Source organism: Notolabrus celidotus, chromosome 6 (genome assembly GCF_009762535.1).
Source record: "Notolabrus celidotus isolate fNotCel1 chromosome 6, fNotCel1.pri, whole genome shotgun sequence".
Taxonomy (NCBI): Eukaryota; Metazoa; Chordata; class Actinopteri; order Labriformes; family Labridae; genus Notolabrus; species Notolabrus celidotus.
In genome coordinates, this window is record NC_048277.1 from 19,445,739 (window position 1) to 19,550,900 (window position 105,162).

Here is a 105,162-nt window from a genome sequence, read left to right on the forward strand (position 1 = left end):
CACAGATTCCATCGTTATCAGCACTTATGGTTTCTGAGTTAACATTTCTCGTTTGTAAAACATTAGCTTTTGGATGAATGTATTGAATATGTGTGAGGGAGTGGCACCATCGCCAGCAGCGGGGGCGCGCACACACCGACACCGACACCGACACATACACACACGCACCAAACTTTTCCCGTTCCTAACAGCACTTCATTCATTCCGGTTCACACACCAACATCAGAATTTCTTAGGGTGCACACTTTGAAGCTCTATCAGTGTTTAAAACATACATTGTCATAGTATTGGGTTGCTGCACTTACCGGCTCACGCTCAACCAGGTTGTGTCTTAACTGCGCAAACCGAGCGCATCTGGCGCGCATCCTATATAGATGTATGGTGGCCAAAGGTGGCCACGTGACCGTGGTTAATTAATCTTTTTGTTTGTTCTAAATTATTGTGTTTGAATTAGGTATAGTAAATGCCTGTGGAAATGTTTGTTTTTCTTTGGATTGTGTGTAAGGTTAATCGCCTTGAAATTACCTTGATGTAGGGTTATAATTGTTTGGGAAATATTGTGATTTCAAACGCCCAGTGGGAGGGGCTACACCCTTTAAAAGAGGGCCAGATTTGACTCTCTTGGCAGTTGAACCAAATTACTAAGCAGGTAACATTGCTGTGTGTTTTTTTTGACGAACGACCGCTGTTTTCTGGGGGGTTTTGTCAAGTGAGTAATTGTAGTACTCAGTAGTGATGGCGAGATGAAGCTTCATGAAGCTTTGAGGCTTTCCATCCTTTTGGTTCACTCATGGGCCGAAGCTTCATGGTGCTCCATTTGCTCTACTGCGCCATCAAGTGGACAATAAATGTAAAATAAATGCAGTGATTATAATGACACCATCCCTTTGGTGTGTGAAGCTTTGAATTGAATAAATGAATGATGTTTGTGATGCCAATACATAAATAATGAACTTCTAAATATGGTGTCTGTCTTTACGATACAATGGCCAGGTCAAAAGGGAAAGTGGAAACAAATTGGGGATAAGGTTGGGACTGTGCGTTGCCCCTTATATTTCGAATCACACACAAAACCCACAAACCAGTTCCTGAATCAGTCACATGTTACAGACGGCTCGCAAGGCTTCGAACATCACCACATACATCATCAACACAAGCCTCGATACACGCTTCACAGAAATCTTCCTGGATTACTCGGCCCACACTTCGAAGCCTCGACACGGGAGGACACATCACTAGTAATTGTACTCAGACAAGACTTACGAGAACAATTGTAAATTATCTTTGTTTTTTTACACTTGTAAATATTTTTCTTCCATTGCACTGGGGAGGCTGGGCAATAAAACTATCAAAATCAAGTTTTCCCACCACGCCTGGGTTTTTTTCCCACATTATTTTGAGTCCAGAAAGGGAACCCCACGACAGTATGGAATATGAAAATGGATGGCTAGAAATTAATTCACCATTTAATTTTTTTTATTGTAGAAATTTGAAAAGAAACATATTAATTAAATATGCAAGCAGAGGGTTGTGCTACACCTGCAGGAGAAAGACCAAGATGGCCAAACAAGATTAAGATCTTCTTAGAAGAGTCTGCTGACTTAGACAAAAAAAAAAATGGAGTGTAGATCCATCCTGGCCAGAACCGTTATCAAGCATTTGAAATCTGGAGCAGACTAAAAACTGGATATGAGAGCTGCAACAACTTCCTGTTCATCAGTGAGATATCAAACTTTGCCTAACTATCAGGGATACTTGCTTTTACAATATCTGAGATTCTTTCTTGAGTCGGAGGTGAAAGGTAGAAGTGAGTTTATAAATGATTCTTTTTTCCTTTGCATACAGTTAAATATTTTTCATTTAGATGTGTTCAGGCCAGGATTTTTTCCCTATATGCTAAATACGAAGAAGATTGAACACAGTACACAAGTTGTATAACATCTTTCTGTCATATTGATAGACATCAGACTTTAGAATACCACCAACAGCCATGTCTGTTCATGAAAACTCAGGATTTGAAAAACCATTGATGGTCAAGGTCTTTTTAATTTCAAGCTAGGAGATGACACGAAAAGCCATGGAAGATTTTTTCTTTTAATCAAATCAAAATGCTTGATTTCATTATGTGTTAACATGGTGACAATTACAGACCATCTTATAGGTCAAAATACAGGTGTCTGCCAATTTCAAGCGGGTCGGTGAAAGCAGCTCCAGGGCAAGGATTTTTGAATACTCCAAGGGTGCAATATAATATTATAGGGTGAAATCCAGAGCCATGCACAGAACTCAAAGAATTATCAGTTATTATTTCTGATGCATTTGCAAAGTTTGAAGAGTAGTGTTTAAACTGAAACTATTCCACTGAAGATTTGTGGGAAGTTAATTGAATTTCTTTTAAAACTTTAAGGAAGTTTCAATGTTTCTATGTACATTTTCAGCATAACTTCACACACGTTCCACCCTCACATCTTGACCCCCTATCTCCCACCATGATCCCCGAGGTCCTCTGAGCAGGTCTCTTCTGTTCCTCCACTGGCTCAACAGAGACTCAGGGGTCACCATGTCATTTTAGTTGTGAGACCCCATTTGAGGAACCAACTGCCTACTCAGACGTAGTTGTGTACATTATTCAAGGTCTGTCTGATATCCCATATTACTACGGCTTTTTACACTGTTTTATTTTGCCCCAGCATGGGAAGCACTAGCAAGCTTTAAATATGCTATAAAAACAAATTTGAATTTGATTTGACTTGAATAAGAATTTTTTGAACTTGTTTATATGTAATGACAGGTTTTTCATAGTTCCTACTCGAATCATTTCATATTTGTTTGTGAGGCTTTTGCCTTTACTTGGCAAGGCAGCTGAAAAGCGACAGGAAATGTGAGGAGGAGAGAGTGGGGAAGACATGCATCAAAGGGCCAATGTGTCAAGGGCTTTGCCGCTGTACATGAGGTGCGCCTGCTTTACTGACTGAGCTAATCTGTCACAGTGGTAATGGATTAAGTTGATTTTTTTAATTTGCTGGATGAATCAAAATAATTTTGAAATGTTTCTGATTCTCTGTCCTTAAAATGGGGTTCTTAAAGCAGTGAGTTTATAAGAGAATCAATTAAACTTGGACCACTATTACATAAATACACCATATTTTATTTGACGTACATGGACAGTCGATAACACAACCTTCCCTCAGTTCACATGACATCTTCATTTTCAATTTGTCAGCAGCAGAACAAAAAGAAGAGAAGATAGCAGCTTCAAATGGCTAGAACAGAGCAGTCTGTGTAAACATCTTTGGAAAATAGACACATATCCAGCCTGGTAATGACACCACAGCTTTTTAAAGACATGTTAGACACTACATAGACTGAAACTAATACAAACAGAACATCAATCAATTAGGTCCTTGTCTTACCCTGAGCTCCTCTAACAGCCTTTCTGACATCAGTTTTTATCATATATTACCAGGAAGTGTCCATCACACACACCAGCAGCACAGCATTCTGCTTCAGGTGGGACGAATCCGTCGTAACAAGCTTTAAGGCCACCGTGTTTGCGTGACTCCTCCGAACCCGGCTCCAGGTGCTTGATGTGTGTGTTTGTGAATGACCACACAGTTCCAGGAACCAAAGCTTAAAGAGGGGGTGGTTGGCTAAAGGGGTTGTCCAGTGTAAAGTCTTTTGAGGATCTCATCCTTCCCCTCTCAGCCAGTTTCTGCCACTCTAGCTCCAAACCAATGCTTTTGAATGGGATGAGTTAAGCTGCACATGTTCAAAGTTCTCTCCGTTTTTCTAAAATGAAAATCAAAACACATTCATTACAATCAAACACTTGAGCTACGTTGAGATTGTTACTAGTATCTAAGCTATGACTCTCACCTTAGATGCTATGGCTTTGAGCTTTCCAAGTAAAGAGGGTTTTGTGTACACAACTTCATCCTCCATGTCTCCCTCGTTCTCTCCTTCCATCACAGCACAGCTGTCAGCTCCTGGCATCTCACACTCCTTATTGGCAGACATCACCAAGCGAGAGTACTTGTATTCCAACCTAGCAAAGAGAGGAGTGATAGAATCAACACTGTAGGGAAAAACCAAGAGGAATAGTGTTTTTCACATAGATATAATGCCAGAAACAGATGGCAAAAATATCCACTAAGAGGAAGAGTAAATAAAGAATGAAAGAGAGCTGCTGGTAAGGCAACGGAAAGAGACATAAAGGAAGATAGTTTAGAAGGTATGACAAGAAAGTTGTGACGGGAGTAAAAATGACAGATTGATCGATAAAAGTAAGAAGAAAGGAGGATGGAAGGCACTACTCAGGAAAACAGGGAGTAGGAAAAGAAAGAAAAGGGGAACTGGAAGAGAAGAAAATACAGTAGAACCGGGGGAAAGAGGGATTGAGGGAAGAATATAGCACGGAGGTGAAAGGTGAGAAGAAGTAAAACGGTAAAATGTAACAAAGGAAATAATTCACCTTTTGTTCTTCTTCCAGAAGTAGCAGGTGAGGGAGACAAGCAGCACGGCAGTGAAGGCTCCGAGCCCTGCACCGAGCCGGATCCAAAACTCCATCCCCTCACAGGGTAATGTTTTCTTTTCAGGCAGTGTTACTCCTCCAATACACAGCTTGGGCTCCGTCCACACATACAGCATGTCCTGGGGATTGAAATACAAATTACATGCATCACTAAATAACAATGCAATATCTCAGCTGGAAGTCCCCTCACTCAAAATCCAGTGTGCTTTAGTCAAGAACAATAAAATCTGTGCTCAAGGACTTAAGTAATCCCTGTTCTTATGGCATGAATCTGTGACCATATCCACCTGCTGTCCTCCCTTGCAGGCTCCCTCTATCTGATGGTAGTCCCTCTCTGTGCATGTGGGACACGCTCCAGAGCTCTCCCATAAGAAATTAAAGGTGCAGCCGTCACAGGTTCCTGCCGGGCACCCACTGTAACAGCCAAGCAGAAGCAGCCATAAGCACATCACACTGGAGTCTGCCAGAGGTTGTGACTGATATTAGAAAAAAGGGAGAAGCACATGTCAACAGAAATGTGGTACCTGGGAACCGAGAGATCTTCTTTAGTGTTCTTCTCTGGGTTACAGCGAAGAGTCACCACAGCACTCCGGCCTGAATCACAAGACGAGGTTGCCTCCAAGGACCTGGCCAACATAAGAAAAAAAAGGAATATGGTAAGGACAGAACTTAAGAGGGCTACATTTGATTTGTGAGGAGATAGATAGCATTCATAACAGAGGTACCTGTAGTAGAAGTTGACATCAGGAACCTTTTTGGAGGTTTGCGGGTACAGCTCAGGTCCTGCTTTTATTCCATTAAGTGTACTGTCGACTGTCGCTCCTGTTCATGATAAAGAAACAACGTGTGGGTGAAGAACAGATGATTACTCACATTTCTCTCTTCTGTAACATGAATTAAGTATTGAAATCTCTTTCCTTGATTAACTATATTGCTTCTAACCTTTAAAGATAATGACAACAGTAAAAAGCCTACTAAATGCAGCTCAACATACTACCACACTCATGACTTACCAAGGAACACGTCGGCTAGGTTGATGGACTGCGACGCAAGTGCTGTGTGGAAGCCTCGTCCGTTAGCTGGGATTATTGTGGACTGACAGATGAAGGTCTTGACAGCAGTGGATCCTTCGCCTTTCTCTCTCTGGGAGTCCGCAATAGAGAGGTCGGTGACATTGTCCGTGCATACTGCAAGCTGACCCTAACAAGAAGATAAAGGTATTGTATTCAAACACACAGGGTTTAAAAAACATAGTACTTCCTGAATGTGTCTGAGTATGTTTCCAACTCTTCCCACCTCTCCTCCACACAGGCTGATGTTAAAATGGTGGAAGTATTTGGTTCCTTTGGAGGTGAAGCTGGGACCGTTCATCAGAGATCCCACAGATCCAAGACGGCTGAAGTCATAAGTCAGAGTGACATTTCCTTCTATGTGTGTGAAGTGACAGTCACTGTAACATAACCTGTGGTCCTGTAAAAAAAAAAACAAAGGTGCGTTAATAAAGTAATGAAAGATTCGTAGAAATCAAACGAGCATGATTTCAACAAACCTTGTCACTCATGCTGGATGGTCCACAGGGCTTGCAGGCATCTGGGCCTGGTGTGGAGTGAGAAATGAGGTATGTGTTGCGTGGACACTCCGTGCACTGGCTGGTGCTTGCGTCTATGTAATGTCCAGGTGGGCATGGCACACACGCAGAGCTGGAGGGCTGGGTGCTAAGGGCACAGGCCCGGCAGCTGGAGGACACTCCATCGACAGCGTTACTCACTGTGATGGAGTAAATTCGTGCCATGTCATTGAGACTTCTGCGTACCTGTGTGAAGCGCAGGGGGAAAAAATACAGATGCTTTAACACCGGCCCTTATATATGACCAGATTGAAACATACAGTAGAGGTATTTGACACAAGATGTAGTTTTGCCCTCATTCCTCAAGTCAGGTTGATCAAGTTACTAATTCAAGTTTCACTTCTTCCGAAGAGGCATTTGGTGTGGAAACCATCTTATCTTCAGTATCAACGCAAGGACCGAAGTGTGCACAATGATGAAGTGGTCTGTTTGAATTGTGGTTGGGTTTTAACACTAAGAGCACCTCAGACACCATCTTTAACAAACAACAGGAAGGAGTGTTTGGTGTACTGAGAGTGGAGTAGATTTTTACAAGCCTAGAAGCAGTCCTAACTGTGGTTTAAGCCCCCCCCCCCAAAAAAAAATCAACACTGAGGTCTGTCATCCTCAGGACTGCAACGCACACACTCACTTTGATTTTAAATTGCATTATAGCAAAGTTTTTTGCACTGTTTCAAAACTGTATTTTATCATTTTATTAGCTTACTCTTCTTAATCTTAGCTTATCTTTTTCTAACTACTTCCTATGTTTATCGGTTGTTGTTGTTGCTAGGGTCTGAGAGAGAAATGTAATATCAAATCCTCTGTATGTCTAGCGCATACTGCAGTTTTTGACAATAAAGAAGACTTTGATTTTTTTTTTAATTTGAACCTTGTTTTAAAAACACAAAGCACAGTATATTCCTTTTATTAAGATGATATTATTTTTATTTCAAAGTTAATTTAATGGGGACATTATTGAGAACATGTTTGATAGGATTTAACTTTATAAAAAGGAAACTTAAAGCTGCTGTGAGGAACTTTTGATTTATATCAATGTTGGCGCCCCATTGTGGACAAAGTGATACCTCTTATCTCTTGTTCTGTACATGCAAAAGTAATGTTTTCAACAAAAACCTCACCCTGCTGTCTTTTAACAGCCAGATGTATCACTCAATGTGATTATTTGCCATGAAAACAGCCGAAAAAGGTCAAATGTCAATCATGTAGTCTGACACCTACCCCCTCTGAGTGGTTTAAGGCATTAAAAATGACAACAGAGAAGGTATCGGTGTTGTTGTTCATGGTTTTGTTTGCTTTTGAGGGTCATAAAGAGGCATCAGTGTTGGTTTCAGTCTGTTTCTCAGCTGGTGAAAAACTCCTCACAGTGCCTTTAAAGTAGAATAATACACACAACTATAAAACATAATTTTGATTGTAATGTAAAGAACTTTAATGGTTCTTACTTCTGAAGGTTGGTTAGTCCTCTGGAAAGCCCACGTGTACGACACTGATGCATTCTTTGTCATGATGTGTGTGAACGTCTGTCTTGCGTTTGTTCTCTCCCACGACTCCACCACGGTAGTGCTCTTCCTGTTTACATCCTATAAAAGCAAAGTCATTTCATTCACCTCTGTCTATATTACAAAATGTATTTAGCAGCGTACATTGGTCAGATGTATTCTCACCATCATGAAGTAGAGCTCGCAGTCTGCTTGGCACACAGTTTCAAATTCAAATGTGATACGACCAAATTCTGTCCCAGACTGGCTGGACACTGATGTAGGGAGCCTGAGGACAGATCAGAGCAGAGGAGGGTTGAGTTACTCACAACAAAGTCGAAACACATAGCCTCGATTTGAAAGTGAAAATAATACAACGTGACTTCTTACTTGAAGCCAGGAACATGGATGTTGAGGATGAGGTAATCATTATCTGAGCTTCCCGATCCACTCTGGATGTGATCACCTGCCACCTCCCAGCCTAAAGGCAAAAAATACATATTTTTATATTTCAAGATATAAACATCCTCACTGACTGAATCAACCAAGACAGCAGCTAGTAAGCTTTGCTTAGCACAAAGACTGGAAATAAAAAATAAAAGTGTCCAGTGAGGAAGTAGTCCAAGATACATGTTGTTGAGTGACCTTCCAAGGTGCCAAAGGTTGCTTTTTTAAGCTTAAGTAGAACCCCACTAGCTAGCATATTCTTAAATACTGCTTTTGTGCTTGCTAGCTTCTTAGAACGGATTCAAGATTGATGCCACTCTCAAAACCCTCATATACAATTATATTCTTGCTATCACACCTTTGAACAGTTTTCTCCTAGCTAGCTAGCATATTCTTGTATACTGCCTTTGTGCTAAGCTATATTAACCATCTCTTGACTTCTGTGTCATCTTTACAGTACTGAATAAGAGTTCTAAGAGGGGTATCAATCTTTTAATCTTACTTTTCACAAGGAAGCAAATAAGTGTATGTCCTACAGTTTTGATGTATTTCTTTAAGAGGAGGCATACAAGAACAGGGAGACAAAGAAAGGGAAAACTACAGGACCCACCGTTCATACTGTCGCATTTGGAGTTGCCCACATTGAAACAGGAAGTCTTCATGTTTGCAGGAAGAACATTCCACCATTTAAACTCGTAACCCAGGGTGGGCTCAGTGCCTGCAGGACACTTTGTGCACGCTATGGGATGAAAACACAGTTAGGAAACCACTCAGTGGAAAGTATAAGTGTAAGAGAAAAGGCAGTTAGGGGATTATATAAAGTCAGTACGTTTCATCCCATCAGAATAGGTCCCAGGTGGGCATGGTGAGCAGGTGGCTGTATCATTGTTAAAGAAACCAGGGTTACAGGGGGGGCAGGGCTCTCGTTCTCCACCTGGAGGCAACAAGTCGGCTCCAGCCGCTCCCTCCAGACAGATCTTAGGTTCAATCCACTTGTACATTATCTGCGTCTGGAGTAGCAAAGAAATGTGAGCACAGTGAAGAAGGGAACACAAACTGTGATTAAAGAACTGAACTTGTCATGGGACTTAAGCTAGGATGCCCTTTTTTCACTCACCTTGCCTTCTTGGTCACATGCTGTGTGGATCTGGAAATAGTCTTTCTTTGAACATGGAGGTTTGTCTCTACACACAGCGGATCCCTCCGCTTTGAAAAGTATACAGACAAGACATACAAATACATTAGCCCAAGGGAAAAAAGCAGAAACCATTTAAAATCGCTACAGCACATAGAATCTCACAGATACTGAAAACGAAACAAGTTCACATTGAAAAGCAATAATCCAAATAAAAGATAGAACAATTTAGTTCAATACACCGTACTGAGAAAACTGTAAAATGTGTTACAAGATTGAAAAGCAGTTAAGAAATAATACAAGAGAAGAATGCAGAGCCTTCAAACAGAGGGATTAGACCTAAACGCAGCAGTGAAGCAAAGGAATCATACAAAATGCATAAAGAGGTGTACTAAATTAAACATGTAATATGTTCTGAATACACTTGTCCTCTCACAGTCACTTCCCAGGGGCACTTCAAAACAGAATGTGCATCCATTGCAACATATTATAAGGATTTAAACCTGCAGGTATGAGGCTTCTCTACAGATAAAGGCAAATAAAAAATGTAACTGTTGTTTCATCAGACTTCTGTTTTATTAGAAATGAATAAAATATCACAGATGGGGAAAAAAAACGTCATCAAGATTTCTACAGTAAAAACGTATAACTTCTTCTTTCTTCTAGTGATTGGGCCAAGCTGGCCAAGCTCTAGAACACTGACTGCTGTGCATGTGGGACTGTTTTCAAGCAAATCTCTGTTGTGAAATAAACTTCTATGGAATTGCTTTCCTCTGAGAAGCTGCATATTAGAAAATCAAATAAATTAGAAATAAAAGTATTAGCATATTAGAAATCAAGTTTGTAAAATATGAGTAATAAATGAGCTCTATGGAAAACAAAAAAAGAGCATACATCTTCTGCCAAATCTGCTGCCCCCTTAGAACCACACAACCCTGTGCACTCAGCTCAAAATCATGTTTCTTCCTCTGAAGTTTGACTTATCCGGCTGGAAATAGGGCAAGCTCTCTTCCTCTTCTTTGTGTTATGTACTTCTGGGGGATTACAATTGGGCTAACCTAGATACTACACTGTAGATTCACATTTATTTTCTAATGGTTCTACATACTGTAAGTTTAACTCATTTGTTACTTATATATTTCTGTATGCTTCCAAGAGGATTCCTACCTGCATACTGAGTGGTGGTGTTGCAGGGGGTGCAGGAGCTGGCACCGTGACCGGAATAAGTGTTGCGTGGGCAGGGATCACAGGTGGAGGAGCCTGGGACATGACTGAATGTCCCCGGCTTACATGGAAAACACTCAGACGTGTAAGCGACTCCTGATGGATGAGAACACACAAAGTATGAGGAAATAGTGAAATTCATGTTTTATCATACATCACAGCTAGACAAGGAAAAAAGACTAAATTCTTTCTTACCTTCTATTTGAACATTTTTCAGTAAAACAGGCTTTACCACTTTGGTCCCCATCAGGACTCCACCTGTCCTCCAGTACATGATGTTGGTGCCAGATTTCAGGTTCACCTCGAATTCAAATGATTCCGTTATTAGCATGACGTGATGAATATGACCAATCCAGAACATGCTGCTTCAATGTGTTAGAGCAGGGTCGCGAGACATAAATGGGGGGTCGTGAGATGTCTTCCAGAATGTTTTTAGGTTATCTAAAAATATTTATTATAATTGTTATTATTAAGATTATTATTATTATTAACTTTTGTTTATTTGTTTACCTTGTTACATGTACATGATGTTGGTGCCAGATTTCAGGTTCACCTCGAGAACAATATTTATTATAATTGTTATTATTATGATTATTATTATTAACTTTTGTTTATTTGTTTACCTTGTTTTCTTTTGTTTGTACTATTAATTATTATTATTTGTTTATTATTATTATTATTATTATTATTATTTTGCATTTATTTATTTTTTCTTCTTTTTGTTGGTTTTGTATTACTTACATATAATTTGTTAACTTGGGGTAAACAAAGAAATACTGAAACAAAAAAACAACAAAAAAAGTTGAATGACAAAATGTATCTAAAAATAGTACATTTTACCCATTATAGTACAAAATGTTGACAAAAATAGTAGCTAAACTTGAAATAAAAACTTGAAAATAGAAAATGTAATGAGTTTTCTGCCTTTCTTTTTGCCAGATGACTCCTAAATTAGCATCAGTAGCAGTAGATTAATTCATGAGATCACAGGAAACACAGCCACATGCTCATATAGGTAGGATAATTTTCTGCAGACCAGCTAAATGAATACACATTGAATCACTTTGACGGACAGTGGGGGTCGCGAGTCTTTGGCACAAACATTTTCGGGGTTGTGGGCTGAAAAGTTTGGGAACCCCTGTGTTAGACGATAAGTGTCATGTGTAATATTTTCTACACTAAATAGGTGAATTTGTCAATTCCAAGTCTGGCCTCTCTGTTAAGGTGTAATCAAACTCTGCCAGAGAACAATGAAATACACAAATGTGATAACTTTAAAAAATTGTTGAAACCCGCAGTTAAATAGCACCACATATTTCACCACAAAAACAATTATTCTGATAAATTCAGCACTCAGTCCACTATAAAAACTATGCTTCAAAAAGTATCTACCCAATGTATTAACACTCCTCCGAAAATTAAAAATAATAAAAGGTTGTTTTCACAGTGCTGCAGCTAAACAAGAAAATATAAAACAGTGACTCATTTTACTGTGTGACTGGAAAAATACTGGAGACAATAATAAGTGGTGTGAGTGTATTGTCTGTCTGTATTTACAGGCTTCCTGCTTGTATCCACCCATTTCTCACTGCTCGAGTTCAACACATAAATTCATCAGGAAACACTAACAAGAAATCTGTCTTGCTGTAAGTCTACTGTTTGCATGAAATACTTACTGTATGTGTCGCCCATTCACCGTGATTGGTAAGCTTGAGCCATTTGGCATCCGATGACTGACCCATCTCCTGGCACTGGTCGTTCTGGATCTACACATACACATAAATTTGACATTCAGCTTTAGCTCTTTCAAAGAGATTATTTTCAGGAATTATAAATCTTGCTGCCTTTGCTGCTCTGACATGTGTGACAGTGTGCCTGCTGTGGAAAAAGCCCATGACAATGATAAGTGTTTTGGGTGAAATTTAAACAACCAGCAGTCATCACAGGAAGCAAATGCCAGCTCACAACAGATGAAGGAGGAGCAGATTTTTACACAGAGGAAACATGTTTCAAACAGCAACTCCCTAAAGCCTGTTTTTATTCTTGGATATTTAGCATTTACCTTTAAGAAAAATACAAATAATTTGGTCTGAATAATGCAGCTAATTGCAATGTTTATCATTTTAACATGATAACTATTATATTTCAGGGCACCAGAGTTTGCTAGATCACTATATGGTTACTTACGCTGCATAAAAGCTTCAAAGTAGCATTTATTTTTAAGTTTGAGATGTGAATTTGATTAAAAAAAACCTTCTTTACAGTCTTCTTTTTTTGATCAGCATAGGCATTTAGTAGAGAAACACTTCACTTGTTGAATTGTATCGTTATTTCTGGAGTGCAAATTTACAAAGCAGTAAAGCCAAAGTAACGCAAATGCATATACTGTGCAGTTAGAATGTTCAAAATGTTTTGTTTTAATTACGACATGGTGCCATTTTATTTGCAGTCTATGGTTTTCTCCTGTTACAGAGGAATACAGCTCTAGCGATTTATAAATTGAACTCGCAAGTGACTGGTGTGACAAAAGGGGCATTTCGACAGGAGGAACTTTACCCCGGAACTAGGGACTTTACCCCTGAACTACGTGCGTTTCGACCGGTGGAACTAGGGTCTAAATTTAGTTCAGGGGTAGATAATCTCCCTCCTAAAAAGCCCCTGCTAGGGGGGTAGTACTTTAAAAAATCCCAGGGCTTTTGGGAGACAGGGCCTGCAATGCTGATGTCTGATGATGACGTGTCTGATTGGTAGATTAACCGCAGGGTTTTTATTCCGCCCGTCGTCCACAATAACGTCACACACATCTGTGATTAACTTGATTTCTCTTTCTTTCATTTCTTCTATCTTTTTTGTATGTGTGTGTACTTTTCAAAAGAAGAAGCTGTGATTCACTTGATTTAGCAGCTTGTAACAGTAGTCTTCTCTCAGTCCACCACAAATGCGTCTCTACCGGTGTTATGGTTTTAAAAGTGACCCTGTAAACTGGAGACCTTCAGCTTAACGTAAGGATGTTTGTGGAGTTTACACAGCTGTTGTTTTAAGATTCAATATCCTCATCGGATAAGTATTTAATGATCGTCTAAAGACGTTTATGAGGGACGCATCCGGCTGAAAGTCGGCAGTTAACAGGGTCGTGGTTTAAACCAAAACACCGGCAGATCTCTGCCCCGGCTTGTTGAGTTAAAAAGGATTTTAAAGCCGTGTTGAAACGTCATTGCTACTCACGCTTATCTCCTCTCAAGTGTTGATTCAGTGAATCCATCTGTGATGAAATATAGCACGATCTAAAACAGCGCCAGCTGAGTTTCTTCCATGCTAACAGGCTAACTGTTGTGATACCTGCCTGTCCGTCTGCTTCTATGCTGTCATCTGTGATTAATGGCATTCGTCTTTGTATTACTGCCCTCTACTGGTCTGGCGGTGTAGTGCATTTACTTTTTATTTCCTCCATACCTCACTGGCCTGATTTGCACAATCTACCTGGGGCTTCGGCCCCGTGGTCGAAACGCAGACAACAATGGGGGTCACAGAACCTTTTAGTTCAGGGTAAAGTAGTTCTGGGGGCTTAAAAGACCCCGGAACTCTTGGTTGAAATGCACCTTTAGCTAGTTGTGGTTAAAGTGTTGCTGCACCTAGTCGCTCATGTGACTGAACTGGTCAAAACAGCTAGATAATTAATAAACACCATGGACACATGAAAATTTTAGGTTGTGAAGAACTCATGATTGGCTGTACAGTCTCTTCTTTTGTTTAAACTCCTGCCCCATAAAATGTGTGTGCACTTCCCTACAAACCTGGGTTCACAAACAAAGTTGTTAGCTATCGTAACAACACTCACAGACACACTTGGCATCCACTTAAATGTAAAGATCGATCTAGTTTCCTCATGGTAAAAGAGATAAATGTGAATGAATGGTTAAAACTCACAAAAAACTCAAACAGCAGGTTGTTGTCTGGATACTGGTACTCGAAGCTGACAGAGCCCTGTTTCTTCAGGTGGACAGCATAAATAAGAGAGACTGTGCACTCATCCCTGTTGGACTCCAGGTAGCTTCTTTGAGGCACCCAGGAGGAGCTGCAAAGAAAAAAAACTGTCTAGTAATTTCCCACCAGCTTCCAGGAATCAATTATTTCCATGTACTGTTTACAAACCTGTTGCAGGTGAGGGTGTCAGCTCCAGTAGGACTGTTTTCCAGGGAGGTTGCCAAGCTACTGAATCCAGCCGGCAAGGAATCCCACTGGTCGAAGCGTATGCCACTGCCAAGGGAATAGCTTCCTGCTGCACAGTGGGTGCACTCCTGAGCTGACATCTCAAGGAACTCTCCGGCCTCGCATGAGAAGGCTGGAGGACAGAGAGGGGAAACACAAAGAAATGGGAAGAACAAGAACATTGTATTTGAATCCTTCAAAAAAACCATACACAACAATACTGTAAGATTCACAAACTTAAGGTGATGCAGGCATTGTCATGCTTCAGTCAGTATATTGTAGCACCAGGGATGAGGGAACTTAATCCTTACATCCTGTTTGTCTGCTCTTGTTATCAGTTGAACCAGTGTCTTTCTGCACCAGATTTGGACAATGTTGGCTTTTCCTCATACCTGGTCTTGTCAAAGGCTATTGTTATACCTCTGAATGCTTCAAGACAACCACTTCAAAAACAAAAATGTGTGCGGGTTTCTACAGTGCACTCTGAGGATAAGTTGCACAACAGAAAGTGCTTTAAGATTTCATTGAAGAATAATTTGCTGTGGTGCTACTCTTTTCTTAGCGTCATGGTTCATTTTGTTAAGTGAGATTTTTCCATTGGATTATGATGCAATGGAAGTCTTGGTAATCCTTGTTTACTTGCTGTGAAGAAACAAAAGTCTGGTATTCTTCCATTTAATTTTGTAGAACTCGTAACAGGAAGAAGGAAACAAAAGTGTGAAAGGTGTCTATCTTACAGAGGTATGCAACATAGAGTGCTTGCAATGCGGGTGGAATTCTTCATTTTATCGTTAGAGTCTAACAATGAAGGTTAATCAACATTCCTCATGTGCTATAATGGAATACTTTCCATTTTACATATGTAAACTACCTCTGTCAGAGAGCATAAGCTGGCCATTAACATGCATACATTCTCTGTGAGTGACCTTTCTGGTTGCAAAGACACCCTATACACACACCCGCAGATATTACTGCTGATAGTCCTTCAGGCGGGGAAGCCAGTTTATAAGGATCCATTTTTCTACTTTCATTCAAATTTCTATTTTGAAATCAAACTCTACTTCAGCCATTAGTTAAGTGTTGTTGCAACAGCGTAGGGTGAACCTTCAACAATAAACAACTTGTATGTCCATCTTTTTAAAAATTAGTGCAGTTTTTCAAAATAAATGCCTGTTCTCATGGTTCTGTTGTGATAAAGCACTTGTCCCTACCAAGGTTATTATAGTTTCTTGTATTTCATTAGTTTGTATTTGTATTTCGGTTTGACCTTTTGTTTTCAATTTCAGTTTAGGTTTAATCAATTTTTAAAGCGAGTTTGCTGGTTTAGTTTAGTTTTTATTTTTTTAAAAATGCTTAGTTTTAGTTTAGTTTTTATTAGTTTTAGTATTAGTTTTCGTTGTTTATAAAGCACTGAATGGTTTAGGCCCAAAATACATTGCTGATCTGCTGCTACTGTATGAACCATCTCGACCTCTGAGGTCATCAGGTACTGGTCTGCTTTCAGTCCCTAGAGTCAGAACGAAACATGGTGAAGCAGCATTCAGTCATTATGCACCACATATCTGGAACAAACTCCCTGAAAGCTGTAGGTCTGCTCCAACTCTCACCTGTTTTAAATCAAAAATTAAAACCCTTTTATTTGCTACTGCCTTCCTATCTTAGCTTATTTTAACTCACTTAAATGCAAATTTTATTTTTATTTTTTAACATATTTCTAATTTTCCTTTTCTTTTCTGCGTCATTATATTTGTCATTTTAATTGTGTTATTTTATGCTTGTCTGAATGTTTCCAATGCTTTTAATGTTTTAACGTGAAGCACATTGAGTTGCCCTCATGTATGAAATGCGCTATACAAATAGTTGCCATGCCTTGCCTTGCCTTGCCTTGTCTAGTCTTTTTTGCAATATGGGTTAGTTGTCAGGGGTGAGATTCAAAAAGGTCACAAAAAGCATTGTGTAATAAAAACTCTAAACATCATACCATTTTCAAAAATGTACTCACCTAGGACAAATGAACAACAATCCACATAAATCCAACAATCCAACAATAAAATGTGTCACACATTGTTATATTGTATTTAACAAAAAAGTGGTCACAACAACAGTACATAAAACATATTACAGAGTTTATGTATGAGGTAGATTGACAAAAACCTAAAGACATTTTGTCTATAATTTTAGTTCATTTTAGTTAGTTTTGTAAACTCACAATACAGTTACTGTAGTTATAGTTTTTTGTAAAGCCTCGTTTTAATTTTTATTTCAGTTCACGAAAAAAAATTCACCTCTCGTTTTCATTATTTCGTTAGTTTTTGTTTACAATATTAACCTTGGTCCCTACAACGGACATGTTGTTGAGTACGCCTGTTCTTACATACAAAAATGTAACACTCCACATTTTAGCCTTAAATTGGTATAGTGGTGTACATATCAATATATTTCTGCATGACTGACTTTATCTATGAGACAGCACAAACTGCAAATGTTCCATCCTTTTATTTCCATTTATAGTTCAGACACTCTTGTGAAGTAATGCAGCAGACACTATTTTTGTGACAGTGTTTTGCTCTGTGGTTGGCTGGAGGACACCCAAAAAAAGGGCCAGTCAAGTTGTTGTGCTTGAAATTCCAGGCTTCTGATAAAAAAAGTGAGATACACACATCAACTATCACTCTCTTACTCTTACATACTTACTGCACTTAGTGCCGCTGACTGGCTCTGGTAGTCCAGTACAGGCCCCTGGGCTCTGTGGGATGGCCACTCTCCAGCGAGATCCTGTGCTGTCACACTCTGTGTACTCGTAGTAGTAGTCCGTCTGCCAATAACACACACAAATGAAGAATTAGTTGCCAAAACAGTAGGTTAGTAAACCTCAAACATGATAGGCCTCCACCGAAATCAGAGTGTGTGTCATGACATTCTTGGTGAGGATGTTTTGCTAATCAGAGCACTAAATGGATTCTGCTACTGCATTAGCCACCAAGGCTTACATTAACTCCCATTTCCAGCTGCTCAATGCATGACCGCCTGTTATCTCAAGCCACAGCCACTCTTGCTCTCCACATACACAACATACCATCTCCACAGCGATGGGAGCAGGGGGTGATAGGAGCAGTGGGCTGCTGGTGTAACAGGCAAAGGCTTCTTAACAGCAGAGACTTTTTCCATTTTAAGAACAACCTCTTGACCGTTTTATAACATGTTCGTAATTTAAGAGTGATTTAATCTGTGGCCTGGAGTGAAAATCATTAATTTGATGTTCTCGCCTCCACAGAGCTTCTTCCCCTTCTTTTTGGTCTGCAGAGGAGGTGGCCTCATTTCTGACAGTTTACATAATGTTGCTCCTTGAGCCAAAACAGATTTTAACACCACAGAGCATGCAGGCTGTTGTGTTTGGAATGATTTACATCATGGGTGTCTGTGGATTTTTGTGACGGAGCACAGTCACAGAGATTGTACATGGCAGGAGAAAAGAAGCCGAATGCCGCCGAATTAAACTCGTGTTTTTAGATCCAAGTGTCAATCATTCAAGACATGATGAATCTACTTCAAATATGGTTTTATACTGAACCCTCTAAAATACACCAACCCCTCATTATCTGTTGTGACCCCATACAAGAGCTACGTTCAATCACTGATATTCAGCCTCCACCCTGGGTTGACTGTTGTGAGGATTTTGAACTCAATTACAGTACCTTGCGTAATTATTGATCCCTTTTGAACGTTTCATGGTGTAACTGCTAATAAAAAATAATTTTGATGTAGTTGTATGAGAGGGACCACACAAGTATGTCAATATTTGTGAAGCTGGGGAGGAAGGACAGTGTTCAAATAATAAAAAAAGCTCAAATGTTCAACCTCTAATTTACATTAGACAAATAACAGGCTTGATTTTTTTACTTTTGTTACTAAACAGACAGTAAAAAGACATAAGGAGAATAATATAATTACTGTCTGTATCACAAAAAAAATGGAGGAAGTCAAATACTCATGTAAAGCACTGTTTAACCTCTGGTGTCATTTGTGTCACCCCCAAAACAGCCTTGCAGCAATTTCCTTTAGTACAAGATCACACGTTGCCCTGGTCGACAAAACAATATCTCTGCCTGTTTAAAAACAGATATTGTGCCAGTAATTTAGGAATGTTGCTTTACTAGATCAAGACAGTCTGTGACTGCTGCCAGCTGAGGAGGGGTTGACCAGAGCCAGAGAAGAGGGAAGGAAAGCCAGTCCATGCAGGAAACTGATAACAGCCTGCACAGCACTGAGTGATGAAGTTTAACACACACCAGACCTCATCAGAGATTCACGCTCCTCCATGTTGTTTACATTTGTTTTCTTTACAGAGAATGCAAACTGCTGCAATGAGCTGATGAGACGATAATATGAATTTCATACCTCAAATCGGCTCGGAAATGTGTCATCAATTCTTAATCGTATTTGGTGTGATTATCTATCTGTAGTGCAGCTGTCCAATCAGCGCGTTTTCATATATTCTCATATTGCCATTATCGGTGGCAAGCCTACTCAATAAATGCAGAGACGAGAAAATTGGATTGAAACGTAATTGATCGATCGTGGCATCTCTCACCTCACTACATTGCCGCTGTCCTTTAGCCCCGTCAATCAGCCGGAGCGTGCAGAGGATGACTAGGGCGCAACTGGCGACAAACCGAGCCGAGAACCGCATCATGGATCATAGAGGGAGAGGGGAAAAGAAACACAAAAAAACTCGATCTCGGGGGGAAAAATGTACCATAAATCTGCGTCAGATGAATGCTCCGTCAGACACAAATCGACACCTTCTGTTGCCTCTTGTCGGCAGATTGTAACCCTTAACCACCTGCGATTATCCTCAGTGCGCTGTAGGGCCGCCTCATCACAGACAAGCTGGGCAGAGTAAAAGCCTACTTCCGGTTCGGGATGTAAAAGTAAAACCTACAACTCCACTTTTTGGATGTCCTTCCAACTAGTTCATTTTTTTACGTCTGTTTTTACCAAGAACTGTCCATTTGTTTTGTCTATGTACACATTTTGTATCAGTATTCACCAATAAAGCGCCCTTTTATTTTTTAAATATTTTATTTATAGAGTTTTAGTGTATAGACAAGTAACACAATTACAGACAGAATACAGAGGTGGGCAAAGAAAGACAAGTAAGCATATGAAAGAGTTCATTTGCAAAAACAGATATCTCCGTGTTTATACATTTTCAAAAAACAAATTTCTTTTTAATATAGATTTTTAAATAAGTTACATTTTTAAGATACCTCTTATTAGTAATGTCTTTTTGACTTAGTCAAAGACATCCAACTTCAATTGATTGATAATACCTAAAGCTAGTAATAGAAAAAATACGTTTTTTGAAACATTTCTTGAATTTTTTAAAAGTAAGTTATCTATTTTTGCAAATTAACTCTTGTACACATATACCTACATTGATAAAAATAAAAAGGTAGACAAGGAAAAACCTGCTCTAACAAAGTACATCATTATACATTTCTAATGAAGTATAGGTACATCACATAGGCCAAATAATAATAATAATAATAATAATAATAATAATAATAATAATAATACTTTATTTATATAGCACTTTTCAATACAGGTTAAGTGCTTCACAGTGGGCAATTAAATATAAGAAGTGCAAAGCAAAATGGAGTGATAAAAAATAAAATGAAATAAAAACTAAAAAGCATGCAAGATTATAAAACAGACCCTTAAAAACAGAGTGGTTGCTACATCTTGTCAAAGGCTGCAGAGTTGATGGAAACATTGTGTCGGATCTTTGTAACAGATTGGTCATTTCTGCTAGCCAGGTCTTAAAAGAAGGGACATCCTCATTTTTCCAATGAGTTAAAATATTTGTTTTGGCAATAACCATACCATATTGTATTGTTCTCCATTGTAAGTGGGTAAGAGTGGAAAGATGTCGATGTGCAAGGGTCAGGGGAGATGACAATAAAGCGCCCTTGTTCTAAAAGATGACCTTCCATTTCCTTATTTTGAAGGAAACAATGTAAACATCTGGTGTTTTCCTTGCTACATTTTCAGACTTGACGCAGCGATGCGTGCGCCTGGAGCCACCAGCTGTGACGCTATACTATGACGTCGCCCGAGGGCGAAAAAAAATAGCCTGATATCGTTCGGTTGAGATGTCGTGGCAAAAAATAAATAAATGATGAAATACAAAAGCAAAATGATCATACATTGCAATTCAGGCCTTATACTTGGGTTAGGGTAAATCTAAAATTGAGTATTAATTGCTATTACACTCTCAATGGCGGGTATTCGTGCTGATATGTTGATTTGTTTGCGTAAATGTCACGGTGAGAAATACAGCTAAGCTACATTTTCTCTGTTCTTTTTTTTTTTTTTTTTTTAACAATCACGGTTTAATGAGGTCTGTGTAGTCCACACCACTGACCGCTAGATGGGGGCAAAACACTATGGTTTTATTGTATTTCGTGCCTGTGGAAACAGGAAATCACATTGTAGGATTTTTAAAGAATTTATGTGTAAATTATGGTGGAAAATAAGTATTTGGTCACCCACAAACAAGCAAGATTTCTGGCTCTCACAGACCTGTAACTTCTTTATGAAGCTTTTCTGTCCTCCACTCGTTACCTGTATTAATGGCACCTGTTTGAACTCGTTATCTGCATAAAAGACACCTGTACACAGCCTCAAACTGTCAGACTCCAAACTCAACCATGGCCAAGACCAAAGAGCTGTCGAAGGACACCAGGAAGAAAATTGTGGACCTGCACCAGGCTGGGAAGAGTGAATCTACAATAGCCAAGCAGGTTGGTGTGAATAAATCAACAGTGGGAGCAATTGTAAGAAAATGGAAGACATACAAGATCATTGATAATCTCCCTCGATCTGGGGCCCCACGCAAGATCTCATGCCGTGGGGTCAAAATGATCATGAGAACGGTGAGCAAAAATCCCAGAACTACATGGAGGGACCTGATGAATGACCTGCAGAGAGCTGGGACCAAAGTAACAAAGGCTACCATCAGTAACGCACTACGCAGAGAGGGACTCAAATCCTGCAGCGCCAGGCGTGTCCCCCTGCTTAAGCCAGTACATGTCCAGGCCCGTCTGAAGTTTGCCGGAGAGCATATGGATGATTCAGAAGAGGATTGGGAGAATATCATGTGGTCAGATGAAACCAAAATATAACTTTTTGGTAAAAACTCAACTCGTCGTGTTTGGAGGAAGAAGAATGCTGAGTTGCATCCCAAGAACACCATACCTACTGTGTAGCATGGGGTGGGAAACCTCATGCTTTGGGGCTGTTATTCTGCAAAGGGGACAGGACAACTGATCCGTGTTAAGGGAAGAATGAACGGGGCCATGTATCGTGAGACTTTAAGCCAAAACCTCCTTCCATCATTGAGAGCATTGAAGATGGAACGTGGCTGGGTCTTCCAGCATGACAATGATCCCAAACCCACCGCTCGGGCAACGAAGGAGTGGCTCCGTAAAAAGCATTTCTAGGTCCTGGAGTGGCCTAGCCAGTCTCCAGACCTCAACCCCATCGAAAATTTGTGGAGGGAGTTGAAAGTCTGTGTTGCCCAGCGACAGCCCCAAAATGGGCCAAAATACCAGCTACAGTGTGTGCAAACCTGGTGAAGACTTACAGGAAACGTCCTGTCATTGCCAACAAAGGTTATGTTACAAAGTATTGAGCTGAACTTTTGTTATTGACCAAATACTTATTTTCTACCATAATTTACAAATAAATTCTTTAAAAATCCTACAATGTGATTTCCTGGATTTTTTTTTTCTCATTTTGTCTCTCATAGTTGAAGTGTACCTCTGATGAAAATTACAGACCTCTCTCATCTTTCTAAGTGGGAGAACTTGCAAAATCAGTGGCTGACTAAATACTTTTTTGTCCCACTGTATACTGTTATTTGTCTTTGAGCAGCCTACCTTGCCTATAATAACCTTGTTCAGAAAATACAAAGTACCATTTATACCATACCATACTATTTTGAATCAGTTATTCTTGTGTGGTCTCTTTTAAGTTTCTACATACAGAGTGCAAACTATATCTCTGTTTACATCCTGAGACAAAAGAGGTCATGCATGTTTCATAAACACAACCTCGTTCAATTTGTCAGTCAGGGTGTGTTACAGTCATAACACAAAGGTGGATCTGGGTGTTCATAACATATTTTGTTCCTCATTATGAAAGAGAAGAAAAGGGAAAGATGATCTTGTTCATTTGTGGCCTATGTAATAATGCCATGTAATAATGCCATGTCATTATGAAGGAGATCTATTACCTATGCTCTTTTAAAAATGAATAACTTTAAGGTTATGTTTTATTTGGGCCTGACACCACCCTGTGTGCTGGTCTTGAAGCATATTTATTAAAAGACATAGTAACATGTTACAATCTTTGGAGTCAAGTTACTGTGCAGTGACATTAACTTGTGTGTGTTTATTGTCCCACGTGTCCCCTAAATGCACAGCATTGCTGCTGCTTTCAGTGATGACTGAGTGTACAAGAATCTTTGTATGCATCAGGAAGAGGCTGGTGTGCCAGGCAGCCACATCATCACTGACACAACACAAGAAATGTACAGGTTCTGGATTAGAGTGGCAATGTGGAGGAAGTTTACTTGTATGCTGTAACAGTATATTACTCACTATGGAAAAAGTTTTCTCTATTATTCAAAATACACGTTACTTAAGCACAAGTTGTTCCAATTTCATACTTTTTGTGCATTTTACTTAAGTATAACTATCAATATGATGAAATGGAGATTTACTGTAGTCTGCAGCAGGATCTGAAATTGTATGAAATTATCATCCTCGGGGCATCACATTTCCTGTCTCTCCTCAGCTGTCCTCAATCAATCAATCAATCAATCAATCTATTTGTATAGCACCAAATCACAACAAACATTATCTCAAGACAATTTTACAACAATAGGAGGTCAAGACCACTCTATGTCAAATTAATAAAGGGGAAAATGCCCCAAAAATTTAACTTAAACAGAAAAAAAATGATCACCCTCTGTCTAATGTTGCTCTTGTGGAAAATTTACTATATGTTTTTCTGCATTGAAGTGTGTCACAACTGCTGTCCAATGTGGGGATGGGACTACGTGGATCTTAAAACTATCACCTGCTTTTTGTTAAGCTGCTTTAATTTCAGTCACCTCTGTGTAATATTCACAATGAATGCTTACCATTTGAACATGCCTCCTCATAAATTAATTTCACTTTGCCTGATTTGCACCCACATATATTATCAGGTGGTATACATAACACAGTAGGTTAAACATTTTAGCATCTTTAAGTTAAATGAATGTCTGCTTGTTGGTTAAATAAATACTCTGAATCTAGGAGAGGTCTCCAAAACTACAGACCAGCCTATGGAATTCTCTGTATCTTTGTCACAATGCTACACTTGATATTGTCTTATAAAAAATACATAATCAGCCAATGGACCAGCCTGGATAAACTATTGATGCAAGTCTGCTTTATGTGATTGTATGAATATTTAAGAAGGCATCACCCAAGGGCAGCTGGGTTTCTCATGTGAAATTGTGTGTGTGTGTGTGTGTGTGTGTGTGTGTGTGTGTGTGTGTGTGTGTGTGTGTGTGTGTGTGTGTGTGTGTGTGTGTGTGTGTGTGTTTTCTTCTCTTTGTCTCTGTCTCTGTCTGTCTGTCTGTCTCTCTCTCTCTCTCTCTCTCTCTCTCTCTCTCTCTCTCTGTCTCTCTCTCTCTCCCTTTCTCTTTCTCATCGAAGGCCTATCACTTACGGTGTTTGCCTGTAACTTGAGCTCTCATACTCAGCCATCTGTAACACTCTAATAACCTTTACACTCCGGGCCACTGTTCTGTGATCAGGTGAATTCATTAATTAATTGTAGTGACGTGTAGGGCAAGTGTATTAGCAACTGACCCTGAATCAGATGGTAACAAGAGTCCCATGGCCCAAACTTGCAACAGACCAGGGACTACCTGGTAAAGAAATGAGACACCCTGTATTGACACACTGAAACACATACACACACACACTACATACACACACACACTGAGACTCTCACACTCATAGGTTATCAAGGAAGCAGACAAGGCACACTGTGAATGGCTCAAGACAGAGTGGCCCTTCACTGTAAAGAAGAAACTGTACTGATGATCTGTTTCATGTGACAGAAGGAAACAAAGATGTGATGACAGTTTGGCCTGCTGACAGAGAGACAGCCGGCAGAGTCTGGACTTTTAAGGTCAGGTTTGGGACGATACTCCTGCTGCTGGACAAGTGGACGCTGCCATGGACAACATGCTGAGATATAGGACAGCTTTTGAGGACATCTGTAGGCATGGATCAAACTTAAGTTCTCCCCTTGATGAAGAGATATTTTTATTTCATAAATATCTTTACATGTGAGGAAACAGACAGCTCATTCTTTGTGGAATTATCCATTGCATGTCTTACTGCTGATTGTTGGAATCCTGCTCAAATCTCTTATGATGTACATGACGCTACTCCAGATGAACTGCCTGATATTACCAGCTGTACTGGGACACTCCAGATGCATCTAATGTCAGCTCATGTAAGATTTATTACATTCTCTCTTTTGATCATTTTTGAACCTCCTAGTATGCACGGACTGCCCTGTTCCTCTCTGGGCCACTGTTTTGGAAACCCACCTGATGTCAACACCGATCCAGGACCTGTTGAGGAGTCAAACACCTCCAGGCAAAGCAGAAATAGCCACAGACCCCCAACAGGAGAACCAGTTATATCCCAGCCAGAAGCTCAATTAGGAAGCCTACATGAGCAGCAGCACAAACAAGTTCAGAGGACTGTCAGCTGTATCTCCAACCACTCCACCAGGACTAGTAAAGTGAATGGTACCAACTCCATCTCCATCTGCCACACAGATGCAGGTGACAACCAGAGCTTTGTGTCCCTCCCGGCCTGCCGTAGCCCCTCCCAAAGCTCAGAGGATGAAGAGCTTGAGTTTGACTGTAGTCCAGAGCTGGAAGTGAAATATCCTCAAATCCCCAGACCCTCCATTATCATCAGGCAGCCAAAAGTAAGAAGAACATGGTCACTTATTTTTGTTTCTAACAGTGCTGGGAAACAACTAAGTTTATTTATACAAGTATTTAATTTGAATTGAAGTAGGAATTAAAATCGTTTCCCCTTTGACAGGTATTGTTGTGTTTAATGATGTGTAAACTTCTATTTCAGAGCTTGATTGAAATTCCAGCTTGACTTAGTGGAAGTCATTATAATATCAGCACGACAGCTACCCTGACTGAAGTCTAAACTTTTAGAGATCCTCTAGTGACTGGCTGCAGTATAGGCCTTAAAGCCCACCTCCTCCATTACAACAGATGAAACATGGGTCAAACTAAGAAATTCCCTATGTTTCTCAACCATGCTTTCTGTCATTACAGGTAGTCCTCAATATGCTGATTTATGTACGAGTGTTCATTTTTAGAACAGGTTTACTTTAATAAGTTATTTGATGTTAGTGTGTGTTCAGGTGTGTGTGTGTGTGGGGGGGGGGGGGGGGGTCACCAGATGCCTTACAAAAGCAATAATAATTAAGAGTAATTTAAAATAGCATATTTTATCCATTGTTGTAAAAATAGATAATTAGATAGAATCATGTAAATAAAAAGTGTGAACTACTTTCTTTTTTACTTTGTTGCCCCATGACCCCTGAGGAAATGATGCTGCTTCTTGCCTTTTTTTCTGTTTAAATGTTTTTTTATTGAGGTAGCAATAATAAAACATTAAATGTTACAGATATTTTCCTCCTTTTCAATTAAATTAAGAAAATCAAAAATAACAAACAAACATACAAGTCAGCAGATGTACTGAGTAACACTAAAAGAAAAACAACTTTCTTGCCTTTTTTAAATTACAATGAAATATGTAGGTGTTTAGATCGACCTACTAGTTCTTGCATACGTGTGATTGTGAGCAACATTTAATAACATCAGCACAATGGGGCAGGGTGGGGGGCTCAGGTCTCTGGCACTTTTATTTTGGTGGTTGCAGACTAAATAGTTCGGAAACCATTGCTTTACTGGATTAACATAGTAGAGGAGGAACATTCAAGAATCTGTTCTTTTGTGGACTGTACCAACATGAGGGATCTTTGCTGTTTTATTGGTCAGTCAAATGTGTGTTTTGGTTAGTGGAAAGGGTGTGACATCCTGTAGCTCCACCAGCCAGATCACCTCTAAGCTTCCCTGGGTTTCAGCAGTGCAATATGTCAGCATTCATCAAGGCAGGATTTTGGCTACGCTTTGCTCAATGAGGAGATAGAGGCGTGCTGTCCATATTGATATACAGTGAATGTTTGAGGAGCAGCAGGCGTCCAGCTTTGTATTACCATGACTTAACGGACTGTGAACCTTCACAGACTTAACATGTCTTCCTTACCACACATACTAAATTGTTACTACTCTACATAGTAATAATATTAATTTAATTTACCTTCACTTTACTCAGGTCTATGCAGAGGTGGTGCCAATTCTTCTGCACTTGACAGTTGGAGCGCTTGACTGTGACTAGTTGTTTTGTGGCACAGTTGGTTGTGGATGAAATGTAATGCAATTTTTCGCCACAAGGGGGGTATAAAACCCAACCTAAGATACTCAAACGCTGGACGTAATATGTAAGTCACTAAGCTCCCCTTTTCAAATGTAATTCTTCAATATCTCATCAAAGTACTCAGAATCTTCTTATCAATGAAAAGTAGAGCCCTGAAACTTAAACATCACACACAGACATACACACGGCAGTCAGAGTGCTCATTGCCAGATAGGATGTCAGTGAAATGTGTCCTGAACTCTTGTTTAACATGATCTCCTCATCTCCCTTAACACACTTCTGTCTGGGTGTGTGCACGTGTGAGAGTGTGTGTATGCCTGTCTATTGCTCAGAGTGTCATGCTAGTGTGACTGCAATAGAAAATGGCTACAGTCTTTGTGACTAAGATGACCCCTATTACTCAAGAGAAGGATGACACATTGTATAAGCCTATGTCCTCAGGCTCTGATCAATAATGCTGATCAGCGCTGGAATCTGAAGAGGAAGCAGAGGGGGGAGGGGCGGATTCTAATGGGAATCCTGGAATTTACACTGATGATTACTTTATCCAGTGGGGAGGCATCACATCAGCAGATGTTTAGACATCTGTTGTCTTGATCGTTTCAGACAAGAGGATTGTCACATTTGGCATAGTTTGGGACAAGAAATGTGCCGTGAAAGTATCCAACAGATGGATGATTTATTGTGATGGAAGCAAGCTTTTTGGGAAAATTTTAAAGACTGAAATATCTCAAATTGTCCAAATTGTATGTAACAGCACACTTTAACAGTTGTGTACATGACTGAAAGAAGAACACAGCACATTCTCATTAGCCAACAGAACAGCACAGGTTTGTAGTGCACACCCCCCGGGTTATTAGACTGAGAATGTAGTGTACACAACTGTGCCCTCCCCCCCAACACCTTCACTAATGTGCCGTGTCAGGATGAACGGCAAAACTGTGGTTTTACAGCATACGTTTCTCACTTGCTGTGGAAACAGGAAAATTGTTTCACAAGTGTTTGCTTCCTTCCTTATTGAAATGTGATGTTGACAGCAGGATTGAAAAAAGGCTGATTGATCCACCAAAGCACAAGCCTGATCTGAGCATGTGCACATTAACCCTTGTATCGTCGCTCCCCCTGCCTTATTAGCTGTCTCCTCACAAATCACAGCCTAAAGCCTGAATGATTCCTGCCCTCAAGGCACAAATTAATGTTCCCATTGTTGTAGAGCTCATGGGACGGATTGCGAATACACAAGCAATAAATGACCGTCCTGATGTAAAGAGACAGTTCAGCGTGTCCGGTGAGAGACATGAGTGGGTGAGCAAGTGTCTGAACAGAAGGTGACTTCTGAGTAACTGTGTGTAATTTCATAGTGTGCAGTTCTTCTGACTTAGTCATCAGGGTCTTTGTTAAGATGTCCAACACAACAGATTTAGCTTTGATCTCCTGCGCCCAAAGGATTTATTGTGTGGGGTGTGTGTCACTGTGTCATCATGCTGTTGTTTATGCATTTATCTCTGACCACCCCTGATAAGTAGATAGGTTTATGAGACTCTTCCTTTATCAGGAGCAGGAACTGCTGTCATATCTGAGCATTCAGCACAGTACACTCACACTCCCACAGGAACATTTATTACATGGTTCACACAATGTTCAACTACAAAAATCAATACAATTTCTCCAGTATCACACTCTCACACAAACACACATACACAGAGAGAGAGAGCCACACACAGCAGGGAGAGATTACTGAACACTGTTATAAGGCAAATTGCAGGGTTGATTTGAATAAGTCAAAAGAAAACAAAGGGGGAACATTTCCATAAGGAATAATCACTTTCAGTCATCTGATCAGGACTTGTGGGTACATATAACTCTGAAAACAACTTGTGTTATGGTACTAAATAAAAGCATATTATGTTCAGGGTTCCAGTCCATGTTGTAATTGATCATCTCTGACAACAATGTGACACTATTTGCATCTTTAAGCTACTGTGAGTAGAAATTAACTGGTAATGAAACTGACTGAAATCAATACTGATACCCCTAAATGGCCTATTAAAGCAAACCAGACCATAAGCAAGACAACTACCACCGACTATCCAGTTACAGTACACAGACTGAAAGTGCCTTTGTTTACATGTTTTACTGACTAGATTAACAGAGTTATATATTAGACAGTTATGAACAGTATAATTGTTTTTGATGTTTGTCTTTTGAACAATGCTTATACAGGACAAGATCAGCAAATGTAAAGACAGTTTTGTTAACATAGGCTGCCAAAATAAGCACATTCCAAAGTCCTACACAGTAACTGTAATTTTCCTGCTCATAGCATTATTTCATTACAGTAATGTTACACATCATGTGGGGTGTTTTGTGCCATTTTGTTTCTATAATGGGGTTGTTTAGCGTGTATTGACCTTAATAAAAGCAAACTAGTCTCTGATTTTTTTTCCACTGCAAACTTTTAAAAGCTCCTCTGACAAACGTTCTATTTGAATATATTTTGGCTGTGGACAAAGTGATATCTCCTGTCTCATCCCCAGTGTTGGACAGTAACAGAGTAAATGTACCTGTGTACTGTACTTAAGTACATTTTTTGAGTATTTGTACTTTATTTGAGTATTATTTTGGGGGGATACTTATTAGTTTTATTCCACTACATTCAGAAGACAATTATTGTACTTTTTACTCCACTACATTTCTATCAGTGCTCTAGTTACTCACAACTTTTGCTTTGAAGTCAGCTCATCAATTTTCTTTTCTGAAATCTGATCCCTAAGACAGTAAAATGTGTTTGTGTAGTTCTGTTTGTCTCAGTGGTTTAGTCATACCTGTATATCATGCGTCTCCATAGTTGAACATGGAGCAAACACAGAGCAGATTTCAGTCAGATCAACTTAGTTTCTGTTTTTATTCCATGGTATAGTTTTTAGAGATTTCAAGTAATGTTTTCTAAATAATCATAATGTAACTGTAATAAAATTATTTGACAGAGCAACTTTCACTTGTATTGGAGTAATATTTGACCAGGAGGATCTATACTTTGACTTAAGTAAGGTAGCTGAGTACTTTGTCCACCACTGCTCATTGCCACCCTGTGTATTTATGAGTTATGTTTCTTGACAAAAAAGTCTCATCCTGCCTTCTTTTAACAGTCATATTATCATGGCTATTTGCAGTGGAAAAACTAAAAAAGGGGGAGGGGAGTGTAATTTGTCTCGTCTGATACCTACCCCCTTGCAGCAAATAAAGGTATTAAAAACTACATTAGAGAAATTGTCAATCTTTTTGCCTTGCTTTGCTTGCAGTTTTTTATCTCATAAAGTGGCCTGTTTCAGTCTTTTTCACAACCACTTATAAATTCCTCACATAACCTTTAATTCTGTAGCCCTGTTAATTCATCTAAATCCAAACATTATTGATCATTCCTATTGTTGTTTTTTTATTAATCTAAAATTATCCAGTGTACCAAATCCTTGGCCTCACCTTATCTTGCCCTATAATTACACCTTCCTCTATTCAGCCTCATGCAGGCAAGTACATATTGATGTGTGAGTGGCCCTGTCCATTAGATTAATGCGTTTGTTATTCAGTGATGACCTTACAGTGACTGACAGTATCCCTTTGTGTTCCCTTCCCACAAACTCCCCTCAGGAACCAGAATTCCAGGAAACAGCATCTGACAGGTCGGGCAGTAGGGAGACAGAGGATGGAGGGTTATCAGGTATGGGAAACAACACAAGCTTCCTCCTCTTTTCCTTATGTTTCCTTTTCAACTTTCACGTCCTTCAGACTGGAGTTGTTGAGCACAGATTTGAAGATGGAAAAAAAGTTTCAGCTGGTGCTGTGAAAGTACATTTCCTCTCATACAGTAACTTGTATGTTTAGTGAGACTCTGTCCAACTTTAAGGCACAGTGATCCAAGAGAAAGATATTCTCTATGTATGTGTATATGTGTGTGTGTGCGTGTATCCCTAGCGTGTGTTCCCTCACCTTGCCAGGATGTCTAGGAGGAGCAGAGTGCTGGCGGTTACCTTGGCAATGAGTCATGGGGCAAAGCACTGGGAGGTGTGTGGAGGGCTACAAACTGGTAAAAGGATAGAGTTGAGTGGCTGATTAATAATGTGATTAAATGCGTTACATTGTGTGTCTACATGCAAGTGTGAATTTTAGTATAGTGGTGAGTGCCAGTGGACCTACAGGGGAGGTAACAAAGCCTTGGCATGCACACACACACACACACACAGGCCGCCCCATCTGCAGACAATCTCAATCTCTTTTATCGTTTAACCCCCTCTGATAACATTACAAAGAGAGGATTTTTTTTAGGGGCGGGGGTTGGGGGAAAAACATCTCACAAAATAATACAGTGGATAGTGAAAGCACTATACAAATATGGCCTTGAACATTGCAACATGAGTGAATCCAACCTGACAAAAACCTATTATCAAAGTTTTACAAAGGTGGCTTTATTACATTTGACTCATCCCATTCTACTTAGGTTTAAACTGTATATTAGATTAGTGTTTATAGTATTGTAAGGAGACACTGCTTTCTAATACCTGGAACAACAGCAGGCTGAGTTGGTTAACCCACCCACATAGCCTTAAATGCTTTTCTAACCTAGCACAGTGTTTGAGATGCTTTTAAAGGATTAACATGTTTAACTGTGCCTCTGTGCCACACACAGTAAAAGAGAAAACAAGAGGAACATCTGTGCTCTACATGTGGCTCTCTAACAGTTGTTATATCAACACAAAAAGCACTGTGGGCCTGAAAACTGAGGTCTCTTTATTCTAGTGAGTGAAATTTAAACAATACATGCACACTTTTGTCCCCCTCCCTCCTCCTCCACCCCTCCGAATGAGAGATTATGATGCACCAGGGGGTAATGTCAGCACAGAACCTCCTCTGTCTCACCCTGACACACACGTACATGCACACAATTGTAACACTGACCTTGATTTCCTGTGCTGTGTGCGTGTGTTGTTGGAAGGGCCTTCCTGCTCTCTGTGTTGGAAATCCTGCTTATTTAGCCTTTTCACACAAACTGTGGACAGACAGAGAGAAGTACAGATACAGGGATACTATTCTATTGTCCATCTTGTCCACTTAGTGGGTTTCACCCAGAATGGCTTATGTCCTATACTGGACCTCGTTTTTTTGTTTGTGTTGTTTCCGATTCATGTAGCATGTTAGCTAATGTGCTCAAGCCAAAGTGAATAAAACATGCTTTAATGCCCTTTTAAGCAACTGTGCAGGGAGTGAATCAAAGAAAAAAGTTTGTGTCTCTAATAGTTTGAACATATGTCTGGTGTATGACTTATTCAGTGTCCAGCAAACATTTATAACCCAGACATATATAACCATGGTAAGTGGTGGGCAGTTTTGTCTGACTCTGTGGATATTGTACCTCAGTGTACTGTAACAGAGCCATCTGCTCTCATTCCTGTTGGCAGTCATTAGACTAAGTGGAAAGGCTCTGTACAGTAAGACTCAATAAATCTGGGTGGCTTGACCAGTAATAACAGCCTGAGCGGCGACAACCAGGGACTGCAGTATAACTACTATATCTTTATCTTTTTGCATGTGCTCACATGCATGACATCGGAACACATGCAAAGACAGTCAATCATGCAGGCATGCAAATAGAGGAAATGGTGTGCAAGCTGTAATTTTTGCATGAGTGATTCCTTTTTCATTTCCATAGAGGAACATTTAATCCCAAAATACCCTCATATGATAGATGTGAATGAGTGGTAACAGACAGAAAAGAAGACCCTAACCCTAACCCTTACAAGAGACTATAATGTAAAATAAGAATAAGATGAATAGCAAAAAACATTCTCTATGTGATTTCTGCTTTAGTAAACAGAAAGGCAATGTTAGTCGTTTTTATTTGATTATTTGTCTCTTGAATTATTTTCAATTCAAATTGCAGTTCATACCTCTTGAGTGGCATGATCTGTAATTTGAAATTGAAAATATCACTTGAGTGAATAGTCTGGGTTTATGCTAAAGACAGACCTCATGAGGTAAGGAATGACACAGCATGACAGTGCTTCAGCTGATAAAAAACAGACATGGGGAGGGCGTGAGTGAGTGCTGAAGCTGTGGAACAAGAGATCAGTTCACTAGTGTGCTGAGAGGCTGACGCAGCACTGACCTCACAAACCTCATCCATCCAGGCACCATGGCACAATTGTGTGCGTGTGTGTGAGTGCATGCACATGTGCATGTGTGCGTGTGTTGTTGCTCTCATGCCTGTGTGTGCATGTCTGTGCATCTGTGCAGAAAGGGACACTGCTGTGGTGTGAGTCATCCAGCAGTGATTGAATTAACTGAACTTTGGCTGAACACTCGCAGGGGGAAAGAGAGAAAGGCAGCAGGAGCTTGACTGCATTATGTTAGACCAAGTACTGGTGAGCAAATCTCTGAGACAGACAGGATGTCAGTAACAGTGGGAGTGTAGTCCAACTTGATTAAAAACTCACCCAGTTTTATTGAAGCAGCACAAAAAGCCAGGACATACCCCTTTGTTATGAACAGACAGGCAACTTCTGAAGTCCCTAACAGTGACCTAATTGGCAATTTCTTACAAAACACGTCATAAAAGTGGATCATTGCTTCAGTGCAGATTTTTATCCGGTGGTTTCTCCACCAGTAAGCTGTGGTTGAATGCTCTAAACTGTTGCTGGGTCAGACAAAACAGAGTGGAAAGAATGCATTAAAGGTTTTTAGAACAAGGGGGAGATGAAAATGGTGGTGCGATATTAAGAGAGAAGGATCTGCAATTTCAACAAGTATCACAGATTTAACCAAGGGCTCTTGAACATATGCTAGCTAAGCATATGGTTGGTGTGCTGCTGGTGTAAACCCCAAGTCACTCAGAAGTAGGTCACACTCTTGGGGGTTGTGTTTATGTACACTACAAATACATGCTATCATTTACAATGTGATCCTTTCCTGCACTGGTGGGATGTTAATGTTGGCTATACTCTCTTTGTGACAACAGTAAATATGGGATGTTTTTTCCGTACCTTTTTCAAATCCTATGAAATTTAATTTTGTGGATTTGTAATTAACCATGAACACGAACTGAACCAAAATATTCAGCACAGTGGCTCTCAGATAGTTTGATAATTTTAATACTTTCTTCATATTTCCGTTATAAAAGGGTTCTTTCCTTCAAAAGAAATTCATTGTTATCAGATTTTAGACAGACCCTCACTGATAGAAAGGCCTCCGAGTCACTGTAGTTTTCAAATGACGGCCATATCCTGTTTAAAGTGGAGACCTTGGAGGCTTGATGAAGAAAAACACAAGGGGCCTCACAAGCTAGCCTACATGTACACATGTACACACACACTCCTACAAACAAACACACAAGAACTGTGGGAAACCACAGGAAGATAACTGAAATATCCAACCCAGAAATCAGACTAGAGAACGGGATGAGGGAGTGAAGTGAAGTTGTTCACTTCTGGGCAGCAATATCAGGGGAGGAAACTCCCCTTGATCAGTCAGGAAGAGGTCTGGTTGTCCAAACTGGACAATTTCAATATGTTCACATTTGTGAGAACAGGAGAGGTAAGGGTCATGTTGACCTTTTGGTCTGGTGTCATGTTATTTACACGTTTAACTAAATGTAGATCAGCAATTATAGGTGCAGTGTGTTTGCAGTGTTTAGCAGAAAATAAATGGAATATAGCCTTTTTGTATATGTTTCCATTAGTGTATAATGACCTGAATATGAAGAAAAAAAACACTTTTTTTTACTTTGTATGAGCCTTAAGTATCTACATAGGACCGACTTCCACAGAAGCTGCCATCTTGCACTGCCATGTGGCACAGAACTGTGGCACAGAACGGACAAACTGTTGTCATTTAGAAAGGGGCTGCATGAAATGCAATGGTTAGAAGCCAAAGAAGAATAGTGTGTTTTTTTGTGTACAAAAAAAATACGTATTGATAGATGTTTTTGATGGTGAAATCTTGACAAACAGTGGATCATATCATGCATCACAGAAGCCTCTTGTCCTCAAAGCCCACAGTTGCATCACCAACAAGAGGGGTGGGTATAGGAGTGTTTCAGTCTTATGTTTCGAAGTGTGTCTTTCTTTTTACAGTGTAAGGGAGTTTCACTTTAAACCAATATGTGGGCGTGTCTAGGAAATGTAAATGTTCTGCTCACTCGCTTCATCTGAAGTGTGGTTTAGAGGAAATAACACAAACCTTCTTACTTCTCTGAAACCACCTGGAACGGAAACCACTGACGGATGAAATGTTTGAACTGATCACTGGATGAGTTTCATAACCAATATACTGATAGCAGTTTACTGTTGCAGTTATTCTGACATGTCTATTTATCATGAATTCATGAGTACGTTTGCTGGAAATGTTAAGAATATGAATACTTTTTCAGTTTAAAAGATGACTATGCATTATTTTGGAAACACACTCAGTCACTTCCCTGACAAGAATTATGCCACTCACTCTGGTTATTTGTCACACTATTTCATGTCCTTTCTGGTTGCTTAGCAGCTGGTCCCAAACAAGAAACAGTGAAAAAATAACCATTCATAAAACAGCTAGATCATAATTAATACATTTTAGGTTTTATCAAAAACAAGCTATGACTAAAGAGACGCCAGCTCTAGAGACATATTTTTAGTACAGACATGAGACTGGTATCAGTTTTTCCATTTCTTGGGAAGAAAACAAGAAATTTCCCCCAAAGTGGAACATTTCCTTACAGAAATAGATAAAGCATGGTGAGTATGGTCAGAGAAGCTTTTACTGTCGATTTTTCATGATACTTTTGGCTTCTCTTTCACCTTCTACTCTCTCCACACATCTGCATGCATGCACATACTCACATTGACCACACTGCTCGCACATCTGTTTCCTGCATGGTGGGGGCTCGGAGGGTGGTGGTCTCTCTGGGGTGTGTCCTCCCCGTCAGAAGTGACCCCTCTCATGACTCATCCCATTGTTAAGTTCAGCACTCTTAGTCACCCCTCCTCTAAATTATGAGGAGGTCCTTAGGAATGTTATACTTCTACTGACGCCCCCCAAGCTCCCACAGTTTAGATTTCAAACCCCGGACCTTGGGCTGTTTTCTGTTCTTTTTGTCATTTCCAGTAAGCCCACTTTGGTAGATGTACACAGACTCAAACATGTATCCAAAAGAGACACAGTCAGGAAGGATACACTGTATGTCCTCTGTAATACACACAGCAACACAATCTGACCGATCTCCATTAAACTAGCGGTTTTGGTGAGCGGATTAAACAGAAGGGTGGTGGATAAGCAGACCCACGACTCTTCATCAGTAAGCAGATTACACTTCATCACAAAGAATACTGTGGATTCAGTCTGTGACAATAACAGACAGCAGACTGATCTGTTGTAATCAAAGTGGAAATGAAAGAGACCCAAAGAGAACAATTAAAACTCAACCTTTAAGAAGAAGAGCTGTTGAATGACACCATGGTCACAAGTAATTACAATTGCTGTATCCCAAGCCAAGCATTATTTAATCCTGAAGAATACATTCAACACAAACAATGAACAATGAACATAATTACGTATAACACATCTGATATATTTTCTTTGATGAAACAAAGTAGTCATAGAATTCAAAGTTTAGAATATTTCACTTAGCTCATCACCATTCAGATTAAGTTGTTTGTTAAAACAAGGTGTTACACAATACAATGCATGTTCTAGACACATATTATGTCTTATTAGTTTTTACTATCGCGATGACAGAATAAGTTGTAATTATAACACTGTTGTCAAAATGCTGTATCAAACATGTCAGCTCCAGAAAACACAGGGCAATATTATATTTCATTTAGACTTTTGTCTCAGTCTTACATGAATTAAGATTTTTTTAATCCTTCTCCTTTTAGCTCAGTTTTGGTCTCCACCTACTGCAGAGGAATAAAACCTTTGAAACTGATAGATGTCCACCAGCTTGTTGATCACTTTGATTATCTGTAAGGTGGGTATACTATTTTTTTTTAACAGAGTTTCTTGACTTGACAGTTACAGCTGAAAGGAAGGGTCAAGATAGCCACGGGAGTGAACCTAAACAGTAAAAGTGTGGGCCATAAAAACAACAACAAAATGAGCCGAGGGATGTTAAAACACTTGAGTTGAATGCAGCAGCTGGAAGCCAGCTACCAGTTATTTTGCTGACGAGAGACTCCATTCACAGCCATTAGATAAATAGTTTAAAATATATGAAGAGTTTATTTGCAAAAACTGTGAACTCACTTTTAAAAATTATTATTATTTTTTTCAAAAAACAGTTTTTCTATTACTAGTTTTTGGAAGTATCAATCAACTGAGGTTGGGTGGCTTTGACTAAGTCAAAAATGACTTTACTAATAAGAGGTATCTTGAAAATGTAACTTTATTAGGAATCTATATCAAAAAGAAATGTGTTTTTTGAAAATGTATCAAAAGTGAGTTATCTGTTTTCGCAAATGAACTCTTCTTATAGTGTTAGCACTAGTGTTAGCGTTAATGGAATGATAAAGAGAAGAACAATTTAAAGGAGTTATAAAAGTTGTGTTAAAATATAGGCCAAATCAGTTATTGTAGTTTTTACAACATTATTCAAAAACATGTAAAAACTTGAGCACCACCTGTGTAAAAACGAACGAACTAATCAAAAGATCAATTGGTTGATGGCTGTGGACTCCACCAGGCTTAAATGAAGTAATAACTCAACTCAACCCAACTTTATTTGTATAGCACCTTTCATACATAAAAACATGCAGCCCAAAGTGCTTCACAGAATAACAGAGAAACAGAAAACAAATCAATGGTAAAATTATGAAAGGCATGATTATAAATAAAATACTTAAAAATAGAATAAAATCAATCCAGTAAAATTAATAAAATAAGTAATAGAGCAAAAAGAAAAGTAAAAAATAAAGTAGCGTTAACAATTTTAGATGAATACAAGAAATAAATATATAATTAAAATAATATAAATAAACGTTAAAGCAATGATTAAAATAATAATAGAAAATAATAAACTGTTGTGTATTACACTGGAAATATTAAGATGGCTTACACAAATGCTAGACATAAGGACATACATAATGAAAGTATTTCTACAGTCCTGAATTTGCATGGTGATCTACAACGTCACTTTTACAGGATTTTCACACTTCTGAGAGTGATACAAAATCTAAAGCGTTCATTCCGTGCACGTGTGTTTGTGGGTGCGCGCAGTCCATCAATGCCCCGCCCTGAAGTCGAGGAGTCCCCACTCATCCACTTCTGATGAAGAAAGAGTAGGGGAGGAGCCCATGTGTGACGTCAATGTACCCCTCCCACCCAGCTTAAATTTACATTTTCTATGGGTCCTGCCTGAGAATACGTGTGTGTCTGTGTGCTGGAGCAATTGAACAGTTTACAAAAGCAGAGTCGCGCGGACACACCTCAAGCCCTGAAGAAGTGATCCGGAGACGCGGCTGATGTGGCCTGAACCACTTTGTCGTTTTAAATATTAAACAACTTGACTTGAAGAAGTCGCGTCGGGGTCGACTTTGAGGTAGGTGTGTGTTTGTGTCTGGAGCTCGTGCGGTTTTTTTTTTGTGAGGTTGTTCCACGAGCGCACTAACAAAAGCGGCAGGCGTTTAACTGTATGTCTGATCCTACTGGCAAAAGCAGCATGTTTGGGTTAAAAAACTAGAGGATTGAAAGTGAAAGAAAGGACAGTGGGAAAAGAAATTAGATTGCAAAATGCCAACTCTTGTTGCATTGTCTCCTTTTGTTGCGGCTCAGTCAGGACTGTAGCCAACGGGACAGTGAGGAACAAACACGTTGAGGTCGTTGTACAGCTTGTACAGGCTGGTAACATTGACTTTACAGCAGAGTGGATTTATTTACTGAGATTTATAGTCTACTTTGACATGTGAGAGAAGAACAATGGAAGAACAATAACAATATAAATCATCCCTGTGTTGTTTGTTATTCACAGAAGATGTTATGTGAGCTTATGTTCAATTGTGATTTTACAGTTTGTGATAAATGTGCCAAAATCTTCTTAAACATGTAAGCTCTATCCATTTCAAAGTCACTTATTGTCTTGTAAGGCTTGCTTTGTTTACAATATTTGTTTTCATAACCTTACAACAATAATGTGTGTTGAAATCTTGAATTACAGCCCACTTGTGAGAAAAACAGCATAATCAGGGACCATATTTTATGAATGAGCTGTATCTGAAATCATCATGTGTGAGTAATTGCACAGCAATGACTGCTGTCTGTGTCAAAGCACATGGCTTCAGTCAGAGCAGACACACTGGCCTTTGCTGTCAGGAAGCCAACTGTCAAGTGATGAGGTTTAGTGTTTAGAATGTTTTCATGGCAACAGGTCTGCACATTTAAACTCTTGGTGGCCTCTGTGTTACAAAAGTCTCAGAGAGTTTCTGTCAAAGTTTAACAAGACGTTAAACAAACAGTGGAGCCAAAATCCAGATAGAGGGTTTAGATAGAGTTAAATGTGTGTTTACAGGGCGGAGGTGCAATGGCAGCCTGCAAATATAACCAAACAGCTCTGACATGTGAAGTGGTTTAACTCTGGGTCAGTGGACATGCTCAAAGCAGGTGGTATGGATGATATTGTCTAGGTGCAGAGCTTTGATGGAGCGTGGATTTGTGTGTGAGTGCGCACACAAGGAGGGGAAACTTTCTCGCACATGTGTTAGTCATTTGGAGGGGGAGTTTGCTAAACGATTTACATCTGTTTTCTGATCTTTGAACCCCCTCCTTCCCTCCTCTCTCTCCTGTTTCTCTTGCTTTTTGCTGTCTTCTGTTTCCCGTAAGGCCTGATGCTGTCACTGTGTGCGAGTGTGTACGTGCCTGTGCGTGTTCTAACTGTGTCTGCCCTCTCCTCCATTATTACAGCACCCATAGGAATTCAAAAATGTGGACTAAATGAGTTTTTGCTCCGTAATAGCATGTGTCTATTAGTGGTTTTAGTGAATTTCTCGGATGTATCATTATAAAATCAGAGTCCATGTCAAGGACTTAACCTGACCTCAAGAAGGTGAAGGTATTTGGGTCAGGAATGGATGTGTGTCCACCAGGGGTAACCGGCAACCGCATGTGTTTTGAGAGTATTATCTCCGACAGTCCTGCTGGTCTGTCTGTGGGCACAAAATCTTCACTACTCAGCAGAAAGCACTGATCCTTAAGACCCACACCGCACTAGACACAGTGTAACTGTGTGTTTCATGATTAGGCTCTGTTACTAGTTCATCACAGGTATTTTGTTCACTGGTGGTGACAGGTTGCTTTGTAGAGAATGCTTTAAAGTCTTTTCCCCTGTAATAAGCCATGTAAACAAAAAAGCGAGGCTCTCTGTTGGAGAGTGGAGCGCTCGTGTTTTTAGCAAACATGTCTTTACTCAGCTCAGGTCCAGCCTGTAGGGGGGACTTTATGCTCTGTTTAATTTATTTTTTTAGACCTAAAATTGCGAGCCAATGTCTAAGTGTTGTTTCAGATTGTTTCTGCAACCTTTGTTGAAAGAGTGTTACTGATGGCAAACAAGATTCTTTTTATTTCCAAGACACCCGACTCATTTTACAGGAAAGCAAACGGTGTAAAGCTACAGAAGTGTTTTATGCTGTTGTAACACAAGCTGACAAGCCAAGTGACACATTTGCTAAATCAAGTACCCAGAAACCTTCCTTCAATTAGGAAAACTGAACGAAGCCCTGTGTGGCTTTGTGCAAAAATCATTGTATAGTGATGATGCAGCTTCTGCCTTTACAAGCATATTGAAAACATGAAGCCAAATGTTAAACCTTTAGAGAAAAGATGGGAAGTAGATTCAAGATTCAAAGGTTTTTATTGTCAATTTTCACTATACGAAGACATACAGGAAAATCAAGATGCTGTTTCTCTCTTCCAACTCTTAAATAGCAAAAATTGAAATATAAGATTATAATAAAATACAGTTAAAAACAGCCTATGTACACAGTGCAGGTAGTGCAGTGCCGTGACAGTTTACAAATGGACAATGTAAATAGATAATAGTGCAAATGATATTAAGGTGCAGACAGTATTGGAGATAAGTAAATGGTTTAATGTGCAAAAGCAGCGGAGGTGATCTGTTTAGGCTGTCACTTTGAATCACACATATCATAGGGTGAGAATAGGATCTGTATGCTTGCTGTGCCAATATACTGAAGTACCTCGAGAAGTGTTTCCAACAAAGTGTTGCATTTCGCTCACTTGAGTTACAATTCCTTATCTGTCTAAAGTAAATACTTAGAAGTTTACAACTGAAAATACATTGTTACCAAGCGGCAGTCTCTGGTCTTTAACTATGAAGCCCATTCAGAAGTGTTGTAAACTGCAGTTCATCGAGAATCCGCTTGAGGCTGACTGCAGAAACATCGGAAACCACATAGACACTAATTCAAAAAAGACAGCCTGGTTCAAAAAACGGCTTGGCTCTACATAGCTAATTTCTCTACACACACACTGTATGGGGGGGAAATTTTTCCGGTTCAGAAGATATTAATATTACGAGTTTTTGCCCAAATAAGGACATGACTGACTTGACTCCCGGTCGGGAGCACATAGCTGTTGGCGAGGAGGCTCAAACTCCGCCCCTTTACGTCACACTCTGCCTGGTTGAGTTTCGCATTTCCAATACGGCTGCCGCCGTCGACTGACTTCAAAACAGCGCTCAGGAACAGATGGGTGACGTGACGGATACTATGTCCATATTTTATACAGTCTATGATTGTTACCTGATTCTGTGAAAACTTCACAAATCCTCTAACATCACAGGGATAAATGACTTCACTTCTTTGAAAAGAAACAAGGGAGCCTAGATGATAACATAGAAGTATTGAGAGGGCTGTTGTTCAGTGTCATTTATCACAACACATGTGATATATGACGTTAGTTTGCCATCTCAGAATAATTATCAGAAAGGGAACCGTGGGAACATGACAAAGCTTTTCATGCCATCTTCCCGACTTTCTGCCTTATTAAAGAGAAGAACTCATTTGAGTTAGTTCTGCAGCCCTGCTGTGAGCATGCTCCTTGCAGAACAAAAGTGATGCAATCACTGAATCCCACAACAGGACAAAGGATCAGTTTACACTCTGCTGTAGTTCAGTTTCCATGGTTTTAGATTATGATGTCATGATTCAGGTATTGTGTTTCCTGATGGAGAGCTGGAGTGGGATGGGTGGTGGGAGAGCGTTGTTTGTGCACGTGTGAGTGTTTCTTGAGGAGTATAAAAGTCAGACCTGCAGGAGTATTTGTTTGAACAGGATCTGTACCTTGTTTTGATTTACACAAAAGTGAGCTAAGACATTCTGTATGATTGTACCTAAGAGTCAAACTGACTCGTATACACCTACGGATGCTCGGCTTCCCTGTAGAATCTCATTGATTTTCCTCCTGTTATGCTGGAGCTTCAATCACAATAAAGCACCATTACTGTGCTGACCACTTTGCGTATAGAGTCCTGGAGAATGGATGACACACATACATGCACGCACACAGACTCTCAATGTCTTCCTCCTTGCAGCTTGTTAGATTGAAGTATACAGAGATTTGTAGTCTGGGCTGCATGAATTGAATTAAGCTCTGTTTAAGTCAGTATCAAGATGTATGCTGCTGTCTTCTTAGGACCACAAACAGAAACATACGCCTATGGGATAAACAGAGCCACTATTTCTGTTACAACAGGACTCCAAGAATGTCAACTCATGCAGGCTTTGGAAAGTTTCATCAGACAATGAAACCACATAATTGCTTTGTGTCACAACTACATACATGCTTGTAACTTCCTATACTTTGTGTCATGTCGAGCATGAAGCATAACAGAACAAAGACTTCTCCATTTGTCTGTTTGTGGACACCTGTTCATCTCATTATGAATCTGTGTGTGCATGATCACCTTGCACCCCTGTGTGTCTGTCAGTCTGTCTGGCTGGCTGGCTAACTGTAGATTGTCTGGTTGCCCACGGTAACAGTTGTTATTGGGGGTTTCTCTGCAAGCATGTAAACAAAGGAGAACCTCCCAAATCCCATCCGGAGTGCCCCCCAGCCAATCAGATTGAAGCGCCCAGCTGGGCTCAGCCAGTAAACGAAGAGGAGGGGAGGGACTCTCTCTCTATGAGGGAAAAACAGCAGTAAAGCACAAAGCTTTGAACCTGGAACTGGATCAGACAGCAGAGCCGTAACAAAGACTCTTCCTTTACGAGTGGACGGGACCTCACAGTGTCGAGCCAGACCGAATGGCTGTGGCTTTTTAACGACGTGGCTTTTACTCCGCTGAAGAAGCAGACATTCGAATTGCTTTTAAAGCGTCATGTGTGTTGTAGTATATGGGCACATGTTTACATATCAGGGAGGAGGAGCCACATAAAATGTGCATGTGCACTCTGTCTTTAATTTGTCTTCTAAGGGTGTGTCTATGTGGCAAAACACTTTGGTTGCTGTGTAAGTGTTGTGTATACGTCTGAGTCCACCTGTTTTCTTGGGGCCTATACATATACATACAGGAACATGTGCCAGTGTCAGCTGTGAGGGTACAGACCAGCCTTTTGTGTTTGACTGACAGCTGTGACCCCCCCCTCACCAATACTTCATAACATGTGTTCAGAATTTTGTCAGAGTAAGCACTTTTATTTTGACCTTCAAAGAAAACTGTAAAAAGCCACGCTCCAAGTGTTTCTGTCACTCAGGGTTGTCAGTATTTGAAAATAGGTCACTGGCATTTTGCCTCTATATGTCAATTCTTTTGTTCGCATTTAGCAAATAATCACTTTGCAGGTTCATCACATTCCTACTGTGTGACTCAAAGTGGTGTCTGTGGCTTTTCAATCCATCCATTCACTCTGTAATCTGCCTCAGCCGGGGGCTCAAAACATGCAGCAACAGGGCTGAGCCACCACGTTAAATAACTTCATTCATCTGAATACTAACGGTCGATGAAAACAGAGATCACAGCTTGACATGAGCAGTTTTAACTTATCACTACAAGACACGACAGGTCTACTTGTTGAACACACTGGTGCATGTAAACTGACAGAGCTTTGGAATGCGTTCATTTTGCAGCCGACTCTTAAAGCTTGATATGGAAGCAGTAAAAACCCGCATTATAATCAGACAAGACCAAATGCAGCCACTGTGGTTTTCAATAACATGCAAGACACAGAGAGGGATAAAAAGCAACACAAGAACAGACTTGGAGAAATACTACCCCAAGAGAGAGCTGTTTTGTATACAGAATCACAGCACAGTCATTTTTAAAATCACATCAACATTGTTCATACAATCAATGCCAAAGTGTCAAATGTAATCTCTTGTTTTGTTTCTTAACTGCTTAACATGAAGAACAAATAATCATGTGCAGAAAAGGGGTAGAAGAGGAGCTGTGCAGGTTCCTGTCTATCTGTATGTTATTCAAAGGTACAGTAACACAAAGCTTTTGTGTTAAGGATAGCTCGAACTTCCTTTTTTAATCTTCCTCAAATTCAGCCAAATTTGCAAAGCCTAAAGGCCCATCCGTGCGAAAAAAGAGAAGATAATGAAGAAGTTGTCAAAAGTTATATATTTTTTTATTTGTATTGTCATGAAACCTAAAGTTGATGTTTGTTTTATATGTCGATTTAGAGTCCCTCTATGTATGACATTGAAGATTTTATTTAATATTAAGTAATATTATTTAATAAGAGTGAAACGCAGCACTTGACAAATAGGAATAGGAATTTAAAATGTTACTTATTGTGAAAGCACAATAAAAAAAACTGTTGAGGAAAGCCAGAGTGCTTTTTGTAGCTGACCTCATGATGTTCAGATTGAGCCATGTGATCAACAGAATTGATGACCAGGCAGTGCTTAAATACAGCTTTATCTATAGCAAACAGAGAAAGTTTTGTTTTTGTCATGAGTTTTCACAGAAATTTAAATCAGCAAGATGTGATCGAACATCATAGCCCTAAAAAAAAACACTTAACCATGAAACTGCCTTACTGACCAGCAATCCTGTTTTGTAAAGAAGACCGCATTGCAGCCATTCTGTCAATCAATAATCAGTCAGTCAATCAATCAATCAATCCATCCATCCATCCATATTGTGCCAATTCAAACATGTTATCTCAAGACACAGTACAAAGGGAGCTGGTCTAGACCATAGACTGTATAAAATATGGACGTAGTATCCGTGACATCACCCATCTGTTTCTGAAGAGCTGTTTTGAGGCCAATCGTCGTCGGCAGCCATATTGCTGCTGTCGAGCCAGTGTGATGTAAAGAGGCGGAATTTGAGCCTCCTAGCCAACAGCTACAGTGTTCCCGCCTGTAAATCAAGTCAGCTGTGCCTCTCATTGGAAAACTCGTAATCTCAATATCTTCAAAATTGCTTTGTTAGAAAAAAATTCACCCTCCCTACAGTGTGAGCCGATCAAGAAATGAGCTATCCAGATTACACTCTTCTTTTGTACCAGGCTGTAAACATGTTTATTTCTGCTGTAAAGATCGTCTTTTTTGAAATGGTGTGTATGTGGTTTCTGGTACTTTGGGAGCCAGCCTCAAGCGGATCCTCAATGAACTGCAGTTTTTAGCACTTCAGCTTGGTCTAGACCTGATTTTTTATATTATTTTTTAAAAAGACCCAACATCAAAATACAATTAGATTCTATCTTATCTAATTTGAATCCACTGTGAGCAAAGCACTTTGCAGCATTTAGCAACCAACAGCGAGGAAAAGCTTTCTTTTAGCAGGCAGACACTTTTAGCAGAACCAAACTAGCCATCTGCTGCAGCCGTGATGGGCTTAGACAGAAGAATAGAGGGATATGCAGAAAGAAAGAGATGGATAGAGACGGCAGCAACAACAACAACAACAACAATAGCATCTCATACAAACGTATGGATACATTGCGGGACTTACAAGACAAGGGAGCCCAAGAACTCCAAGGAAGATCTGTGCTTAGTAACTTTAAGACAGGAGAGAGATGAAAAGACAGTTCCTGAGCCAGCCGTAAATGTAAGCTTAATTAAAAAGGAAAGTTTTAGGCCTACTCCTGAAAGAAGTTAGGGTGTTGCCCAACCAGACCTTGATGAGTAGGTGATTCCAAAGGAGAGGGACCTGATAACTGAAGGCTCTATCTCCCATAAAAGTCCACTCAATAAAAGGCTTGACATTTCGATATTTCAACACAGATTTTCTTACCAGTGAGGTCAGAGGGAGAGAGTGGTAGAGCGGGTGTTTTTGGATAAACTTTTACTCCTGGCTGTCAAGTGTATTAGTTAGTTTGGGTGTTTACCATTCGTCATAGCAGTCTTTAGAGCAACCTGGAATTCCCTTGATGACATCACAGTTTTTAACATAAACACACATAATTAACACAGGTAGTTCTGCCAAAGCTCACTTCGTGTTACTTCACTCTTCAATGTGTGGGTGTTTGTGCATGGATGCACATCTTTGCTTTTATGAACCCTACAACCCTGATTGTAAATTCCAATACCCCAGTGTCTCCCTAATGACATCATTGTATCGTGGGAAACGGAGTGGATGCTTACGTAGGTCAGAACATGGTGAGGCCCTCTGAATTCCCCAGTCCCTCTTCTTCTCTGCTGCAGACCCCCACTCCCACTCCAATGCAGGAAATACAAAACAGATCTCAACCCCCAAAATCCCAAAACAGACTTAGGGAGAACCTTTATCCTTCTTTGTTCTCTTTTTATACCTCAGATCTTCTTATGATTTTGTCCTCTTAAGCCACTTTACTAAATTTGCTACAAGTATTTACAGTCCGACTTCTCTTTATTCAAAACACTTTTTTATTGATGGCACACCAGATGTCTTCTGAGGACTGTTAGTAACTATAGGTTTGAGTCTGACTAATGATAGTGGTCGCAGGAGCTGAACTTTGCCTTGTTATTGTGTACACAGACAAACACATCTGCGCCCCGACTCGATTATTATGTTCATGTGTTCTCTTATCTTTTTGTCTGCTACAGTTTTTGGCACACATACGCAGGCTAGTTGTTCCTAAGGGGAACTGTAGTGTCGCACATTATTTTGCTTACACACACATACAAACGGAAACAAAGACTTCTCATATGTGGACTGTTGCCTTTTTTAATGCTGTTGACGCTGGCTCTAAGCTTTCAAGTGACAGAAAAATGTGTGCTTCCATTGTTAAAATCTGTGCCCAGAAAATGAGTGCACATGTACGTCACTGCACGGTCCATCATGATTGTAAATGAGCATCTACTCACGTAGGGCTGTCCGGGAAATGAGCTCATTGTCACTACAAGACACACCAACTCTCAGCTCCTTCACTTTTTCTGTCACTTTCTCTCCGACACAACACTCACCCCTGCGCTCCCTCCCCCAACTCTAACCCCCCCACAGCTGTCACTTAAAAGCCCATCTATCTGTGTGTGTGTGTGTGTGTGTGTGTGTGTGTGTGTGTGTGTGTGTGTGTGTGTGTGTGTGTGTGTGTGTGTGTGTGTGTGTGTGTGTGTGTGTGTGTGTGTGTGTGTGTGTGTGTGTTTTAATTAGGGCTGCCTCTATTTATGGCTGAATGGCTGCTTCATTAACAGGAAGACTACGAGGCACACACTCTGATATGTCCGGTGTGTAACAAACAGCGAGGGGGGAAAGGGTGTGTATGATAGAGAGAGAGAAGAGAAGGGGTGTGGGGGTTTGCTTTAGGGGTTTCTGATGATGCAATTTCCCCGAAGGGGAGGACCTCCCATCTGTGAGTGGAACAGACAGGATCTGTCCAAAGAAAAAGAAAAAGGCAGATTGAACATGAGAAACTACATAAGACATGAGGGGGTAATTAAAACAATAGAGTAAATCCAATTTCTAGAAAATGTTTCATATTGTTCCTTATTTTTCCCCTGAAGTACACTTTAAGTGTGATTTAAAGCAAACTATATCTATTTTGGTCTTCACAAAATGCATATTTATTTGTAAGTCTGACCCTCTATGCAGGATACCATTTAAAAAAACAAATCCTGGCTCTGGATGATGGAGTGGGTGTGGTCAGCCATATGCTCATAACCAATGACAGTTGACAGTCTAACCCCACCCTGTATATGGTCTGCTCTGTGTGTGTGCCTGTGTCATGGAGGAGGACAGGAGGGTCACATGGTGAAGCAAGCCACCAGCTGCTCTCCTCGCCTTCCTTCTCTCTGACTCTGCAGGCCACTGTTGACTCATGAGAGCTGATCCATTTCATTTTTATGTTTATTGACTGTTCTGTCTGACTTGGCACTGATCCACATATATATATATCGACCTCTACAGTTTTTCATCTCTTGTCTGTCATGTCTGTGGAAACCCATTTTTTGTATTTCTCTCCTGCAGTATTATTTAACCACTTCCTGGAACAAAAACTAAAAGGAAGCAATGATAATGGCCAATGTAGATGCTCCATCTCATCTTTTATTATGGTTTCTGTCCATCTATTAGAGAGGATGAATGCTTTTAATGGAAAGACTTTGTTAATAATTGGAGATATACATATTTATTTGTGTACAATGGGAAAGCTGAAGAGTGATGTTCAATCATTCAAATCCAAGCTGTAAACAAAAAAATCATGAGCTGACTGGAGCAGTTTTAAATCTTAATGAAATTGGCTGCAGAGCACCAACTTTCGAACAGAGCATAGTGAATTGATCCATGTTTTTATAATAGGAACAATTTTTTTTTTTTAAATTCAAAATAGTTTTTGAAGTTGCTGAAAGTCTCCCCAGTTATGCTCATTCAAATCTTTCAGGTGTGGGTGCACACCACAGTATATGGTGCACATTGCCAGCAGCTCCTTCCTGCTCCAGGGTGCTGTGTCACTAAACTATAAGTGTGGGTGATGGCCCATCTCCATGGCAACTTTGAGAAAATGACAGTTGAGAGGGGAAATTTAGAAATGAGCCCGTATTATGAGTGCAGGTCTGTGAGCGTGATAACTCGTATAGCAAAGCTGGCAGTGCTGATGCAATCACTTGGCACAGTGCAGTCACTCTTTCTTTCAAAGATAAGTCGTTCTATCAGCTCTAATGCAACCTGCCACCATGAGGAACGCTTTCACACACAGTCACACACAGTCAACAGGGCAAACAAGCTTATCAGACACATTCGTCCAATCAATTCCTGATTGTTAAAAAGTGCATTTGGAAGTTCCTCCAAATACGTATTTTGTTTTCCAGCTTTATACAATGACAAGTATGTGTGCAAGTGTATGAAATTGACTTCTTAAAGCTGCTGTTGATAGTCGTGATATAAACATCAGTTCTGAGAGAGATTTCAAATGTCAAAACTACCCCTTCCCACTCTGCTGTCGTAACCCTGCCCACAAAAGATTGTTGTGCCCATAAACAAATATACTAAACTTTTTTTCATGCCGGGTTTTTTTCTGCAAACATCATACATGTAGGTATGATGCAGGACACATGGTTCGACGTATTTTAATATCCATAGTGGGCTTAAAAGTAATAGAATATTCTGATATATGATATATGTGATGTATGATAGGTATTTTGCCGCACAGTGCTCTGGCACCTTGAAGTCTATTTATTGTCATGCCACCTGTGTAACCTTCTCGCCCAGGTCGTTATCGCAAATGAGAATTGGTTCTCAATTAACTCACCTGGTTAAATAAAGGTTAAATAAATAAATAAAATAAAGTCTCTGCTGCTTCAGTTTACGTTTACAGGTAGGATCATGGGTAGGATGACGGGACCAAGATGGCGGCTGTATTTCTTGCACCCCAGCAGATAGAGAAACTGCTTCTTTAGCATCCACTTATGATTTAAAAAGTTAGGAAGTGGTTTATATGTAAATCAATAACCTTCACATCACCCCAAAATAGATTTCCTCCCGTCAAAAAAGAAGGAAAAAGAAAAAGCGAAACAAGCGCTGTGCATTATGGGAAACAGTACGCGAGGCAGACTGGTCCGATGCAGACTGTGAAATTTTCCCGAATCAGTAGACGTCCGGGGAGTTTTGGCCTGCTGCAGATTTTGCTCTTGTTCACATACTACATACTGAATTTTGGCCAAATCAGTATGTACTGCTAGTATAGTAGGCGGTTTCGGAAACAGCTTATGTCTATGGTTGTGCGCATTCTATGAGGAAGTAGTGGCTTCCCAGCCAATCAGGGCGATGTAGTGGGGTCGCCACTCGACCAATCAGGACAGATGGCGACCAATCAGGACAGATGGTTGGGGAGTAGCTCTGATTGGTCTGTGGCAACGGGAGCAAGGGGAATAATAACATTGCTTGATACAAAGGCTTTGGAAAACACAGACATTTTGCCATAATCTCAAATTACTTCTCTAACAGATGAGTACTGATTGGTATTATGACCTTTTCTCCAAACCCAGCAGAAAAAAAGCAACGTTTTTTACACCATTCCTACCAACAGCAGCTTTAAGCCTCTACTTGAATTAGATGTGACGTGCTACTTTTTAAATCTTTTGTCTTACATGATAGATTGGATATAGCGTACAAAAAAAATTGAGAAGATGAGTGACAAGATTGTTAGCCTAGCCACAGTAGCCAGTCACAGTAATGAATAGCAGAAAGAACGTGATCCCACACTACAATAAACCTCTGCTTTCCCTTTGAGTGGTCAACTTGTTGCTATCAGTATAGCATTAGCCTTTGCTTACCGGCATTTTGACAGGTAAAGCTTGGGCTGTATGTTATGTTGTAATGTTGGATAACATTCTCTCTGCCATCAATCACCCAGACTGGCTAAGTTGGCTAGGCTAGCTATATACAATACCTGAAATAAGCTTCTCTACGAGCTCACTGGTTACATCATCAAGTGTATGGGTATGAAAGCAGCGTTTAGTCATTATGCACCACATATCTGAGACAAACTCCCTGAAAGCTGTAGGTCCGCCCCAACTCTCACCTCCTTTTAAATCTAAGACTAAGACTTTTTTATTTGCCACTGCCTTCCTATCTTAGCTTATTTTAACTCACTTTAAATGTAAATTTTAATTTAATTTTTAATATATTTCTAATTTTCCCTTTCTTTTCTGTTTTATTATATTTGTCATTTTAATTGTGTTCTTTTATGCTTGTGTGAATGTTTCCAATGCTTTTAATGTTTTAATGTAAAGCGCATTGAGTTGCCCTCGTGTATGAAATGCGCTATACAAATAAAGCTGCCTTGCCTTTCCTATGAAATAACTTTTTCTGTCACAGAAATACTAAAGAACCGTACCCTCAATACACATGAAAGACAGACAAGGACAATGTATGCATTCCTTTGTCTATGTCACTGTATTGCACTTGCATTGTCCAAAAGATATTAATATAGTTACAGTAAAAGTCATACAGCAAGACCACTGGTATTCATTTTGAAATGCATTATGGTAATGGAACCATGGCGATTTAAGTGTGACATTCTGACAACAGCCTTCCACTTTTGAGCAACACCAAAGTGAGTATTCTCCTAGTTGCAAAACAGCACAGCAAACAGCACATGCTGCTAGCCCCCTAGTGGCATATGTACATACCGCTGAACTACCTGCACATACAGTAAACGCATGCTGGAAATGTTTTAATCTAGTCACTGCTGGTCAAACTCAGGTCAGGACGATAACAGGGTGACATCAAGTGAAGTAAACAAAGAGAACTGTTTGTGCTCGGCTCCCCTCTATCCTCTCCCCTGTCTGCTGACCCAGTTTCTCTCTTTTCTTTTCCATCGTTTTTTTCACCAAATTTCTTCTCATTTTTCATTCTTGGACATCAGACATCTTTCAAGACTCACAATGCTGCCCCCTTTTCTCATGCTGCCTCATTATCCATGTGTGTGTGTGTGTTTGCCTGTGCTGTAAGGGTGTGCTTAGCTTTTATGAGATTCCTGGAACAGTAGGACATATTGTCCCAGGACTGCACCATTATCCATACTCTGACCTGCTTGGATGCTTGCTATTGTGGTGCATGTTTTGTTTTACAGTCGCAGACATTGATAAATAATGTTCTGTGTAGTAAGACCCTTGTAACATTGCAGATATTGAGGCACAACTTTTCTTTAGAAGCAGGTCTTATGTGCCTGACACTGCAGGTTAACAAGGTTATCTACTCTTCTTTTTACATGCTGGACTTTAACTGCTTGTGAAACATGCTATCTAAAGCTTTTAAGTGAAACCAGAAGGGACATTTATCATAACATGCAGCGCTACCAGTGATAGGGCAGAATTTTAGCAGGGCTCCAATTTGAGGTTCCTTTTGAACTCCCCATGTCACTTCCCCTCTCCCTCAGGGCACGCAGGAAGTCAGAGCAGATGTGTTAAGCTAACGGACACTTTGACAACACTGCCAGTCTGTAAGTTTCTTTACCCCCTACTGCCAGCGTTAACACAAACCGCCTTTGATGTACACAGGAAGCTGTGTGTGCTCACATGCAGCCTTTTACTGCAGCAGCAAGCTTCTATGCCCACCTCGGGCTTCTCACTGTCACAGTGACACTAAATGCATGCTGGCTGACATACTTCTGACTTACTCCAGCCAGGGATGTTGTATCTTGGTGAAAATACTTCAATAAACGGATCAAACCTTATTCTGAGAAAAGATTGGCATTAATCTTGAACTTAAGGTCCATGATTCTACAAATGTATTTTCCACATCCCTGTAAATACACCCACTGGCAGCAGGAGTAAGTAAATATATATATTTTAAAAGGTTACTAATCCAAGATTAGAAAAGATTACCAGCGATCAGTGAAGATCACAAACAACTGGAGAAAAAAAAGCTATATTTTCATATGTCAACACATTCCCGCTCATCTATCCATTCTAATTAAAATGTGGTATTTCCCTCTCTTTGTTCTGCAGCGAGCAGCCGCACACTGTGTTTATCTTTGGCTTCTTTGTTATGTAACAAGAACAGTTCAGCTTTTGAGATACAGGAATGTCGGCCTCTAGTGGCATCTTCGACTCATTACATTTTTCATCAGACTGTTTGGATTCTGAGGACACACACCCCCACCTCTGTTCCTAACACGTGCAGTAAAAAGCATCTCTGCTATAACTGAGAGATGTGATTGGCCCGCTCAATTTCCATAAAATCACACTGTTCTGTCAGCCAATATAAGCCCGTCCTTATAGTCATGGACAGACGAGATTCACTCACAGGCAGTTGACAATATGATTGTAGATAAATATGAGTCATTCTTTAGACTGTGAGGGAAGAAATGCACGTGACATTGAAGTAAACAGACTGTGCTGTTTCTATATTGGGCTCTTATGCTATTTTATGCTGTTTTCTTTGGATGAACATGTTGGCAATGGTATCAGAGCTAATATGTCAACAAGATTAAAATACCATACAGTAAAAAAAATAATGAGAATATTCATCAACCAGTCAAAAAACATGCGTGCTCAGGAGAAACTCTACTATTGTTTGCTTATATGTGCACGTTGAAAGCGAGTAGGAGGGAGCAGACAAGTGAGGAAGGGAGGGAGAGACAGAGGGACGGTGTGTGTGTGTGTCTGTGTGTGTGTGTGTGTGGGAGCACAGCTATAAAACAGACTTTGAACTCAACCCAGCTCAGTAGCAGACAGCTGTGTAGAACAAAGCGCATCTCCTTTTGTGAGGCTCTGCAGCGTGCTGATAAACTAGGCAGCAGGTTTTTAATCGATTTTTCTGGAAAACAAACTCAGAAGTAAAAATAGCAGAGATGGCGACAATGTTCAGATACCCCGTCTTTCCTCATCTGCAGGGTGAGTTTAGCTCAGATTTAATCTGACCTCTTCTTGTGATGGTTATATAGGTAAAGTACTTTGCTGTTTTAAGTTTTAATGTGTCGAAAATGATGTAAGTTTTGTCTGCTGACATGTTGACTAAAAGAAAATCTGAATTTTCTCGATTTCAATGGCCCATGTGAGCCATCTGTCAGATATAGGTGTGGATATTTTAATTGAGCAAACCAGACTGTGATATTGTGTTATGCAGCATATGATTAAAATGAGGCGTTGGTAAAACTTGCTGTATTTGAGAAATTTCTTGAATTTTCTTAGCTTTATTGATCACTCTATAAGCAATACTTTGATCTAAAAAAGTGGCAGATATCAAGTCAATATGGGTTCATTTGTATTTAACATTGAAAGAAATGGTTTAAAATGCTTTAATATGCACGGTACACTTTGTTTTTTAACAAAGTAAAGTGGACAGAAGTATGTTTTCACATGTGCGTCATGAATGGAAACCACTTTGATAGATAACGCAATTGAAAAACAGTGGATTGATTCTTTGGGTCGGTAATATTTGCATAACTATGTACCTGAGGGGTAGAGAAAGTACTGTCCTGTTTCATCCTTTCATTTCTTTGCAAATGAGTTCCCACAGTTGCGTTGTTCCTTTTCACAATTATGTAATTATTTCCACTGAGTCTCCATCACCATAGAGACCATCCAAAAACTCTGAGCTTATGTCAGAGGATGAGACAGATGCTCCCGTCAATCAGAGTCTGAAAAGAGTGTGATTTCTGAGAAATATTTGATCCCTTCAAATCTGTGACACAGATTTGAAGAGTTTCTGTCATCAAAGCAGTTCTACATCTGAATTTGTATCGTAGTCACAGTTAAACTAATGTACTTTTTCTTTTCAATTCAGATCCCTGTGACCCTGGTCTGTCGCTGTCAGCAGGGAGGAGTGTCATGGCGGAGCCCGACTATTTGGACGGAGACTGTGATGAGCTCATCAAACCCAAGAAGCTGATCAACCCAGTGAAGAACTCCCGAAACCACCAAGACCTGCACCGAGAGCTGCTCATGAACCAGAAGAGGTCAGGATGCCGACATATATACCTCAGTATCATTTAGCCTCTTTCTATGCTTTATATCTGTTTCCTTATAAACACAAGTGCATCTCTTCAGGAAGAGATTTTATGATCTGATGATGGTTTATGACACTCAAACAATGCCTTAATCGGTGTTGCATAAAGATTGCAAGGTTCAAGCCTATAAATGGAACAATAATAAAACAGCTTGTGATATCACGTGCAGATCAGAATTAGAGTGATAATAATTTATCCATGTAAATGAGACTTAAATTGCTCAAATTTTACTGGGTCACTGCCGTTAAGATAAGATGAGATAAGATATACTTTATTGGTCCCCCATTGGAGGAAATTCTTTTGTTACAGCAGCTTACAACACAGGACAGGGGAATACAACAATGTACTAACATAGTTAAAAATATAATAACAATAATAATAGCAATAATAAAGGTAAAATAGAATAGAATAAAATAAAATAAAATAAAATAAAATAAAATGAAATAAAATAAAATAAAATAAAATAAAATGAAATAAAATAAAATAAAATAAAATAAAATAAAATAAAATAAAATAAAATAAAATAAAATAAAATAAAATAAAATAAAATAAAATAAATAAAATGAAATAAAATAAAATATAATAAAATATGGCAACTATTACAGATTTATACACACTATGTACACTTCTATCTGATAAATAGATAAGGTAAGATATTGCACGGATAAAATTGCACCAGGTTATTAAAAAAAAAAACTTGTCTGTTTATGGCAACGATGTAAAGTTTTCCCTGATCCATTAAAGGTTAGACAGGAAAAAATAGCACAGCCTGCAGATCTGTTATAATTTAGTTTAACCTCCTCTTATTGAGGATGATTTAATGCAGTAACCCTGCTGCTCTCTTATAATTGATCTCACAGTATCTGTGCGGACTGTGTCGATGCTTCTGCAGGATGTCACTATGGTAAACTTCACTGGTCCCTCCATCCAGCCTCCAGCAGTAGTATTATGTAAAGGCCAGGATATAAAACTTTCATAGAAGCTATTATATAAAACCTCAAGTGCATTAGTGTGTCAAAAATTGGTTATGTAAAGGTCACACAGGCACACCGTACACGATAAAGCTGCTTTGACTGCTTATATCAACACCGGATCATCCAGTGCAGGATTTAGTGCAGTCTATGTGAGCATCCATGCATACATACACATGCATACAGGGGTGAATGATCAGCCTTTTTGACACCAAATGTTGTTATTTGCTCTCATCAGACAGTGTCAGCAGCTTTGTGCTGAGCTATAAATAGCTACGTAAACACACATGCTGTGGACAGCTGTTACATCACTGCAGAGATGTTCTGTCTAATACAGGTCAAACATTGAGGTGATGTGAGAGTGATGGAGGAAGGGTTTTATTAATGAATGATGGGGAGAAACCAGTGTGGGCAGTATAATGAGACCACAGAAGAAATGTCAGAAATATTAGGAATAAATATTTTTCAGTTCCAAATTTCTCATGATCGTCCAGACGGAGGATGTCCTGGAGCATCAGGAGGAGTCTGAGAGATAAATCTAGTGGGCTTCTGTGGGGATGAACTTGTTATGATTGGGCTCTATCGTGTCCTGAAAGTATAGAAAGCTTTCCTGCATAGTGGATTAGTCACGCTGATGCGAGTAGGGAGGCGTGTGTGGTGAGTGGATGGATGCATGGATGGGTGGACGGCTGCACGAGGAGAGAGAGAGAGAGAGAGAGAGAGAGAGAGAGAGAGAGAAAGAAAGAAAAGTGTTATGTAATCAAGATTACAAAACAATTTCAGGCTGAGGGCCTTTTTTTTCTGACTGCGCTACCTTAGCTGTGATGACCCCTCCCACACACATACATACACACATATACAAAGAATGCGAGAAATTTCAGCCACCAGGAGGTTGGAAACATTTGTGCTGATGGAGGTATTGATGTGTGGGATTCTGAACACACATATTTCCCAGTCTGCCAGAGGGTGTGCACTCATGGGAGGGGGCTCGTGATTATGTAAACGTTGCCCACGGTGAAAGGAGAGCAGTGTAAGCATCTTTATAGCCGGTCTTATTGCTTTCAGTGACCTTGACCCCGCTCCCTTCCTGTACAAGGTACTCAACAAACAGCCTGACCTGATCACCTCTTTCACTCTGCGTCTGCTTCGGCATGTTAAGTGCTTTCATAAGACCCCGTACTGTCAGAAAAAACACAAGTGACTTCACATAAAGTAGTGCCTCCCGCTACTTCTTAGAACATCAAGGATTTGGTTATGTAATGTGTAAGATTTAATAATGGGTTTAATTAAGGTGATGTTGTCGCTACACTGCAGTCAGGCGGCTAGGCTGCTCTTTTGAAGGTGAAAAACGCAGCCTTTGCTGAATAAGACTTTAATGCAAACTGAAACAGCAATCATGTGGAGAGTATTTGGGATAATTTGGTTTTCAAATTGAATTTTGTGATTTAGGAGACAGCCTCTGTCCTTTTTATGTCTCCATTTTTTTTTTGTGTGGCCCTTATTGTTCCTTCGTAATCCCCTATGGCTTTGCTGTTTATTTACTTTTTGAATTTCCCAGATACCCCTAAACCATCTATGTTCCCTTCTTTGTTAAGCATCCCTCCACCCGAGTCTCTCATCCTCGGCCCCCACCCTTCTGTCTCATAATTTGAAGGAGTTTGGAGCATTACATAACATCTGAGACACACTCACACATTACTAAGATGTCCCTGTCCTCTCTGATTTTTTTTGCACATGCTCCAGACAGTTGTGTAACAATCCTTCTGGTGTCCTAATGACTACAGCAATCCTTTATTTTTCACAAAATCATCTCTAATGATGGAAAATAGTCCTAGAACTCGTTTTACAGATCTGCATGTCAAACTTGAATGAGGTCATGGTGATCATGTGTTCTGTATGGATATGAACTTTTCTCTCCCTTTTAAGGTTTTTTTTTCTATGTGGCTTTTCTTTTAGTAACATGCTGCTTCACTGGTTTGTGTCTTCACAGGGGTCTGGCTCCTCAGAACAAACCTGAGCTGCAGAAAGTTCTGGAGAAGAGGAAGAGGGAGCAAGTTCTCAAGGCTCAGAGGGAGGAGCAGGAGGCCCACAAGAAAAGGAGCGACCTGGAGATAGAGCTCATGAAAAGACAACAGAAACTAGAGCAGGTAAATGATTAAGAGAGTATATGAACGGCTGCTTTTGCCTTCATATGAATCATAAAGATTGAGGATTGTTGATATATATTGTTTTAAACAGATGATCACCTCTATAGTTTATTAACCTGAGTGCTGATATGTGTGTTCGTTCAGCTCGAGCTGGATCAGCAGAAAATCGAGGAGGATGAGGAGAACACCCCTGAGTTTGTAAAGATGAAGAGCAACCTTCGCAGGACCAAGCTGGAGGCCAATGAGGAGGAACGAACCACTTAAAAGCCAGCAGGGGTGTCTGGGTCTGGCTGATTGTGCGCATGTTTGTGAGCACAGAGACGTCACAAGTGTGTGTACAAAAAGAGAGAGAGAGTGTGTGGTGGTGACCCCACCGTGGTCCGAGATGAACTTCCTGGCTTTTCCCATCCTAGCTGTTGCTCCCTGCAGTGAGGAGAGAGACTTTACATACTAAAGACCCCCCTCTGTCTGCCTGGCTGCCACGGACTGCCAGTAACTCACCTCTGGTTCTCACACAACATCCAGCAGTACACAGCACCCCCTGCAGGAGGGACCATAACACAGACATGTTACAAGTCTTTCAAAGAGGGCAAGCAAGCTTCCAAGCTCTGATGGAGACAGAACCAAACACAAAGACACACACGCAGGAGTTTTTTGTTCCCTCTGTTTTCACTCCTTTCTCCACAGAAAGCCGTTGTTTCGCTTAACTGTTTTTGATGTTGTTATTGTTGTTTATTTTTGTCTCATCTTCAGAATCAAATAAGAAAAAGTGGACACTGGATGGACTCTTGAAGCTGTGTAATGTAAAAGCCAAACAAATGTGCTTTTGTTATTTATGTTTGTAGCTTTTAGCCCAGGTATAGGGGAGGACACTTTTAGTCATTCTGTGTTTTAGTTTGTTTAACAGCATAGTTTATGAAGCCAGAACAGGACAAAGGGAGTGTATGATTGTGTGAAAACTCAAATTTGCTTTATTATTATTTTATTTTTTTTAATTTTAAACATGCCATTTTCTCAGCTAATGCAATGTCGAGCAATAGTGGAACTCCCAGGCATGAGAGTGACCTTCTTCTTTATATATTCTGTCGTTTTGTATAAATAAAAGTGTTACTTAATAATTTAAGATGTTGTCAGGTTGGTCAATGACAGTAAGCCATTTCATCAGTGTTTTGAACAAAGGACCTGGTGTGTACTTGTAGGAAACCTGTTGTAAGAGATATAAGACAGGTATCTCCCTGGCTCCTGAAAACAAAGAAGCTTCCTGGAACAAGATAACTTCAGTATTTTATCTTTATTTGGATTGGGGCCATTGATGTTCTGGCAAATAAAGTATATGGGTATATTAGAAAAAGAGTGACGACACAATTTAACAAACTTCAAAATGGCCTCACAATGTAAGAAACTGTGATAATATGTTAAAGGTCACACCTAGGGCTCATTGAAATATCACATACAATAATATTATTGGTCTAAATTCATGGTTTGGTGGTCTCAAGGGGTAATAAATATTATTCTGATATGATAAGAAGACACTTTACAACAGCATAATCCTGTGTTTTTCTCCAGAATCTTATTTTAAATAAACATAATTTTAACATGTTACATTTATTTTTCTTTATTTTGCCTGAGTCTGTGGATTTGTTATCTTACTAAAAGCAAACCTTATTTTCTAAACAGAAGGTTATGAAAGAATAGCAGCAAAGCAATATGCTGATTAAACAGAGCTTATCAAAGAGATAAGCTCTGTCTATTTAGTCTGAAGCTGGTGTTGATTTTTACTCACAGACTGTAGCAATCAGATGTCTAGACAAAGGGCAGTATCTGAAACAGAATCATGGTCATTTTACATCTGGTTCTCACTGATGAAAAGGAAAGAGGCAAATCTAAGATTACACCATGAATGGAAAAGCTGAGAATCCAGGAAATCAAGCACTCTTGTAGAATGCAAAGAATTTTGTGTTTGTGGTTATAAGAAGTTTAAAAGGGTGGTATTCATTTAACTGTATTGTGCCCCTATGAAGCTTCAGAGAGCAGCAGACCAAAAGCAATATTTTCCACAATGGGGTGGTGCTTAAATGTTGAGTAGGGAAATTGTAGTTCCTGGTAGCGCTAATAATATGGATTCTAATACTAAGTCACTCTGTGGTTGAGCCGATAAAAATAAAATCAATTTAGATGCCAGTATCAAAAATGTTCCTAAAATGAGCTCAAGAGGCTAAAACAAGCAAAATAAAGGGGTATGTTATTGTGAAATGAATAAAGTTCGGGTAAAAACTGGAATTTAGAAACCAAGAGCTGTAAGGTAAATGCTCTGTGATAGGTCCACATTTCTGTTACTTTCGTAACCAGTCTTGATCAAAAAAGGAGAGCACAAAAACTGGATGGATGTTTCACAGGAAGGTATGCTAACTTAGTATTCAGTGTCTTAAAAATCACCCCTTTAAGCATAACTTCTGCCAGGTCCAACAACACATTTCTATACTCAGTGGTGGACAGTAGCACAGTACATTTACTTGAGTACTGTACTTGAGTACATTTTTTGAGTATCTGTACTTTACTTGAGTATTATTATTTGGGGATACTTATTACTTTTACTCCACTACATTCAGAAGACAATTATTGTACTTTTTACTCCACTACATTTCTATCAGTGCTCTAGTTACTACTTTTGCTTTGGAGTCAGCTCATTAATTTCCTTCTCTTTTCTGAAATATGATCCCCAACACAGTAAAATATGTTTGTGTAGTTCTGTTTGTCTCAGTGGTTTAGTCATACCTCTATATCATGCGTCTCCACGGTTGAACATGGAGCAAAAACAGAGCAAATGTCACTCAGATCAGGCAGTTCATGTAGAGGTGGTAATGATGGCTACAATTCTCCACCTGAGCACCCATGGTCATATCTTCAGCCCGTGTTAGAGGTTATTGAAATGAAGAATGATACATATTGTTTGAAATGTTCACCCTGTTTCCCACTCTAACAAAAATTCACTGTCCAACCTGAGAAAGCGTGTTGAGCTACGTAACATTTGTTTCCTTCCAGATGAACATTTCAAACGAAGTTGTCTGTGCTTGGAGTAACTTAGATTCTGTTTTTATTACATGGTATAGTTTTTAGAGATTTCAAGTAATGGTTTCTAGATAAACATAATGTAGGAGAACGTACTCTTATGTATTCTTGACTGCACTCATGTATTTTGAAAATACAATGTTTTGAGATTTTTTAAGAAGTACTTTGAATACTTGAGTATTTTTAAAAGCAAGTACTTCAGTACTTTAACTCAAGTAATCATCTGACAGGGCAACTTTCACTTGTATTGAAGTAATATTTGACCTGGAGTATCTATACTTTCAACTAAGTAATGATGCTGTGTACTTTGTCCACCACTGTCTATATCAGGGGTGTCAAACATATGTCCCGCGGGCCAAAACCGGCCCTCCAGAGGTTCCAATCCGGCCAGCGGATACAATTCATCGATACTTGATTAATTGCTGACATCCCTACCTTCTTCATTATTATAATCTATCTGTTTTTCATTACACTCTGTTTCAGGTGAATGGGAAACCTGTGTGTTTGGTGTGTTCGCAGCAGGTTTCAGTGCTTTAAGAATATCATATTCAGCCCCAATATGAGACTCATCATGATGAAAAACACAACAGCTGTTTTTATAAAAAATATAGTTCATTAAGTGTGAACATTTACAGAATGTAATTGTATTTTTTGCACTAGAACAAAGGGAAACATTTGGAGTTTTCATTATTTAGAGGTTATTATGTTGTGATTTTACTGGTCCGGCCCACTTCAGATCAACTTGGGGAGTATGTGGCCCAAGAACTGAAATGAGTTTCACACAACTGGTCTATATACTATGCAAACTCACAAATAACCGACCAAAAATAATGCAGATTGTTGTTCTGCGAGTTCAACTCTTCTTCGATGGAGGGCAGTAGCGCGCAACCCCTGCACTGCATTTCCATCAAGAAGAATACAACCACTGCTTTCGTCATCAGTCAGCGACAAACATGGCGGCCTGTGGGCTCCTCCGCTCCGTGTCTTCCAACTTTATTACAGTTTTGCCTGCTCTTAGCCGCTCGGCACCACTTTGCCCGTGGCGACGTGTTTCTAAACCTTGTTTCGGAAGAACTATAGCATCTTCTAGCCGATTATCTGCAGGTATTCCGCTGTCACTTTGATTTATTTTAGCATGTTAGCTAAGATGTGTGATTGCTAATGGGTAATGTTAGCTAACGTAGAGGAGAGGACACTAGAGATGATGACGCTGCTGCTGCATGTCTCTTTGTTTTTCTTATTTGTGCCGGACTGGTCAGTGATTACAAATCACATAAAGTCTGCTCAAAGGGGCTTTTTGTGTTCTGAGTCTCTTCTGTTGTTTTGCAGCACTAAAATTTACAGACAAGCACGAATGGATTCGAGTGGAAGACGATGGGAATGGGACTGTGGGTATAAGCAACTTTGCCCAGGTGAGTCACACAATGCACACGCGCCCACACATACACACACAAGCCAGCATCACGTGATTGATTGTTCAACTACCTTTGACCTTGCATTCTGTCACTTGCAGGAGGCTCTTGGAGATGTAGTTTACTGTGGACTACCAGAGGTGGGAACACAGCTGGCTCAGCAAGGTATGAAGTTCAGGGCAGGGCCCACTGGAGAGTTTGTAATGTCAGAGGTGTATAAAGTACTTGAAAGCCATACTTGAGTAAAAGTAAAGGTATCATACTTGAGTAAAAGTAAAGGTATCTTACTTGAAATCTACTCAGGTAAAAGTGAAATTCACCCATTAAAAAACACTTCAGTAAAAGTCTTAAAGTAGCTCGAATTAAATGTACTTAAGTATCAGAAGTAAAAGTACAAAGAAACAAAACAGCAAGAAATAGTTGTTTCTCTCACAAACTTTATTAAGTTTAATTCTCCCTCCCTCAGCTCCCATCTCCTACTGCTCCCTCTCCCTCCTTCCTTCCTTCCTTCTCCTCTTGCTCTCTCTGTCCCTCCTTCACCTCTTGCTCCCTCCCTCCTTCCTTCTCCTCTTGCTCTCTCACTCCCTCCCTCTCCTCTTGCTCCCTCCCTCTCTCCCTCCCTCCCTCCCTCACCTCTTGCTCCCTCCCTCTCTCCCTCCTTCCATGCTTCACCTCTTGCTCCCTCCCTCTCTCCCTCCTTCCTTCCCCTCTTGCTCCCTCCCTCTCTCCCTCCCTCATTCTGCTCTTGCTCCCTCTCTCCCTCCTTCCCTCCTTCACCTCTTGCTTCCTCTCTCCCTCCCTCATTCTCCTCTTGCTCCCTCCCTCCTTCACCTCTTGCTCCCTCTCTCTCGCCCTCCCTCCCTCATTCTCCTCTTGCTCCATCCCTCCCTCCCTCCTTCCTTCTCCTCTTGCTCCCTCCCTCTCTCCCTCCCTCATTCTGCTCTTGCTCCCTCTCTCCCTCCCTCCTTCACCCCTTGCTCCCTCACTCCCTCCCTCATTCTCCTCTTGCTCCCTCCCTCCCTCCTTCCCCTCTTGCTCCCTCCCTCTCTCCCTCCCTCCCTCTCTCCCTCCTTCCTTCTCCTCTTGCTCCCTCCCTCTCTCCCTCCCTCCTTCACCCCTTGCTCCCTCCCTCCCTCTCTCCCTCCCTCCTTCACCCCTTGCTCCCTCCCTCTCTTCCTCCTTCCTTCTCCTCTTGCTCCCTCCCTCTCTACCTCCCTCCCTCCCTCCTTCACTTCTTGCTCCCTCACTCACGCCCTCATTCTCCTCTTGCTCCCTCCCTCCCTCCCTCCCTATTTCACCTCTTGCTCCCTCTCTCCCTCCCTCCCTCCCTCCCTCTCTCATTCACCTCTTGCTCCTTCTCTCCCTCCTTCCCTCCCACCTGCTCCCTTCCTTCCTTAATTAAAGTCCACAAATTTGCGGTTCATCTTCAGCAGAAGTTGGTTTTCAAAATTGCAAGAGTTGAATCATGCTCTTCGTGGGCTGAAGTCAAGCCCTGCAATGCTAAATAGTCGTTCACACTCTGCAGAGGCAGGTAGAGGTGTGTTCAGCTTCACAGACAGCTTGCAGACGGCAGGGAACGATTTCAGTATTGACAATATGATTTGATTTGATGTCTTTATTTTGAAAATGTAAAAGTGAAAATACAAAAAAAAAGCATACAAGTAGAAAAAAAGAAATAGTTATACAAACATACAGGAAAAAAACAAACAGTTACACAAAATAATCAAAATCAATATTAGCAAGCACTGAAACAATTTACTTTACATGTGCGAAAAGGAGTAGGAATAAGTTAAAACTTATCTAATCCTACCCCTTCATTCACTATTATCTGGCATTATACTAGTGCACTCCCACAAGTCAAATCTTCATATATTATCTTCATATTTACACTGACAAACAAAAGTAAACCCCTCATGATTCTCAACACTTGTCTTCCTCCATGTACCTCATGAAAATCATTTCTTTGTACTTCTTCAATATGGTATCCATACTTATTACTGCAGTTAGTTCATTCTCTTACCGCATGGTGTTTTTTTAGGTTAGGCGGTGTGTTTTGAAACGCCATTATTTCTGTGTTTTTCGGCAAACACAAGAGGCACTTCATCCTGTAGGATGAATCTTTCATCCCCGACAAAAGTGAAAAGGTTTTTTAGATATGGCCACAGGAGTCCGTCTTCTCCTGAAGCAAAACTAGCAGGTGGAGGTGTGGCGGTATGTCCACTCTCACCAGTGGATGAGGCTGCTTCCATCATGCTGTTGAGACTGATGAATATTCGCAGGCTGTGTGTGGTCTGCTGAGATGAGCCTCAGCTTGATTTGAGAGCGCCAGTTATTTGCACCTGAACACGCCCAGTCCCAATAATCAATACATCATGAGACAATTATATTCACATTTTATTTTGTAGCGTGTACCGATGGTGACAATATAAATGTAGCAGAGTAAAAGTATCATTTTTTTCTTTTTAATGTAGCAAAGTAAAAGTGAAAGCTGCAAAAAATATAGCAACTCAAGTAAAGTATAGATAATCCCAAAACCAACTTATGTACTGTAACAAAGTACTTTTACTTTGTTCCTTTACACCACTGGTAATGTCAGAGGTGTATTGACAAGCTTCAACAGATGAAACTAATATAACAAAATATCAAGTGTTTGACTTTTGTTTTAATGTTTCCTCTGTTTCCTATTGCATTAATGACATCTGACCAATGGAAAAACTCTGCGATAAGGCATCTGTTCTGACATGTTAATGACATTCATTTTTTTAATACTTAAAGTGTTATCATAAAAGTACTTTATCTACTCTTAGCTTAATTCAACTCAAGGTCAATAACAGTTGCACAGAAAGATGTGTTTTTCTGAGAGGATTAATTTTTTTTTATTCCACATTGATTCTGACAGATGAGTTTGGAGCTCTGGAAAGTGTTAAGGCAGCCAGTGAACTCTATTCTCCATTGACTGGGGAAGTTGTAGAGGTCAACGCTCTGCTGGCAGACAAACCTGGGCTGGTCAACAAATCCTGCTACAAAGATGGTAAGCACAAACAGATATACAGTGGATGGCAAAAGTCTACACACCCCTGTTGAAATGCCAGGTTTTGTGATGTAAAAAAAATGAGACCAAGATAAATCATGTCAGAAATTTTTCCACCTTTAATGTGACTTATAACATGAACAATTCAATTGAGAAAAAAAAGAAATATTTTAGGGGAAGAATAAAAAATAAGAAACTAACATAATGTGGTTGCATAAGTGTACACACCCTTCTTATAACTGGGAATGTGGCTGTGTTCAGAATAAACAATCACATTCAAACTCATGACAAATAGTGGTCAGTATACACCTGTCATAATTTAAAGTGACTTTAATTAATCCCATTAAAGATCAGCTGTTCTAGGAGGATTTTCATGACATTTCCTCAGTTGCATCTTACAGCAAAAGCCATGGTCCACAGAGAGCTTCCAAAGCATCAGAGGGATCTCATTGTTGAAATAATCAGTCAGGAGAAGGGTACAAACATGTTCCAAGGCATTAGATATATATCATGGACCACAGTGAAGACCGTTATCAAGTGGAGAAAATATGGAACAACAGTGACATTTAGAGAATTGGACATCCCTCCAAAACTGATGAAAAGACGAGAAGAGAACTGGTCAGGGAGGCTTCCAAGAGGCCTACAGAAACATTAAAGGAGCTGCAGGGATTTCTGACAAGTACTGGCTCTGTACTACATGTGACAACATCTCTCCTATTCTTCATATGTTTCGGTTATGGGTGGGGTGGTAAGACGGGAGCCGTTTCTTATGAAGAAAAACATCCAAGCCCGGCGAAATGTTTCAAAAACATACATGAAGTCTCCCAAAAGCATGTGGCAAATGTTTTATGGTCTGATGAAACCAAGGTTGAACTTTTTGGCCATAATTCCAAAAGGTATGTTTGCACTGCACATCACATAAAGAACACCATACCCACAGAGAAGCATTGTGGGGGCAGCATCATACTTATATGAAGAGGGCTGTGCACAGGAGATGCCCTCACTATCTGATGGATTTGGAGCTTTTTTGTAAAAAAGAATGGGCAAATATTACCGTGTCGGAGTGCTGTAACAAAATCAAAAGGTGCTTCAAACAGTTAAAGGGTATGTACACTTATGCAACCACATTATTTTAGCTTTTTATTTTTTATTCTTCCCCCTAAAAGATTTCCATTTTTTTTTTCAGTTGAATTGTTCATGTTATAGGTCACATTAAAGGTGGAAAAGGTTCTGACATGATTTATCTTGGTCTCTTTTTCTTACATCAATAAACCTGGCATTTTAACACGGGTGTGTTCACTTTTAATATCCACTGTAAGTGCACTACCTGTAGCTCAGTCTGTTATCCAGGACAGACTATGAAAGTGAAAGACGATGAAACATTTGCTCAAGAACTAAAACATGAGCACAGTTTTGTGATGATAGAGATGTTTTTACAGTCTGTGTAAAAACACTGGCCTTTGTTTAATTCCTAAAAACATTTATCAATTCTATCTTTAGACCGATGTTTATTTTGCAAACAAAATCAAAGAGTTGAGTCTATATTTTAGACAACTTTTTGTGAAAAACAAGGAAAAAATGTAATCAACCCAATCATTTGTAATAAATGCTTGACATATGCCAGATTCTGAAATGCATACCTGTATGTTAAAAAAGGTTTTACTTATAATATCATAGCAGAGTAATGATCTGCTGACATGCTGCATTACATTTTGAACAGTAGATGGCAGTAGTGCAACATAATATATGAGGTAGTCACTGCAGACAATCTGAGATGAAGCCAGTTTGTGTTTAAAAAAAAAAACATCATACCATATGCAATATTTCGGAACATCTCTGCAGAATATCCGTTTCATATCAACGATTATACTCTGCATATTTTAGTTAATTCTCCTGTGTACATTACATTTTTGTGGTATTTGATGTTTATATCAGTTGATGTGTTTCTCCCTCCCTCCCAAACATTTAACAGGTTTACTTAACTTTATAAAGATGAACATCCACTTAGGCTGTGTTCACACTGCAGGCAAAAGTGGCCCAAATCTGATTTTTTGGGGTCAAGTGACCAGGTCAGATTTTTTAGAGGCAGTGTGAACATTCAAATCTGGACCCCTTCCATATGTGGTCCTGAATCAGATACAGATCAGATTTTTTCAATGTGACCTCAGTGTGAACGGCCAAGGTGGATTTGATGCGCATTTGATACTTTCACGTCACTTTATAGCTACACACGTCACAATTCTGCGCGGCGGTAGCCTTGCTAAAATGGAGGATAGCAACGATGGAGCAAGTCAATGGAGGTACAGCAAGGTCTTGGACCTTATAAATATATGGGGTGACACTTTCATACAAGCAAAGCTTGAGGGTTCATACTGTAAATGGTCTGTGTTTGAAAATACATCGAAAGAACTTGCCGAACGGGGACACAGAAGAACAAGCAATTTGGCTCTCTTTTTCTTTATACTTGACCTCCTCGGCACCTGGTCATTCTCCGACTCCCACTGCACAAAAACTTTGTAACAAAGGCGAAAATGCTGACTACCTCCATGTTTACGTTTGTGAAACAGCTGCATGTGACGTCATTGTTACTGTTCTTTTGCGCATGCGGGGCAGTTCGGAGCCAGGTCGGATACAAGTTACATTATAGATGGTAATGTGAACTGGCAAACAAAAAATCCTATCTGAGCAAAAATTTGGAATTGAGCATTAAGCCTTGCAGTGTGAACCTAGCCTTAGGTTATCACCCTTAAACAGTCTGCCTTCTACTATTGTCAGAATTATGGTGTTACTGAAGGGCAATAAGACAACTGTGTCCACTGTGATGAATTACCTAATTCATGCAAGCTGAAAGTCTTAATAAGGTAACCTTTCCATACTTTTGCTGAATAATAAAGTGGGGAGAACTATGGTAGTGATGTTAAAAGTGTGACTTGTTATGGATGCACTTAAGTATGGAAACTGATTTACTGATAGATTAACCTGACTTTAACCCTCTCAATACAGGTTGGCTGATGAAGATGACCATCGCTAACCCTGCTGAGCTCGACGCCCTCATGGACGAAGCGGCTTATGAGAGATACATTCGCTCCATTGAAGACTAACACAACCCCCCTCTTCTAACATAAGACCTCTCTTCTTTATGAACATAACTGGCAGGAAAACCCCCAAGTAGTGCCTGTGTCAGTTACAATGCTGCGCTAAGCATTCACCAGTGGAGTTCAACAGTTTCAGACTGCTGACCTGCCAGTTTTGTAATGCTGTGAACATTAGGAGACCTTTATTTACTGTTAAAGACTGACTTTAGGACTGTCCATCTGCACTGATGAAACATCCATTTATGAGTTGTTGCAGCCTCAAAACCCCATACTAGAGAGATTGAGACTCAGCAGAAATTTCTAAGCATTTCAGTCATATAAGGAAACTTGAAAATAGGTTGTGAAACATTGTTAGATGTAAAAAGCACCTTTTCTTTATGGTATTAACAATAAAGTTGGTCTACACTGCATGTGTGACAGTAACACTGTAGATACAGGACCTGTAAATAAATAAACATTTCCTGAAACATTTTATTTTTATTTTATTTTTATTTTTCAAAGTCATAACATATCAAAAGTGTGGAGAGCATTTTAGAAACAGTGTCTTATCCAATGAGGTATTGAACAGCTGGTGTACCTGGCACCATGTCAGTGTCATATAATATAATTTTGTACAGAAAGAACAAATAAAAATAAAGAGAACCCAGTTCAGTGCACACACAAACAGCATTTCAAACCGAATGTATGACCCTTTTATACAAATGTATACAAAATGTTACCTGCATTCACAATTGGAAAGAAAAACAAATTCTACCTGGTAACGTTTTTTTTAACTTAACTGACTTATTTCCACACACCTGATAACTCGACCTGTTTTAATACTTATATCATTTTGTAAACAACAAAATACACCTCGGTTTAGAAGTCAGACACATCAGAAGTCAATATTTTTCCACTATCAACTTAAATGCATGCATGTATTTATTTGTTAAAATCTGACTTAAAAAAAGATCCCATCGCTCAATAATTGAGAATATATTAAATATTTATTGTACAAAATGTAAGATCTACTCACTAACTGTACAGAAACTTTCTCTTGCTAGTTTCCATCCATTTTCCTAATCTTAGCCACATCTGTGGGTTAAACTACATTTAAAATTTGAGACTTTTCTTGCTTGTTTCTGCATAATCTTTGTGATTAATGGTCTGTAATAAGTTCAGCTTTTTAGTAACTATTGTCATGTAACTTTGTGGTCATCTAGCTGTAAACATTAAGTCTTGATCTCTGGATCAGCCAAGTGAAGTGACTGCCCCGCCAGGTACTATAGAAAACCTGTCCTTGGCTGTTGGAGTTCTCCTGGCTCTGCCCCGAGGTGCAGGAGGCCGAGGGAGTCCCTCTATCCTGCGGTTATCACTCTCCAGCCTCTCCTTTCTCTGGACTCCCTCGTACATCACACTGGCAGTGAAGTCTCTTTCATTGAGGAAGGCGATGGTCTCATCCCTCTTGCGGCTCACATATCCTTTTAGGACAGCATTGTAGGGATTTGAGGCAGCATCTGCATCTGGATCTTCTTGCTGGTGTTTGAATTCCATGCGGGTGATAACAGGCAACAGGAACTGCTTTCCCTCCCTCACCACACCTGATGAACCCAGAGCCTCGGAGACCAGACGCGGGGGAAGAGGGACCAAGTCACAGCCAGAGCGCTTGTCCACATACTGGGCAAACTCTCTCCGCACCAGAGCTACATCTTGCAGAGAATGAGTCCTTCGCTCCTCCAGGTCTGTGACTATTCGCTCAGGGTATGTCTGGCCAAACACCAAACCTAAAGAATAAGAGGGAGAGATTTGTATTTTAGAGTGTGGAACAAACTGTACTAAGCCGGCTTCAAAACAACAGTGATTTTAGGGCTGCACAATTTTTTGAATGTATTATGTAGCAAACAGCCCAACTATTATGGTTTCCTCACCAGCGCGTCGTAGCATGGATGCAGGACATTTCCAGGGTTTGTGAATGAGCTCATCAGGCAGGTCAGCAAGTTCAGGGCACCATTTCCTCACATAGGTGCCATTGGGGTCACAGGTCATCGCTGCATCAATGGGATGCATGACAAAGTTCCAGTGATCCAGACCACACATGCCCCCATTCTGCCACATCATGGCATCTATGGCAACATCTGCATCCACCAGCGTGTCCTAAATACATGTACAGATTGGAAACAGTCACTACTTGTTCAGCTGTATGTGATGTATTTGAGTGAACTTAAATCTGTATGCATGCAGGTCTCACCTGGAACCAGCGATAACCTTCTTGCCAAGGCAAGTAGAGATATGCGATGAGAAAAGATGCCACCACATGTCTCATGTAGTTGTTCATCCATCCTGTCAGCCACAGCTGCCTCATTGCTGCGTCCACCAGAGGGTAACCTGTCCGACCTCGCTGCCAAGCCTTCAGGTGACCACGGTCACTGCTCCACCGCAAAGCCTACAATAACCAGTGGGAGAAAACTGCTTTGTAATAAAGACCTTTATAGCATTGGACAGTGATGAAGAAACTGAAGAGTAGTTAAGCTTTTTAAACTCTACCTTGTATGGTGGTCTGAGTGATTCCCAAGGGAGGTCAGGAAACAATGTTAACTGCCAGTAAGACAAATCTCTCCATGCCAGTTTGCGTTGGAATTTTGGGGGTCGACAGCGGGCCCCTTTGGCATCCCACAATAGCCAGCGTGGGCTAAGCTGACCAAAGTGAAGGTATGGAGACAGACAGCTGGTGTTTGGGGCATCCGCCCTGCCTGACTCGTTTTCATATCTATACACACCTATGACAAATAAGGAGAATCATAATCTGCTGTTAGGTCAAAGCTTTACTTCATACCATTTCCCAACCAGAGAATGCAATGTTTACAATGTCTCACCATCATGAAGAAAGGCCTCAAGTCGTGCATGTGCTCCTTCTTCACTGAAATCCCATGATTCACGGATGTTAGCTGCCCAGTCAATCTGTATGCCAAAATGTACAAAAGGAAACCATGAGGACCTCATGATCTTATCTTAACTGTATTTTGGGCTGTAATTTTCTTCTACTTAAGCTACTGACCGTGGTGCCATCTTTCCTGCGGGGCATGCGTGCTAGTTCCAGCTCATCCAAAGGCACACCCTTAGGCCAGTGAACAGGTGTGGGAAGAGACACAGGAGGGTCCAAAGGAACCCCTAAAGCAGATCCTGGGTTCTGTTTACAGCAGTTCATGAAATGAGACACTGAACCTATTCCTGAAACAAGAAGACCACAAAATGTAACATAATTTTCAACGCATTGCTGATTAGAAACATTTCTATTAAGATTTAGAGGTTTGGTATTCACCACAAAAAATTAAACAACCACAGCTCATCAAATTTCATTTGTTGAGACTAACCTCTGAGTCCCACACCCTCCGTGCTGACAGAGTAAGGGTCTCTGAGACAGTAGGAGTGAAACATCTTGAACTCCACGCCATCTTCATGAAGAGCAGACACCACATGATCATCCCTCTCTTTCAGCCAGGGCTCATACAGGGCATTAGCAAAAACTGTTCTTGCCCCTGTTTCCTTGACCAGCTCCTTAAGACTACACAGTGATGATCCAACCTCATTCCCCTCTCCTTTTGCTTTGAGGAAGACAAGATGGCTGCCAATGCGATCCAGAGATGAAGAGAAACAAGACAAAGCTTGATAAAGCCAGTATTTACCTGTCAGAAGAAAAACGTGTGAAAAACAGTAAGGAGAAAAAATGTTACTTCTTTATTTAAGCTAAAAGGCAAGTAGGATCCCTACTAAGCCTTGATAAGTGATTCCACTGCCAACTTACATGCTCCCCCCATGGCCACCGTAACTCCTGGTCCCTCTTCTTCATCAGGACTCCAGATAAAGACAGGAATGACAGGTGCTCCAGCCTCTAGTGAGCCATTGAGAGCAGGGTTGTCACAAAGTCGCAGGTCCCTCCTGAACCACAGCAGTACTGGCGGTGGTGCAGAGGTAGATACAGGCAAACCTACAACATGCTGACAAGTGTCTTTGCGCCGCTGTCGCCTGTTCTTAGAGCGTTTTGGTTTCTCTGGTTGATTCAGATCTCCCTCGAGCACTTGTTTACCTTCTTTCGCTGTGTCTTGCGTAGAAACGATGCCAGGAGGTGTGGGGGTACATACAGTAGGGCTTGTTCCTTGCTTATTCTCACTGGTTGTCTTCAGTGATCTAGACTTGCCCCAGGCCCCAGTTTGGGGCAAGCTGGTGTTTTTTCTACTTTCAACTACGTCTGTTAGCTGGTTGTGGCTGCTCCCCAGAGCCTGAGACACTGTGGTTGATTGACAAGCGCCTCTCTGGTTCAGTCCTTCATGAAGATGCTGGTGTAGTGACTCTTGGCTGGGGGTTGACCGATGATTATCTTTCATTTCCAGTAAGGAGAGAGCCAATGCAACTTCCAATTCATCATCTTCAGTCTGCAAGTTCATAAAGACAAGTCTTCATATATAAATTTTCCCAAAGCAACTGCTTATAATTGTTGTACATATGAAACACTTTAAGTGCAAAATGTGCAACAACACAGCATACAATTTTACAAAATGGTAACAATGTGAAAAGGAGCAAAGCAAAGTTGTTTTTTGGATAATTGAAGTTACTGTTGGAGAGTGTGATAGGCTAACAGGTGTTTTTTTTCTCTTTTATTAGCTTCAAACAGGCTAGTGGAGTGGGGGAGTGGGGGGGACTAACTATCTAGGGCCCAAGTGGCCCTGAAATAAAATGTGTTTTGATGTATAACAGCAATAAGATAATTAAAATTGTCTGAATAAATAAACAAACATTCAGAATTCCTTTCTGAAAAAACGGGGAGTCTCTGGGAGTCTCTGTTTGGACCGCAGATGTCTGTCAGCAGCAGGCAGCTCCTGACGTGCTGAGTGGACAGCGGCTGCGGAACAGTCCATGAGCCTTGATCTTTCATAGTTTTGATGCCTTCAGTATTAATCTACATGGTTTCAAATAACTAAAATAAATACAAACAATTGAATGAGAAGGAGTTTCCAAACTTTTGACTGGTAGTGTAAATGTAACCACTTTATAATCGACCGAAACCTCATTGTTGTAACTTTTTTCGACAGACAATCCCCTACCTTTGAGAAGTACTCGTTGTAGATGGAGGTAAGGACGGTGTGCATGGAGATGTTTGCCGTGGACAGGGGCTGGATGATGGACAGAAACTGTGACCTGGTCTCCTGGTGCCCCAATGCGGATACACACATCGCGAAAAAGCCCTCTGGATCTTCACGACCCATCAGAACTTCCCTTAGCACTTTCCTCACCAAGGCTTTGCTGTCTTCGGTTGCACCCGCCGAAGGAGGCATCTTCAGGTGAGAGGTTACAATAAAAAGATACCTGCTAAACGATGTCAAATTACAGTACACTAAACATGTCTTGGTTTAGCATTAAATAAGCGCTCCACGTCCTGCAGCTACCCAAAGTGCTGGTTACCAAACAACAGCTGATTTTGAGTTACACAAGCCATGTGTTGGTGTTTTGTAACCTGTGAAGCCAAAGGTCTGTAATGGATTTCTTACACCAGTAGAGGGTGGACAAGTCTTATAAATAGGAGATACCACATGTAGGATGGTTATTCATTGATCTGCCTTTTTTGTGAGTAAAAGTTGGAATCCCCCTCTTTAATGAAAATGACATGAAAATAAGGAACATATTTTTAGATCAATGTCTGTTTTTTGACACAGTATTGAGCCCTCATTTGCTATCTCTGTTTCATCATCCAGTCTTCAAAAAACAGCTCCCGTTTCATAGCATACATTTCAAATACAACTCGTCATGACAGGGGGTCCCCACAAGCTAAATCCAATCAAACAGAGACGTTTGCACAATTTAGATTGATGTTACAGTGATGAGGGAGAGCATCTTTCTTAAGATAATCATTCTTTAATTTCTACATAGCCTTCATCTTGACAGGGATGTGGTTCCTTTTCAAGTGCAGCCTGTGATGTCAAGACTGAAAAACAAAGCCAGGAGACAGTGTACCCAGCAGTGAATTTTTAATCATGTTCTTTATTCCAGCTGTAGACGGGTTGCTAAGTAATTTATTTTTTTAATGATGCCATGCATAAGCTTTAATGCACGCAGCAGGGAGCAATAATTTGTGACACTTGTGGACCAAACTCTAAAATGCTCTGCACAGTTCGTAAGCTTTTAAAACAGCAATACTGATAGAACTAAAAGTATTATTCTGTAAATGCTTAAACATTTTCAAGTAGTCATGTACAAGGATACAGATTCTCAGTCATTCAGATTACTGTCCTAGAAGTAGTCAGAGTGTATAAGGGGAAGATGTGTTAAGAGCTGTGGTATGTGGCGAGAGCAGGACAGAGAGAGAGGAAGGGAAAGAGATTGAGAGAGAGAGAGAATCAATAGTGTTTAGACAGAGAAGTGGAGTCTAAGTGTGTGATCAATAGAGAGCAGAGAGGAGAGATTAGCTGCTTTTCTCTCTCAAACTAACACTGACAAATTGGTGAATTGGTGTATCGGCCCTTGGGCTAAACGGATTGACCTGCTGTTTCCATGTTCTACCATGTACTGTCAATAAAGATCTGTGTTCATTGTGCCTCTCAGTGAAGAGGGTGAATGAAGAGGAGACGGAGGGACAGGTAGAAAGGGAAATGGAGAAGTTAAAAATAGGAAAAGTAAAGTGCAGCTTATAGGTGCCCAAGTAACCCCGATTCTCACAAAATGTCCACACCTCCGTCCCATTAACACATTCGTGCACTCACATGTGCATCCTCGTGCACGCTGTTATAAAACCATAATAACGTCTCCAGGAAAATTAATGGAAAGGCAGATTAAAAACTAAGTGAGGAGAAACGGGCCACTGGTGTAGCTATTTGCAACTCATAAATCATTCTGACACACCCACGCACATGTAGACACATGCATAGACACACGCACACATATACACACACACATACACACACATACATACACGTACTGTAATTAACCACAGGCTATTTACTCTCTCCTGCTGTAAATTAGACATGCAGACACAGTTATTACATTAGGGGGATCTGCCATGCAGAATACTAACAGGAGGAGGAGGGGACACAGGTATACACAACAAACCGCTCCTACAAACACAAACACACGTACACAAGAAAGAGGGTATGGAAGAATCATAGACTGACGGGAGTGAAAATGAAGCTGCAGCACAGAGAATAGGGGCCCCAAGCTCTTTGTTCCCTGCTGCATTTCATTATCCAAAACGCCAGCCAACACACACGACACACACACACAATGCACCTCCCCCTCCCCTAAAGCTGTCTGCCTCCACTCCATGCACACAGCACAAAAGAGAGGAAAATAGAGATACTGCGTCAGTGCCATTCGTTGGCATCTGGACTCGGTCAGATCGAGCATGTCTGCGTGGTCATCCTGAGCAGATCAGGTGGTCCAGTCAAGCTCAGTGTTAAATAGTCTCCTTTAACCTGCACTGGTAGAGAGTGTTTTCCCATGAATTCTATTTTAAGCAGAACAATAGGAGATGAGGACTTGATTAAAGCCAGTATTGATACTCTGTCTCAGCTAGCTTGTCTCCATTTAGTTCATCTGAAGTTTTCTCTTTTTTTCTCCCTGGCAGTCCGACTTGTTCTACTTGTGTGTGTGTGTCCTCTGGTTCCCCCTGCCTTCCTCACCCCTCTCTGTCCCTCTGTTTTCCCACGGTGATCGATAGCTCATTACAATCATTGACTGCGGCTCATCAGCACCTGTTAAGGTCTGGAGAGAGACAGAGGGAAGGTGCATGTGTGTCTGAGAGGTGCTTGTTGATAAACAGAAAAGATTGTTCTTCTGGAATGAGTCAGAGGTGAGATTTGACACTTGGATGGGTATTTTTCTGATTCACATTCATAGCTGCGGGTATCTCGTTTGTCGGCGCTTTATGGTCCGTGGTCTTGGGGAACATCTTATTATGCAACTCACGTGGGTACCATGGTTTGTTGCTATGGTGATTGCCAAGGGAGCCAGAGTATTATAGGTGTTTATTCTAGACTGGAGCAAGGCTACTCACCGTCTATCAGGACAGGCTTCAATTTGCCACACAGTTTGGACCACACATAAAGATCAACACAGTCACAAAGGGACAAAGGGAAACAGCATACAGCACAGGCAAGTGTGGATGTGATTTAGTGGATAGATTATTCAGTATTTATATTCCTGGAAGAAAGACCTTGAACAAACACTCGGTTGTTGGTTTAATGCGTCACTGCAGGGATTTTTAGGAGAGGATAGGCTGTGAGCAGAAGGAAGCTAACACAGAAAAGAGAGAGAGAGAGAGAGTCTGAGAGACTATCAGACCCTGCTAACCCTTGTTGAAGGCAGGAAAATGTGTAAAAAATATAAATGAATAAAAGAGATAACACTGAACCCCCCCCCCCCCCCCCCCCCCAAAATTTGCAAATGGATTCAGTCACAGGATGTGGTTCAAGAAAAGAAAGGAAAAGAATTGGCTTAAAGAGAGTGAAGTTTTAAGAAAGGGGGATAAAAATAGAGTGAACACAATGAAGGACTAAAAAGAGAACAAGTCTCTCAGCCCATGCATAAATTACACACATCATTTACATATTCATTATGTTTTGTGTACTAATGAGAGTATTTGCTTAATACCTCCTACAGCACTGGCAGCCTTTGTTTGGCTCAAGAGATTTAAAAGACCTGGAAAAAAAGAGAGAAATGGGAGCTAGGGTCACTGTAGAAGAGGTCAATGGTGAGGTCAATGGTACTTGCTGATTGTACTGATGATCGAATCAATCGTTTCGCTGTCTGGTGTGCATGATTTTTGTGAATGAGCGCATCCAGTCTAAGCTTTTCAGAGAAGCGGAACGCTGCACACATGTTGGGGGTTGGTAAAAGTTAATTAAAACAAAACAAGCTTTCTCTAAAGTCAGGGCTCTCTTTGTCTTTCTCCTCTTGTCTCAGTGGAATAAGTAACTGCTGCTGTAATTACCTTCAGGGCATTCACTATGAGCATTCCTTCAGGTGCCCAAAAACAGTCTCCCAAATGACAACAAAGACAGGCGATTTGCGGCGTGTATATTTAAGAAATAAAAAGTTGCACGAGATAATGAAGTAACGTTGTGCATATATGAACACAGCATTTTATACACACAGAGGAGGTAAATGATTCAAAAAGTGGATGAATGAAATGAGGGAAAGAGAGAGGAATGGAAATGTAGAGACAGGGGGAAGGGCAACAGAGGGATGAGCTACAAATGAGAGCGATGGCGGTGGCAGGTTGGCACAGTGCCATCCAGTCAGGACTTGAGCGGGGGCGGGCATGGGCATGGGCGAAGGGGCGAAGAGAATAAGAATGGAAGAGAAACACTCCTCCATGCTACTACCATGGTGCCACCTTGGCACGGGCACAGTGGAGCGAAACAGACAGAAGAAGCAGAGTCGGAAGATATAGAAAATGTCAACGAATGCAATGCGTAGAAGAGGGCAAACCTCCAGCGAACAGACGGTGACTCAGATGTAAATGGATGAAGAGAAGATAGAAGAATGTTGAAGATTGAAATGGAGGATATTCCAAAACTGTAAGATGTGATTTAGTGATGATCATTGATTTTAAAAAGAAAAGTCGGAGGAAAATTTTACGTGTTATCCTTTTTTTCGACTTTTCTTTCTCTCTATGCCAGCCTCTGCATGCCAGCCCGCGGGCACCATGCCAGTCTGCAGTTGCAGCATACCAGAAGCAATCCACGTATTCAGTGGAGAACTGTCTTAGTTAAAGACAAGGACACGACTCACCTCTAAGGATTTGCTGCTAATCACTGTTTGCTTGGACAAAGCCAAAAAAGAGGTGCCAAGACAACGGTTGCCCATGATGCTGTGATGGCATCTTTTCAGGAGCGGCAAAGGACATGGGAAGCAAGATGGCATGCTGCCAAGCTAACATAACGCACACATTTGCAAACAGAAACCTCCATACGGTAAGCGGAAGATTTTAGATGCCTAAAATGTTCTGGCGATGTCACCGCCTCAAGGGAGATGCCAGAAACAGAGATGGCATCATGCCAAATGCTAACAGGGAGGCGTTTATGGGCGCCACCATGAACTGTCCTATAAAGTGGAAGAAATGCGGACACAAAAAAGTAAAACAGAAGGTTGGAACCAGAACTACAAAAGCAACAGTAGTAAGAGTCTGGCGTACCAAACATTTTCACTGCAAACTCTACCCAATGCTAACGGCTGCACTGAAAGGAAGCTGCTGCCCATTAAAAAAAAACAGAGAAGGGATTGTACCATTCCATATAGAGAGGAAGAGAAGACGAAGAAGGAGCAAAATAAATGAGGATACAGAAAAGAAAAGAAGAAGGAATTTTGTGCTTAACGAAGAACAGTAGGAGTGGGTGGACAAGGATGATGAAGAGCTTCTCTCCTGTACATGCACACCTGGGATGTTCTTAAAGGGATATCCCCTCAAAGGGAGGGATGTGTTGGCATCATCTCCGGGGTGTCAAGCTGTGTTTCTCTATTGCCAGTCAAGGAGGGTGCTGCAGTCGTCAGGGGCGGGCAACTGTCTGGGCATCTCATCTGCAGCTAATTAACAGCCACACACTAATTCTAACAGCCGATCATAATTAGCGATTTAATCGCTCGTCAACGCTTTTCTCCCCCCTTAAATTGTGCCTCCTATTTGGACACGTGCGGATAAGCTAAGGAACGCTGGATCTCCCTCTCCCCCCTCCTCGTCCTTCTTTCCTTCATCCTTGGCTCCAGACTCCAGTGGGATCTTAATTAAGCCTGGGCTTCATTATGCAAATGGAGTACAATAAACGACAGCAGAGGTGGAGCGGGATCCAGACTGAAACGGAACGGTGGGAGGGGAGGACTGAAGGTGGAAAATGAAGATATGTGGAAGGTTACCAAATCACCTATATGATGTTATTGTGTTATGAAGATTGTATTTTGTTGTATCATGTATGTCTTTGGTGTAACACTTCTACATGCGGAGTGGGAAACCAACACTCCTCGCTGTGATACTCCAGCTCTGTTGCCATTTGAAAAACTTCTCTGAAATAACACTGGATTCGCAGAATGTCGTCTCTCACAGAGCAAATTCATAAGGGAACGGTGACAATAAACCCCTTAATATCACCAGTTGGCCGTTGTCGTGGATACGAAGAAAGATAGGAGAGATTGGGAGAGAGAGAAAGGAGGCAGACAGAAACACTGACAGTGGCAGCAGCATGGCAGCTAATGTCATCTCAGTTTAATCATCGCATGGGATCATGGGGTTCATGAAAATTCATTTGCATATCATTAAATGGAGAGAGGTTATTTGGTGCAGGCGGCCAATATGGGATTGGATGAAGCAAGGGAAAAAAAAGCAAATGGAGGGGCTCGTTATTAAACAGCAATGTTTTATAGTCCGCCAGCCGATTCATTTAATTTGGGCGTAATTAAAATGTGTCAGACTCAATCAATCATTCGAACAGGGATACTATCAATGTTTCAGTCTGAAAAAAAGACTAATCAGTGGATATGTGGTCAGACATTTTCCAATAACAGTCTAAGTGCTTTAGTCTACTGTGAGCTTGACCCATCTTCTCTTTTCTTTCTAATTTATGTGAAGGAGCGTATCAAAACATCCAGTGTTGACTTCTCTATATATTGTGTTAAGACATGTCTCTCTCTGACAGGTGGTGGTGCCACCTAATGCTAGTCAATAAGAGGATGGCTCACTCTGTCTTTTCGACCTTAGTGGTAAGCTAACAGTGGTGTGTATGTATGTGCATGCATACGTGCAATCCTCATTTGCATAAGTGATGTAATTAGACCGCCCTTTCACATGCAGATCAGTTTGACAACATGGCAATCACTCCAACACACACACAGACAGCCATACACACATACACACACGATAACACACGCTTACTGCCGTGACCACCCCCATATCATGGGGAGTCTGTTGTCTGTGAGCAGAGAGTGTAAAGATTAACATAATCCAGCTAATAAGTGTGAGTAATATTCACACAGTGACGCGTGGCGTAGACACTGTCCTGCTGATGCGTATTTGTATCTCATTATAGATGTAAAGTACTGACGGGGGGCCAACAGGGGTGTGCCTGCATGGATGGGGGATGGTGGGGGGTCAACAAAAAAAAATTGTCCAGAATAAAGAAACACCAAAAAGTTAGAGGGGAAAAAATTAAAGATTTCTGTTTTCACTACCTTATAATCTTCATAATTTTGAACAGAATTCCAAAGAGAGAACATATGATATGAGGACAGATTCAAGCAGGGTAACTCATCACTGAGGTGCTGTAGTTTAGATTGGGATGTGTTTCTAACATTTCCTCAAAGATCGAAAAGACAATTCAACTGTTCTTGTACTTCACTAGGAGGGCACAGAGTGTCATCTTTTGCGGCTGAATGTAGGAATTATAAATAGAGTGTATTTGCACTTGCAGGCTAGCTCTGCCAAATGATTGATTAGGATGGTGTGACGACCATTAAAAAGTCATTTAAAAGATGGATAGGGACCACATTTCCAAATAAAAACCACTTTATACCTGATGAAGTGCTGAACAAACTCTTCTTCAAAGACATTTACTGATTACTCTCTGCATTTCAGTGAGTGTAATGTGGGAAGCACCAATGTGCTGCATGTAGCTCTGCATCAGCTGCAGAGGATACAGAACCAATCTTTACAACATGCTCACGCAATAAATGGAGATTTTCACATATTCAAACTAAAATATGAACACCCTTTTGTTGATTAGAGGCAGTGTAATATTCATTTGGATTATTTTGTAGTCTGATTACATACAGACACACTACCAACCGGCCATCACCCACATAAACTGATTGAAATATTTGTTAGTTTAGTGTCTACTGAAGCTTTATCAAAAGAAGCAGAGCTGTGTCCAAAGGTGTGAATGTATTTGAGCTCTGTCTCTTTAACTCGGGGCTGTACCACAGCAGCATGCTTTGGGATTCATGCATAAACATGAGCTGGCCTTTCAGCTCTCTCCTCACATAACCAATCTAAATCTAAATGAGCCCCCACTACAGATACACCAGCAGGCAATGACATTACACCCCCCCCACCCCAACCCAACCCCCTGCTCTACCCTACTACCCCCAGCGACACATATACACCAGCAGGCAATAATTTCACGCCATCTCTCAAAGCCCCCCCCCCCCTCCACCTCCACTGCACACACACTCGTACCCCTTTTTGCCGCAACCCCACCAGCTGCACAGTACTCATTTGATTAAGAGGGGGAGGACAGGGAGAAGGAGAAATGGTGGGGGATCACTTTATCAGGATGACTTTCTAAGATGGCTATCATCAGCTTGCAAAGCTATCTCAAGCAGCTTTTGTGTTAAGTTTGCTATTGTTTCTCCACGTTTCCAAATGTATGTTTCCTGCAAGTCTAATCAAAACTGTTTCACATATACACATATATGTTTCTTCTGTTCTTAAATTATTTTGTAATGGTTTCAGTATGGCTGGTGGAGAACAAGGAACAGATTCAAACTGTGCCAGTTTTCGTTTAAGACCTTGAATGAGCAACATATTTCGACATAGTTTTTCTCATCTCACCAACCACTTGAAAGTTTTACACTAAAAGAGCAAAATAATAAAGCATTCTGTACCAACCCTTGTTGTGGTCTTTGAAACATTGCATATGAAAATCTGTGCATCCTAAATGTGCTGTAGTGTGCAATTTTACTCCCCTCTCTCCTAGAGTCGTAAAACACATTATCATCAGGAGCAGCAGCAGAAGCAGCAGTGTAATTCATCTGAGGTCGTTAATATTCATCATATCATTTAGTCACAAAGGAAACTCATCTGGCTGAATGTCAGAGATGTAATTAATGAAGTGACCCTAGAGGTCATGGCTCCATTCACCAAACGCCTTGCACACACTGCTGTTTCACACATACACACACTCGGATGCACATCAAAAGCTTGCAAGCCAGACAATACCACCATCGCACTTTCAACCCCTGGAAAATGCAAACATTTGCAAATACCACAACATTCATAAAATGGCTGTCTTTCAGTTAGACCAAAGAGATGAGACCAGAACATGCACCAAAGCAGACTTTATTTAGCTCAGTGGAGTACGGGGAGGGAAGGGAAGAGAAACACACATACGGAGGAGAGAACTGGGGTTTGGGAGAGTATAGAGACACAATAAACCACTGGAGCAGGACATGAGGACAGGTGCACATCACAGGTATCTTTTTGGTCATCACTATGGCAACAATATATCCAGGAAAAAAGGAAAAAAATAGTTTTACCTACAGTAAAGATAACAGAGTCTCTTCACCATAGAGGACCTCAATATGTACATCTTACAGTCACTAAGAGCAAGAGAATACGAGAGAAATGAAATTTAAAAGAATCAGTATACAAAAACTGCCTTGTGGTATTTGGAATGCACATTTCTGTACAGAGGAAAGCTCATTGGTATTGTCGTAAACATTGGTTAGTTTAAAAACAAAACTCGATGAAGTCAGTCAGTCCATATCCTTTGGAAAGTAGGTTGTGATGTCAGAGTTCAGGAAAGCTGTTGTCGCTGGACATATTGACAAGAGACAATGCAACACAGAAAGACTGACAACATATCAGTTGAGGGTTAGGGGGTCTTAACTCCTTCGAATAGCTTTGCAGTATCTCCATAAGTACTTTTAGAAGTTAATGCCCCAAGCAGGTTTCTCTGGAAGTTTGAAAAAATATTTCTGGTATTACGAATGCCTTTTTTTTATTATTTTCTTAATGGTGGTAAGTCACAGGATACTGAAAACAAGCCTGATGGAATTGAGCCCCACATATCCACATGTTTTCAACAAAATAACAGAGGAGCAGTTTATCAACAGCATCACAGGTATCATTACAGTTTGTAGTCATTAAAGCCTAGTGATAAAGCGATCAGAGCATGCATCTTTCTACAGTATCGTTAGAAACTACAGTACATTAGCAGCAAACTGGACATCCTTAAGGGCTGAAGTTCAACACTATGGTAAAAAACGAAAGAAAGAAAAATAAACTGCAACATTTCTTAAGAGAAGTAAAACTCTTTAACCGCTATATTACAGACTGCCATGGCTCTAGTTTGGGGTTTTGGTTACAGTCTCCAGTGTGCTTATGAGAGGCAGAAAACAGTAGCTTAGATATAGGGACTCCTTCCTTCTTTAAAAACAGCAATACATCGTCAAGTAAACAGTAGCGCTTATTTTGTAGGTCATATGGTTAAAGTATTATCACGTCTTTGGATTTTTGTCTTAAAGCATTAATTATTGTTTAGCTATTATTGTTATAGTATCATTATTACAGCCAGAATAAGGACTGGTTGTCAATGAACAAAAGAAAAAGTAGAGATAAAATGAAGGAAGTAGGAAGGGAGGAAGAAACAGGGAAAATAAATTAAGTGTATAAAAATAACATCAATAACATCCAAAGTTCTTCTCAGCTTTGCGCAGTAGCTCTCTTTGTGTGAGTGGAAAAGGGAGCCATGTCTCAATCATCCAATGAAGTCTTGAGTCAACCATACAAAAGCTAAATACTGTACATTTACCCCTCACACTATTAAACACTTTAGTTTCAATAAGGTTTTTGTAACAATCTATTACTCAGTGGTGAAAAGCTCAGATCTTTGAAATACAGAGATGTTTTTGTTGATATCTTGTAATACTCAGTCCAAGGTTAAACCACAACTTTCGTTTTGAAAACAGAAAAGTTCAGTATTAGGATCACATGTTGAGCTGTTGACCTGAGCATAGAAAGCTTTACATCAATCACATAACATTGGTCAGCCATTGGTATATTCAAATAGAACGGAAAGGCAGTAAGTCACCTTGCCTGAACATATCAAAGCTGTCATAATCTTTTCATAGTCATGACACTATTATATCGAAGCAAGACAGTTCATCTCAATCCATAAGATTTATATTAAGAAACTATTACTAAACACACACAATGTAAATTTGAGTTTGGTTAAAGTTTTCATATACAGTTTAATGGTTGAGTGCTATAAAAAATAGTTTGCCCTTTTTAGGACAAACTAGCATTTTTCTTTCTGTGCTATTTGGGCTGTTATCCGCTAAAGAAACATAGAAGGTTTACATGTACAACAGAAGACTCATCATTGGCTTGTGGAGGGTGAAGCTGCATTTGAGCACTGCAACAGTCTATTGGTTCCCCGGCTTACCTTGGCCGGCAGCAGATTTCACCCATTCACGATACAGACGTCAGCTCTGCAGTTTGTTATCAGAAACAAACATGTTGAAACTAAATCCACAGACATGTAAAATTTTGGTTACGAGCTTTGGAATCTGAGTCAGTCTTTACAAAAGCTCTATGCGAATACCTCCATCTAGTTCAAGGATATTTTTCTTTTTTTTTTTTCCATCTTCTGTCACCGTTAACAGCTTTGTTTTTCTTCAAGTTTATCTTTTGGAGCTCTCTATTTACACTAAATCTCTTTGACAATTTATTTTTCCAGCCTCTTACAGACTGGCACTACATGCTACACAGCTAGTCATCTAGCACTGTCTGTTGGAGGGCCCACTGTGAGTCTGTCATGCAGACTGAGAGGTAGACTGCAGGTCTAGCTGGGCAGTGAGGTCACATACTTGGAGAATGCTCTTTGGCCTCTGTGGCATCTGGTTGGTTTAACAAGATGGTGTTTGGTTGTAGTAAGGTGTCTGACAGGAAAGGGACAGAAGTGCTGTTTGACAAGAAAATACAGACCAGGAAAGAGTTTGAGAACAATATGAAAAGAGGAAAGCTCTTGTAGAGGGGACTTGGTTTGGGCTCTCTCCTACTTAAAGTTGAGAGAGTTTCTCTTTGGGCCAAGGTGGCTCTGCATCTTTGGGGTGTTCAGGTAACAGGTTTGGCAGCAAAGTGAACAGAGTTTATGTTTAGCGGTTGACAACAGGTGCAGGAGGAGTTTCCAGGAGGGTGTAGAAGAAGGAAGCAAGAGACCGTAGTATGCCTCTCTAGGCTCTGTCTCTCTCCCCTGCGCCTGCGGACAGCTCGGCCTGCTCTCTCTCTGCAGCATCAGAGCTCAGGCTCCTGGCCCTTTTCTCCTTGGCTCTGGCATTCTGGAACCACACCTATAAAAACAGATATTTATGAAAAGTATTTCATTTTCTAAACTAGACTCACTAGTCCTAAAAAAAATGTTTGTAATGTAATTTAAAATCAAATAAAACAGTGTTTTGCTATGTTATTGTCAATAAATTTTTTAGCATTTACCTGCACCACACGGTGAGGTAGTCCCAACTCCTGGCCCAGTGCCTCACACTCATGTCGGTTGGGGTTACGGTGGCTTCTGTAGAAGTCTCTGAGCTGGAGTAACTGGTAGTGGCTCATCTGTGTCCTTTGGCGCTGCTGCTGATGGTGCTGTTGCTGTAGAGTTTGTGTCTCACCCCAATCTGCACCTGGACCCCGAGATCCCTCTGGACTAGGAGAACCGTGATCAGCCAAACTAGAACCCTCTTCACATGGATACTCTTCGTCATCTTCCTCATAATCATCCTCTTCCTCTGGGTTGTTAAGATCAGTTGTTGAAGGCATGGAGGTCATAAGTTGCTTCAAAGTTGGTTCCTTGTTGTTGATGACGTAGCCTTGGTTTGGGGTAGAGGAAACAGAGGGGCCAGGTCTGTCTGTAATCGATGACAGCGCCATCCCAATCTGCCCACTGGATCCATTATTCATTGACAAGTTGAAGCCTGCTCTTTCAGCTTCAGCCCAATGGCGTGACCTCATATGGGCATCCAGAGCACTCTTCACCTTAAAGAGAGCCCTGCAGAATGGGCAGCGCAGGTGGTTGAAACCCAAGCTGAAACTTGATCCTGGCCCGAGCGAACGAAACTGTCCTTTCCTCTCTCTGGCTCGTGTATTCTGGAACCAAACCTGTGGATGAAAGACCAGTATGTTTTAAAAATACATGAAAAATAGCATGTTTTGATGAAATTGCTTTCAATATGTCTCTTTTCAAAAATATTTACAATAGCAAAAACAATGACTGTCCATAAAGTACCTGGACCACGCGTCTTGTGAGGCCTACATCACGTGCAATGCTTTCCAGGACACCTCTAGTGGGGTTGGAATCCATGCTGTAGCGCTGGTACAACACTTCAAGCTGTTCTGGGGTGATGGTGGTTCTCTGGCGCTTATCCCTTCGATGCTCCTCCTCAATTTCTCTACCGTTCCTGTGGACTTCTAAACTACTGTCTGACAAAAGTTTTGAATTCTGCTTAACGGTAGCCAAAGAACTTTGGGAAAGGCTGGTGAGGGGGGTACTTGAGTGGTCAGAGTGTGTGTCCTTAATTTGTATGCTGTTTAAGTGTGAAATCATTGCATGTGTTGGGTTGGTGTGCATTTGGGACATGGCACCTGAAAGCATTTGACTGGCCATCAGGGTGTGGTTAGGGTGGAGCATCATATAAGGCATGGTTCGGTCTGTGAAACCAGAGTGCAGAAATTGGACATGGGACTGAGCTGCCAGGAGGTGCCTAGTCTGATGCTCCTGCCACAACTGGAATGATGGCAATGACACTGGGCAAAGACTGCATTGGAACTGAGCCTGGGTCTGGGGTTGAAGCGGTTTGCTTAGCTTGGCCTCCATGGATAAGCCAGAGTTGGTATCAGGCAGCCGAAGGTGACTTTTTTCAGGCTCTGGAGGAGTGTGGAGGCTGGGTGGCATATCAGCAGGCTTTTCAACAGCTTGATCAGAGTGGGGGCTGTGTAGGAGCCCCTGGCTGGAACGAGATGTAGACATGATGGAAGGTTCTGCTTTGAGTGATGAGGAGGGAAAGCAAGGTGTAGTCCTTTCTTGAGTATTTTCCAGCTGCAGGTTGGGCTCAGACTTTGGAGAAGACCCTGTTTTCATAGCTAGAACAATGTCCTTATGCTGAGAGTCTGCGTCTAAAATTCCAGCTTTAGTTTGAACAAGAGTTGAATTCCTGTTTTCTGGAGGAGGAGGGACTGTTTTGTCTTCTTGTTTTCTGGTAACAGGTGTTGACTCACCTTTGGCTGTTGGATGCTCACTCTCTGGGCAGGGAGAAGAAGAATCAATGAAAGGTGAATCAGGGTGGGTGTAATACTCATAGGTCAAATCCATGGAGTTTTCATTTTGCAATTCACTTTGTCCTTCATCTCCACAGCTGTAATCATCATTCTCATCATCTTCATCCTTCTTGTGTCCATTTTTCTGTCTGTGAATGTTGTCACGTTGGTTCATCCCCTCTGATCCATCATCAGTCCCCCGGTCCTGGTTTTTGCGGGCTCTCTGTCTTGCATTTTGGAACCATACAACAATGATTCGGTTTTGAAGAGACAGTAGGGCAGACAACCTGTCATATTCATCCTCTCTGGGATAAGGTGTGGCCTCAAACACAGTCTGCAGGGTCTCCAGTTGTTGCTCTGTGAAGCGGGTCCGGGACGAGCGTCTGCCCCTATGGGACTCTCCTCTTTGAAGGTCTGTTGTCTGGGGCTGTGGGAAATTGTTGGCTGGAAGACATGGGGACAGTGAACTTGGGGAAAGTGACAATGCCTGGGATTGTGCCATTTCCTTATTGGACTCCTCCAGAGCTATGGTAGGTGGGTTGTTAAAGTTATAAGGGGAATCCTTGTCTCTTTGTCGCTCTTTAAATAGGGTGTTGCGGAACCAGTGCTTGATTACTTTATGAGGCAGACCAGACAAAGCAGACATCTTGTGCATCTCTTCATCACTAGGTAGAGTGTTGATATCAAAGTGTTTCCTCAGAACAGTGAGCTGCTCCTCAGAGATTCGTGTACGGGTTCTTTTGCCCTGTTCAAGTATTGTTGGGCTGACTTGGGATTGCTGTCCTGTTTGGATAGGGTTTTGTTGGGGTGGTTGACCCAAGAGCACAGGATTGAGCTGAGGGGTCTGAACTTGCAAAGCTGGGCTGAGCTGAGGTTGCTGGGCTAACAAAGCTGGACTAAGCTGAGACTGTTGCCCTAGCCCTAGGTTTAGTTGAGATTGGTAGAGTTTCACCAACTCAGGGTTCACACTTGAGTCTAACCACGGTTTAGACTGGAGAGCTACTGACTGCATGACAACTGGAGAGAGGAGAGGGAGATCCATTGGGAAAGGAATGGAAGGTAAAGTCAGTGGATGCATAGGGAGCTGTGGCAAGGAGAGAGGAAGCATAGGCAAGGAAAGAGGCATGGAGCTAGCCTGGGATGTGGTATGAGAAGTAGGTGTAGCAGAAGTGCTTAGGTTGAGCACCTCTTGTGAAAAATCGTGAGGCTGAGAGGGTAAGGGAGAAGAAGGCAGAGGGGCATTTGATGCTTGGTCGAAAACTGGCGTGCATGTTTTTGTTAAGGCATCTGAAACTGAGGGTACGGGTGAGGGTGAAGGGGTTTTAGCTTGAGGTTTAACTTTTTCCACTTTCAGTTCTGTTTCTGAAGATGGTGCTGGGTCTGCAGCTTGGGGGCAAGTAGTTAAATCCTCCCCAGATTTAGACTGTGGGAGGGGGTACATCTGGTCATACTGCAGCCTGTATTCTCTGGAAAACCTCTCCAATGCAGCCGTTGGAAACAGAGACCTGTGAATGTATTCCTGGTGGCTTTTCAAAACCAAGGCATCTGAAAAAAACTTGCCACAGTATCTGCACTTCTCTCCACTTTTACAACATCCTTTCTCTTTTTCTGCTGGTTCTTCCTCATCTTTGTTCGGCCTTTTCTCTTGCGACAAGTCTTCTACCCCTCCATTGACTTCAACTCTGCTTTTGTCATCACTACAGCCTTCCTTCTCTACATCCTGTAATCCACTGAACTTGTTCTTTTCTTCCTCTGAGAACACCTTTATCTCATTGTTACCAGAGCACTCTTGTTTATCTGGAACCATATGAGTTGATATCTGTTGCTGGTGTCTCTGTCTACTCTGTATATATTGCAGAGCCAACTCAAAGCCATAACTCTGCAGCAGAGCTCTAAGAGGCTCCCCATTCACAGCAGCATAAGGAACTCTTGGAGGAGGGCACTGAAGTCCAACAAGATTACACGATGAGGGATTTGTTTCCTTTTTCAGGCTTTCATTTTTAACAGCAGAAAAATGCTTATCTTCTTTTTCTTCCTCAACACTTGAATTGCTGAGTTGTCTCTCCGTCTTGGTTGATCCACTGCAGCCTTCAGCAATGACTTCACAATGTCCATGATCTTTTAGTTGACTAAAAGCAGGGTTTGAATCTTGTCTCTGTAGTTGTTTCTCGTTTATTTTGGACTGAGACCCCCTTTTTCCTTCTGTCTCAACTTGTTCCTTTTGGAATAGGTTGTCCGATACTGACAGTTCCGGGCTCTTGACAGCTAACTCTGGGTTAAGCATCATGTCTCCTGACAAGTAAAAGGGAAGAAGAAGCTGCTGCTGCAGAGCAAGCAAGTTCTCTGGTGTTAGGGAGAAGTGTTGTTTGAGGAGATTCTCTGCCCCTAAAGGAAGGTGTTGCATTAATTGAGACTGAAGCAGGGCTGTTTGTTGCTGTAACTGAGCTTGGGCCTGTGCCTGAGCTTGGGCTAATTGTTGCTGTTGTAGTAGCATCAGCTGGTTTCTAGATGCCAGAAGCTCTGCTACTCTCTTTTTAGCCTGCTGGTTGTCACTTGGGTTAGAGAGGGTTGACTGGGCCTCAGCTGGTAGGCTTGGGGCTAATAGTGAAGATGTTGAACAGCTAACCACGTCTGGCCTCTTGGTTAATGGCAAACTCTTAGATGTCGTGTCCTCTCTGGTGGATGCAGCCTGAGTTACAGTAGTAGAAACTGACACAGGAGCAGCTACACTAGATGCTACGGTCTGTGGTGCTGAATTCTGGGCAGCACGAGCTCTGGTCTGATGTAGAACAGATCGAAGATGTATGTCCAGTGTGGAGCTCTGACTGTAGCCCACTCCACACAGTCGGCAGCGGTAGGGCCGAGGATCAGGGCCACGGGGAGCCTCAGGGGCAGCAACACCTGTACCAGAATCCTGCAGGGCTCGTCTTGCCCGATGAAGGTGGGACACAGAGTTATAGTGGACCAGAAGAATGGTTTTCTGGGTAAAAGATTCAGAACAGATTGTGCATTTATAGGGCCTGGTTGGGTCAAGGTAGCGGTCCATTGTGGGGTTGGAGCTCTTTTTAATCATGGAGCTTGAACTCGGTTCTGAAACGATCTCCTCATGTGGCCCTTTGTCTTGCTCAGTTATTTCCTCCTCACTTCCATCAATCTCACCAACCATATCCTTCTCTTTAAATTCAACTCCTTTTGTTTCCTCCTTTTCATCCATGTCAAGCACTTCTTCCTCCTCCTCCTCCTCCTCCTCCTCCTCCTCTAAGTCCTCATCTTCAGCCACTCCTGCTTCTTGACCCACTTGAGGTGATAAACTTAAATCTTGTTGAGATGAGCTCTTGTTCAGCTCCATGTATTGTGTAGTATGAGGTGGTTGGAGTGTATTTTGCCCCTGTGTGTTGTCAAGCTGTGAGTGCGTGTTCTGCATGTGTCTCTGCAGGGCCTCCTGACTGCGACATTGTCTCGAGCAGATGGGACACTCTGTCGCCGCCCTCATGGCATGGTACTGCCAGTGCAGCTGGAGCTTCTCCTGAGTGGGGAACGCCAGACTGCATCTGCTGCAACGAAACCGGTAACCATGGCGATCGGAAAATGAAGGGGGGTCGTCGGCTGGTGAGGTGGGTGGAGAAGAGGGGGGGATCTGAGTTGGGGACTGAGTAGCCAGTCTGCCATTTGAATGGTGAGTGGTGCTGTCTTCAAGGGGTGGGGTGAGTAGAGCTGTGACATCTTTGGGTGTGGCGACTTCTCCTTCAGTGTTTTCATCTAAAATACCTGCAAAATGTATACAATGTGAAAAAAGCATACTTTACAATAATATCATGCTAAAAAGCCAATGAGTCTTAAATATATTGCCACAACAAAGTTGATAATGAATTCATGACTTCATATCTTAATCAGGGTTAGACACATTGAGCATTTTGAACTGACCTTCGTTTTTCTGTGAATCAACTGAGGCAACTGTATCAGCAGTATCAGAACAATAGTTATTATTCTTGGGGGTTATGTTCTTCTGTCTGTCGTCTGTACTCTTCTCTGGTTGGGGTTCTGTCTGCAGCGAAGGTGTTGGTTGTTTCATTGGTGGTGTAACCTGTGGTAAAAAAGAATAATTTTGTGAGTTGCCATCTTGTGGGGTTGAAAAAGCTTCTATCACCATACTCTCTCAGTCCAACACTGAGAATAAAACATGATTGATTGCATGGCATAGTAGCAAGCAAGCATCCAGATGTATAAACATAGTGTCTGCACACTCTGTTTCAATACCATTAAACATTCAAGTATGAATTGGTGAGTGTATCTTTAAATCTTGCACCTGCCTGCACAGCAGAGTAGGCAACATGGCACATCAATTTGGTTATAAGTGTATATGGTTGAGATATGTGGGTTCTGCCCTTCAGTGCCTACGACATCCTTCAACATGCCCCAAGGGTTTAATAAAACTTTACTGAGCTGAATAATGAATTTATTCAAAAATCATTCTTCATATAGAAAACCTCCATCTCCACAGCTTCCAGCACTGAAAGCAAATACTATATCTTTGTGAACAGCAAGCTACCCTAAGGAAAGGACAGACAGCTAAAGATGAGATTTACATGACAAGAGTTTTCTCTGCGTAACAGCTTCATAAGAGAGAAAAGAGAAGAACAACCACACACACACACACACACACACACACACTGCAGAGAAAACTGAAGGTCAGGCTTAATCTAGAGAGCGTAATTGGAAAGCAAGGTACATAATGGCCATCATCACCTCAGTCTGAATTAATGAACCTCAATTACTATCAGAGAGAGTGAGGGAGGGGTGGAAGGGAAGGAGGGAGGACGATGATTGGGAGGGGTTAGGATTTTAGATTATGAAAAAGAGAGGGAGCAGGGAGAGGGAGTGAGGAAGTATGGGGCAATGAACAAAAAAACTGCTTCGGAGAGAGAGAGACGGAGTAAGGGAGGGGTAACGCATAAGAAATTGAGAGAGAGCTCGGGAGAGACAGAAAGGGAGGGGCAGAAGCAGAGATTGCTGAATAGGAATGATAGGAGTAGCTTGAGGGGGGAGAAAGGGACAGCAGAGGGAGGAAAGGGTGAAAAGCAGTCAGTCAAGTGGAGGCGAAGAGCGCAAGAGACAAAGGCCACTTAGCATACGGGCCAGGGAGATGGAGGATGGTGATGTGGATAGATGACCAGTCTTTGTTAGTTGGAGAGACACAGTAAAAAGCATGGGGGCCCCTTTTTAGCTTGACTGCACTTCTGGTAATAGAGGGCTACTTAAACATGCATTATAGAAAGACTGGCTTTTCCCTCACTCACTCAGTCAAACCCTCTCTCCTCCACTCTAAAAGACACACATACACATACACACAGAATGCACGGCTGCATCAAAGATGATAGCGGGGAGCTACTTAAACATGCATTAAAAAAAGCGCTGCCTTTCTCTCTGGTGCCTTCTTAATGGAATTGTCTCCCTACATTTCACTCTCCCCCATCCCCCATCGCTTTGCCTTCTCATTTTCTTTTGCTTCCCAACAAACGCAAATACAACAAATACACAGTGGCATACACTTACTGTGCTGATGAGCTTGTCGACACAGTCCTGGGCCACACTGTGCACATGTGTGAGATGCTGTTGAAGGTGTATGTATGGGAGTTTCACCTGGCACAGAGGGCACTGGACAGTCTTGGAGAGGTGAGAGAAAATGAGAAAAATCAAGGGAAACGGTGAGTTAGAAGGCTTTAGAAGAACACACATGTGCAAGGTTGTGTGACATGACTAGATTTTAAACTATGGCTATTGTGACTATTGTTAGATCTACATTTCTCACCTGCTGGTTCTCATTTTGCTGGTGTAGTCTGGGGCGTTTGGTTATGATGGAGATTTCCAATTCCTCGTATCCAGAGGAGGAACGTTTGACAGAGGGTAATGACTCCTTCTGTTCTCTTTCCTCCCCCATTTTCTCTACTTCAACTAAAAAATGATACAAACATGTGAATAGATTATTCATCCTTTATGCAATAAAACAATTTAACTAAAATGAATTGAATTGTATTTTGTGTAAAAGTAGCAATACCTGTCTCCTCAGAAATCAAGTCACATTCGTCTTTGGTTGTGTCCAAAGGACCGGTGGTTGTCTCACCAGAAGTTTCCATATCCTCACTGAACTCTCCTGGAATGATAAAAATAATTATTATAAAAAATGTTCCGTATTCAGTAGGTTCTCAAAAACTTCCAAGCTAATTGTAGTTTATACTATTGTCTAAACACCATTCTTCAAAAGATGAGCAACACTTCATTCTTCTTTTTTGCATCCATTGATTGATCATTGATTCTCCATTAGATTCTCCTCAGAGGTGGGGTGCACGTAATATGGACTTACAACACATCAGTTCACCTCAATAAGTCTTAATCAGCGCAGAGACACAGGATACACTGAATACACAACTGCTAGCAGTCAGACATGTCAGTTTTGTGTCTCATCTTGAACAAAGCACAAACATCTGCTAGCCTCCACCTCTCCCATTCTTATCCAGGGTATTCATGTTGGTGCATTGATTAGCAGGTGCTAGTTAGCTGTTGTCAGGACTTATTGGGGATATAACAAGGATGTGTATTGACTAATCAATCTACTAGATCAATACCTCAGCAACAGCCATTATTCATTTCCTCACTCTTTTTATCTCAATCCCTGGTCTGCACTCTACTGCAGCTTGAACATGAAAACAAATACACCACCCAGCTTCTTACCTTGGTCCCCATCAGAGCTTTTCCTGATGGTAAAAATGGCTGCCAGCTCCTCGCCGCCCATGGGTTGCAGCTGGAGAAGCCCTTCCCTTTGTTGATGGGTTGGGGTTTGACTGTGTTTCAGAACTTGGAGTTTAGAAGAGGAGGAGTGGTTGCATAGGAGACAATGGAACAGCCATGAACCACCATCAACCTCACCATCATACTGCTGCAGGAACTAAAGAAGAGGAAGGAAGGACAACGTTATATAAATAAAGAGTGATTATCACAAAATGCTTGATAAAGATACGGCTTGCTAGATATAGATTTTTTCACAAAAATATTGACAGAAAAAAGTGTACTGACTCTGTAAACCCGGACGCTGGCCTTGTGGTGTGAACTAAGGGAATGTCCGCGTAGCTTCTCCATGCTGCTAGTCATGTAGTCACATAGGTTACACCGCACTTGGACAGGGTTTCCCTTGGCAATAAGGGCAGCCCCCTCCTGACCCCTGTCTCCGCCCTCCTGAAGGTGAGCAGCAAGCTGGTACCGAGTGCGGTGTCTGTCAGTCTGGCAGTGCAAGGAGAAGTTAGCCCTCAGTGGGGTGGTGTAGCCGCACAGCCTGCAGTGGCAGCCCCCTGTGACCAGGGAGCACCACTCTGACTGTGGCAGAGAGCGAGTGGTGTTCAGATGTTGCTCCACCAACTCTAAGCTGTCAGATGAAAAACAGGAGCAGACAAGGCATTGAAATACACCCTGGGAGAGGGGTCCAGTTGGGGACAGAGATGGAGCTGGAGGGGGTGAGGGAGAGGGGGAGGGGGAAGGAGTAAGTGTAGACCCAAGGGTGACTGGCTGTTCTGTAACTTGTTGACTGGTCAGTCGCATGTTTAATGAGAGTTCAGCGCCTGAAACACAGAGAGAGATTCCCTGTAAGAATTAACACACTTTCAGACATGTCTATTGTTTACACTGAGGTGAAATGAATGACTCACCTGCGTTTTGAAGGTGTTTGAGTTGCGGGGCAAGGCCTCTGCAGTGGGACAGATAGTAACCTCTCTGTAGTCGCAGCATGTTGTGTGTGTGTTTCTCGCTGGTGGTGTGTATGCGCAGGTTGCGGGCAATGCTGGTCTCGTAGTCGCACACATCACACCTCCACCGCTTACCATGAGAGTGTGCGGGTGGTGTGACTTTAACAGGCTGAGTTGTAGTCGTGGGAATAGAGAGTGGAAGCTTGTATGCAGGCTCTTCTGCTGTGTAACCGTTGGAGGAGCTGCTATTGTTGGCGGTGTGAGAGGTGGGCAGGTGACCATTTGAGTGTCCCCCACCTTGAACGTTATTAAGGTGTTTATCTGACTGCATGTGTATGCTGAGGTTGCCTTTCGATGAGGTAGCATAGTCACACACCTCACAGCGGTAGGGCTTGTAGCCACAGGCGTAGGTTTCACCGCGAGCCAGGCGAGGATGAGGTTTCCCCGAACTACAGTATCCACACACGTCTCGTGTTGCACCCCCACACACACACTTCCCCCCAGAGGCACCACACACACACTGGCCTCCTGTCTCTGGATGTTTTTCTTTCATGTGGACTTGCAGTGTATGCTGCGACTTATAATGCCAATTACACTTGGGGCATTTCAGCGTCTTGCAGGAATTGCGTGAGTGCATTATGGTCATGTGACTCGTCAGTGAATTAGGAGAGAGGTCTTGGTTGAGGTTTTTAAGGACAGCTTCTTTCTGTTCTTCCTCTTTGTCTCTCTCGTCATCCACTTCTGTGTCTAGCTGGCTGTCATTTGGTTCTGGAGCTTTGGCACCATCTCCATTGGAAATGGAAGAGTGAGGAACCCCTGCCGGCCCATCATCCTCAGCAGGTGTACTGGCAGGCTCCGTACCTGCCAGTGAAAAAGCCAGAGTAGACTGCTGGGATTTAAAGCTCTGAGGAAACTCAGAAATCCAGCCCTGATCTCCCTTAATATCTTTTACCTCTGTCTCGCTCAGCAGGGCAGAAGATGAGGACGGACATGTGAAGTGCTTTGGAGAGGTGGGAAGAAAAGGGGAGGGCTTTGGAGAGGTGGAAGGAGAAGGGGAGGGCTTTGGAGAGGCGGCTGTTTTGCTGTCGAGTGTGCCACTGGCCTTTGCAGTGCTGGAAGAAGAGCTGTGCTGGCTCTGTTGAGGTAATAAAGAACATTTGGATTTGGTTTGGCTTTGGTTTGAGATGGCCTCCTCCTCTTCCTTTTCCTCCTCTCCATTGCTGCTGCTGCTGCTAGGGGCTGCTGGGAGCCCCCCTGTAACTGACGCCTCTCCCACACCTACATGCACCTCCCCTTCTTCCTTCCTCTGCCCTGACAAATATCCTTCCCCCAAGTCTTCCTTCATCATCCCCTGCTTTTGACATGTCCCATTCTCCTGTGGATGTCGGCCTCCCTCTCTCTGCTCCCCTCCCTGGGTCTCTTCTCTAGCCTGGGACCCCTCTGCGCCCTCCTCCTCCTGCTGCTGAGGCAGGGTCAGGGGCTCTTTGGCAGGGGCCGTGGCTGAGGTATGAGAGGATGACCCCTGCTCAGGACTGACCGCTAGGGTCAGGAGAGGAAGAGATAAAGCCTGGGGACTGAGGTCAGCATCTCTCTCCTCTCCTCCCCCTCCATCCCCTCCTCCTCCCTCACCGCTGTCCATACCAGAGGCTACAGCTGCCACGCATCACTACCCCACCTGTGTGTTTCAGATACAGAGAAAGAGGAGAGGACAACAGAGACAGGAGAGAAGAGAAGGGAAAAAGAGAAGAACATGAAATACATGAGTCATGTAAATAATATTGCGTAACAGTGGAGGCCATTGATTACAGTCCCTGGATAGCATCTGTTCAATACTGCTTTCACTGTGCGCAATACAGAGGCTGGTTACTCGGGGGTTAGCGTTAGCCCTTAATGGGAAAATCAATAGCATGAGCGCTAAACTAGGTAGAGGAATGCGGGTAAAGGCTGCGCAGGAGGTCTATAATATTCCTCAGGGGATAGGATTAAATAAAGAACTGAACGCTTGTGAGCTAAAGGGCTTCCACTAAATTGCCACATTTAGATAAAAGTGGATAAAAGAACAATTTTCAAAGCCAGTTTATCCATTTCTACATCTTGCTGTTCATTAGCAAAGAGGTATTATGTGAGGAGATGGAGATTTCTGTTTAGCAGGAGCAGTTTAACAACTCATAATGCAAACACAGGGGATGACAGCAATGTTTAAAACACCTTTAGGATTTAATTTAAACTGAATTACAAACAAAATACTTATTTGAGGCTTGGACAACATTTTTCCAGATTTCAGGTCAGTGTTCATTTAAATCTGAGGTAATTTTTTTTTAAACAGTTAAATGTGGAGTTTCAGTGTTTTGTATTTAGACCTCTATTGTACACTATTGTGTCTGCTGTTTGTAAGTGAAACACACCCATACACATCCTCAGTAACACAGAAATATTAAAATAAATAGTCCCATTTAATGATAAAATCTAGAAGTGTGTAATGCAGTCGTGGTCATAATTGATGGAATACATAAAAAAACAAACCAATAAATATTACATTTTAAAAAGGTTTAAATTTAAAGACTGTATTCCCTGGGTTTTTGACATAGTTATTTTATTTAAATAAGCAAAGAGATGTTATGAATTCTAATGTATGATTAAACATGGATGTTCAAAGTATTTCTTTTTTATTTCAGAAACACAGAAAATTTTGAATTCACCAAGAGTCAGAATCACCAGCACATTCACACATCCCTACAAAGACTTCCTAAAATGAACAAATAAGCCTCTCCTCCTCCTCTGTCTCTGACTGACAGATGGATGCCTGGTGAGACAGATACATCTCTTTTACTCTGCGTGTGTCCCACAATCTCATTACTGACCTTTTTTAATCAAGGAGAGACCTTAATGTACCCTTTCACCTTCTCCTTCAACTAACCAACCCCCACCTCCTCCTCCTTCTTAAAAAGCCCCCCTCCTGCAGCCCCCCCCTCTCTGCACCTTAAAGATATATGGCTCATATCGGCACTCTGATAGTGCTTTAATGCACTGTGTTTATGTCACAGGCCGCGGACCCTTGCCCACTGCAGCTGTCCACTGTCCCATCGGGTAGCACTGAGGGGTTGAGCCTGCCTGCCTGCTAGCAGCTGAGAACAGTCTCTAATCTGATAAAGATTTTCATTTACACTGCAATCAATAACCCAGGTCTATCGGCAATGTAACTATTTATACAAACATTCCTGGCTCTCTATCGATCACAAATGCGGGAAACCATCATTTAAGAACGCCTGTGTGTGTGCAGCTACGTGTGTTGATGTGTGTATACCCTGTTGTGCAATGCAAACTGATTCAGATAATGTCAATTAAGCACACACAGAGAACACCTAAGATTGGACACACATAGTAGGACACTGTAAATAGCCTAGAATTAATGCACGGTATATGTTTGTTATTAAAGGTGCATATTAACAGGGTGGTACACATAAAGTTATGCATAGATGTCCAACAAAAAGTGTCTCCTCTGGATCTGCATCCCGTGCGTGTGTGTGCGCGCGCGCGCGTGCGCGCGTGTGTGTGTGTGTGTGTGTGTGTGTGTGTGTGTGGAGAGAGAATGAGGAGACAGAAGAGTGAAGGGGAGAGAGAAAGAGACAGACAGAAGTGATGTGTGTTTGTTCATTTAGAATAAGCATTTATACTGTCATTATAGAGGACCTGGATAAATACAGTAGGACCTTGATAAAGACTGTTTTCAACGCACGAGGAACTAATGGACCACATATGCATCCCTTACCAGTCTGAAGGTAAAAGCACTAAGCTGTGTTTTGCATTATTCCTGGATGTTTCAGATTGCCGTACAGGTAGCTACTTGAAGTTAACTCCCTGTCTCTGTATGTGTTGAGAAGTCACTGACCAACATTCAGCCTGCACTCTTATACTTCAGCCTTTGTTTACAGTGGACCGCACCGTACCACACTCCGATCCGGCTAAACCAAGAGCGATCGCGTTTAGTATCCAGTAACAGGTGACTCAACGCACAAGCAGATCAACAAAAGCTTGATTTTTTTTACGAATTACAAGCTGCACTGACCCAACACTCCCTCCTCCCAACCACCGGGTTGTTTCCACCCATAGTCTCTCTAATATCGTAAACAAATAGCTGACTTACATTTCTGCAGCGGCTCTGGTACAAAGCTCCGTACGCTGAATGTGTAGTAGTCCAGAAAACAATCGTATAGAGAGACCACTCATTCCTTATGAATGATCCTCTGCGTTTTTACGGAGCCAGGAGGAAAAAAATGGGGAGAGGGAGAGAGAGCAGCGGGGTCCGAGTTGTTAGCAAACAACAGAGTAATTAAAGCTACATACAGGCTGTAGTAAACAGAAGATGGGGGACGGAGGGGTTTGTGCGAGCTCCAGAGGTAGAATGAGTTCTGATCACTGTGGGGGGAAAAACACTTGGCTCTTTATTCCTGCTAATTAGTTTCCTTCAAAAAATGGCTGAGATTACGCCCAGTGCGCATGTGCGTAATTGCGCAGACACCGCTAATTAGCCCGTTTGGATCAATAGGATTCCGCGAGAGAGAGAGAGAGAGGGAGGGAGGGGGAGAAAGGGGGAGAGGCTACAGCGGACGCAAAAAGAGAAGACAAGGATGAGATGAAAATATTTATAAAACTGAGAGAAATTTTTACCTGAGACGATGAATTTTAAATTACAAATTGTCGCCAAATCAGGGTTGAGGATTCCAGAGACTAAAAAAAATGTTGACTAAGCAAAACCTGTTTATTACAAAAATCAGAATGGAAATAATTTTGAAGGAAAATAGAAATACAATAAATACATATGTCTCATAAAGTGGCACGACGTACAATAATTAAGTTAAAAATGATCAAATAAAGAGACACATGACTTCTTTTGACAATGAGTTCACTAAACGGAAAATAAGATGACAAATATAAAAATCAGAGTGCGCCACAATAAGTGTTTATTCAGTATTAGAACAACAAACACGACAAGGCCCTCGAGGATTATTTAATGAATATTGTATTGACTTTTTTTCCAATAGATATCATGAGTGATGCGTTCAAATGTAGACATTCCAGTTTAAATCGTTTTTTTCATGAAATTCTTAGATTTATTTTTTTTGAATGATTCATCCATGATAGGGAAGTTGTAGTCTAATATTTGAAGTATTCGGCAAATAAATAACCTCAAGCATCTAACAAAGAGATTTTGAAATGAATACTTAGAAGATGAAACAGTCTAAAATATTCATTATGAAACGAGACTATTGTTTTTGGGACTTGTGCTGCAGTTGTGGTTTTTGGATGTCGTCTTGGTGGTTAGGTCAATTCTTCTGTTTAGGAAAACAAAAAAATATATTTAAGTCCTTATATGACGTGTCCATTCCTCATCACAGAAGATCTTTGGGTTTTTCTGCTCTGGCCGTCCCATCCTCGCCACTCGTCTCTATTGTTATGATAATACTATTGTTAATTTCACGCTGGATGTGCAATCTGTCCATCGTCCATATATTAAAAGGTGAACGCTGCATTTATTTATTGGATAAAATAGCAGCTTTTTACTTTATTAAGGTTCTGATAGTCAAAGATGACCTCGTCCTTATTTAACTGTTGTGTAAATACATGTAAAGAAAAGGTGTGCGAGGCAACAGTGTTCACGTAACAGTCCCAGAGTAAAGATATGATAGGAATATAATGGCATTACCACAGGAGTCAAAAAGGATATAGCATTAACAGCAGTAAGGTTACTGTTGCGTGAAACAACCGCAATATAAGGCCTTATCGCAATAGTACATGAATATTAATGATATTTCGTAATGTTGGTTTTCAGTGCACAGACATTGTGTATTGGGTTGACCATAGGTGTGGTGTGATTATTTCCTTTAATTTGTTAATCCACAAATTTAAAATCAAATACACGAAATGGTAACACAAAATTATATTATGACGTGCCCTACATTTGAAACACATACACTATTTGTTTATGATGTGAAAACGCTTAAAATGATTGTCTAATTGGCACGTGTCACCAAGCAAAGACAGTGTGTTATCACTAACATAAATCACTGACTGATCTCTTGTGTTTATGCCTACATGTATGGTTCTGCTGTAGCAAAGGTTGAGGTTAGAATGGTGACGATTTAATGCTATTTTATGAGCAAAAGACAATGACAGTGAGTGGTGATAGAATTTTAATGTTAGTCTCTCTCTCTCTCTCTCTCTCTGTGTGTGTGTGTGTGTGTGTGTGTGTGTGTGTGTGTGTGTGAGAGAGAGAGAGAGAGAGAGAGAGAGAGAGAGAGAGAGAGAGAGAGAGAGAGAGTGTGTGTGTGTGTGTGTGTGTGTGTGTGTGGATACTGTCAATGCTTTATTGGTTCAGGTAAAAAAGAAAAAGATGGAAAAATACTCAAAACTAATTGAAGCTAAAGAAATATGGAGATCTCATACATGTAGAAGAAAAAAAACTGTGAACTCATAAAGATGAAAATACAACATGAGATTAAATAAGACTATGATTTGAATGATGAATGATAATCTAGTGTTGATTTTAAGCAGAATGGATCCTGCTTTAATGTTATTACAAATAATATATACATTTACACTGTGGTGCCCTGATGTCATATTAAAATTGCCTTAAATGAGCCTTACTATTATTTGCATTGCTTTTTGGTTGATGTAAATTTCAGTTTGTATAAATTTGCAATCGTATTTTTATACTGGCCCAATATTGAAGGCAGGTGAATACAGCCACTCGTACATATGACATCTATGTTTGGGAAGAATGCACAAATGAAGAGCATATTCAACACTATTTGCACATAGAGTCAGGTATAAATAAGATAAAACAGAAACAAGAAAAAATAAGGATAAGACAGAGTGTGTCAAATAATCATTTTGGATTGGTTTAAATATAAATAAAGAGTTCATTACTATATAAGAGTAGACGCTCCCCTTTAATGGCACTGTGAACTCATGCCGTAGCGATAAAGATAGGACTCTAATATTTTACTAATATTGACGCTCTCGTGAGTATGCATTTACATTTACAATCACATAAATACAATCCAACATACACGAGTCACGTTGTAAAGCACACAATGCTTCCATGCCCTCAGGTGTATGCCAGGGGTTGTTGTTTTCACTGTAATATATAGTTAGCCCTTCCACCAATTTAGCCTGTCAGTGTTAATGGGGCAATTAACCACTGCGATACCCCCCAGGCAGCAAGAGAGCCAAAAGCTCCCCAACTCCAAACTTGTCTTTATGACATTTATATGACAAAATGTGGGGGAAGCTGGGGACCCATCTGACACCTTGGAGGGTCCTTAATGTCACTCCCACCCTTGCCCCCGCCCCCTTTCTGCCCCAGGGTATGGCATGGAGCAGGAAGTATAATATATCATGTACAGGAGAGGCCCAAGCCCTGTCCTAAAGAGTAAACTTTCTACCCTGCATTCAAAGAGTTAATGGGGCAACTCTGATTTACACACTTTTGCATTGTAAATATGAACTGGTCCTTACACACACTCACAAACACACTTTCAACCAACACACTCCAACTTGACCTCTCCTTCTATTCAGGCCTTTTTTCTAGTGTCTATAAGTCCCTGTACCTTTGTGTCTGCCCACATTCCCCCTGTCCTCCTTACATCCCCAAGGAGGCAATAACCTCCCCACCAAGTGCTTCCCCTTGAGCCGTTGTCATAGTAACCTGTGGGCTGGTCGACATGACAACCCTACCATGGTCCAGAGATAGATGATAGGCCAGAAATGGGGAGGGAGACGGCGTAGGGGGGATTTGCACCCAGTTTAATTTGGTTTGCCTGATTCTGATTCAAAATGCTTTTTTCCTATCTCGCTCTGAGGGTGAGGCACAATCAGAATTAACCTGTTTTACATTTATACAGGTATCCACGAATACTGCCGGCCGCCAGTCAACTCACATCAGGCGATCCTGCCTTGCTCTATGGCGCTTGGATAAACATTTGAGAGGGAGAAAATAATATTTTAAGACATTGGTTTATTGTGCCATTAATGCCAAAGAAGTTTAACATCAAACAGGATGAAAAGGATTAAATCTTGTGCTATTTTTTTTTTTTTTTCAAATATCTCAACACCAGACTTTTTTTTCTCCAGTATGGATTAAATGTTTGATTTAATTGTAGGAAACAAAAACAAAAACAAAAATTTGTTGGATAGAAAACAAGATATTTGAGATATAAAAACCTTTTTGTTCAAAGACCACGTGAGGACAGTTCTGTCGCTGTAGCAGTATAGTGTGTATTTTGTCAAACTAAAATTTAAACAATATCATCACTGCAGTATTTCAGTCACTTTAAAATGCTGTGTGTGGAAAATATTTTTGTCTAAATGATGTCAACATGCAAAATCATTAACCAAAAAAAAGGTACTAGAATAACTTGGCAGTATACAGAGCATAGGTAGTTTTATTACATATACCTTGTTGACTTTATATTTTTTTTACTTCCTCTTAATCTTATAACACCTGAATTATTTTCATACACAGCCAGTAGACTGTGGAGGAATCAGTGAGAAGTCCTGAGTGCGGTGATGAATCTAAAACAGATGCATGGGTCTGCCCCACCGCTCACCCCGATCTCTGACCCCTCCTTAGAGGCAAGCAAAAAAATAAGAGACACTGAATACATGGGTCAGCTTGTACCAGTATTAAGCTGAACTTCATCTTGTAAGTTCAGCTGTTGTCTAATGTATAAAATACACATGGAACATCTTTTAAAAAATATGATGCATTACAAACCATTCAAGTAAAGTGACAAATAAAAACAAATCAATAAACATGAATTAAAACTTAGTCAAAATGACGTTTTACCTCAATCAAGAGGTTTCAGTCTGTCCCTGAATAATTAACTAAAACATCTGATCTGCACAATGACATTTGTTTGATTTAAAATACAATTCTTTGACCCACCAAGATACAATGATATGAAACAATGAAGTGCCTGATAATTTAACATCTATTCATTAAAGCATTTTATGAATTACAAAATATTTGTCCTACAACATTCTACCTTAATTTTCTTTTTTTGCACACAAGTTGCAAATGTAAAGGTAGAAATAATTTTCTGTAACCAATGCTTTGAAATGTATTTTTCATTATGGTGTTTCTATCAGAATTAGGTTTAGAGGCTAACCCATACGTAACAGAAATCTACAAATGCCCTTCAAGATAATACAACTGTCTATAATGAAAAAATAAACACTTCCCCCTCACCTATTATAAGTGGTGCAGTGTCTTTTTTTGTCGTCGTGCACTTTGATTTCTGCTGTGCTCCTCTTCTGGCCCTCTGTTAATGTCACCACTTCCCTTTTGTTTTGGATATGTTTGATGTGTGTACTTGTTTTGGTTTTTGAATCCTCTGCTGTTGACAGACAAATTTCCCCATGGGGATCAATAAAAGTGTATCATCTCATTTCGTCTCTTCTCCTATTGTCACTTTAGCTATGGTCTGCTGCAGGAGAACATTAAAACCATTAGTGTTTGATGTAGATGAGTGTGTCAAC

The 105,162-nt window shown here is 41.0% G+C and overlaps 5 protein-coding genes across 6 annotated transcripts; 2 read left to right on the forward strand and 3 right to left on the reverse strand.

Moving 5' to 3' along the window:
- Positions 1-3,127: 3,127 nt before the first annotated feature.
- On the reverse strand, positions 3,128-19,550 carry si:ch211-233h19.2 (uncharacterized protein LOC565175 homolog). 2 transcript variants are annotated; one of them, XM_034685573.1, is made up of 22 exons: positions 19,246-19,550; positions 17,349-17,469; positions 14,598-14,787; positions 14,373-14,520; positions 12,122-12,211; positions 10,641-10,746; positions 10,389-10,541; positions 9,204-9,292; positions 8,916-9,096; positions 8,697-8,825; positions 8,030-8,120; positions 7,826-7,928; positions 7,604-7,741; positions 6,081-6,344; positions 5,828-6,001; positions 5,545-5,731; positions 5,257-5,353; positions 5,056-5,157; positions 4,819-4,945; positions 4,472-4,650; positions 3,877-4,045; positions 3,128-3,789 (listed from the first exon to the last, which is right to left on the reverse strand). In XM_034685573.1, exons 1-22 carry the CDS (start codon positions 19,345-19,347, stop codon positions 3,721-3,723), a joined length of 3,009 nt encoding a protein of 1,002 aa, XP_034541464.1. In that variant the 5' UTR covers positions 19,348-19,550; the 3' UTR covers positions 3,128-3,720. The 2 variants fall into 2 exon arrangements, with proteins under 2 accessions (XP_034541464.1, XP_034541465.1); XM_034685574.1 differs by having other exon boundaries at positions 19,411-19,536.
- Positions 19,551-38,624: 19,074 nt separating this feature from the next.
- On the forward strand, positions 38,625-59,363 carry fam107b (family with sequence similarity 107 member B). Its single transcript, XM_034686380.1, has 4 exons — positions 38,625-38,828; positions 54,900-55,071; positions 58,084-58,240; positions 58,385-59,363. The coding sequence occupies exons 2-4, from the start codon at positions 54,944-54,946 to the stop codon at positions 58,502-58,504; spliced, it is 405 nt and encodes a 134-aa protein (XP_034542271.1). The 5' UTR covers positions 38,625-38,828; positions 54,900-54,943; the 3' UTR covers positions 58,505-59,363.
- A 2,863-nt stretch (positions 59,364-62,226) lies between these two features.
- LOC117814206 (glycine cleavage system H protein, mitochondrial-like) lies at positions 62,227-69,321 on the forward strand. The gene is made up of 5 exons (XM_034685393.1): positions 62,227-62,413; positions 62,639-62,721; positions 62,823-62,886; positions 65,621-65,752; positions 68,756-69,321. The coding sequence occupies exons 1-5, from the start codon at positions 62,263-62,265 to the stop codon at positions 68,851-68,853; spliced, it is 528 nt and encodes a 175-aa protein (XP_034541284.1). The 5' UTR covers positions 62,227-62,262; the 3' UTR covers positions 68,854-69,321.
- An 8-nt stretch (positions 69,322-69,329) lies between these two features.
- si:ch1073-390k14.1 (deoxyribodipyrimidine photo-lyase) lies at positions 69,330-74,363 on the reverse strand. Its single transcript, XM_034685392.1, has 9 exons — positions 73,926-74,363; positions 72,629-73,256; positions 72,198-72,509; positions 71,882-72,054; positions 71,700-71,784; positions 71,371-71,603; positions 71,075-71,269; positions 70,755-70,980; positions 69,330-70,610 (listed from the first exon to the last, which is right to left on the reverse strand). The coding sequence occupies exons 1-9, from the start codon at positions 74,154-74,156 to the stop codon at positions 70,078-70,080; spliced, it is 2,616 nt and encodes an 871-aa protein (XP_034541283.1). The 5' UTR covers positions 74,157-74,363; the 3' UTR covers positions 69,330-70,077.
- Positions 74,364-82,902: 8,539 nt separating this feature from the next.
- Positions 82,903-100,058, reverse strand: LOC117814992 (zinc finger homeobox protein 3-like). Its single transcript, XM_034686602.1, has 11 exons — positions 99,767-100,058; positions 95,587-97,297; positions 94,961-95,499; positions 94,619-94,832; positions 93,945-94,040; positions 93,699-93,841; positions 93,443-93,553; positions 91,814-91,973; positions 86,862-91,657; positions 86,075-86,734; positions 82,903-85,932 (listed from the first exon to the last, which is right to left on the reverse strand). Exons 2-11 carry the CDS (start codon positions 97,259-97,261, stop codon positions 85,816-85,818), a joined length of 8,511 nt encoding a protein of 2,836 aa, XP_034542493.1. The 5' UTR covers positions 97,262-97,297; positions 99,767-100,058; the 3' UTR covers positions 82,903-85,815.
- Between the last annotated feature and the right edge of the window lie 5,104 nt (positions 100,059-105,162).

Bases quoted from the DNA above. Each gene is read 5' to 3' on its own strand.
- LOC117814992 (XM_034686602.1), bottom strand. From the start codon at position 97,261: ATGGACAGCGGTGAGGGAGGAGGAGGGGATGGAGGGGGAGGAGAGGAG. The intron at 94,833-94,960 runs GTCAGTACACTT...CCTCTTCTTTAG, and splicing joins CCAGCGTCCGGGTTTACAGA to TTCCTGCAGCAGTATGATGG. The intron at 85,933-86,074 runs GTAAATGCTAAA...CTGTTTTTATAG, and splicing joins TACCTCACCGTGTGGTGCAG to GTGTGGTTCCAGAATGCCAG.
- fam107b (XM_034686380.1), top strand. From the start codon at position 54,944: ATGGCGGAGCCCGACTATTTGGACGGAGACTGTGATGAGCTCATCAAA. The intron at 55,072-58,083 runs GTCAGGATGCCG...GTGTCTTCACAG, and splicing joins CTGCTCATGAACCAGAAGAG to GGGTCTGGCTCCTCAGAACA. The intron at 58,241-58,384 runs GTAAATGATTAA...GTGTTCGTTCAG, and splicing joins GACAACAGAAACTAGAGCAG to CTCGAGCTGGATCAGCAGAA.
- si:ch1073-390k14.1 (XM_034685392.1), bottom strand. From the start codon at position 74,156: ATGCCTCCTTCGGCGGGTGCAACCGAAGACAGCAAAGCCTTGGTGAGG. The intron at 71,604-71,699 runs GTGAGACATTGT...TATTTGTCATAG, and splicing joins TGAGGCCTTTCTTCATGATG to GTGTGTATAGATATGAAAAC. The intron at 70,981-71,074 runs GTGAGACCTGCA...ACATGTATTTAG, and splicing joins AAGGTTATCGCTGGTTCCAG to GACACGCTGGTGGATGCAGA.
- LOC117814206 (XM_034685393.1), top strand. From the start codon at position 62,263: ATGGCGGCCTGTGGGCTCCTCCGCTCCGTGTCTTCCAACTTTATTACA. The intron at 62,414-62,638 runs GTATTCCGCTGT...GTTGTTTTGCAG, and splicing joins TTCTAGCCGATTATCTGCAG to CACTAAAATTTACAGACAAG. The intron at 62,887-65,620 runs GTATGAAGTTCA...TGATTCTGACAG, and splicing joins AACACAGCTGGCTCAGCAAG to ATGAGTTTGGAGCTCTGGAA.
- si:ch211-233h19.2 (XM_034685573.1), bottom strand. From the start codon at position 19,347: ATGATGCGGTTCTCGGCTCGGTTTGTCGCCAGTTGCGCCCTAGTCATC. The intron at 9,097-9,203 runs GTGAGTGAAAAA...TTGCTACTCCAG, and splicing joins CATGTGACCAAGAAGGCAAG to ACGCAGATAATGTACAAGTG. The intron at 8,826-8,915 runs GTACTGACTTTA...TTCATCCCATAG, and splicing joins CTATTCTGATGGGATGAAAC to CGTGCACAAAGTGTCCTGCA.